At 33.9% G+C, this 140,406-nt stretch overlaps 18 protein-coding genes and 2 pseudogenes across 30 annotated transcripts; 9 read left to right on the top strand and 11 right to left on the bottom strand.

Annotated features, from left to right (window-relative positions):
• Positions 1–4,786: 4,786 nt before the first annotated feature.
• On the top strand, positions 4,787–6,704 carry LOC105158311 (putative WRKY transcription factor 40). The gene is given in 5 exon segments (XM_011075024.3): positions 4,787–5,074; positions 5,229–5,567; positions 5,697–5,813; positions 5,913–6,257; positions 6,259–6,704. Coding segments are annotated over 5 exon segments (978 nt in total). The 5' UTR covers positions 4,787–4,954; the 3' UTR covers positions 6,316–6,704.
• A 773-nt stretch (positions 6,705–7,477) lies between these two features.
• On the bottom strand, positions 7,478–11,310 carry LOC105158309 (uncharacterized). The gene is made up of 5 exons (XM_011075023.3): positions 10,628–11,310; positions 8,957–9,014; positions 8,776–8,859; positions 8,528–8,669; positions 7,478–7,971 (listed from the first exon to the last, which is right to left on the bottom strand). Exons 1-5 carry the CDS (start codon positions 11,166–11,168, stop codon positions 7,603–7,605), a joined length of 1,194 nt encoding a protein of 397 aa, XP_011073325.2. The 5' UTR covers positions 11,169–11,310; the 3' UTR covers positions 7,478–7,602.
• Positions 11,311–11,979: 669 nt separating this feature from the next.
• On the top strand, positions 11,980–15,449 carry PNSB1 (NDH-dependent cyclic electron flow 1). Its single transcript, XM_011075022.3, has 6 exons — positions 11,980–12,633; positions 13,670–13,860; positions 13,942–14,199; positions 14,444–14,549; positions 14,785–14,870; positions 15,069–15,449. The coding sequence occupies exons 1-6, from the start codon at positions 12,052–12,054 to the stop codon at positions 15,232–15,234; spliced, it is 1,389 nt and encodes a 462-aa protein (XP_011073324.1). The 5' UTR covers positions 11,980–12,051; the 3' UTR covers positions 15,235–15,449.
• An 8,818-nt stretch (positions 15,450–24,267) lies between these two features.
• Positions 24,268–26,939, top strand: LOC105158517 (putative N-acetyltransferase HLS1). Its single transcript, XM_011075300.3, has 3 exons — positions 24,268–24,563; positions 24,785–24,936; positions 25,938–26,939. The coding sequence occupies exons 1-3, from the start codon at positions 24,333–24,335 to the stop codon at positions 26,776–26,778; spliced, it is 1,224 nt and encodes a 407-aa protein (XP_011073602.2). The 5' UTR covers positions 24,268–24,332; the 3' UTR covers positions 26,779–26,939.
• A 4,610-nt stretch (positions 26,940–31,549) lies between these two features.
• Positions 31,550–36,742, bottom strand: LPA3 (Low PSII Accumulation 3). Its single transcript, XM_011075021.3, has 12 exons — positions 36,157–36,742; positions 35,480–35,510; positions 35,156–35,248; positions 34,987–35,049; positions 34,063–34,174; positions 33,380–33,465; positions 33,083–33,141; positions 32,902–33,004; positions 32,754–32,814; positions 32,365–32,447; positions 32,187–32,267; positions 31,550–32,045 (listed from the first exon to the last, which is right to left on the bottom strand). Exons 1-12 carry the CDS (start codon positions 36,492–36,494, stop codon positions 31,986–31,988), a joined length of 1,170 nt encoding a protein of 389 aa, XP_011073323.1. The 5' UTR covers positions 36,495–36,742; the 3' UTR covers positions 31,550–31,985.
• A 2,502-nt stretch (positions 36,743–39,244) lies between these two features.
• On the top strand, positions 39,245–56,860 carry ABCC13 (multidrug resistance-associated protein 11). 2 transcript variants are annotated; one of them, XM_088878537.1, is made up of 36 exons: positions 39,245–39,389; positions 39,910–39,951; positions 40,054–40,140; positions 40,576–40,731; positions 40,831–40,962; positions 41,496–41,596; positions 42,223–42,286; positions 42,474–42,725; positions 43,557–43,626; positions 44,310–44,370; positions 45,383–45,470; positions 45,773–45,891; positions 46,408–46,505; positions 48,037–48,103; positions 48,748–48,865; positions 48,972–49,088; positions 49,171–49,251; positions 49,328–49,564; positions 49,945–50,046; positions 50,120–50,187; positions 50,361–50,492; positions 50,569–50,716; positions 51,047–51,324; positions 51,414–51,570; positions 52,321–52,496; positions 52,568–52,679; positions 52,797–52,850; positions 53,197–53,319; positions 53,461–53,559; positions 54,008–54,100; positions 54,212–54,322; positions 54,406–54,567; positions 54,731–54,918; positions 55,024–55,213; positions 55,451–55,618; positions 56,224–56,860. In XM_088878537.1, exons 1-36 carry the CDS (start codon positions 39,351–39,353, stop codon positions 56,302–56,304), a joined length of 4,371 nt encoding a protein of 1,456 aa, XP_088734663.1. In that variant the 5' UTR covers positions 39,245–39,350; the 3' UTR covers positions 56,305–56,860. The 2 variants fall into 2 exon arrangements, with proteins under 2 accessions (XP_088734663.1, XP_088734664.1); XM_088878538.1 differs by lacking the exon at positions 39,245–39,389 and adding an exon at positions 39,434–39,807.
• A 514-nt stretch (positions 56,861–57,374) lies between these two features.
• Positions 57,375–61,295, bottom strand: LOC105158305 (Tetratricopeptide repeat (TPR)-like superfamily protein). Its single transcript, XM_011075019.3, has 2 exons — positions 60,578–61,295; positions 57,375–59,069 (listed from the first exon to the last, which is right to left on the bottom strand). The coding sequence occupies exons 1-2, from the start codon at positions 61,165–61,167 to the stop codon at positions 58,007–58,009; spliced, it is 1,653 nt and encodes a 550-aa protein (XP_011073321.1). The 5' UTR covers positions 61,168–61,295; the 3' UTR covers positions 57,375–58,006.
• Positions 61,296–61,692: 397 nt separating this feature from the next.
• Positions 61,693–64,059, top strand: LOC105158304 (GAG1At protein). The gene is made up of 2 exons (XM_011075018.3): positions 61,693–61,929; positions 63,700–64,059. The coding sequence occupies exons 1-2, from the start codon at positions 61,761–61,763 to the stop codon at positions 63,789–63,791; spliced, it is 261 nt and encodes an 86-aa protein (XP_011073320.1). The 5' UTR covers positions 61,693–61,760; the 3' UTR covers positions 63,792–64,059.
• Positions 64,060–64,753: 694 nt separating this feature from the next.
• Positions 64,754–68,783, bottom strand: LOC105158303 (magnesium transporter MRS2-1). The gene is made up of 6 exons (XM_011075017.3): positions 68,571–68,783; positions 67,076–67,685; positions 65,981–66,109; positions 65,550–65,885; positions 65,420–65,467; positions 64,754–65,146 (listed from the first exon to the last, which is right to left on the bottom strand). The coding sequence occupies exons 2-6, from the start codon at positions 67,664–67,666 to the stop codon at positions 64,916–64,918; spliced, it is 1,335 nt and encodes a 444-aa protein (XP_011073319.1). The 5' UTR covers positions 67,667–67,685; positions 68,571–68,783; the 3' UTR covers positions 64,754–64,915.
• A 1,551-nt stretch (positions 68,784–70,334) lies between these two features.
• LOC105158302 (chaperone protein dnaJ 8, chloroplastic) lies at positions 70,335–72,653 on the bottom strand. Of its 2 annotated transcripts, none has more exons than XM_011075014.3 (3): positions 72,068–72,642; positions 71,702–71,770; positions 70,335–70,780 (listed from the first exon to the last, which is right to left on the bottom strand). In XM_011075014.3, exons 1-3 carry the CDS (start codon positions 72,287–72,289, stop codon positions 70,592–70,594), a joined length of 480 nt encoding a protein of 159 aa, XP_011073316.2. In that variant the 5' UTR covers positions 72,290–72,642; the 3' UTR covers positions 70,335–70,591. The 2 variants fall into 2 exon arrangements, with proteins under 2 accessions (XP_011073316.2, XP_011073317.1); XM_011075015.3 differs by lacking the exon at positions 70,335–70,780 and adding an exon at positions 70,874–71,528 and having other exon boundaries at positions 72,068–72,653.
• Positions 72,654–80,076: 7,423 nt separating this feature from the next.
• Positions 80,077–87,097, bottom strand: LOC105158301 (putative protein phosphatase 2C 60). The gene is made up of 11 exons (XM_011075012.3): positions 86,934–87,097; positions 85,908–86,030; positions 84,844–84,907; positions 83,979–84,087; positions 83,440–83,584; positions 82,341–82,466; positions 81,952–82,075; positions 81,784–81,860; positions 81,471–81,523; positions 80,607–80,661; positions 80,077–80,526 (listed from the first exon to the last, which is right to left on the bottom strand). Exons 2-11 carry the CDS (start codon positions 86,022–86,024, stop codon positions 80,362–80,364), a joined length of 1,035 nt encoding a protein of 344 aa, XP_011073314.1. The 5' UTR covers positions 86,025–86,030; positions 86,934–87,097; the 3' UTR covers positions 80,077–80,361.
• Positions 87,098–88,674: 1,577 nt separating this feature from the next.
• On the top strand, positions 88,675–91,854 carry LOC105158300 (shikimate O-hydroxycinnamoyltransferase). Its single transcript, XM_011075009.3, has 2 exons — positions 88,675–89,150; positions 90,779–91,854. The coding sequence occupies exons 1-2, from the start codon at positions 88,743–88,745 to the stop codon at positions 91,670–91,672; spliced, it is 1,302 nt and encodes a 433-aa protein (XP_011073311.1). The 5' UTR covers positions 88,675–88,742; the 3' UTR covers positions 91,673–91,854.
• A 3,699-nt stretch (positions 91,855–95,553) lies between these two features.
• On the top strand, positions 95,554–98,461 carry LOC105158299 (shikimate O-hydroxycinnamoyltransferase-like). Its single transcript, XM_088879072.1, has 2 exons — positions 95,554–96,088; positions 97,461–98,461. Exons 1-2 carry the CDS (start codon positions 95,681–95,683, stop codon positions 98,352–98,354), a joined length of 1,302 nt encoding a protein of 433 aa, XP_088735198.1. The 5' UTR covers positions 95,554–95,680; the 3' UTR covers positions 98,355–98,461.
• Positions 98,462–99,529: 1,068 nt separating this feature from the next.
• On the bottom strand, positions 99,530–102,609 carry LOC105158298 (putative late blight resistance protein homolog R1A-3; annotated as a pseudogene).
• Positions 102,610–103,750: 1,141 nt separating this feature from the next.
• LOC105158297 (heat shock 70 kDa protein) lies at positions 103,751–106,095 on the bottom strand. Its single transcript, XM_011075005.3, has one exon. It carries the CDS (start codon positions 105,914–105,916, stop codon positions 103,949–103,951), a length of 1,968 nt encoding a protein of 655 aa, XP_011073307.1. The 5' UTR covers positions 105,917–106,095; the 3' UTR covers positions 103,751–103,948.
• Positions 106,096–108,637: 2,542 nt separating this feature from the next.
• Positions 108,638–109,718, top strand: LOC105158516 (mitogen-activated protein kinase kinase kinase 20-like). The gene has a single exon (XM_088879122.1). The coding sequence runs from the start codon at positions 108,669–108,671 to the stop codon at positions 109,566–109,568; it is 900 nt and encodes a 299-aa protein (XP_088735248.1). The 5' UTR covers positions 108,638–108,668; the 3' UTR covers positions 109,569–109,718.
• Positions 109,719–114,153: 4,435 nt separating this feature from the next.
• LOC105158295 (mitogen-activated protein kinase kinase kinase 20 pseudogene) lies at positions 114,154–115,995 on the bottom strand (annotated as a pseudogene).
• A 3,943-nt stretch (positions 115,996–119,938) lies between these two features.
• Positions 119,939–123,512, top strand: LOC105158294 (proteasome subunit beta type-4). The gene is made up of 7 exons (XM_011075003.3): positions 119,939–120,095; positions 120,206–120,270; positions 120,507–120,583; positions 121,321–121,450; positions 121,574–121,733; positions 121,832–122,017; positions 123,197–123,512. The coding sequence occupies exons 1-7, from the start codon at positions 120,090–120,092 to the stop codon at positions 123,308–123,310; spliced, it is 738 nt and encodes a 245-aa protein (XP_011073305.1). The 5' UTR covers positions 119,939–120,089; the 3' UTR covers positions 123,311–123,512.
• A 565-nt stretch (positions 123,513–124,077) lies between these two features.
• On the bottom strand, positions 124,078–131,274 carry LOC105158293 (uncharacterized). 4 transcript variants are annotated; one of them, XM_011075000.3, is made up of 9 exons: positions 131,104–131,273; positions 128,530–129,984; positions 128,104–128,184; positions 127,532–127,612; positions 126,326–126,463; positions 125,713–125,772; positions 125,553–125,618; positions 125,215–125,463; positions 124,078–124,667 (listed from the first exon to the last, which is right to left on the bottom strand). In XM_011075000.3, exons 2-9 carry the CDS (start codon positions 129,797–129,799, stop codon positions 124,447–124,449), a joined length of 2,166 nt encoding a protein of 721 aa, XP_011073302.1. In that variant the 5' UTR covers positions 129,800–129,984; positions 131,104–131,273; the 3' UTR covers positions 124,078–124,446. The 4 variants fall into 4 exon arrangements, with proteins under 4 accessions (XP_011073302.1, XP_011073303.1, XP_011073304.1 ...); XM_011075001.3 differs by having other exon boundaries at positions 126,326–126,457; XM_011075002.3 differs by lacking the exon at positions 125,713–125,772.
• Positions 131,275–133,652: 2,378 nt separating this feature from the next.
• Positions 133,653–140,027, bottom strand: LOC105158291 (phosphatidylinositol-glycan biosynthesis class F-like protein). Of its 8 annotated transcripts, none has more exons than XR_016064972.1 (11): positions 139,838–140,027; positions 138,863–139,059; positions 137,753–138,072; positions 137,608–137,673; positions 137,460–137,502; positions 136,491–136,545; positions 136,024–136,072; positions 135,837–135,904; positions 135,623–135,731; positions 134,500–134,743; positions 133,653–133,916 (listed from the first exon to the last, which is right to left on the bottom strand). XR_016064972.1 is itself a non-coding variant. In XM_020692206.1 (11 exons), exons 4-11 carry the CDS (start codon positions 138,023–138,025, stop codon positions 134,630–134,632), a joined length of 777 nt encoding a protein of 258 aa, XP_020547865.1. In that variant the 5' UTR covers positions 138,026–138,072; positions 138,561–138,754; positions 138,863–139,059; positions 139,838–140,027; the 3' UTR covers positions 134,362–134,629. The 8 variants fall into 8 exon arrangements, 7 of the variants coding, with proteins under 7 accessions (XP_020547865.1, XP_020547866.1, XP_020547867.1 ...); XM_020692206.1 differs by lacking the exon at positions 133,653–133,916 and adding an exon at positions 138,561–138,754 and having other exon boundaries at positions 134,362–134,743; XM_020692207.1 differs by lacking the exon at positions 133,653–133,916 and adding an exon at positions 138,593–138,754 and having other exon boundaries at positions 134,362–134,743.
• Positions 140,028–140,406: the final 379 nt, after the last annotated feature.

Genomic DNA, 140,406 nt, shown 5'->3' with positions numbered 1-140,406 from the left:
CCGATCCCAAAAATGAATTATGAGTTGAGGCCAATGATTGGACATAAGCTCGAACTGAGCTAATTGACACCAAGTTCATGAACGACCTTCACAAGTTCTGATCGGGCTCTTTTAATATCGAACTTCTATAGAAAGAAAATATATCAATATTGTTGGTAGTTGGGAGAAAAACCATGATTATCTTGTCTACATACTTTTAGTCTTTGTCTTAAAGTTCATCACATTGTCTTGATGGCTTAGAACTAATTTTGGGGCATACAAACTCATTGAAGACCCAAAAATTATTTAGACAAAATTAGGAAAAAAAAGATAATTAAAAAGCAGACTACCTTAAAGAAAAGAAGAAAGAGGTAGGGTTAGGACCAAAGGTGGAATTCATGTCAATGTTCAAAGTCAGACATCAATGCTTTTATGCTAAAATCTAAAATGTGGAGCCCATGTTGGCTGGTTTTAGGTTAATCTCAAACTTATTGAGTCAACCTAATGAAATTTCTTTATTTAATTAATTATTGTTATTGCTCATTAATATAAACTATTTTATCTCTCTTAAATCTTAATTTTCTAATTGATGAAAATGGAATTTTTCCTCATTAGTATTCTTTTTCTCTTGAAATAATATTGATAACATTATTTGGGGCTATTTTTAGAAACTAATTTGATGTGTATATTGTAAAAACTACTCTCTATTTTAGCTCTGTTTTTTTTTTAATAGAAACAGTTGTAACATATTACATCAACTTAATAAATTGAGAAATACGTTGAGTAGATCAATAAACTCATAGTACGATAAATTTATATTAGGTGAGACAAATTTTCATTACGATAAATTCAAACTAACATTTAATGGGATTCGAACTCATAACTTTCAATTTATTCAAAATTCTTGCTACCCATTTTCAAGAAAACAAAACTCCATTTTTGAAAATATTATCTATATAATTACCTCTAAAGATAATGATAATTATACTCAACTCTCTTGAGATTTTGCGTAATTATACGTGAACCTCTTGTGGTATGAAAAATTATATATAGTGTTTTTTAGGTTTGTTTTTATCTAATAAATAAGTCTTTTCATTAGTCAAACAACTAATCTGTCTATTTTGCAAATAAATACCAGTCTTATCTATCAATATGTATGATCTTGTATCCTCGATAATGATTTTTCTTCAGAATTCGGCTACTATTGGACACCCATTTCCGTACCAACTCAAAATATGCTTGTTGGACCCTATGTATTAACGTGCGGAATCTTCCTCCTTGCTGCAAGAATAGTTTTGCAAGTGAAAGAGTTGTAAATTCATCAAATTTATTGATATTAATAAAAAAATCGGATAAAAATTCATATTCACCTCAATTGACTTATTACTGGTTAAATAATTTTTTTTATCATATTATCCTTATATAGCCTCATAGGTCAATGCATGTGAGGAGGTATATCTTCATAGTTAAGAATAGTTTAGTCAGAAAAAATTTATTTGACATGCAATATGTTAGTAAAAAGTCAATGAGTATAAGAATTTTCATTCAACTATTTTTTGTTAATATCAATAAATTCGGTGAATTTTGACTAGTGGAGGGACTTATTTATCAGGCAGATGCAGACCTCAAGGTATCGAACTAATTAATTATGAATATTTTTGTTGGGTTTTTATTTTCTTTGTGTCCTAAATTAGTTATCTTTTTCATAACAATCAACAAATAATTGATATATAATTACAATATTAAATCTTAACATGTTACACAACTATAAGTGAAGTAAAATTTACAACTTTTAAAATTCAATTATATGATTATTAACTTTGGTAAAGAAGGATAATTTTGATGGAAAAATGGGATTAATGTTTATATTTTGACTTATATATATTATTTATTTTATCCTCATTTACTTAATTACTATCAAAACTAAATATTTAATTAGCTTAATTTTATTTTTTCTTCAACCCAACACACCAAAAAATGTGGTATACTGAGGATGGAGAAAAAATAAAATAAAATAAAATAAAGTATTATAGGATGAATATTTTCAACTCTTACAGTTAGTACATGAGCGTACGAAGATAATATTCAAACCAAAATATGATTCGATAGAAAAATATATTAAAATTGTAAAACTATTTCTTGAAAAAGAAAAAAAGTCAAATGTAGTATAATTCATATATATAGGATGCAGTGACTACTTGATTTTTCTTGCACTCTACGTGCTGGACCAGCCAACTTTGACACGTTTTCATAGTTCATTGCATTTTGATAACGACCATATAAAGATCTAATAATAATAATAATAACATATACATAAATCTAATGATAAATAAATAAATGTTCAGTAGTGTAGTGGTGTGAAATACGTAGAAAAAAACAAGCTGGTCATCATCTCATCTGGGTTTGGTAAGAAAAATAATTGGACTAGAAGCACGTGCCACAACAATTCTAGAAAAATATATATATTAATTTATTTTTCTAAGTGAAAGTTCAATTTCTTGGATGTTCATACATTTAATGCACCCCACTTGCAATTTTTTATTTGGACTTTTGAGATTATCAACTTTCTTGAATTCCTCTAAGTTAGCCCTTTCTATGGCTCTACAAAATTGAAATCAAAGACTAATACAGGAGTTTACCTAATTTAGATTCCAGACAAAAAAATCACATAGTAAATGAAGGTGAGAGATCGATCAATTTTTTCTAAGTTATACGTAAATCATACAATGGATTATTGCACTTGTCATATAATTGGTTCATATCCTATAAAAATCGATTTGGATTAGAAATTCCCCACAAACACCCCCTTTAAGAAAGCACATTTGTAATTTTATAAATGGCGTTGAGTATCTGTATAATTAGAGATAACTTCAGAAGGTGTCGATGTAATTTACCCTCTCCTCCTCGAGGACAAAAAAAAACTTACACAAACACCCCCACAAAAAGTATACTTATAATTTTACAAAGTGCATGAAGTATTTGTATAATTAGACGTAATTATAAGTAGTGTCAATGTAATTTACTCTTATTTTAATTTTCATAATTTGTGTGTTATTATCACCGAGTATTATAAGAATGGTAGTCAGAAACACCAATCGATTTGACTAGTAAAATCATAAAAAGACTTCCTGATTTTGATAAAAGAATAAATTCATGTTATTACTTCTTACGGTCGATACAACATTTTGGCCCCTCTAAAATGAAAATTTTGAAATTCAACATAGAAAATGATTAAGAATACATTAGTTTTAAATAAACTTAAATTAGTATATAAAATATTATTAGTATGGTATTATGCTAACAAAAAATCTAGGTTTATATTGGAAATAAAAGTAGAAGAATATTTCAAGATATGAAATTTTTAAATACATTAAAAACATTTGAAAAGAAAGAAATTGAATGGAAAAAAAAAGTCCTCGAACAATCAAAAACATCAATTTGACCCCAAACTTTTCCAAATGAAAAATTAATTAAATAATTATATAACAATAATTTATTTTACAAATTAGGTTTTTTTATACCAATTCTACAACATAAGAGTGCAAAATGAACTTAACCCTTATAAAATCTCGTCGTTCGAGATAAATTCAAATAAAATTACACATAAAATTTTTAATTTCATACGAGAAATAATAAATTTCATTAAAATTTCAAGAATCAACCATCGTCGAGATTTTGACATTTTCTAAAAACTTGTGTGTTAAACCAAGTAAAAAATAATTAAAATTATGGTCAAAAAATGGGAACAAATCAATAATGAAGTAGATGATATGGTCGTGCATTTATAAAATAATTCTAATAATTTAATGAAGCCTTCAACTCCTTCATCCGATTAAGATGGTAACGTGGAAAATGCGCGTAAACACAAAAAAAATAATACATAGTCGACTCCTATAACATAATTATATATACAATATTAATATTTAAATAAATGATATAGGTATTCATTTAAATAAATAAAGAAGATGTGGGGGAGAGAATGGTCAATATAGGAGTTCAACACCCTATAATTGTTGGTGTAGTACGTCGCGTTTCTTCCTTCCAAAGTTGGCGCGACTTTGACTATCTTTCAAACACTTTCTTTCCTTGTTTTTCTTTACTAATTTTGTTACACATGATCTTTCAAGCACATTTTTTTTTTTTTTTTGGGTATCGGGAATGATTTCTGTATATACATAAAGGATAGTAATGGTTTTTGTAAATAGATTGTTGATGGAGGAGTGCAAACGTAATGATTTCTTATTTTTTTAAGATAAAAAGGTTAATTACACTTAGACTCTGATAAGAATTTTAAAATTACACTTACACCCCCTCTAAAAGTTTACTGTTTACATCTGACTCCCTCGTTAGGATTTGGACGAAAAATGTTGAAATTAGCCAAAAATTACATAAATTTTCAAGTTTACCCCATATTTAACATTTTTATATAATAAATTTTTACTTATAATGAAAAATTGCAATGATGTTAATTATATTTATATATTATATTTATTATTTTAAAAGTACAAAAAAATTACATTGAACTCGGTAAAATGTGAACGAGAAAATTTGAAATTTTAGCCACGGCAATCAACATCTGTCTGATTTTAACTATTGGGTAGAAACAATGGATAATGGTCATGATGCAAAAAACAGTGGGTGCGATCACAAATAATTAATATTTATCATGATATTTTTAATTTTAACTATAGTAATTAATTAATGTTAATAAAAGTTATATTTCTTTCTGGTCTACCTGTCAATACCCACCATGCTCTTCCATATGTAGTTTAAATAAGTGTCTGGAATCAGACTCTTCCAATTTACAACTCTCCGAGGATTAAAGTTTGTCTTCTTTGCCCCATCTTCCTCCCCACCTTCCTACAACTTGCAAGTCTCTTACAGTAAGAACCTTATATAAACTCATCCCTTACAACATTTTCCCAAGGAAAATTGCTGAGATTATTTCCATTTAATCTACTTTGTAAGAGAAGTGATGGAATTTAGTGGTCTGCTGAATACTTCACTGGATCTTAATGCCAAACCTCTCAGGATTCTTGATGAAGCCCTTCTACCAAAACAGGAGTCTGAGAGAAAAGTAGCTGCGAAACAAGAGGTGAGCTAGCTATGATCATCAGCTCTTTCTGATACAGCAAGAAAAAACACACAGGACACACACTAGAGTTTCTTCAAGATCAAGAGTTGTTGTATATGAAAGGTTCAAAAGGGTTTTGTTGATAATGTTGTTCTCGATCTTGTGTTTGTCTCAGAGAGGAGCTTTAGTCGAGGAGATAAATAGGGTGAGTGCTGAAAACAAGAAGCTGAAAGAAATGTTGACTGTCATGTCTGAGAATTACACCCAGCTGAGAAACCAGCTGATGGAGCACACAGCCAAGAATCTTGGGGTGGATGATGAGAAGACAGCATCCAGGAAGAGGAAAGCTGAGTGCAGCAACGGTACTAATACCGACAGAACGAATAACATTAATGGCGGCCGTTCCGAGAGCAGCTCTAGTGATGAAGATTTATTCAAGAAACCTAAGGAAGAACAGATCAAGGCCAAGATTTCGCGGGTTCATGTCCGGACTGAAGCATCTGATAGAACCCTTGTAAGATTTGTTGACTTTTGATTGATTCATGAGTGGTTTGATAAGTGATCATGTATAAGTGACTGTGTTGTCTTATGAAGTAGTGTCCTTATTCAGACAAATTGATGTTTGTGCATGTCTGAATTGCAGATAGTGAAGGATGGATATCAATGGAGGAAATATGGGCAGAAGGTGACAAGGGACAACCCTTCTCCAAGAGCTTACTTCAAGTGTTCTTTTGCTCCAACTTGTCCGGTCAAAAAGAAGGTAAAATTATAGAGATGTACTATGTTCTTGCAAGTTAATTCATATTTTACTATGTTTAGATTTTTCAGACATTTCATTCTGGTCCTTGTCTTTAATTAGGTACAAAGAAGCATAGAAGATCAATCAATTGTAGTCGCAACCTATGAGGGGGAGCACAACCATCCTCACCCCTCAAAACTCGAGGCAAATTCCAGCTCGAACCGGAGATCACTGACACTTGGCAACATGCCATGCTCGACACCTGTCAGCTCATGCGGGCCGACAATCACTCTTGATCTCACTAAACGAAAGCCAAGTCCTGAAGGAATGAGATGTTCGAATGATAAAGTTGAGGCCTCACAACTGCAACAGTATCTTGTGGAACAGATGGCGTCTAACTTAACCAACGATCCCAGTTTCAAAGCAGCCTTGGCAGCTGCTGTTTCGGGGAAGTTTCTTCAGCAGAAATAATCAGACAGAGAGAGAGGTCAAATGGAGGCCGATGTACATTTGTGTTGCTTAGGGTGTGTTTGGAAGGTCGAAGTGAAGCAGTTGGTGCATGTTCAAGGTGGTCAAAAAGGGACAACAATGCAACAAGAATTTGAGATTTGTGGATTAGCAGGAAAGGAGCCACCAAACAGGAACAACTTTTGTCTGTTTGGCACAGGTTTAGGCCGATTCAGATGGGCTAAGGGGATGTACATATATGCAGACATTTTGTATGAGGTGGAATGGAAAATTCTTATTCAAATTAAATTCGGTCAAATCAAATTAATTGTAGAGTAAATGTAATATATTTTTTGTTTTTTGAACGCTACTTGTGTCTAGGTGATTGATCACTTTTTCTGAATTATGTATAATCACACAACGAAAATATTACACCTATTATATAATTGATTTAGATTCGAGCAAGCACGATCTAAGTTAGAATTTTCCATGGCATGTTGCATGAGCCCGTTATGAAATATTGATTGAGAACCAATCAAGTCAGTACAGAGGTGGGGATTGGAAAATTGCTTCAAAGAGTTTCATGTTTTGCTGGATTTGAACGAACTATTGTGGAGAGTTGATTGGAGATTCCTAAGGCTATGACTTCAAATGGGAAGTCTGGAATGCTATATTTTTTGTGTAAATTTGGAAAAATAAAAATAGAATATTATATATTCACTTCAAGATCGATAACTAAAAGCTTATTTGAATTTCTCTATATGAAGCTTGGCTCCATTGATACCGAAATGGCACATGTCAAAACAAAAAAATCAAACCTATTTAGTTTCAAATTGGACACGATTAAAATTCATTTTAAACTCAATTTGGTTAATAATTAAATCAAATTTAGATATAATATTTTAAATTTTTCAGAAATAACTCAAACCGCCTTGAAGAATAACAATAACAATATATTCAGCTCGCCTTTTCTCTATCTGTCTCAATATTTCACTGAAGCACGTAAATTGCTCATAGGCCGGCATCCGGCAATGTCTCTCAGTTGCATACATCACAACGAGGCACACACTATAGGCCGGCAGCCTGGCATTGTCTCTCTCATTCAGTTGCATAACAAAGAGGCAGACAGTGTGCAAGAGTTATGTGGCGCAGATTAAACGGAGAACAGAGAGTAATTAAGATTTGAGACCTTATGCACATCATTATTCTCTGAACTTCAATGCTACTATTACGTGATCTACAACAAAAGAACAAAATAATTTATAATGATTTGGATACAAACTTCAGTCGGCAATAAAGCCCATCACCTGTGGGAAACTAGACAATAGATTACAGCGCATCAATCTGAACACCCATAGAAGTACTAACTGGACAAACTCAAATCATCAATATCTCTAACTAATTCCAACTCCATTATATCTTCAGGCGGTTTACCTTCGTGCTTGGATGTTACGTCCTCATTCTTATCCCTTAAGTCACCTGCAATTACACAATCGTGATGTCTGAAACAACTGATGAGATGATCATTAGTAATTCCAGCCACTTGCATAAATGAGTAGACGACTGTAGGCCCTACTCCTCGAAATCCTCTTCTAACAAGGTCTTTGCTTATGGTGTCTGCTTTTGATGTCCTAATTGGAACTTGCCGAGGATAGCGGAAGTTACCAACAATAGGCTTGTAGTTCACAAAACCCCAAATGTATTTGTCAAAAGAGCCAAGCTCATTTATAATCTGCAGAAGTAAAGCACAAGAAAATCAGACTAATGGTTTACATGATCACATTCTCAGGTAAATAACTTGTCAATGGGTTCCAGGTACACTATATGCTTCCAGTTAGCAGTTGAATACAATCTATTATTATATTAGTTAATATATATGTTTCACCATTGCTTTTGTCCTGAGAATTATTAGAAATTTTTGCTTATTTTATTGTCTGATTGATATTCTTCACCAAACAGCAGACTTGTTTGCTGCCCTGTCCAAGTTGATGCGAACAATGAATTTGCTAGAGTTAAGCTATTGATCTTCTAGGGACCACATGCAACATTTCATTCACTTCCCCAGACAAAGCAATCACAAATTTATAAATTTAAACATAGGACTCGGTTATATATATTAACAAATGTCTGGACCATTTCCTTTCCAATTTTGACATCAAGTGGCAAGACAACCCTTTCCCAGAATAAGTGATAAAGGCATACTATAAGTTATGTGTTATATGAATGCAATTTGAATTCATTATCCTATGAGAACCAAAATGCAGTTAAACAAATTACTTTTTGCATACCTTACAAATTTGACGTGCATTTTCAACAATTGCTCGCAGCTTTAGTTCAGACAGAAGAGAGCAGGCAGGATTTCCTGGTGTTGCAATTTTCTTCTCATTTAATTTTGACACAGCAACTGGATCAAAGCCCAGGAAGACCTCTCTGCATTCCAATAAAACACAATGACTCAGCTTTAGCTAGTTGGACATAGCCTAACTGTAGTGACCATTCCATTTCTGTGATAACACCGGGATGCATGCCAATATACCTGAATATATGTCTTTTACTAAGAATGATGGGCCATGTTATTTCTGCCAATGCAGTGGAAAAGCTAAGCAGTTCAAACAGTTTCCTGCAATATCATCAGAAGCAGGCAAATGAAGCCATTAAATAGTAGCCCATAGCAAGCGAAGAAAGGACGATCCAATTTAGTCAGCACAACTACATACTTGTCATCATGAACAGGAACTCCCCATTCTTCATCATGGAAAGCAGCATATGATGGATCTATAAAGGAAAGAAAACTAATCAGAGAAGAAAGTACAGAAGCAGTTGAAGAGGTGTTTGGAGATGTTATTCGGGCAACTGCAAGTCTCCAAAACAAATTGATGGAAGATCTCCAGACTAGATGGAAAGAATAATGTGAAATCAAGAAAGTAACGGTTGTTTCATGCAAAATAACTCGCCATCTAATCTTCAACATCAGAGAAATACATGAAAAGTGGTGTGGTATCAAATAGCAGGGAAAGGTCGGAGGGGACCTAAGAAGAGTTATGCTACCTCTATGTGGAGGGACTCGCATATTCAAACACCAGTTGGTCCATTCAGAAAGAAACCTATCTTTATTACCTCATAAAAGACAATTCTGTGTTTTAACATGATTAGTGGCTTCATCGTGTCAAAGCAGGTTTAAACAGGGATAACTTTAATAAAGGATTTTGCTGTGGACAGGCAAAATAATTCATCCCTGATGGTTATCGATATGCATTTTCAGTCAATATGGACATTGCTAATGAATGATGCTCCTCGTCTGTCACCTTTCTTCTTGGTCTCCAGCACAGGAAAAACAATGAATTCAGTGAGCAAGAGTAGTTATTGGAGGATTGTAGATGACAAATCCAAATATTAAAGGCTGAACTTTACATAAGATCATTTCTTCATGGCACAGGAGGCGACATTCTTATTTTCCTTTTCACGATTTTCAGATAATTATCAATCATTTGTTTCTGCAACTAGTTCTGAAGGCTGGTCGCACCTGCCCACTTAGCCCACAAACCAAAAAAATATTTCACGTACAAATAATATGAACCAGAAAAGAAACATATTCCCACCCACCCACAAACCAACAAGAAACTTCATGCTCATGAAAAGCCTAGTGTGCTGCACCTCCAGAGAAACACCATCTACATACATTCCTATGGTTAAAATGCTGCGACATGCTGGCAGACACTCAAGATACCATATAAGGCTAAACTGCATAAGATGTTCAAGTGCTTGCAACCAAGTTCCCTACCTTCTCTCTCTCTCAATAATTAAATGTTGATAATTCCTTCAACAAGTAGTAGAAAATAAGAAAACTCTGGTAATTCCAGTCAGAAGAAGCTTCTTTAACAGTTTCAAATAAGTTCATTGCATGACGAATGATTATTCATCTTCACATCTTAGGCATGTTAACTACTGGCCAATTTAAGAAACAGAAAACAGCAAAGATAATGCTGGACTAAAGTTGCTTCTGTATTGTAACAGTGCAAACAAATCCATAATTTAAAGCAAATAATTATCATATAACGGATTCACTAATGCAGGTCCAATTCCTCTACCATTCAACTTGAAGCAACATCGAAGCAAGATCAGAAGTTAATAAATGCCATAACTTAAAATCTAAAATCATCCAATAGGCGATTGTGAATCCTCAGAACCCAAAACCCCACATTCAGATGCATCCATTTAGATCAATAATAGCATCAAGCCGTTTTATAACACTTATAGTGTGAACCAAATACTTTATGCATTTAGTAGCCGCTAATTACAAACTTTAACATCCAGAGGAAATAAATAAACTGAAAAGCAAATGAATAACGTAATTGTCTCCACCATCAGAAGCACGACGAAGAACGTACCAGTATTAGAAGTCACCCAAGCGCACCTTTTCTTAACAGCAGCACCATCAACCACCAAACTCTCACTCTCACCCCCAACATTTTTTCCATATCCCTCCTTATTCTCAATTTTCCCGCCTTTAGAGCTGCATTGCGGCTTCCTCTTTAAAGGAGGTGTTGGAGTCGCACTCCGCCGGCTAATCCTCCCAGTCGATGCCCGGCTTTGAGAAGAATCCGACGAAGCATCTGACGAACACGATGCATTCAGCGACAAATTCGGCTGCCGCTGCCTCAAAATCGAGGCGGCGCTGCTGCCACTTCTCCTAAAACCCACAGGAGATGGAATTTTCTCCGACGCCAATTCGGGCGACTCCAATGCCGCCGGGGACTTCTTCCCCTTACTCTCGTCGATGTCCGGGGGCCTCTGCGTCTTTTCACTCTTCGGCTTCAGAACAGGCTTCCGTAATTCAGCGGATCTGGATTTGTTCCCGGCCGGCCCAAGCACCGGTCTAGCCTCCGGTTCCGTGAAATTCATCGATTTCACCCTCGGCGGTCCAGACATTACCAATTACCAGAGTTAGGGATCGTGAAATTCAGCAGAAAGTCGAATTTCAGAAAAAAACATAGGGTTAGCAAATTTAGGGCTTTTCAAGTGAGGTTTTTGAAGTACATTGTTGTGTGGCAGTGATATAGTAGGCGACTAGAACCCTAGGGAGGGAAACGGCAATGCAATCTGAGAGGCAGTAACGTCTGCTGTCTGTAGGCGGAAGTATTCACCGAGCGGCGGAGGATGAAATATTGCGGTGGCTGATCAACGGCGGCTAATTGCGGATATTTCTAGAGAGAGAAACTAAATGAGAGAGAGAGTCAAGAGAGAGGAGTGTGTGGGTGCATTTGTGCGCACACAGAGCAAGTAAACGAGCCATTAGATGCTTGCCACCTCAGACAACATAACCTCTTTGCTCCTCTTCTTTAAGCTAAATTACTTTCACCCGTTCAAATATACAAATACTTTTTTATTTTTTTAAAAGAAAATTATCATACATCCTCTGTGTTTGTTAGTGTATTATTTTTTAAATAATATTTGTATAATTTTTTGTTCATGAATAAAATGTTTTTACAACTATCAAAAACTCAATTGATGTATTATTAATCAAAAATAATACAAACAATATTATATATTTATCGTGTGATTGATTATTTTTTTAAAAATTATATACTAAATATATAATTAATATATTATATTTATTATATAATTAATTTAATATTCGCCCAAATAATTGACATTGTTGAAAGTTATTTCTTCCCAAGAAAATGGAAAGAAAAAGCGTGCGGAGGGACCCTCTTATCCAACAATCTTCACACATTCAAATCCAACGTCCATTTTCCCACAACAATTTTCACAGGCTTATCTCCCTCTTACAATTCTTGCTCATCACACTATAATGGCTGCCACCACTCCTCTTCGTCCAAAACCAATCCCCCCATTCCTCACAATCCCCCCATCAACCCCTTCAACCAAATTCACCAATCTCTCTTTCTTCAGCAACCCATCAGATCCCACCCGGAAAACCGCCTCCACCCGCCCCAATGCCAAGAAGAAAAACCCATGGCTCGACCCGTTTGACCAGGGCGACGATCCGGAGATGGAGTACGGCGCACTGTTCTCCGACGGGAAGCAGGAGGAGGACCCTAGACCGCCAGATAACCCGGATAACCCGTATGGGTTTCTCAAGTTTCCGATGGGTTACGCCGTTGAGATCGCTTCGTTGGGGCTGAAGGTGAGAGGGGATGTGAGGAGGTGTTGCTGCGTGATTTCGGGTGGTGTTTATGAGAATCTGCTGTTTTTTCCGGCGATTCAGCTGATCAAAGATAGGTATCCGGGCGTGCAAATTGATGTTGTGACTTCAGCCAGAGGGAAACAGACGTATGAGATGAATAAGAATGTGAGGTGGGCTAATGAGTATGACGTTGACGATCATTTTCCTGATCCTGCGGAGTACACTGACATGATCGGAGTGCTCAAGGTTAGCCGGACAAAAACTCTTAAAATTAAATCAAATTTATATTTTTGGTCCGTTACCATATTTTATTATTAACTTATTCTATTTATATATTTAATTCTTTTTTTTTAAAGAATTTAATCATGAATATCTTATATTTAATCCTTTTTTTTTGGGCAAATTTAGTATAAGTTAATGATTTTAGTTCGCTTCAATGAGTGGATTTCATTTTTTGTTCTACGATTATTCGGATCAAAATTGTGAATACAGAATTAAATTTGCCAATAAAGAACCAAACGTGATATGTTTATGACTAAATTATATATATATATATGGAGTGAGGTTAATATTATTGAATTTTTCGCTCGTAACTACAAAATTATTAAATGGGATGTTAAATGAAGGGTAAAATTGAAAGTTTATGTCATTTTTTTCTACTAACGTAAATATTTTTCATCCAAACCCTAACGAGAGGGTTCAGGTGCAAACAATGAGTTTTCAAAGGGAGTGTACGTATAATTTTAAAAGTTTTCAAGAGAAAATATAATTTTTTATTTTTAGAAGAATTTAATTGTAATCAACCCTAAATATAATAGCAAAAAGAAGAAAAGTAAATAAATATGATAGAGGAAGGATATAAAAGTCTTAAATAAGGAAGAGGTGTGAGGAGAGGGAGCACTTATATAAGGTGGCAAAAGAGGAAGTAATACAAAAGGTTATCTTTTAAATGGATGTAATTTAATTATTTCATTTAAAAATCTATCACATATAGTTATCTAGACTGTTGATATTATCAAAGAGTATAGATAATTACGCTTTTATTATAATTATTAACTATGTTAATCCCAAAATATAAAAATTTACAAGGAGTTTTTTGTAATTTCTAAAGGGAACAAGCATAGTAATAGTTAGACTAAATTAACTATAAGAACTTCATGTTTAGTGTTGTTCTAACTCCCACAACTTGAAAGTTTCCCTCTCATTGTTATAAAAAATATCACTTGTTTATATATGATGATAGTGAAAAATAAATAATGTTCCGATTTTCGATTATTTGCAGAACAGATACTATGACATGATCTTATCAAGTAAGCTTGCAGGATTAGGCCATGCATCATTCTTGTTCATGTCTAGCGCCCGGGACAGGGTCAGCTACATTTACCCCAACGTAAACGCTGCCGGGGCAGGACTACTCTTATCGGAAACGTTTACACCAGACAGTATGAATCTCTCCGAGGGCGGATACAACATGTAAGCATGAGAACACTGTAAAGATATACTTCATTTAGTAATCTTGTATGTGAAGCTGTTCTGTGGGGTTGTATGATTTAGGTATCATCAGATGATTGATTGGTTGGGGAGGCCATTTCGAAACGTTCCCAGGCAGCCGGTGCCTCCTCTCAAAGTGTCCGTCTCAAGGAAGCTGAAGGAGGTGGTCGAGGCAAAGTATACAAGTGTCGGTGCAGTGAAGGGAAAATACATTGTTATTCATGGGATCAAGTCGGACTCTAAGGCTTCGATGCAGTCCAGGGGAGACACAGATAGCTTGCTACCGATTGAGATATGGGATGAGATAGCTAGTGTGATAAGGTACATGCATTCAGTGACGTTATCACAGATTTCTCAGGTTAAATGCAACAAGCTCTCCTATGAAAATACTAATAAGCAGAAAAGCCCCACTGAATAGCAATGCGACCCCTGAGCTTTTAAGAAAATGCCAATGTTTAGGGGTAAAATGCAATTAACTCTGTAAAATCTAAGCTGGTTATTGGATCCATGGTGAAATTTCAGCTACATTTGAAAGAATAAGTAACTCAGAGTTTTCTTGAATCAGTGGGCTCACACCAGTCTTTGTCATCCCACATGAGAAAGAAAGGGAAAACGTTGAAGATGTTGTTGGGGACGATGCTAGTATTGTGTTCATCACCACCCCTGGGCAGGTTTGCTCTCTTCAAATAAACCTTTGATAATTGGTTTCTAGATATCTTATGAACAATCTTGAAAAATCAAAAGGGCCGATCATGACAAGATAGGCGTAGATCATAGGGTGAAAATTGTGTTAAAGGGATGTTCTTAGAGTCCTATGGTGCGAAAGAATCTGCATTCATATGCTAAAAACTCAGATAGCTAATGTCAAAATGTGACACTTTCGCTCTATGGTGTGCTTTTTATTAGCTCGCAGCACTGATCAACGACTCTGCGGGCGTCATAGCTACCAATACAGCTGCCATACAGCTTGCACACGCACGTGAAAAACCAAGGTAAGTCCTTATGATCAAGAAGTTAGTATAACTGCTGACTACGTTCTTTTCCTTTCAAGAATTACAAAAACCTCCCCTTTAAGTTCCTAAAATTATCATCAGTTCAAACAGAATGGAGCTACGTTGGTTGTAAAACATTGTAAACTCAGATGTGTAGCATAACGGACCAAGTAGTTTCTGACCGTCTTGTTTCTGCAGTGTGGCGTTGTTCTGCTCCGATGATAAGGCGAAGGCGTTTGTCCCAAATCCAGAAGAGAAGAAATGTGCTATTATTTCATCCAAGACAGGAAAACTAATAGACATAGATGTTGAAGCTGTTAAGACCGCTGTCCAGATCTTCAGCATGCCTTTGGCTATTGCCTAGGGCAAGAAACTATGTCCTAGTATAAGGTTAACATTACTAGTACTGCATCTGTCAGGAGAACTTGTGTAGTAACTGTTCATTCTTGGTAGGGGAAGATATGCAAAGAGTATACAATAACTATTGTAATATCGATTACACACTACAAGAAACCATAAAAAGAATTTGTCAATTTTGAACATTATCAATCAAAATGAAATATATTTTCGTGCGAGCAATCTATCAATAATCATAAATATCAATGATGTTATTTCTTGGACGGTTTATTCTTATAAAAAGACATACACGAACGTGCAAAAATACACAAAAAAAAAAAAAAAGAAAATCTAATGAAATGGGCAAAACTAGATTTGTACTGATAAGTGTCCAAATTTAGTAAGTTGACAAAGGTTTAATCAAAATAAAAAAGATTCGATCAGTTGCTAATCTTGAAACATGACATGCAAAGTAAGAAATAGCAAGAACCATATTAAAAACACTTCAATTATAGTTCTTTGATCCTTAAGATTGAAAAATGTAGAGTGTGAATGTCATACAAATATAAGGTGTCAAAATTTAAACTTGGGATATGAAAGACTAATTTTTGTAAATATACTGACATGTGCTATTTCACCTGAACCATTAACTAAGAAATAATCGACTAATCATTATAAGTCTTTACACACTCAGGTTCAATTCAAGTTGGAACGGATTGAACCGTACTACCCAAATGTAAAAAGTATGGATCTCGGCCAATTTTTATTATTAATAGAAGAATTTGGGGCATTTGAATAAAATCCAAAAACTTTGAGACAGCCGTTATGTACATGACGAGGGAACTACAAGAACTCTGAACTAGGTTTATCCAGCGTATGTTGACCATTATCTAGCATAGCATTTTCCTCTATCAAATAAAAAATAATATTTACAGTTAACATATATAATTCTAAATTTAGTGATTAGTGTTTCGTGAATGCCAATTTATTGTAGCACCAACTTCCTTAATCTTTCGACACTTGGCACATGTCAGTCCCCCTACATGATCTTACGATTTTGTAGAGGCTTATGTTTTTGGTAAACAATCCCCGGAGCCTGGTCGCTACGATCCCCTTTGTGAGGAGGCTACTTCTGGGCTAGAAAGCTTGTGGGCTTTATGTTTAATGGTGAAGTTGGATCCAATTTAGTAGCTGAATATTGGCTTTACGTTTTCTTTTGGTTTACTGGATTTATTAAACCCATGAGTATTGGGCCCGGGATCTGATTAATTTGGACACTCTTGGGAGCAGCTCAGGATTACATTTTCCTAAGCTAAATTTTTACAAGGACTTGTGTCATAGAACATATATATATAAAATCACTATTGTATCATCTATTTTATTAAAAGAAAAAAAAAAAAAAAACGCACACACACGCGTAGACACACGGGTTATTCTTATTTTATTTCGTGTATTTTCAAAATCATCCAAATTTTTTAAAATTATTTTTCGACCAAAAATTGATTTTTATAAAAAAAAAAAATGCCCTTAAAATTGTACATACAGAGAGCACTGTACGGACAAATTTGACCCTTGATACTAATCAGATTCTATATACATCAACCACGAAGTAACATCAAAACATAATCTTGACGAATAAAAATTTCGCCAATGATCATAAAAAGTATTCAAGATAAAATAATACATGACGCACAATTTATTTATTTTAAAAAAATATGGTATGAGGGAATTCAAGAAAACCTATATTCTTGGATTGAAGTGGTCCAAAAATTCTATTCTATACAACTTTTGATAAATAGTGTGTGATTATGTCCATAATTTGGAGTTGCTTTTTTGGCCAAGAATATGCCATTTATCATAAGCCCTTTAACTTTGTTTTCATTCTTCTAGTCTTGTCTTGTCGTTTCATAACCTTTTGTTCTATGTATATTTTAAGCCCTCATATTCCCCTATAAATTATCATCATATTGCACTTTATATAAATTGAGAAATTAATACTATACTACAATCTTTCTTTTATATACTCTATAAGATAATTATGTGTATTTTTTTAAAATAATAATAGTAATAATAAAAACCCGACCCAAATGCAAAAAACGTACCACGAGTTCATTTAATGGGATTATTTGACATATGGAGTCGATTTAATTATTCTTTTTAGTAGTTTCATTAATTTACCTGATAAGAAGAAATTTAATATAAATTATGATTAATTGTCATGATTAAAAATAAATAGTCGTAGTAAATAGTCATTGACTACGGTCATGAAACGATTGTTAACCCTTGGCAAAAACATTCTCTATTGTACGTAACCATAGCAAAAATAGTTTCAATTGTGGATAATTTAAATTTTTGCATCTATTTTTGTTTAACTATATGTCATTGGCCAATAAAATTATAAACCATAGTAAATTCTGTTCTAGTGCCTTTAAGGAGTTTGAGAATTTATCCTACTTAGAAGGTATTGACTGAACTTATATAAAACCCCTTTATAAGTTGTTATATGAATATTTTAAAATTTATAAAATGTTAAATCTTATTTTGCAAATAGGCTTTTGAAGTATTTGAATAAAATAAATTATGAAATTTATAAGATGTTAGTAACTGACACGGCCAAAACCGAAAGAGTTTGTTAAAATTTTAAAATAAATTGGGAATTTTTTTACTTTTTCAAATGCACCTTACAAGTTCCTAACATGTTGTATCAAATTTTCACCAAATTTCTATTTCGGTTGTAGCCTAACACAAATGTGGTCTGTATTTGAATACAAATGATACTTTCAGCAACATCAGCATTGTGAAAAGCATTTCAGAACGACTCTATAACCGATTTGGCTAAAGATTCATGTCGACAGTATTCTTACAGTCATCAAGTCGAAAAAAGCCCACTATAAAATATTAAATAATCTTTCCACACTTATTCTTGATAACTAAATCATCAAGAATAATTTTTATTAAAAAAAAAAGATATAGAAAGTAAAAAAAATAGGGTCAACTGAAGTAGGTAGATTAATGAATAAAAGGGATGGAGGGGGAGAAATGGAAGTAGGAAATAGTGGAGAAAATGGTCAATAGATTCTGCAGCAGCAATGCCAATGCATCATCATAGATTTAGCTTAAAACTGAAAGATCTTGAATCTGATTCTCAGGAATTCATTTTCTTAATCCTTCTGCTGCAGTGTGTCTTTTTGTAATGATTCCTTGTCTTCTTGTCTTCTCCCTATCATTTTTGGAATGTCTATAAACCCCAATAATACACACACAACACACACTACCTCACTTCTATATATATATATAGACATGCATCATGCGTTTTTGTAATGTCTATAACTTGTAAATTTAGATTTTGATGACAAATGGGACGGGTTTGGATCTAAATTATTTGATTTTGAGTTTGGGGGTAGATTTGATTGGCAAAATTATATTTTTTAATTATGTAATTATAGGTTATTAGTATTTTTAATTTTATAATTTATTTTATTTATACATTTAGTCATTTTTTTTATAAATTTAGTCGTGAACACTTCATATTTGATCTCTTATTTTGGCAAATTTATTTGTGTTGACAATTTTTGTTCTCTTTACATTTCATTTTTGTGCCTGTAACTATAGGTCGTTGGTACACTAAAAAATTGCCAACAAATGACTAAATTTATCAAAATAGAACCAATTATAAGATGATCAAAACTAAATTCATTAGAAAAATAAGGTCAAATTGCATAAAATCCCCCTATATTTTGAAAACTCTGCAAAAAACCTCCTTATATTTTCTTAAATGTCGCTCAATCGCCCCTCTCCGTTAAATATGACTCACGATTTTAATTTTTTATAAAATGATTGGAATGCCCTTACATATTACATATTATTCTTTTTTTTAAAGATTGTTGGATCCTTATTGATTAGACCAGAACCGTCATATCTAACCAATTGATCTTAACCGTTGAATTTTAAATTTATAAAAAAAATCAAGAGTTTAGATTTATTAATTTTAAATATATTATTATAAAAAATAAAATTAACTCCCCCACCCCACTCTCCACAACCCCCCTCCCTTGCCATCCTCCCCACCCTCCATCTCCCTTCCAACGCTCTCCACCTCCACGAACCCCCCCCCCGCCCCCATAGAAGGGGCGACCGCAACGGCCGTGGTCGCCCTCAATTTGGCGACGATGGTAACAACTGTTGTTGGTTTTTTTTTCTTTTTAATTATTTTTTAATCTCTAAATTTTAAATTAAAAAAGTTTTGAAATAAAAAAAAATAATGTATAATTTTTATAATGTAATAAATTTAAATATAGTTTATTTAAATTTTCAATTATATAATATCTAAATTAGTTGAAAATGTATAATTTTTACAATTAATTAATATTCATATTTGTTAAGATATTTAAATTTTGTATTATGATTTTAATTTAATTTTTAATTTAAATTATTAAATATTAAAAAAATTTATCTTTTTCATATTTTTAAATAAATCTATTTAATTTTTTGTTGAGAAATAAAAATAAAAAAAATACTCAAAACAAGCTAAAAATAAGTCAAAAAAGCCAAAAAAAAAAAAACTATTATATAGTCATAAGGATATTTTAGTCATAAAGTCAACAAAAAATCATGCAAGGATGCTAAAATAGTTCCCAAACTACACCACTTGCACGTGCAGTGCAACCTTCGTCAATTGCTAACAGTAGAGAGTTCTTTTGTAGGGTTTAATAAAACACAAGGGAATTTTTGTGTATTTTCAAATCACAAGGGGTATTTTAGCTAATTTTGAAAAATATAGGGGATAAATAGGAGTTTAACAGAAAAATAACTAAATGTGTCAATAAAGTAAGTTACAAGACCAAAAACCTACCCATTAATAGTTACAGGACTAAAATTATAATTTTATAGACTCAGTTGGGTTTGGGGTGGCTTTGAATAGATTTAACTTATTTAAAATATTTAACTTATATTGTATACATATATTTATATAATAAATTATATTATTTCACATAATGAAAAACTTTTAGATAATCATAAATAATAATATTAATTTTTTTAAAACAAATAATTAACTTTTGCGAGTCAGACCTGTCGGATCCAGATTCAGGGTGAATCTTAGTCGTAACGATACAAGTTTTAGGATTCAGTTAGTTTTGAGACGGGCCGGGTTGGGGTCTAATAAAATTTAAGAGGATATGTATCAAGTCCTGTCAAATTCGCACTGTTGCCATTCCTAATTGAATTATTTTTTCCACTAGCTAGGGGCTTATGGAGTTTTTACCTTTTTCCTCTACGTACGTCTTTCGATGTATTCAAATTGAAAATAATTTAATTAAGGTATATAGTATATCGAGTTTAATCAATATTCTGCAATTAAAGCTCGATTGGGGGATTTCGGACGAAAAAATTGTGTGATATATATAGCTTGATGTTTAAGTTTAGCGGTTAAGGTTGATGTCTAGTTAGTAAGTTCAAAATTAAGAGTTTAAGTTCTACCAGATGTGTGGATATTTATCTTACTTTTATATAAATTATGATAATTTATTTAATTATTTACTCTAATATATAATTGAACCTAAAGCTTGTAATAATATATTGTTAATCTTTAATCTTAAAATTATTTAAAGCCCAACACTGCAGAAAGTTAGAAACTTTGTGTAAGAACTTTATGGAGTTGTGAAATAGTGGAATTAATTTTGATTGAGGTAGACAAAGTCGCACTTTCACGAAATCGTAGTGGAGAATTTAACACTTACAAGTAATTATTGCAAAATTGGCCTATACCATACCAAGTGGCCAACATTTTTATATGGGATTGTGGGGGTGGGGGTGGGGGTGGGGGTGCCTTTAATTTGTTTGTTTCCTACTCTTTTATTTTTAAAATTTCTAATTTAAACATTCTTTTTTTATTGCCATTATTTTATTTTATTTTTAAATTTTAAAAAAAAATTAATATATCAATCTCAAAATAATAATAATATATGTCAGTATTTTAATAAAAAAATATTACTTCATTCATTCAAATATTATTTTTATTAATAATAAGTTTATAACAAACACTATATTAAAAAAATAATAATAATAATTCGATCCTGTAGATAATTGGAAACCTCAACCACGTTTTAAACATGGTTAAACAGTGAATTGATATCTAAAACCACTAAAACAATAGGGATAATTGCATTCTCCCTCAGTATTTGTTGTAATTGTACATAAATTTTTATTAGTTTGAAAAATTATATTTAGTACCCACAAGGTTTGCTTTCATCTAACAAAAAGGTTATTTTGTTATAAAAAATCACCGAATATGTCGATACCAATAAAAGAAAACTGAATTAAAATCGATATTTACCTTCAAATTGACTTTTTACTGACTTACTGCAGACCAGATACTTTTGTAACTGAACTACCCTTATAAGGGTAAAGATATACCTTCTTAAATGCATTAATATATGAAGATGTATAAGTATAATCTCTCAAGTTATCAAGTAATAATTTTAAAGTTGTCATAAAAAAAATATATACTGAGTGACGATAACTTTAATCTTGTCTTATATAATTATTAATGACAAGAATTATGTATAAAGTTGTTACTAAAGATAATTACTGGCACATCTATAATGATTATTGACAAGGCAAATATAGTTACAATAAGTGATTATTATTACTAAATTGCCACTATACATATGTCACTAATTAATTTCAGTGATAAATTAGTGCAAAATATTTTATCATGAATTCTTGCTAATTATTACACTTCTTACAAAATAATTATCATTACTAAAACTTTGAGATTCATTATTGCAACAAAACAAAAATGATTAACACTAAATATATGTATATGTATAAATATAATTAATGATGATATTAAAATGATCACTAAATTCTTTTTGTTGCTAAATTTTTATTTTCTTGGAGTGAACTCACATTAAATTGTCTTGGGAAATTAATTTCCAAAATCAGACAACTTCATGCACGCGCACACAATTATTTTTGCTTGGTATAGTGATCCATCACTTTCTCCAAAATAAATAAATAAGCTATATATATATATATATATATACATTATTTTTTTTTGGGGGGGGTGGGGGGGTGGGGGGTGGGGCATTAAGTAAAAATGATTAAAAAGCTAAAATTTGTTATTAGTGACCCAACACCTGTCCCAAAAATAAGTGATTAATGAGAAAGGCAAATAATTAAAAGGGGTTTGAAGTTGAATATAAATAATTGAAGATCGTGTGATGATCACCATAAGACCAAAACCCCATCCACATGTTCGCCAATTGTCATGCATCATTCCCACCAACCCCACCTAATAATTCACATCTTCACCATTACTAATTTATTCATTTTTATCCTAATTATCTTTTTAATATGCAATTTGTGGAGCTAACCATCTCATCTTTCTTCCTTTTTATACATAATAGTAATAATAATAATGATACGAGACATTAATTAATTATTATAATTTTACCACATAATTTGCCGACTTAAGTGTATATAATTGTTCCTAATAACAAGCTTTACTTAATGTGGGCTAAGATCCCCGATCGAACGAATGTACCATATCTAAAAAGAAAAAAATATTCCCGATCGATGTACCTTCCTATCGAATTTCGGAATAAATCTACATATAATATAAACTTATATGTAAGAAATTTGATTTAAATATATATATATATAGATATAATGATGATGACCATCATCATCATCATCATCATCATATCTCATCATGAATAATATGCTCCTAATCTTACTTTATACATACATATAATTTGTAGATGAATAAAGAAATATTATATATATGAGTGATCACTTTCAGTTAAAAGAGCCAATTGCTCAGTTGTTTTTTGGGTGTGTTTGAAAAGGGAAATTGAGTGAAGTTAAACTAAAGAAAAGTTTGGATATTCGCCGCCACAGCCATAAACACACAAACTGACAATCTTTCAAATAATAATGGGATAAACAAACTTTGGCTTCTAAGGCAATTATTGGAACACTATTTGGTCAATATTCACTTATCAACTTTCTTTATATATATATACTAGTTGTCACGGTACATTATCTGTGTGTATATAATAAACAATTTTTTTGACTTTAAAATATATTATAAATAAAAATATAAACTAACAAATCACATTTAAAAAAAGAGAAAAAAAAATCAACTTAAGGTATTATCGTTATAACAAAAGAATTGGTGTAATGGTGTTAATTTTGATAGAGAAAAAAGTAATTACTATTAATTCAAAAAAATGTATCTAATTTGAGATACAATTGTAATATTTAAAAGTTGGTACTGTGGTTGTGTCACTAACCGTCATTGATAACTGTAGAGGTTTTTTTTCTTTAATTAGCGTAGATATACCAACAGTACATGGTACAATCGATGGTGTGTAAAAATATTTAAAATAAAATATGAAACTCCTTCTTTCGAAGTCTGATTTTGTCTGTATATCCAAAATTAGAAGGAAAAGTAAAAATATAAAGTTTAAAAAATAAAAAAAAATACTTATTTTATTTTTATTTACTCTATTACCTATATATATAATATTCCTCCAATTTTTTTCCTTCTCCCGCTCGACACATTTTTGTTCTTGTTCTTGTTTGATGCATATTTTTTATTAATTAGTAACTTAATATTATTGTAGTATAATATTAACTTGTTTATTTTATACTACAAGATGAAGATAAAGGATTAATCAGTAAAATTATAAAAAAAATAATCTTTTTTTTTTTAGTTTATTTTTTTCGTATCGAACAAAAAGAAGTATTTGAGATTTACAAGAAATAATGTCCAAAACAATATACAATTTATTAATGTGTAACTCCACTAAAATATATATATATTTCGTGACATATCATTACATGCATATTTAATTAAAATATATACACATATATGATTATAAAATAGTTGAGATACATCATATTGCCATGATCATGTGTGTGGAATATGAATAGTTATAGGCATGGACCATACACGTTTAGGCCCCATGACATGGTTTGGCAACAAAAGAGATGCCACGTCAGAAAATCCACTGGCTATATATAATGATTGTATGGATATGGAAAGTTTAAGAACATTAGAGATCACTAGCTAAAGAAAATTCCTCTAGCAGTTGAGAATCTTTCTCCACTCTTCCAAACATGTCCTTCAAGAAAATAGCCGCCGAGACTTACTTCCCCAATCCCCCGGCCGCGGAGGAGGAGAAGCCCCCGGTGGTGGTGCGTCAGTACGACGAAGCGAGCGACAAGGCGGCCGTGGAGGAGCTAGAGCGGCGGTGCGAGGTGGGGCAGCCTGGGAAGCCGTCCCTCGTCACCGACCTCATGGGAGACCCTATTGCCCGTGTTAGAAACTTCGTGTCACATATAATGCTGGTAATTATTAATTAAATTAAAAATTATATATACAGCGCAGCAATATTATGATCATGTGATGTTATAAAAGAGTCTATTCAGATGGTTTTCTTTTTACTATATTTTAGTGGGTAGGACATGAATGTTGTATATAAGTGTAAAACACGTGGCGTATATATGTTAAATACTTATGTCAGAATTCTAACATATGTATATAATGCAATGGTGTGTGTGATGAACAGGTTGCAGAGTACGGAGATGTAAGAGAAATCGTGGGAGTTATAAGGGGCTGCATAAAGACTGTGACAAGTGGAAAGAGAAGTTCGAGCACTCAGCTTCCGGTCTATGTGAAGTTTGCTTACATTCTTGGACTAAGGGTTTCATCCACACACAGGTCTGTCAACCTCTTCATTTCTTTCTTACCATGCTTTTTCTTTTTCTAATTTATGTATTATCTAAAATACCAACAACTAATTAAATTATAATAATTACCCTAATTATAATAAGGAAAAATTACAGTTCTAGCCCCCTAACTTAGGGAGGGATATTTTAATCATGCATGAATTGATTTTTGCAATTCGATCCAATCACATATATTTTTTCGATCAAATTAACCATAAAAGGACTAAAATTGCTAAAAATTTAAAATTATAGGACTAAATTGTGAAAAATCAATTCGTACAGAATCAAATACGCCATCGCTCTTAAGTTATACGATTAAAATTGCATTTCTCCATCATATCAAAGTAATAATGCCATGCATTGCATTGCATGCATGTATCCTTAATTATTCACATTTTATAAAGAAATAGCTATATATATATATTTGTGGGGGGGGGGGGGGGGAGTTGTGGGGTTGGGGTTTCTGGGGTGGGGGATGTGAGCTGAGAAAATATCCAAGTACTTTTCATTAACATATGCATTCACAAGACAGTGTACTTATAACATGATGCAACCTGTCCCCCAAGAATCAATGTACTCTTCTTTTGGTTATTTAGATATGTAGGTGAGAACAAATACATTAGTTAATAAAAATTAAGTAACATATTACTACAGAAAATTCTGTTTATCAGAACATATTCCGTACAGTATTTTAGATTAGCTGATGATATGATTAGCATATATACTTAATTCCCAACTAATAAAGTCTTATACTATTTTCTTTAAAATATTATGATCGACGATGGACCGCCCGAATATGGATTATCATATTATTACGATCTACTAATAAACTAGCATTATCCTCTAAATTTTATAAATAATTTTCTACACCTTGTAGTTCGCCTAAATCAACGATACATGTATTAAATAAATTAATTTCGTACCATCACTATCGCATAATTAATTAATAATTATTATTATTTATAATTAATTAATCTATATTTTTGCATGCAGGAGGCTTGGTATTGCTACCAAACTTGTTCGAGAATTAGAGGGTTGGTGCAAACAGAATGGTGCGGAGTACGCATACATGGCGACGGAATGCAGCAATAAACCGTCGCTAAATTTGTTCACACAGAAATGTCACTATGTGAAATTCCGAAATCCAACGGTCTTGGTGCAACCCGTTCATCTTCACTCTAAGCCGTTGGCGTCTGACATCATGATTGTTCAAGTTCCTCCCCAGCAAGTTGAATTAGTCTATAGACGTGTATTTTCTAGCTCAGAGTTCTTCCCTAAGGATATCGACCGTTTGCTAAGTAACAAGCTGAATTTGGGCACTTTCGTGGCGTTACCAAAGAAATCCGTCTCAAAATGGAACCCTAAAGCCGGAGAGTTTCCACCGTCTTTTGCCATACTAAGTATATGGGACACGAAGGAGGTTTTTAGGTTACAGGTGAAGGGAGTCTCTTCCCTAACCCATGCCGCCTGCCTAGGGACTAGGGTTCTCGATGCCATGGTGCCTTGGTTGAAAATCCCATCAATCCCTAATGTTTTCAAGAATTTTGGATTCTATTTCATGTATGGACTCTACATGGAAGGTAAAGATGGTCCTCGACTAATGAAAAATCTATGTAAATTCGTACATAACACGGCTAGAAACGACCCCGACTGCAGGGTCGTGGTGGCTGAAGTCGGGCAAACAGACCCCGTAAGAGAGGCGATTCCACATTGGAAGAAATTCTCATGGGATGAGGATATATGGTGCATAAAGAAACTTGGGCAAGTCAATCAAAATCACTATGACTGGCATAAATCTTCTCCGGTCATATTCGTCGATCCACGCGACTTGTGACATGACGTCCATAGAATTTCAAATTTTTGTTTTTTTCCCCTAAAGATTTATACTAGATCCCGTTGAATTAATATTGTAAAAATCTAAGGTAAGTCATTTCTAAATGTAGCCTCTTTGATATAATTAGTTATATATATATATATATATATATATCTTCATGATCATGGTTATTGACCTTACACTGGCTAGGATATTACATGGCAGCTCCAACAATTGCTAGCCAAGACAACATGGGAAACAAAAGTAACATTTTCTTGATAATCATACTTGTTTTTTTATTCCTTTTATCGTCTCAAACAATCGACCAACTAAATTAATTAGATGGATGGATAAGACGCACTATTTTTAAACGATTTCACAATCATATTAATCACAGACTAACAATTTCCATTAAAATTAAGAAAAAACAAACGAACGCCAAGGAGAACTCCCGTATCAATAATTCACACTATATATATAAATGATTGTAATTACCTAGGATCAAATGTTTTGAAACATCTTTCATAACGAATCTTGGAAAAAACATGATGTCTATGATATAATTCAATGGAATTATGACCCACAATGTGTGTGGTCCTACGAACCATATATATGATCAAGGACAATGTGTTTAATAGGGTGCATGATTTGAGTGGGAATTAATTAAGGAGTTGATTTCAGATGTAACATGTTGATGCAAAAAATATCCACTTGTATTATTCTTATCAACATATCCTTAAACTAGGATCTTGTCCCTCAATACGACAAGAATGATCGAATCCCACGTCGTCCTGTATTTATGATGATTTTTTCTTGAATAACAACTATCTATACCCCATCTCTTGTGGAGAGAATGGCATATGTCCTATCCTGTCCTGTGGCCTGTGCTTTTCACATATCATTATAATCTCTTAGATCGATCTCTCTTCGGAAATTCATCAGTCCCACCTTTCACGATTCGGACAAGCCCTTGTTTGAGGTATAAACATGATCACACACACACACACACACACACATATATATATATGGTTAAATGTATTTTTAGTTTCGTAATTAAGGTATTTGGTGTTTTTATTATTTAACTTTTTATAATAGTATTTTGGTCCTATGTTTTTCTAATTTTTGCGATGTGAGTCATTTTTTGGCTGGAGTTCATCTTCTCCGGCAAGGAGTGAATCCAAGCAAAAAAAGAATTGAAATCGCAAAAATAAAAAAGGTTCAAGATCAAAATGTTACCCTAAAAAGCCATTGGACAAAAATAATGGTAAAAAGAACTAATAGAAATAATAGCCCCAATTTTAAAAGGTCATGTGAAATGCATATACCTTTTTTCGGTGAGAATAGTGAACTACGACGAAAAAATAATTGAGTCATAAAAAATATGCAAGACTAAAATACTACTCCAGAAAGTTAAAGAATGAAATACTAAAAAACTTAAATTACGAGACATTTTATTTAAACCTATAGATGGATTCGTTGCAAAGATCATTGTAAAATATATAGATTATGGAGGATTGTGTGGGTTTGAAATTTGCTCGTTAGAGCTTGATCGTACACTGTTTTTATGATTAATGCAATTCAACGTTATCTAAAAAAGATTTAACTTAGCACATCAGGGTAAATATTACTTTTGCTCCCTCAACTATAGCATTATTCAAATTTGATTCCTCATGTTTCTTTTTCATCAAACCTAACCTCTCAATTATATAGATTATATGAATTTGGGTATCAAGTCTGATGACTTGAAAATCTGGAGTACTAAAACTGAAAAAGGGTATACTTTGAGTACGAGAAATGAAATTACCCCCATTTTGATTCTACATTTTTTAATTTTTGTGATGTGAGTCTTTTTTTCAGTTGGAGTTCATCTTATCCGGCAAGAAGGGTGAATTCGGCGGGAAAAAAAAAAAGAAAAGAAAAAAGAACTAAAATCGCAAAATCGAAGAAGGCGCATAACTAAAATGTTACCCTGAAAATTAAAGGACAAAAATATTGGCAAAAAAGAGCATGTAGAAAAAATAGCCCCAATTTTAAAAGGACAAGTGAGCTGGACATATATTTTTAGAGGCAAATGAGTGAACTCCGATGAAAAAAGAGTACTGTATAACAAGAGAAAGATAGGGTTGTAAATGATTTGAGTCAACCACATCATTGTTCACTACAAAAAAAATGAATTATTTCTTATGATAAATCATCATGGCTTAAAAATCATAGTAAATCAATACTATCCACCATGATTAGACAAAATTGGTGCGGAAATTTAAGTTTTGACCATGGACAATCAACATTTGTCATGGTTTTACCTGTGTCCAAATATGTTCTGCAATTTTTAGTTGTAGCAAATATTTTATCGCGCTTACAGAAACAATAGCTAACTAATAGTTATTAAGTAGCCGCGGTTAGTTAAGATTCGTCATAATATTTTAGATTTAACCATGGTACTTAATCCTAATGAAAAAAGAACATATTTCTTCTAGTGGTTCAAACTTGTTTAAATTAATACCGAGCATCAAAATTTGCGTTTGGATTTGATTTGATTATTGATCATCAGTTAAAACGAGCGTGAATTGGATTATCAAACATAAGTAGAGCTCGTGTAATTTGATATCTTTAAGTATATTTTATTATTTTTGCATTAATATATATGAAGCTCGAGAGAGCCCACCAAAATTTTTCTTCAAGTATAGTTTGTTAAATTTAACAAATTAAGTTGAAACGAACTTTTATAAATTAATTTCAATCGAGTATATATCGATTAGTTTGATTTATTTTTTTATTTATAGAGAAAAAGACTTAATTATATTTTATCTGAATCGAGTATAATTCAATCGATTCATGCATGCTTAAAATCCCCTTTTTATTCATCAGTCTACATAAATTTGCACCCGAACTATTTAAATATCAGAATTTTAATTGAAGACTGTCTAAACAAGTCTAAATTGTTTTATCCTAATCAGGTTGTTGTTGACCTTTCAAATCGAGGTGTACCTAATCCACCTACCTCTTAAAGATAATTCTAGGGCTTGTTTAACCAAATTCTAATTATTTATATATTCTTACATAGAGCAGCTGTCGTTGTCAATTGGACGGAAATTTTTCAATAGTCCTCAAATTGAAAAAAAAAAAAAAAAATATATATATATATATAGAACTCAATGTGCTAATTGACCTGATTGTGGGACCAAAATTAAAAATAGGTCAACTTATGGGACCAAAAATGTAATTTACCCGCATGAGTGATGTCTATGTGGAAAAAGTAAAATAATAATGATAATAACAACAACAACGATATATTATAATCATTTCTTATGAAATTTGGCATAATTATAAATATTTTTTTTATTATTTAAAAAATACAAATATCCCCTTTTTTAAAGTCCATCTAACAACGAGCCCATTTCATTAGCCTCAATTAGGTTTCCAATTCAATTTTTGCAATGAACTGATTAAAATATCTTTTTGAATTATAAATTATAGTTATATATATATTTTTTAGAATGTTTTTGAAAATATTTTTATAAATAGACTAATATTCTCTATGGATTATTTATTTCATCCATCCTCAGATATTCTTTTATTTTATAAAAGAATCCAGCCAGAGAAAAGTAATAATATCCACCTCACCGTATGGAGATTATATAATTACTTTTCATTCGAGGGTGTATTTATAATTTATCGAACAATAAAAAATATTTATAATTATATTAAATTTTATTTAAAAAAACAGCTGAAATTTACGATAATAATAATTGTGTATTTTGTTTCTTGCTTGGTTTGATACATTGCTCTACTTCTAGAAAATTTTCAATGGAAAAAAAAAAAAAAAAAACTATGAATACATGCATGATTCCCACCTCACCTAAAAAGAGTAAATATATACATACATAACACACACTCATCAATGCACGCAAACACACACACACAGATACACATACATATGTGTGTAGATATATTTTTATAATGAACGATTAAAGCGTGATTGCAAATGAAGATTTGGTCCCCTACTAAGCCATGACCATGAGAATGAACTTTGAGAAAGAAAAGCGTGTCTCCTTTCGGCCGGAGAACCCAACCCAACCACGCCTCTCCATAATTAACTCATATACTTTGTACTAATCAATATTTTAATTATAATTAATTAATTAAATGGTGATTAGCAAGAATCTGTGAACGTGTTAGCTTTGACCTTTAACACCTATAATCGCTCTTCCTAAGACATCGGGACCCCAAATTTCATTTTATCATCCATTTCATTTATTTTATTTTATTTTCATTAGCTACTTATAATAATAATGATGTTCATATTATTGTATGTATTGTGATGTTCAAATAATTGTGTTCGTCCACATGAATGATGATATATAATTACATGAGTATGGGTGAAATTGCAATGAATTTTTTTGAAATTTGGTATAATTACGAATGCCTCTTATTGTTTGAAAATTATCAATACTTTTAATATTTAATAAATTTATGTGATTTTTAAATGAAAGTATGAAATTATCTACTTTGTGCCTTTACTATATTTTTTTTTAAAAAAAAAATGTAAAAGAACTGGACCAAGGTGGATCAAAAAAATTGAAAGATTATAACAGATTGTCCACTTAGTTCAGAAAGAATTTTTTTTAAAAATAAGTAAAATAATAATTCATGATCCACAACACGAGTATATTTTGATCAGTTCACCATGAAAAATATATGCAAACATAATGGAGACTAACAAATTGGATTTATTTTGGGACGACAGTTAAAATCAGAAGAATATAGGTGAGGAAGTAAAATTCAAGAAAGCTCATTGTAATTTACCCTTCATATATATTGTATTTTAGGTGATTGGGCAATGCCAATGCGGATAGTTGAATGATTGATACATACCGTAAGAATAACAAGGTCGGAGAAATTTCCAAGAATACACCTTCAAGAAATTTTGGTAGGTACAATGAGTAGTAATCAGCAGTAAAACACTATACTTGAAACTCCAAGTCTTGCTCATTTCTCAAGTAGAAAAACTGCTGAATTGCAACTCTGAAACTAACACGAATATATATGAAGAAACAAAGGTTCAAAGGGATCCGGAAACATACATCTAGTAACAAATTCAATTTTGTTTTCCCCCTTTCTTGTTGATGGATCTTCTTGTAACTTTCCATGTGGAGTTCGACTTCGTTACTTTCTTCTGGTTTCTGCGTATTTCTGCATTTCTAATACCAAATTTGTAGCTCCGATGTTCAGCTACGCCATGCGGAAGATAGTTCTGTATCTACATCTTCTTCCCACCAAGTGGCGCTCTGCAGTATCAGGTTTACTAGTCAATATTCACATCCAACACGTGCATTTCAAACAAAAATTCGGAAGCAGTTCTACTATCCAATTTGTCTATACCAAAGAAAAACACACATCTATAATGAGAATACAGAGGCAGGATCAACCTTGTAGCCTCTTCGAAGGAACTCCAATGAGCTTCCTTCTTCCTCCTGCAGTCCTAAGACCCTCAGCAGTTCTTCCTTAGTCTAGCATATCAAAATGACCAAAGTTGGTAAGGTTTCTTCTGCACGCACATTACTCAGCAGAAAGTGTAACTGGTTGTGATGGCAGAAGTATATTTACTTCACCGAGAGTGAAACGAGTAGTGCTCTCTGCTACACAAGCATAAGAACCATCTGCTTGCTTGAACATCACCTGCCAAGGCCCTAAACACAGACAAATTGCCCAACTTACACTTGTTTATTGTTATGATCTGTTTATTTGATGGAATCTTGATGAAAAAAATGAAGCAAACACATAGATTTAAACTTGCTTATGACTACTGATTCCTTCTATTCTCAACATGAATGTTCCGAATTCAGATTCAGTATCAGTTGTGGGTAATATGCATTACTTTACTCCTCCACCACAATAAAACTGAGTAGCAGGTGATGATAAACTAAAACGAAAGGAGAAATAAGAAATAGAGAAACCCACACATGGCAATCAAACCGAGCAGATCCCTTGCTCACCTGGATATTGACGAAATAATGCTCCACTGTAGTTCACCACATAAGGTGCCACGGCAACTGTCTTTCACGGTTAAGAATACTAATCATTCCAGCTAAAATTCATAGCATTGCAACCAAAATTCAGAAGAACTATGAAAATCAGGGATACCTTTGAGTACTCTCTTATTCGAATGTAAAAAATGGGAATGAATTGGGCAAGGAAACGATAATGTAAATCTTTGCTTGGAAATCCTAAGAGACCCAGATCAGCACTGCATATACATTAACATTTGTCAGAAGAATGGAAAAGAATATAATGTTTCATCTGCTTCAAGGTAGCTTTCACATACCGTAATGTGTCAAGTTCCAAGTTAAAGAGAATAGTTGGGGTGGAAGAAGCAAATTTTTCCTGCATCATACAAAAAATAATCATCCCAAACAAAAAAAGGAAAAAATATGGAAGTTTTTCAAAGAAACAATCTGCTTCAAGAGCTGAAAACTTCTGAATACTTTTAAACTGACTCATGCATAAGTAAGGGACACAGCAAGAGTTAAGATCAACTTTATCAAAGACAACAATTGAATCTCACAAGTCATAACTGTGGTTTTGAAGGAAGAAAGTGAGAGAATAAAAGCAGACATCATACCACAAACTTCTCGATAATCGACAAATCGCGTGTGCTCGAATTGATGAAGATATAAAGTGATGGTGGCTGGTCGGATTTCCAACGACCTGCAGTAGGAGTATATATGCAAAATGGTCAAGCCCAATCATCTTAGCAATAACTCTGAGAAGAGAAACACATTAAAGCAATTAAACAGGAAAGGTTAGCATGTATGAAGTATGTATAATTCCATGTTAAAGGGATTTAATCTGTTATGAGAGATAAAAACACAACCTTCAGAACTGTAAACTCCATTACTCAGGTAAGGATTATAAATTTTTTAAAATCAGTCATATTTACATTATCAGATTCGATAAGCATTAAGGACTTGTGATCTGCAGATCATATCTACCTATGTAGAATCCAACCTCTTGCATACACAGATTCAAACTTATAATCTTCCTGGGACCAGGACTAGGAAACCAAAGAACAATAACCATCCACACTTAAAACTGAAAACAATCCTCCAGTCAAAATTTTGTCTGAAGAATGTGGTTCACATCACTTTTCAAATACAAAAAAAAGGATTTCTGTATGAATACTAGTTCCATCATAAAGGAATGTACTAACACATCATAGTAGTACAGCATCAGAACTTGAGAGTTTCTATGCCATAGTATAGTTGTTTTGTTGAGAGTTTTAGGGAGCACAATGGTGGAGCCAACCTTCATTTTCATCTTCAAAGTCAAAATCCAATGTGTCTCTTATGGATTTGAAGAATGTTGTGACTGCCCCACTAGGAACATCATCCAAGGATCCAACAGTTATACCATCAATCTGAAGAGCAGAGATATGAATTGATGAGAGGTGCTATCAAATGAAAAACCAGAAAGATCTTGACATATAAGCTTTTCCATTGTTTTTCCAGGAAAAGAACCGAATGAAGAGGATTTGTTCAACGTTTATCAGTTTGCCTATTGTGGAAAATGTCCAATAGAGAAATTACTGTAATGATCTCAGAGCTCTTTTCAGAATTCATACCTCAAAAGGTACAGTTCATGCATAATGTATGTAGAACGTGACTTCATGGATATTAAGACATGAGAAAGCCTATTTGAATCCAGCAGCATAAGCAAGCTGAAGCTATTGCTAGGATTTATGCAAAGACAAGAAACTAAATATACGGGACACTAAAAGTTCATTTAGCATCACCTACAAATTCGTTTCTACTTGTATTCACAGTTAATATCGACTAGAATCCAAGTTATTGGAAATACAAGCATAGTGATGTAACATCCATCTTGATATTTGTCCAGTATTCCGAATGAAAGAAAGAATAAGAAAATGCAAGCTATGGTACTTATACGCAGATGAACAGAACCTGAAATGAGTTGGTTAGGACGATAATTAGGATAATGGTTGTTTTCCAAATTATTACTCTTATAGTAGTTTACATTCTAACTGGAATTTCATGCAGTCATCAAATTCTGCATTTAATCAGCATCCTTCATCAACATCAATACATTCATCACATCAATGCCTTCTTGTAGCTAAACAAAGCAAGAGTATTATTTGATACTAATTGGGAACACAAACAGAAAACAGACCACTAAAAAGAGCAGGATTCCACAAAGAGTTAAACTAGTTACCGAGTCAAAAGCTGCTTTGAAAAGCTCTGATGCCCTACGCTTTTCTGGCTTATCAGGAAATACCTAAAAAGATAATTACATATCTCAGATTTTCTCCGCGAACCGGAAATCTGAATATCTTCACAACCAAGTAAAGGAAAAGGAAAGAAAACAAAGAAATATTTCTTACAATACATGCTCTTGTTTCTTGCTTCTCTTGTAGCTTCCTAACAAGAGCCAATGCAAGTTGGATGTTGGCATCACTGAACTCATCAGATGACCCCTTCACATTTTACGATTTTAAGAATATCATGTATATGACAATAAGTTCTATTGACAAACCAATAATGTAATAGCAAGGAGATCAAATCAAACTAGCCTTAGCAATGTTTTCTCTTCATATCCAGATACAAAAATCTAGCATCGCACAGTAAAAATTCCAATGTCCAGGAAAGGCAATATGTGGAAGTGCCATTATTTTGAGAGCAATAGTACTGGGGAGCTAAGAAGATACCTTATAAGAAGAAATGCTGCTGGGCAACGGACTGATAATGCACAAGGCAGAGCATCAATCCAAAAAGTATAGAAAAGTATCAGTACAGCACATTGGAACTCACTCAAGAAGACCCTACAAGAAACTTTAAAAGGAACATACGATACAAGACCCAATTTTGATGCCTTAGTACTAGTAAAACCTCAACAAATTCTTAAGGAGCGCAGGGACAAAAACTCAGAAGTTCCTAGGATATTGTATTGGACATCAGTGCTATCGACTTGTAGTTTTTCTCCACAATTTTGTAAGAAAAAAATTTAAGGAATACTCTAATCCAGCAACAATCATTATTCCGGTTTGAAAATTGAAGAAGTATAAACAACAACCTGATAGCTGACCTTCTATGCCCTAACCACAACGGAAAGTAGATTAGTATTAGATAAACAAAATGATACTCAGGATTAAGTTATTAAGTATAATCTCACAATCATAATTCAAAAGAATAACAAACATCCAAGAATGCCAAACCTCTCAAATATTAACATTGCACATTTCAAAACCTCTTAAACGTAATCTAACTCCCAAACCACTTCCCTTCAAGCCTACCTTAAGTTTCCATGTGAAAGACAAGATTACAACTTTAAGCACGCACTATACCAACTCCGGATAGAGAAAGACAGAGAGTTAGATATACGCACGGGAACTCGATTTCAAGCCGGGTTTTCCCATCTTGGAGAGCATAGAAAAGAGAAGTGGCAGCATCAGATATAAGAACTTCATATGATCTGGGCTTATACACAGCAACACCTTGCTTTGGGTTTACTCCCGACTCAGATTTAGTGGCTTTGGCACTAATAAACCTCTTCTTGTGACAATGAGCAGTTACTTTACTGAGCTTGACAAGATAAGGGGAAATGGAGGAAAGAGTAAGAAATGGACTCTGCTGATGAGAAATTTCAACAGAATACGAGGTAGTTGCAGATGGGATTTGTGCCACCGCAGATACTCCGGCCGCCGCATGCACGGCCATGGCCATGGTCGGATTATGTACTCTGTGACTGTGTGTGTGTGGGGGGGGGGGGGGGGGAGAGGAGGGAAAGATAACGGTTTCGGAAGATTTTGGGTGGTTAAGAAACGGAGACCGTGTCTGACTAGAAGCCGGAAATTATCCTGAATAGCGATTTTTTAAGGAAGAGTCCGAAGTGGGAGCAATCGGATGGAAAAGTACTGTAGAGGATGGATGGCTTCATTTGTGGTTTCCGATGCACCGCTTGCACAAAGCAAAAGCGTTTCTAGTTCCAGTGGCGTTCTTTAAAGCGTGTACCGAAACTATCAACTTAAAATCGTGAATATCTCTTCAATTCTCCTTAGTCCTTACCTAAAAGCGTCACTTAACTACTTGCACAATAAAAATTATTATATATAACAATAATTATGTCACATTTATGTAATTTTTTAAATTCTAAAAATACATTAATGTATATTTTTATTACATCATATTTACATAGTCGTGTCCGTATCAGTGCGCCATAATGAAGAGGAGAGGATAAGTTTGAAAAGAGTGTGTATGAAATGCATGATATGGAAAGATGAAGCTCAATTCCACCCTTTTTATGCCTCTTCTTTGCTTAAAGTAGTGATATTACACATACTACCACTTAAGTGCAATTAAAGTGGCCTCTCTTTATGTATGCATCATACACACTGCAGATTACATTTTTTATTCTAAATTTTATTTTAATTAATAAATACACATCACGTATATAAAATTTGTCTGAAATAAAATAAAATGATGCAATTTTTATTTATATGCGTAACATGTATTTATTGAATAGAATAGATAATGAAATAGTATTTAAAAGGAAAATTCAGTTCCTTAAGCGGAAAGTTCCAATAAATATATCAAGCACAAAAAACCACGAAAAGAAAAGATGGTCGAAGGTCGGATAAATGCTGTATAATTTAAAAAAAGTTAATATTTATACATTTAAAAAATTATATCTAGTACCCTTCTGATATTTGTTTTCATCTAGCAAATAAGTATTTTTGTTAGTCAAAATTCACTTAATTTATTGATATCAATAGAAAAAATTGGATAAAATTCATATTAATCCCCGATTGACTTATTACTGATTTATTGCAGGTTAAATAAGTCTTACTTATTTATTGCGCTTATGGACTATAAAATTATTTTACTTGTTTTTTGAAAATTTTTTATGGACTAGAAGGGTAAGAAGGAAATTGAAATTGTTATATTAACTCACACCAATAATTGGATCAGTCTATCACATCGCATGCTAAAAATTATAACTACTAGCAAAAATGCAATCCAATTTTTTATTAAAGTATAATAGTTCAGGCATCACATTTTAACTGGATTTAGTAAGAAAAAGAAAAATACTATCAAAGGGCACAAAGTTGCTTACCAATGTCGTTAGTTCTATGCTTAATTGCATTTTTAGTCCCATAATTATAGTCATTTGATACTTTAGTCCTATGTAACTTGTTAGGACTGTAAAATAATCACTTACTTTTCGGGTAATATTGAAAATTTTGGACAATTTTATCTTAAAATTACAAAATTTTAAAAGATGAATGATTATTTTACAATCATAACAAATTACATAGCTTACGTGTCAAATAATTATAATTAGGGTAAAATACACTTTATCCCCTGAACTATTAGTCATGTAACATTTATCTCCCTAAACTAACAAATGTAAACACTTACCCCATTGGTTGGACAAAAATGCGCTTCATGCCTTGAATAATTGCGTTATTTTCAATATATTTTAGTATTTTGCTCATTAAATCATCACCAAATTATATTTTAATAGGTGAATAATGTAAAAATTGGCGTATAGATTAATATATATATATATAGTAGATACAGAATAAATATAATATAGCTAACAACTCATATATATTTCTTAAATTAAATTGACAAATATATATATATATATGCTTAACCAAAAATTAAATAATTTTTAGAAAAAAAATAAAATATAGTTTATCATATTTTTTAAAAAAATATATTAAAAATTATTTATTTTTATCTAAAAGAATAAATAGTTAATAATTTAATTTTATCACCAAATTAATAAAAAAAATCATGATTTTTTTATGTATTTATTGTACTCATTTATTAGTTAACTTTAAGATTGTAAAAAAAATAAAATTTGAACTATTTAACTCACTAATTGTATTTTATTTTATTATAAATAAAAGATATCCTTTATTTAAATTTAAAATATAAAATTACTAAACAAAATTTTTTTTTAACTAAATATATATATGATATAAGGATAATATTGTTTAAAAATATAATTCTGAGGAATAAATGTTATATTTTATTAATTTAAAAAATAATTATTATAGACGAATAATTTAAGAGAACGAAATATATTTTATTCTTATAATTATGGAACTAAAAATATAATTAAATTTTAATTATAAAATGGTGGGAAGTCAGACAATGCGCAAAAAAAGTAAAAGCAAAAAAGCAAAGCATAAAGGAAAATGAAAAGAAAAAATATCAAAGTGGGACTGTAAAGCAAAAAATTGAAGCTCGAAGTCCAATCACCACACTTACGTGCCACGTGTAAGCATACACAGAGACAGGTGCAATATTCCCTGCCCCACTTGATCACAATGTGGGACCCACCGAGTATCTTTAATTTTGTGCCCATTCCCGATTCCCGCATGAACAAGTGAGCATGCCCCCCCCCCCTCACTCGGGGCAAAGCTAGAGTACTCCGGGTATAACAAGCACTACTTCATGTAGCGAATCGTGTCTCGCCACGCGTCCATTCGTTTCTCTAGCCACCATGACATAGTATAAAATTCATAGCCAGCCTTACTGTTTAATGCGCTCGGTGACTGCATTTCAATTATGGGTTTGATGAAGTTCATTTGCCCTGATTCTCCATACGTACGAAAACCTTTTCTTTTTTTTCTTTTTTTTTAAAAAAAATTCTTTGTTTTTCGGAACTCTTAATGCATGTGAAATTTTTTACCGTTGCGGTTCTGTATTTTGAATTAGCAGACGTTGGTTTACGTTGTGTTGTTTACTTGGGTTAGCATTTTCTTGAAAAGTTCTCAACGGATTTTCAAGAATCAGTTTCTTGTTCATTTTTCACTCTGTGCTCTCACTTGGGTTTAGCCCGTCATTTCTTGAGCCTTTGATTAGTTATGAGCCTTTTTTGCATGGTTCATATGAATTTTCTCAAAGAATTCAGAGGAAAAAGAGATGGGGTTTTCAAGAAATGTTGTCCCCCCCCCCCTCCCCAAGAAATGTTTAGCGATGAGAAAGAATTATTACATCGTTGCATGCTTTCTTCTGTATCTTGGTATGGTCGTAACCCTGACATTGGTCTACAGTTATGTGCTTTTTCTTTGTTCTTTTGTGGTGATTTTTAACAAGAGTTCTTGGTTCTTCTTGTTTCTTACAGGTGTGGGACCAGAATGGTGTCTCAGAGTGTTTTGACGATCTATATCCTTCAATTTTGTGCTTTGATGTTATTATCATCATTCAACAAATTATACTGTGAAAGGGAAAAAGAATCTTGATTTGTTTCTTCTTTAACAGTCTCACAGTGCTTGGTTTTGGAGTCAACATACTGACTCTGGTTATGGTTGTGGTGCTTGCGATTATTAATAGGCGCCAGAAACAATGGAAGAGGGTATGCCGATGGACTTGATCTTCTTTTTCTCTGTTTTCTTGGATGAATCGTAGACTTGCTTGTTTCTGGGAGTAAAATTGAATGCACAAGTTTAAATTTCGATGTTTAATTCTCTTTATTTCCATCTTCATTTTAATTTTGCAATGGAACTTCATATATGTATTATAACTGCAGAAATGGTTATGAAAAAGTGTACTGATATGAAAATATTACTCTAGCATTTAAATTGCAATGGAATTTCCTTCATGTATTACAACTCATAAAGAGGGGATTGTGTTCTAGAATCGCTTATTTGTGTTCCTCTCAACTTTGACTCTAAACATGAAACCTAGTCTGTCTGGTTAGCCTTTTTATACGTAACACTTCAAGCTTTAAGTGGCACATTCTCTTTGACGGGTTCTTGTTCCTTGCTCTAAATCCTCTGCAATCACACAGGTATATCTTTCAGCAAATATTTTTATCTCCATTCTTGCTGGTTTTGGAGCATGCATCGCATCCTTTGACATAATTATGCTTTTGAGGAGAAGACTACATGTGCAATCCATTCTATTTCATGAATGGCTGTATACATGCTCACAGTTCCCAGTCTGGGTAAGGCTAAACTTTGATATTGTTGTTCAGAATCCAGAAAGCGCAGCTTTCTTTTTGTGTTCTGAGAGTGATATTCTGAATTCTCAATTTGATATTCAGGTGGCTATTCTGATTGTTTCAAGGTGTGGAACTTGGTCGGATGTCTTGTGCAGTGGCTTCCTGTGTTTTTGGTGGACCATAAAATTTCTCCTCATGATACCTCGACTTGAAATAGTTTTTTCTTCGCCTCAGGTGATCTTTTCCAGAAAATGATTCTAGAGGTCTTCGCTTAAATAATGCCTTTTGAATTATGTTTCTTTATCTGCTGTATGGACATCACTTATTGCAAAGTAGAAATGAGGTGAAAGAGCCAGCATTGTGTTTAAGGATCTTAGTATCCACATAATAATCTATTATCAATTGAAATGTCTATAGGAATGAAAGCTTAGACTGAGAAATGAAAGAAGTTAACTTAGTTTTCCAAATAGTTGCCCTATATGAGAAATATTAATTCAAAGATTCGTAGAACGGTGTCTGTAGCTATGTGTAAAACCTCTAATAGTTAAAGCTAAGCAATTTAATCACTATGGAGTTGGTAAAGACGAAATAGCTGGCATTACCTTTGTTCCATAAGTTCTTCTTAGAAGCCCCCATTTTCTCCTCAGTTTCAAGAATGTGCCAGAGAGAAAAAGAAAAAAAAAAAGATGGTAATGATTGAATGCATGCCTCAAATCTTTTCTTGAAATCCCTCTTTTATTTGTCTTTCATCTCATCTTTTGTTACAGGTTGTAAGATGGATTAAGGAGATCTGTGGGACTATCACTGATATCATATTTGGAATATTAATAAACATAATCAGAATGAAGGTTGCATCTTACAGAAACAGGTATTACTAATTTCATGGAAGTCTTATGTTCCACTTGGAAAGCTTGGGAATCTTTCTTTTCTTCTTTTAATTCTTTTAAGGTGTGTCTCTTAGATAAATTATGATGGATGTTTTACAGTTTGGGTAATATAAGACCTATAGATCTTAACTGACATCTAGAATAGAATATTCAAGGCCACAAGCATTTGTCACTGGAATGGAGAAGGAAAGCAAATCGAGATAGCTACGTGTGTCTTGTTAGATGAGCCTGTCTTTTTACCATGCTTCTAATTCCTATTTGAGAAAAATTAAATAAATTATGCATGAGAAAGACATAAATATAATTTTAAATTCATTCTAAGCTCACATTCCAAGACATAGTCTCTAGTAAGTTCCTAAAATATTCATTGATTTTATATTTTTCTGGGAACATGTATTGTTGCACATCTTCCTTTTAGACATTTTCATGATACTTCATAAAGTTAGGTCAAAATAGTGTTGTTCATATACTTATATATGGCAGAAGTATATGTTGTATGTGACATTTTGGCATTAGGTGCTTGTGTTTATATGCAATGTGAAAGTTGGTTAGTCTTCTATTTTTATGATTCACTTAATCTACCTTGTTTGCATTGGGATATTGTTAGTTCAATGGTGGACTCACTTCTCCCCTACCAAAGGGATACTGAAGAACGTCAATTTAGGGATTCAGTAAGTACATTTACACATTCAAACTCATCCTAAGCACAACAATATCTTTAATAGTATAGTGCCCCTAAAACGAGATGCTTTGTTAAGCGTCGAAGTGATGGACCTTTGTCAGTTCTTGCAGTACACTGTTCCATCTTTTCTGGTTTATCATAGTACCTAAGTTCATACTTCTTTTCTACTGTTGAAGGAAATTGTATGTAGAATTTGGCGTGTGATGACATTCAAAACCATTGATCCTGTGATGCAACATGGCGTAAACAAGCAACTTGACTTTGAAGATTTACTTCAGCTACCTATTGACATGGATCCTTCATCTTGCCATGCTCTGCTATTGAGAATGTGGGATGCTCAAAAAGGAAATAATCTTAGTGGCCCTTCCTTATTCAAGACGATATGCTTAGCATATGGATGGCCATATTTCTGCATAGGTTTGTTCAAGGTAATTTATATTTTTGTGCCGATCTGCTAAAGGTTATGCCTTTCCTATCTTGTTAGCTCCCAACATTATTAAGAAAGAGAATTTTAACACAGGTGATATAAAAGGGGATTCTACAATTATTAATATTACATATGAGAAACCTAGTTTGTGTTTGTAGCCAGCATAAATTAATAGGAACCAACTTCACTGATTTCTCTTTCTTCTATGTTCTAAAACAATCCCACATTTTTTACTTGTGTAGTTTAGTGATGCAATTTTTAGCACCAAAAGTATTGATTCTTGCTACTATAACTAACTTGATAGAAATTATATAAAACATGATTTCTAGTGATACGCAGCAAGGTATGATGAATAATTAGTTGGATTGTTTCTTGGAATTGTCTTATGGTGACCTGAGGAAAAGTATGTTCAGTAATTTCTTGAAGTGTCCAGTCTTTTTGTAGTTTTATTTCTGAGTTTTTTCCTCATGCAAATTTAGAATTGCTAGAATTGCTAGCTCTTGATATGGTTATCATGGTTGCATGACATGTTTTATTATGACCTGCACATGCTGTATGATTATGTCAAGTAACATACTTTATCACCATGGAGGCAATTCTCATCTTATTCAACAGTTATATATAGTGAACTTACAACCGAAAGGTTAAATCCATTGCTTATATTTTCTGGTTTCTACTCAAAATGAGTCATCTGCTTTGTTTCTTGGAGCTGTTTAGGACTCTTTAGAGTTTCTGTAGGCTTGAACTTTCTGAATGGTAATCTCCAGGTCCTTTACAGACTGCAACATTGATAAGTAAATCCATACGAGCTTGATTGCTAGCTTCATTGCAGGTGCTTAACGACTGCCTAGGTTTTGCGGGACCTCTACTTCTCAATAAACTAATACGTTTTCTTCAGCAAGGTTTACTTTCCTTAATTACTTCACCTATATAGCTTCTTATGTTTCAGATATTTGAGAAACTAAGTGTAGCATCAAAACGGGTTCTGAAATTGCAATCACTTTTTATGAATTTAAGGTGACTTAGTTCTTAGGCAATGCAGTTCTCGCAATGGAGATGAAATGGTTATTCTGTTTGGTTAACCATAAATTGAGTTTGCATCTGAATGCTGAAATTATGTAATGTACTTTTACTTTGGTGATGGTTGCACAATTTTACCATTGATTACATTGTAATGTTATACCATTCAAACTATTTTCAGATATGCTGATACTATTAAAATGCGTCAATTGTAAACATCAGATTTCAAATCCTTAGGCCCCTTTTGGAACTAATGATTTCTGTATAAAGGTAATAGTTGGTCAGTGTGAATTAATGGACTGTTTATGAAGTTATATTTACCTTTAATATATTCCTAGTGGAGGTTAAAAGAATGGGCTTTCTTGTGTGTATTTGCTTTTAGATATATGAGGAATTAGTGTTTTTTGTATTTTATACAATGCAAATCATTCCGAAGACATACTTCAATTACTTACTTTATACTAATTCACATTTTCTTAAACTGCTGTATTTACTTTGCAATAAATTACTGCTGAAAAGCACGAGTTACTAGTGGAATGAAAGTGCATAAATATTCATTGAACAGGTTCCAGGAGCGTCGACGGTTATGTCCTTGCAATATCCTTGGGCTTGGTATCAGTTTTAAAGTAATTTTGCTACTTTACAAAATTTGTCCAATTTTTATACGCCTTACGACTTTAATTTATCATTCTTCTAGCATGAAGAAGGCTGTGCTGCATGCATAAAAAGTTAATCTTCTCCATTCTGTTGCACCAGCATTTCATTGACCTTGAAAACTCCAGTAGTTGAACCTTTTCTTGGGATTTGACAAAATGTTTTTCAACTTACACTTTAGCACTGTGGTAATTAACTCAAAAGTACTTGCATGTTCTGGAAGTTTTCTTGAAATACACCAAAGGACATTTTATCGCCATCTTGTCAATATGATTAGCTGTAGACTAAAAATTAGTGACAGACTTCTTTCTATGTAATCTCTACTTTATATTGTTCAATTGTAGGCCAACTTAAATATAAAGTTCATCTGCTTTGAGGTACATGAATTGAACGGAATCTGCCAATACAACTTTATTCCTTTTCTTGGAGAATAGTTTATTTATTTCTATAACATCTAATGTTACCTTCATAAACCGCAAGAATAAGAAAGCCTTTGGAAAACTAATATCCAGGGATGGGTGTTTATGACCTTCCTCCAGATTTGATGGCCTTTATTGATGTTCAAATTAATAAAAATTAACTTTAACCATAAAAAGAAAGGAAAAGGACAAAGAGGCATTTGGATCTTCTATTATGTGTAACAGTTGGAGGCTGGATAAACTTATTGTGAAGTGCATGGATTATTTTACATAAGTCAGTGGTAGACTAGCTGCGAAGTTATTAGGTAGAAACAGGAGTTCTTCTTCATGATGATCTTCTTGTTTCAATGTACTTACGAGAAAGTAGCATTCTAGGATGAATGTATTGGAATATAGCAAAATAAGCTGTTGTCCGGTCAGAACTTTTGTTCTTGATGGTTATTAGAACTACTAGTATTATCAATTCTTATTATAAACAGAGTTGCATTTGTGCATTGTTTTTAGTATAAGGTGATGCTTGGTTGTATGTGAAAGTGGCGTCTTAATTTACAATTTGATGGTGCAGATCCTTTCTTGATACACAATATTCATTTCGTCTTTCACAACTTAGGCTGAAGTTGAGATCGAGTATTATGACTATCATCTACCGAAAGGTAAATTTCGTCAACATGACGCAACAAAAGCAAACCGTGCATACATTGATAGATAAGTTCATGATATATTTATGCATGTGCGTGGCTCTCTACTGTGTGTTCCTATGTTCTGCATATTTGTTTATTAATCAATAATGTGGCATCATGAAATTTGATCTGATCTTTATTTTTGATTTTTTGTTCTTTTAAAGACTTTCTTCGCATAATGAGATAGTGTTGTCTCATCACCTTTTACATGTCTCTATCTTTCCATGTTTAAGAAATGATCCTATATTGCTTATGGCATGCATATCTTTTCTCAGTGTCTTTGTGTAAGCTTAGCAGAGAAATCAAAATTTTCCGAGGGAGAAATTCAAACATTCATGTCCGTGGATGCAGATCGAATTGTGAACCTATGCAACAGTGTTCATGATGTGTGGAGGTCGTATTTCTAAAAACATCATTACAGCATTCAAAATCAAGTATTTCTATTGTACTATGTCTTTACTAGATATCTTTAGATTCAAACACTGAGTTTGATTTCGCCCATTTTGTTTTAGTAGGATATGATATATGAGGTAAAGATAACATTTATCTGAAACAACTTTCAAACCATTTTAGTTGAATACAATATATATGATAAAGAGGACATTTCTTTGTAGTACTTTCAAACTTGTGGTTTGATGGCCTAAGTGAAATCACATCAACTCTAGGTATGACTTGTGGCATTAAGCAATACTCTTTGGACATGAGTATCAAGCATCAGTTTTGAAGTAGTTGTATGTGAGATTTACAAGTGGGTCGTGGGAGTTAGAAATTATAATTTACATAGCTATATTGGTGAATGGGTTAGTATGGTACCCAATGTTGAACTTTGCCATCATTTAATAGCATCAGCAATTTCACAGTTATAAAGTTAGACAATATCTTACTCTTTGTACTTGTGTAATTGCATCAGCTTACCCTTGCAAATAGGAGTTGCTCTATATTTACTATACAAACAAGTCAAGTTTGCTTTTGTCTCTGGAGTTGCTATAACTATTTTGCTAATACCAGGTATGTTAACAAAAATTGTTTGTTATGCACTTCTACATCTTTATTTAGGATTACTGTTTCATTCTTATGCAAACATTATTGAAAGGAAGCATATTATTTTGTTGGCGATGAATATAACCGTGAATGTGACAACTAAAACTGCAGAACTTTTTATATATGTTATTTAAACTGAACAAAGCCCTATTTATACATGTTTTTAGATGAGCTCCATACGTAAAGAGTTAATCAAAAGCCAATCAGATCCCCTAATCTAATCATATCCTACTTGTCATCTAGTCTCATCTAGAAATTCTTACTCAATTCTTGCCGGACAACTTATGAGCAAAGTTGAATCAACTCTATTCCCTGAGTCTTGATTATTGTGTGAGCTGGCCAAAGGACTTGGCAGAAGATTGGTCTGCAAGAAAGACCTACTTATTTATGGGTTCATTTGCTTAAGACAACTGTGCAGGGCATCAAGGATTGAGTTTTCTCCCCAATCAGTGAGGTTTCTCCCTGCTAGAATTTCAATTATGATAAAGGCGATCAGGTGGCCTAATGAATCTCTTTATTCTTGTGTGAATCTCTGAGATCGTCAATAGTTTGCTCAACAGTTAAGGAAACTAGAGATTCTTGAAAAAATTGTTCCCCGTAATAGGACCAAACTGATTGAACTAAACGAGTAGATCAAGTTTTCAGGTTGGTTCAATCAGAATTCAAGGTTGATTCGAGCACAAGGAACCTTGGTCCTTTGGAGATTGGGGGCGTAGGCATGACAATGTTTATGGTAGCTAGGAACAATTCTGGCAAAAATCACCCAGTATTCAAGTCAGTGAAAGAGCTTTGGCATAATAAAAATTGAAAGATAGAGAATTGTGGAAGATGTGGAATATCTTACTGGTAGCTAGAACAGTAATAGTATTTACAGTTGGCGCTACATGTGCAGCAGTTCATGTGGTAGAGGCATGTTCGTATAGCCAGGTGGCTGCGACCGATGGCATGCGGGTGTTGCTGGGATGGGTCTGTCGACCATGCAAGAAGCATGAGAACCCTAGAGTGTTTTGAGATTAAATTTTGTTAGTGGAGCAAATGTGTCATCTGATAGGGATGATATGGAGGCCCACATCTACACCAACATACAAACATGATTGTGTATATGTGTGTGTGATTATAATCTTTTCGATTCGGAGTAACATGTATGAAATGAAGTGAATTAAGTTATTGTGGTGAAATATATTTAAACTATGATTTTTTAAATGTTTATAACTCTTTGAATTTTTTTATTGCAATAATTCACAAATTTTCACTAATTTCCATAACTATATTAGATTTGTTTCCTAAATTCTTGGGATTCTTAAGTTTTCTGGTAATCGTAAGTGCTCAACAGACCTTAAGCCACATTTATCTTACGTTATTATCTTTTTTTTTCAATAAGCAAAAATGGTTATGCCCAAATATGATTTCAATTACCATTGGTTCAATTTGAGATGTTCTTTACTTACCAAATATTGACATTTTCTTGTTTGTTGGATATTTACGATCACATTTGCAGTTAACAAATGGATTGCAAATCTGATCGCAAGTGCCACCAAAAATATGATGGAGCAAAAGGATGAAAGGTATTATATACTTATTCTTCAGAACTCCATGATTAATTCCTAGAATGTTTTAGGATGAATTTGTTTTTTTTAAAACTGAGTTTTCTTAATATGTTTTTCTTGTGTTGAAATTTTTATCTAGGGCTGTTCACTTATAACACTAACAATGAGTAATGCAATTATATTTGACTGCTATTTTTGCAGCTTCAATGGTTGAAACCCCTAGACCATTGTGCGTGTCCTCATGGCATCATTTTTCATGTTCACAGATTTTCCATTGCATTAGTCCTTCTCATACATGTATGGTAGCAATTGGTTTTAAAGTCACAAGACAGAATCAAGAATCCTCATTTTTTAAGCTGTACAACAACAATCATTATCTTCAAAATCCCTCAGCTAACCTGCATACTACTCACATTTGGTCTATCTGAGACTACCAGATACTAAAAGAAAATACGAAGTGAAGATAATAAATACAAGGATTTGTGGGGTTCAGCTAAATAAACATATATCTAAGCAAAGAAAGTAGATAAACCAGAAACAGGAGATTATCCTGATTCCTACTAGGTAATACACAAGGGATTACCTGATCTATTTTGATTTGGAATTGCAGAATGCTTCTATTGTGTTAAATTCAGAATTATGATATATACGTCATTTTCCAGGATTAGAAAGACAGCAGAATTATTATCTTATATCCGTACTCTAAAGATGTATGGCTGGGAGCTTCTTTTTGCAAGCTGGTTGACAAAGACAAGGTCCTCTGAAGTCCAATATTTATCAGTAAGAAGGATTTAATTCAGTGTCATTCACGGTTGTACGTTAGTCTGTAGAATAGGAAGTGGCTCCATATCCTTGAACTTATATCGAGCTCCTCTCTTTTTATCAGACTAGGAAATATTTGGACGCGTGGTGTGTGTTCTTTTGGGCAACAACACCTACTCTCTTCTCTTTGTTCACATTTGGACTCTATTCTTTACTGGGCCACCAGCTTGATGCCGCAACGGTATTGTCAGCACTTCCATATTTGCTTGCTAAAGAACTAAGCTTACTTTGATGATTCTTAAATCACTTGAGTTGAGTTTCAGGTTTTCACTTGCCTAGCTTTGTTTAATAATTTGATCTCTCCTCTAAACTCATTCCCATGGGTCATCAATGGTTTGATAGATGTAAGTTTCGAGCTCTTGGTCTGAAATAATTTCCTTTGCATGTCAAGATATATGAATTGGATCATAATTTCTCCAGGCAGCTATATCTACTAGACGATTGAGCAAGTACCTCTCTTGTCATGAAAGTGAGTTTGGGCTTGAACATTCTTCTCCGATTTTCTATGATGAGAAGTTTGATTCCAAAGATACTGCTGTCTCCATCAATGATGCATCTTGTACATGGTCAAGCTATGATGAGAAGGGATTTGATCTGGTATTAGAACATGTAAATCTCGTTGTTCCAAAGGGTTTCATGGTTGCAATTATCGGAGAGGTGATATTCCTAAAATCATTATTCTAGCTTAGATGCTAAATCTATTACTGTGATATTGCAAAGAATTTAAGTCGTAAAATTTCTCATATTTTCCAATGTATGCAACTAGTTATTTTTGTCAAACTTAGTTATGTGAATAGCTTCTATAATTTCTTTTCCTATAGTGGTTGATTTTCCCATATTTCTGAAGCATACACTAAGGATGAGTTAAATATTGTCAAAATGAATCTGCTACACAATTTGGATTTTTCTACAATAAACATGAGAGTCAATTTTACACACAGGAACCGGCCAATGAGCTGCAGTTAAATACTTTTGTAACAAGATCCCCATTGACATAGTAAATTTAAGTAAGCTGGGAATATATACTTGTATTACAGGTTGGATCAGGTAAATCATCCCTATTAAACTTGGTCCTAGGCGAGACGAGACTGATGAATGGATCTGTATATCTAACTGGATCCAGAGCATATGTACCACAGGTTAATTTCTTTTCCTAATATCATCTTTGTGCTTTGTTTCAGAGCAAAATCTCATACTCCACGTATGCTTTAGGTCCCCTGGATATTGTCTGGAACTATCCGTGACAATATTTTACTCGGAAAGGACTATGACCAAAAAAGGTGATATTAAGTATCTATATGAATGGCAAATGTGTAGGTTATGATAGTTTTAATTCCAATAAGTATTCTAAATCTCGTTTATTGCTTATTAGTCTGCCCCCTTGAGATACATTTAAATTTTTTCCAATTTACATAATTTAAATGAATATCTCTTTGTCCTCTTACCGGAGCAGATACACAGAAATATTACAGGCATGTAGTCTGGATCTAGATATTTCACTGATGATGGGAGGTGACATGGCATGTATTGGTGAGAAAGGGTTTAATTTATCTGGCGGACAAAGAGCTCGTCTTGCCCTGGCCAGGTTAGTACTTGTTGGGAGAATATGATACATCATTTTATCTTCTCCCAAGTCTTTAATTTATTATCGGGATGGACAGGGCTCTTTATCATGGCTCCGACACATACCTCCTTGATGATGTTCTGAGTGCAGTTGATGCACATGTTGCTCGCTCAATTCTACAAAATGCCATTCTTGGCCCTTTTATGAACCAGAAAACATGCATTCTTTGTACACATAATATTCAGGTTTGACTATTTCTCTAATTCAGTTGCCTGGCCGTAGATACCTGCTAAGGAAGTTCAACTGTAGAATTTGAAGTGATAATTGCTGTAATTGATATAATTGCTGTTTGTAGCTAGATATTCCATGGATAATAAGGACAGACATGATTGACATTTTGAAAATTTGTGACCGTGATTCATATTTAAAATCTTCTCCAACTCTGATGTCACTTATTCAATAGCTAGCAGCCTTTAAGGTTTCCTTAAAAACAGCTGGAACCTTGTTAATTTCGTTATTAATGAGCTTCGGAGCTTATGCGCTAGTAATTTTGAGATGTTACCACCCCTTTGCAGGCAATATATGTAGCTGATATGGTGGTTGTGTTGGATAAAGGACATGTGAAATGGGTGGGAGGTCCAGCTGACTCATCAGTTACTTCCTACATATCGTTTTTGTCACCAAACGAGTTTAGCACATTGGCCGAAGGACAAAACAGTAAAAAGTTATTAAATATTTCTGGTGAATCAGACAAAGCCCAGGAAGTTGAGTGTATAAGCACTTCTACTGAAGGCCAAGACATTGTTGAGGTCGAGACCAGGAAAGAGGGAAGAGTGGAATCAACAGTATACAAGTGAGCTACTGCTTTCTCAAATCAAGGGATAAAGAGAACCTTGTAACCAAATTTTCACAATCCATTTTAACTGTTTGCACCTCTTCCAGAAACTATGCTGCATTTTGTGGTTGGTTCATAACAGTAGTGACGTGCCTCTCAGCAATCTTGATGCAAGCTTCTCGTAATGGGAATGATCTGTGGTTGTCGTTTTGGGTTGACACGACGGGAAGCAGCCTTAGCAAGTATTCGACCACCTTTTATCTGGTGAGCAGTTAGTTTTTTGGAAGTGCATGGATGTCTAATCAGAGTTCTTGAAACCAGAACTTTCTGACTACGTAGAAGTTGCACTTGGTAACATAATAAGCATGTTGATGCTCTTGTTTTGTACTTTAGGGTTACTTACATAGACATCCCTACAGTAAGTTCCTCTAAAAATTACACTAACAAACTCCCAACGGTCATGTCATCACAAATTTCCTAAGGGCTATCCGATCTTTAGGAAGGAAATTTGTTATGTAAACGTGAGTATCGGAAGTGTAATGTAATTTTTTTAACCAGATGAGCTTTTATTTGATATGCCCATACCTTTAGGGTGAGGAAATGTAGAGAAGTTCTTCTCGGGAAGAAACTTAAAGCAAGATTAATATTACGGTCCAGGAAGATGATATTCATGCATTTTTTGGCAATTCCCCTCCAACTCCTATTTCTACAAGGTTGAAAAAAGGGAAAACGATGGAAAGAAAGAGTGGAATAGGGTCGTCAAGGAGCTCTTTTGTGAAGGAAACACAAGTCTTCATATCAATTATCTGCTACTGGCATAAATTTGAACTGAGCTTGTGCTCAATAAAAGATAAAAAGCTCGATGTAGAAATCAGAACTAGCACATGTAAGAAGTTTTAGGAAGTGATTGTTACTGCCCCTGTGGGCCATATTTGACTGTACGTTCACAGGAAGACCAGGATTGAGTTGCAGGATGTATAGACTTGGTTGATGTTTTCTTATTTGATTTTGCAGGTCATACTCTGTATATTTTGTTTGGTGAACTCGTCCCTGACTTTGATGAGAGCATTTTTATTTGCATTTGGTGGTTTACGGGCTGCTATTAGAGTGCATGATCAGCTGCTGCATAACCTTATTGATGCACCTGTTAGTTTCTTTGATCAGACCCCAACTGGAAGAATATTAAACAGGTAGCATACAGTTCCGTTTTCAATAAATAGATCTGTCATTTTCTCTGTTCCACACTAACCGTTTTATATAGATTGTCGTCAGATCTGTATACCATTGATGATTCGCTTCCATTTATTCTCAACATTCTCCTCGCCAATTTTGTGGGTCTCTTAGGAATCACCGTAGTTTTGTCATTTGTACAGGTACATAGAGCCCCTTGTAGTTCAACTTGTGTGCTAGCTCTTAAAAATTGAAATTTATTATTCTCTAACTGTTATTTGAATGAATATTCATCACTGAAGGAGTTCTTGTATATGCAGGTCATGCTTTTGCTGCTTTTAGTACCCTTTTGGTTTATGTATAGCAAATTGCAGGTTTGTAGCATATCTTTATCTAGTTTTAAAAGTCCAATGGCATGAGGTAGAGCTCTTTAGAAAGTGCAAAATCTGGACAAGGAGAAAATAGGACAAGAAATATCTTTTAGTCATATAAAAGTTTTCGGATATGTGGTAATTAAACTAAAGACTGCTTCCTTAATTCTGGAAGCTGGATGTATCAAAACGAGCAGTAGACAGTTTTTCTTAGCATTATGTTTAAGCTGGCATTTATCTTTTGTATCTTTATTACATGCCATTGACCAATTGGCTGTAACAGGTTTAACAACTTAAAATAGGATACAAGAATTTAAGTGTAGGAGTTACTAAACATAAGAATTTTCAGGTATACTACAGATCAACATCGCGGGAATTGCGAAGACTGGACAGTGTTTCTCGTTCGCCTATTTATGCCTCATTTACAGAGACGTTAGATGGTTCCTCAACTATTAGAGCCTTTAATTCTGTGGTAAAGTGTAGTTGATTTACGTATGTCGATTATGCTTCCTGTTATTTGGAGTTTACTTCTCTTTACTTTGGTTTTTATATATTACTATTCTAAGCATGCTTGTCCTGTTTGGAGATGCCAATTGATTATTCTTTTGGACAGGATTTTTTCTTATTCAGATTCATGCAGCATGTGCAAACATATCAGCGGACCTCTTATACAGAAATTATTGCAAGTTTATGGCTCTCCCTTCGCCTTCAGGTATGCTCCATGGGCTTATTACATATAACTGCATCCTTTATATTCGATGCATATTGTGCAGAAACTATGAACTTTCACATTTTTTATTCTGTTTAAGCCCCTGATGTTCAAGTATCCAAAAACTTGAACTGGTGCTGATGGAGTTCAGAGCTTAATCCGATACTACACTTTAACATAATCTTTTCCTTTTTGGCATGCACTTCATTTCCATGTGCAAATAAGTAATTTCACAATATTTTAAGGTGTCCTAGTATATACAGTTTATTATAGTTCAACAAAATCCTATCCTAGTATGACAAACTTGAGTAAACTTGAGCGACCGTGATGTAGGAGCATTCCTCATATGACAAATTTGTCTGTTCTTCCATTTGATTTTGATTTTCCTTTCTTTTCTCCTCTCATGTTTTGCATTTTCCTAACAAGTGCTAAGAGATGAACTTTATTTTAGTTGTTAGCAGCATTTATTGTCTCCTTTGTCGCGGTGATGGCAATTGTTGGAATGCACGGACATCTCCCTGTCAGTCTAGGTACACCTGGGCTGGTAAGCATTATGCTACTGAAATCACGGCAACATGACAAAAAACAAATTTGAAATGCTCTGAAAGGATTGAACACACTTGTCCATTACTAACATTGAATCTTCTTTCCATAGGTTGGGCTGGCTCTATCTTATGCTTCCCCAATTGTATCATTGTTGGGAAGCTTCTTGACAAGCTTCACTGAAACAGAGAAGGAGATGGTTGCGGTCGAGAGGGTTCTTCAGGTGAGTTAGATGAAGATAAATCTTGATTTTTTCCGCTGTTTTAAGCATGCTAATGAAGCGCTGACGCTTTTCTCTTGCTCCAGTACATGGACATCCCTCAGGAGAAACTGACAGGACAAAGTCTCTCTGATCCAAACTGGCCATCTAAAGGAGAAATACAGCTTCAAAATGTGACCCTCCGATATAAACCATCCTTGCCCCCTGCATTATTTGATGTTTCTTTTCATATCCCTGGAGGAACTTGGGTTAGTCTCGATTCTCATGATAAATTTCTTGCTTGTGTGCATGTATTTTGGTAAAGGGAGTCGAATATTTACCAAGTGGATTCAAAATCTCTTATGTATAAATTATTTCTATGAAGAATCTACTTATAGTATGTCTGAAAGACCTTGCATGGGGTTGAATCAGGTTGGAATTGTTGGAAGAACGGGTGCTGGAAAATCAAGTATCTTGAATGTTTTATTTCGTCTCAACCCAATTTGTACTGGATGTGTTCTGCTGGATGGTTTGAACATCGCTGGAGTTCCCGTTAGAGATCTTCGGTCTAACATTGCAATAGTTCCTCAGACCCCGTTCTTGTTTGAAGGATCTTTAAGGTAGTCTGAGCATTCCCTAGTGAAGGAAATACATGATATATATTTTTTGCGTGCTAAAAAAAATGAGCATTTATAATGTGTTTTGGTTTCTGCATCGATTTTTAGGGCCAATTTAGATCCACTGGAGACGAGCAGTGATGAGAAGATTTGGAGCATTCTAGAAAAATGCTGTCTCAAGGAGGAAATAGAAGCAGCAGGTGGACTAGACAGCCATGTAAAAGAGTCTGGATCAACGTTTTCAGTCGGGCAACGACAACTTTTGTGCCTTGCACGTGCGCTGCTCAAGTCTTCTAAGGTACAAGAATAGATGATGGCAGATGAAATTAATGGGAATCATAAAGAGATTTATTTGACCTGCATAATAAGTTAATCGAGGGTTAATATGGATTCTTTTCCGACTTTTTTGTTAATATCAACAAATTCGTAAATTTTGACTCGCAAGGACTTTTGTTGGACGGAAGCAAATCTTAGAGGTGTTAGTTAATGGGTTTGGTAGATATCGCTGACAGAATCTACAACCATGGACATTCAGGTACTCTGCTTGGACGAGTGCACTGCAAATGTGGATACTCAAACAGCTTCCACACTGCAGAAAGCTATTTCAAGTGAATGTCGAGGCAGAACTATTATCACAATCGCCCATCGCATTTCCACCGTTTTAGTCATGGACAATATCTTCATTTTGGATCAGGGGATTCTGGTATGTTTCTACTATCACATACTTTATGCACTGATCTTTGTAAAATTCAGTTTACACCACCGAGAACGGCATGAAACAGTTTTTGGTTTGTCTTATCAACTGATTTTCGCGTGCTCTAAACAGAGGCCGTATCTAACAAAAAGTGGAAACTTGTTTGAAATGGTGATTGATTCATAGGTTAACCAGATTGTTGATAAGTTGTTTTCGCTTGAGGTAGAATACTGATACTCTTTTGATAGTGATGTGATGCCAATATCTAGACTCCTCGAAATGACTAAAACGTCTCCAAGACGTGATTGTGTAGTACCATAAAAGGCCTGGATCTGTACACTTTACGTCATTCCAACCCAAACCCTACTCGGTCCAAACCCAATACGAAAACATGGCACTTGATATTATTAGACCTATCGCAGCGAGAGCCTACCATTGTGCTCACTTGAATCGGTCCAAAAGTCTAATCTTAGGGCCAATGTGATGGGTGTTGGTCTGGTACACCTAAAGTAGTGTCCACTTTGAAATTTTAGTAATTTCGTGATTGGTTATAACTTTTAACACAACAAAATTTACTACCATGAGTAAATGTTTCGCGTTTCATTTCCTTGCAGGTCGAACAGGGAAACCCGCAGGTACTTTTGGGTGACGAGTCATCCAAATTCTCGAGTTTTGTTCAGGCATCGGCTATGTGATTTCCTAGAGAATTCTTGTGTCTGATAGACCGGGCTACCGACCTGAACTATGCAAGCTCCTGCCGACTGACAAAAACGGAACCGATATGCTGATAGAATATGACTGGGAACTACTGGTGGTTAGTGTTCATCCATGAATTTAGGAACTTTAACATTCTTAGGAGGCAGAGGAATGAGAATGAATAGGACCTTTTAGCTTACAAGTTGATCATGAAGATCCGGATGATTCCTAGTTTGCATGCATCTTATTAGTCATCATCGAGACACTGTTCTTCACTATGCGCATCTACGGTTTGATGATGTGAATGTAACATTAGCCGTAGTTAACTAGAATTGAAATGGCATGGAAGACGGAAATATATTGAGTTTTTTAGGTCAAATCCACATACGGTGCTTTGTGGATTGGGTGTTTGGATGACTGTCATATTTGAAAATTTTAATTCAAGTCGAGTTTGATTGAAGCTGAACCAATTATGTAATGAGTACAATACATTTGTCATGTGATTGGTGTACAATTTTGATAAACTAATCAATAACATGACAAGCATATCTATCACACTTGTTCTGTAATTTGTTTGGTTCGGACGAACTTTATTTGGATAAAAAAATTTCTTATCATATAACCCATATTTTAAAATGTGGGGGTATGAATCTTACTCTACTTGCTCTTATGCCCTTTGCAGCCTTTACTGTGTATTTATTTTAAAATTTTTAACAGGTAAAATACAGAAATGGGTATAGTTAATTATCTTTGTCAGGGCTACAAAACCGAACTGACTTTACTGTGTTTATTTAAGTTTTTCGCAATGAGAATTTTGGACAGAAAATACTGATTGCAGCAAAAAGATTTTGGGAATTTTCTAAAAAAAGAAAAAAGAAAAAAGGTACAGTACAGGAATTTTCGATATCTGTGGATGTAATGTAAGTTATGTAACCCTCCCCAATATATGGTAACAATTATTCTTGCATTGCGAAGAAAAATGGTTTATTTTAATTTCTCTGCTATAAGGTAATAAAAAACGCTGCACCTTGACATGGAAAGGACAAATTAAATTGAAAAACAAAGAAAATAAAGAACAAATGCTTTATTTAATAGCTATGAATTACTCCATGCTACTGTAGATCCCCAGACAACCTACCATTTGCTCCGGAACTTCTTACCAAAAGAGCAACTCTGTGTCAATGATTTTGTTGTCTATTATGCAGCATTTAAGCAGTTCAGTGGTATCAACAACAGTGCAACACCATAGGAAAGATGGGATATGATCTAAACTGCTCTTTCAGTCCATAATCCACCATATTACTTTGAAATGGACTTCAATCTCAAGATGATTAAGACACTTTGGGCTCTAAGTGCGGCTTTTAAAGTGTCTATGTTGTGCAGATCAAGGGAAATGATGTTTAGGTCGAAATGTTAAGTACCTCGTCCATCTCACGCATCCCAATGTAATCATCCATCTTTCAGCTCCTCGAGAGCACCCTGAACGTCACATACTTCGTTCATGGTCTGAAGATGGCTGAGGTGAGGGGCAGCATGGTTGCTTCCTCTGTTCAAAATGGGCAATTGGTCTCTGTTCTTACCGTGCTTGAGTGATCTGGATATTCTATTGGAATCAACATATCATAAGCTTGCCAAAGCTGATTGATTCTGGCTTCAAAGTTGAGGCCAAATATATGAAGTTCGGCTTTCTCTCTTCTTTTCTCATTGTTTATGATGTTTTCTAACTCGTACCACTCTACTTTTCCCATACCGTAACCCTTTACCTTTCTTTACGCGCCGCAAGATTGTCATCTGTCCTTTTCCTTTTCTTGGATGAAACCCCTGTTGATCAGGTTCTTCCAAGAGCTTCTTCAGCAACGGATCATCTACTAGTCCAGCAGATATCATCTCAGAGTAGAATTCTCTAGCTTTGGCAATCAACCCACATGTAGCCAATCCTTTCACCAAAATATTGTAATGCATATGATCTGGCTTTACCGCATAGTGATTCATCTCTGACCATATTTTTAATGCATTTTCAGGCTGACCCAATTTGAACAACTTCTCGAGAATAAGAAGAAAGGTATCCCTGTTTGGACCGAAACCAGCTTTTTCCATGTGATTGAGCAGTCCCAATGTTCCTTCTAAACTTTCACCCTTTACCAATGCATGATAGGTATCAATAGTTGGGTTAATGTCTTCGCCGATCATCCTGGCTAAAATAGTTCTTGCCTCTTCAAACTTTTCAGTCTCGCAAAGAGGACGTATAATAAGGTTATACGTGGTGGAGTTTGGTTTCGGACCTGTTTGCTTCATCCTATCTACAATTTTAAGAGCTTCATTCAGGCAACTTTCATGAGTTAGTATGTAAATCAATGAATGATACACCTCCACTCCTGGGACCCAACCCCTTTTCTTCATCTCATCATACAATCTCAGTGAATCAAATAGATTACCTACACTTGAATAGCAGGAAATCATGTGCGTATAGGATGTCTCATCTGGCTCAATGCAGCACTTGGACATTTCCCTCCAAACCCTCTTAGCTTCATATATGTCAATCTCTATGTTACACCAGCCATTTAGAATTATGTTAAAGCTCTCTGTTCCCAAAGGGAAGAACTTCTTATTTCGAAACATAAAATCTTCTGCTTCTTCTATGTTTCCATGTTTACAAAGAATATCCAAGAACATGAAGTATGTTTTTTGTTCAGGAGAGAATTTAAACTTCTGTATCAAGTTGAATGTTTCTATAGCCTTGTCTGTGTAATTTGCAGCGGCATACCTATCCAGTTGCAAAACAATACAATAAAAAACCAGAGAAAAATTATGGAAATATGAATCAAGATTTTGGATACTCATTTGTGGATGATACAATGCCAATGGCATCTGAATTCAGAAATTTCAATAAATGCAAAAAGTTAAAATTCAATCTGATATAGTACTTCAATGCAAACAAAATGTCAACTTCCCTTTAATGTACATATTTTTGCTTTCTGGAGAGTAGTATTACCAGTAGAGAATGTCGCAAGAGTAAAACAAGTAGAGTCGAGTTGTAACATTTTTAAGAATAGGGTGCAGATCGGAGGCCTGTATACAGGAAGATGTGAATAATTTCTTTGAGTTAATTTTCAATGCTCTTATTTTTTAACTCAAGGGACTTTCTCTATTAGCAACAGATAGCCAGGTACAATAAATAAATACCTTTGGATCTTACTTGGATTTGAGTTTATGAATTTTATTAGGAGTTCTATGTAGGTTGTAGGACTCAGTTTACAGAGTATATATTTTCGGTTTGGTAAACATTATATAATGTATCCTAAGGTTTGTCTGAAGCATCAAATGTGGACCATTGTTCTCCAACAAGATATGCACTGTTGATTCATGGACCTGTATATCAGAGTTCTGTCCCATAAAGGTGATTTTTGCACCTCTTCTAACAAGTAACCTAGGGTAAATTGAAATTAACCCCATAAGCAAACCTACAATCAGAATTATGAACTACCGAACATTAACGACATGGAAAGTACTTTCACAAACTGAGAAAATGCATACCTTTACCTTAAAGTCCTTTCTTTTTGCTGATTTTGGCTATGTCAAAGAATTAAAAGCTTGCCACCAATTAACTTAAATGAGGCAGCTTTTATCAGAATTTGTCCCGTCTATTCATAACCAAATTTATAACTGACTCTGCTTAACTTTACAAACCTATCAAAGTTCCTTCAGGTGTGACCTAATCTTTCAGCGCAGACTTCTCCATCATAAAGTTTATAGTATATTACTGACTTACCGTTCCCAACCAGAGGAATATGCCATCTAAGTCGAGTGCATGTTTATTTCTGGTAAATTTTTAAAAACAGAACATTCTGTGACAAAATGGCATAGAAGTTATTTTGTGGCATCTAATATGTCTAACTAGGTGGACAAACCTGAAGTTGATCCCTTTATTATTGACCATGAATAACTAAGGTCTGAAAACACAAAAATTCACATAATAAAAATCAAGAACACGCGAGGAAACCACATTTCAACTGCTGGACCTTCCAAGAGAATCAAAAAAATTATAACCTCAGTTCTGAAACCTTTCTTATCTGTTGTTATCTACTACACCTATAAGCATGAGACAAGCTAATGATATGAACCATCCTCTCTTATAAATAAGTTCAATTTGCACAGTGAACCTAATCAGTAAACGTTCCGTCTTTCGCTAATCCCAGCATTAGATTTTGCAGAAGCAGCATATAAACAAATAAGAGAACGCCGAAATGTCTCAAGCAGGGGTTCAATTTTCACCTGTCAATCATGATCAGCATTGCTCGTTGAGTGTCCTTTGAAGCATGATGAAGCTCATGAATGAGAGTCCAAGCAGTACTGAACTTCTTATGGTTACCCAACAACCATAACATCAAACACCAAGTCTTTTCAACAACACAATTCCATCTCTCACCCCATTTGAACACTAAAAATGCCAACTTCCACTCTTCCCTCAAAGCCCAAATAACCGAAAAGATAAAATCTTTATCGGGTTTGACACCAGAACTATCAAGAAAAGCTATAGCTTCATCACCAGAAGCAAAGTCCTTAGCCGTTTCAACTCTTTCAAGAATTTCACGCAGGCCCAATTGGATATCTCCATCAGAGTCGTCTACATATTCCGCAAAGTTGATCAAGTGGTAAAAGCTTTGGCCGCAAGCGCCGGGGAAACCGCCGAAATGAGGAGTATGTTTACACGGTCTGCGAGGTGTTTGATGAAATGCTCGAGGGAAAGAAAGTAGAGAAGGAATGACTTGGTGAGGGGGAGAAGGTGAAAACTGAGAGAAGCATTTCATCAGTGGACGCAATCTGTGGGATTGGAGTCTCCTGGCAGCAGCAAGCAACGCCATAAGATTGCTGAATCAATTTCATGCTTCCATATCATTTCTCCATTTTCTCTGAACTGCTAGCGGCTGCCCTGCTCAAACTTGGACTTATGTGGTACAAGTACTTATTTCTGTATGGCTAAATTATAAATCGCTACCCAAATTTATCATAATTATAATTTTTTTATTATTTAAAAAATTATAAATATATATTTAAAATTAATTATTATTTAATAAATATTTTCAAAGTAGTTTACTATAGAAATTATTTATTAAACGAACATTAATTCTGTAAGATATTTTATATGGTAAAGTACTTTTTTTATAAATTAGGAAATTATTATAATTATAAATACATTATTGTTAAATTAAAAATTATTATTAAATAAAAGGCATGGGGTGTAGGAGGAAGTATTAAACTAAATTAAGTTAAAAATCATGGGATTTAAGGTTGTAAATTTAAAGCTCCTTTGGTCCTAATAATAATACCAATATATATAATTGAAAAATAATATATTTAAAAGCCCTTTAAAAGGGGTTTAAGCTGAAAACAAGAAAACAGGTTTAAGTTTAACCACATTCGCAGCAGAAAAGAGCAAATTCGTTGAGAGAGAAAAATGAGCGGGGACACGAAGAAAGCCGGGAATGGATCGGGAGTAGCAGGCGGAGGAGGATTTCGAGCTACGTTGGAGCATTATTTGTATAGTGGTGAGAAAAAGCATGTCGCTGCAGGAATCGCCGTTATAGGAGTCCTCTTTGGTATTCCCTGGTACCTCATGAATCGGGGTGAGTTTTTCTTTTCCATTTTTTTTTGGATATTCTTTTATTCTGGCGTTTCATGTGGTTACTGGAAGTGGGATGATATTTTTTGGGTTACATGGATGTGATATTGAATAGATTTAGATTATGCACACACGCATACACGCAGATTGGTATTGTTTCTGTGATTTTTAGTCTTTTGATTGTACCCTTTGTTTGATTGTTGAAAATTTTATTGGGAATCCGAATGTTGGGTGTTCTTGAATTTGACTTTGGTAAATGGGATTCTGAAAATCTAAGCAAACATTTCTTTAGAAGGAATTTTTTCCCCCTTTATTACCCTGTTTGGTTTCTTTGGTGCATCTGCCATTTGTTTAGTTATTATGGGAGCTGTAGAGCTTGTTGGGAATGGTATTTAGTCTGTCAGATAAGAGAAGCTCCATGGAAGTAGGCTTCATGTATTTATTGACAGTCGGTGTCTATTTGGAGGTGTATGTTTTTAAATTGGGACATCTGTAGACTGCTAAAATTTTGATCAGAATGACTGTCGATTAAAAGGTTGTGCAAGTTTATCTGTCATTCAATTGAATGATTGTGAATAGTATGGTGCTGAAATAAGTTTATGGGAGGTGAAAAATTCTACATGACATCCTAGGTTGGGCAATTATGATGTTTGTTTTGTGGTGTTTGGTTATTCATTATGTAAACATGATCATGGAAAAATCTTCAAAGGTATATATTTATTTTATGAGTGGATCAAACACTTATTTCTGGGGTGTGATCGATGTAAGTTTGTGAATCTAGGTTATGATGCTTCAGTATTATGTGTCTATATTTGCACTTTCAAAGCAAGTGTTAAGCAAATGACGATCCTTTAACCAGTTAATTGAAAAATATTACCATGCTATTTAAGCAAAGTGCAAAATCATATGCTACTGAAATAGGAAATTTGCATTAAAATATAAATCGAAAGATTATTCATGCTTCTTGGTTTCCAAGTAGATGATAATGAACCCACTATAAAATTTGGCATTAGCTCTCAGGTTCTGCCATTTATGCAGCTGCTCTTATTTTCCTGTGGAAATATTCTATTTCTCCTGGAATAAGGGCAGCCTAATTCATGATCTGGACCACTAAAACTAGATTGATTGACATGGCACGACTAGATTGTAAATAAACATGCCTAATGATGCTTCATTATTGAAAGCTATCTAAGTACTTCCATAACTAATAGTCAGTCTGTTGATGGAGTTTGGTATTCTATTTCGATCCTTGACCTGTGTATATTTGTCGTTTGCTACTTACAAGGAGGCCATGTGATATGTTCTGATGATACATTTGCTAGGTTGCTTCAATTGATTGCAGAACATGATAAATAAACAAAATAAAGCTGAGAGGAAGTCCATAAACCCTGAACTTGAATGTTAGGATGCCTTCTTGCTATTTTTGTCGCCTACCTTACTCTGGGGAATTTTCCGTTTCTTTCATGAGTTCGCGTGTCTCACCTTTCTTTGTGCCAGAAGAGGGATGTAGGTTTTTTTTTTTTTTTCGATAAAGGTAAATTGCATTAAATGTAAAAATGTACAAGCTATACAATTATATGGCTGAGTATGTGTGGCCGAGGGATGTAGGTTTTCATTGATAAAGAAACAAATAAAAGACAGGGGAGTCGTTGCCGAGATGGCACATTTATACTGCTCTTGCTTCAACATCTTACTATATGTGCACTTAATTTTCTGAGTTTTAACTGTTACTTAAAAGGAGCAGATATATCTAAAACAACTTTGTTTCTTGAAGGTTCAAAGCATCAATCTCATCAAGATTACTTGGAAAGGGCTGACAAAGCTAGGAGTGAAAGACTTTCTGCTGGTTCATCCTTAACCAGATGAAGACAAGTGGAATCCTTCAACAAATTTCTCTATTGCTCTCTCTTTTGTATGACATTAACAGGTTATTAGGAGAGAAAATTCATGTATTCCTTGTTACCGGTGAGAGTGATAGTTTTGATGTTATTTGTACCACCAAACAAGTCAGCAAAGAAATAGGAGTTAATGGCAGGTTGTCAAATAATAACATTTCTCAATTCAGTGGGATATAATGAAACCCTATGCAAGGATCAGAGTCTACTTGCATGTTATCCTGGATCAGGTTTGCATATCAGATGATTCGGGATTGCTTGCCTTTCCTCACGCTTACTACTACAATTTCAAGAAAGGTAAATTAGGAGTTGTTTGGGATTTGGTATAATTATAAAATAACTCCTTGTTATTTGAAAATTTATTAATATTCCTAATTTTAATGGTCCTCTAACAACAACATGATCTATTATATTGATTAAGATGCTCTTATGAGTTATGAATTTTAAAATTTTCTAAATTTTTTTATGGAGTAAGTGAATTTTTTTTTCCCAATTCTCAAATTTTTCCATCAACATGTCTGATTGTTTTACAATTTTTATTTTTAAAAAAAAATACAATAAAAACAAAATTAATAATTTTAGATTTTCATTCAAAGATGATACATATTTCATCAAATATCAAAAAAATATTTGTAGTTTTTCAAATAATGAAGGGTATTTATAATTATGACAAACTTCAAGGTCCGTAAATATAATTTATCCTATCAAGAAAGAGCTACAGTGGAAGAGAGATTCTTGAATCAGCATCCACGAGTAGAAAGATATGCACAGCCAACCACATAGTTGAAAAATGAAAATAAACATTAAACTCTCTTCTGTAAACTAATTTATCAGAAGGCATATTCTGATCCATGCAGTGAAGCAGAGTTTGAAACAACAAAAGTATGTGGTCAAATCTGGCCACCGGTATTCAGTTGCAAATGGGGCAACTGGTACAGAAACTTCTATTATTATCTTTGAACAAGAAAACAAGAATAAAAGAGTTATAGTAGTTTAGTCTCCTATTCATCCTAACGAGGTTGACATTCAAAAAATTATATTGTAGCAACAATATCAAGACCTTTTTTGGCCTCAAAGCCTGCCAGTTTTATCCTTCTACAGCGGCATCAGTCTTCTATACTTAAAAAACCACAAAAATGAGCAAAATATGATGGCTCCACAAACTCCTGTGATTATCAGGACCCACTTGAATGCACCTGGGTCATCGAACATTGGTACTGCAAAATTCATGCCAAATATCCCTGCTACAACTCCAAATATGGCGACAACAAATGTTGCAGTGGTCAGCAGCAGCTCAAACTGTATAAGCTGGTTTCGGACGTTATCCTGCAAAATCATAAAGTTTGTTGTTGCTGAACATCTGTAAGTCCAATTCAAATTTGCTTTTCCTTGGTTCCGAGAACGGCAAATTGTGTCAATTTTTTATGGTTATAAACAGAAGATGTATGAAAAACTTATTACCATCACCCCATCATCGCTGCAGAGGTCGTTTCAGATAAAATACTGTATGCTAATTGAAACATATCTTCCGTGTTCACACTAAGATCACATTTATCCATCTCCAAGAAAAATGAAGAGAAGGAATGGAGAGACTCATACCAGCTGAATGTTGATGAAGTCTTCTGTATCATCAATATACTCCTTCAGCTGAAATCATACAAGAAACTCAGCTAATAAGTGGGAGGGGAATAGGTATATAGAAACTGAATATCGTGGTTACGGATGATACCGAAGTCAATTTGTTGAGGGTGCTATCAATGACAACAAAGTAGGCCTCCAGCAACATTTCTAGCTCTTCTATATTATTTGTGGCAGTCTCTGAGCTTCTCACACTCTCATGTCTGCTTCTTGCTATGCTCAGGCATTTCTCAAGCTTCCTGCAGTCAGGGGGTGAAGAAACAGGAGAAACAGGCGCTGAGACAGACCATGCACCATCATTTGACCGATATCCCATCAAAGATTGTTCACCATAAAACAATGATTCCATGCGTCTCTTCTTCTCAGTAAGATACATTTCAGCCATGTCTCCATCATCATCCATAAGCTGCTCTATCTCATCCCTGACCTAAATGATAACAATAAGACTTTATAAGAAGCAGAAATCAGAGAGCAAAAAAATGGGGCTACATAATATGTTGAGCCCATGTAACTAAGTTTTACCTTCTGGACTCTCCGAGTCAATGCGACAAGTCTGCTTTTTAATCTCCGAACTCGTTCCAAATTCAGTGTACTGATCTTTGAAGTAAGTTCATCCAACAGTGGATATGCTTCGATCTCTAATTCTGCTGCCTGTTCAATTCAAGATTCCGGAAACATACAAATCAAATTAGTTTGGTGTAATTTTTATACAAAATATTGAAAAAGGTACTTAAAGGAATGAATCTCTGGAGTCTTTAAACAGGAAATAGATGGTCCAAAGGTACTGTTCCTCAGTATATATTAGGATTCACTGAAAACCAAGTTCTTACTGGTTTCTTGTCTGTTTAATGTTGTTGTTTCTTACAGATTGAAGTGCATAAATCATCTCCCTTTTCTATCGCACTTCTTATACATCTGCAGTTCCATCCAGAAAAATAGAAGTCACAGTTGCTTTGCATGATCAATTCAACAATTCCATTAAAGGAAAAGAAGTACAACACAACCACCCGAAACTGTATCAATCAAGTAGGATTCACTTTCTCATGGTGCATATGTACAAGAGTTACCAGATCAGACTAGCTCTAGCAGACTGTCACATGGAACAAGCAGACTTATTAGAATGTTAATATAGATTTACTGGGAGAGTGGCCCAGAGAATATTGTCCTTAATTAGGTAAGATGATGCAATCTGTCAGCCGACTCCGACAAACTGATCTAAGCATTTAGGTCTAGCATTCACATGTTTCTGTCCGCTCAAAACAGAAATCTGCTAAGTTTCAATTCTCTTTTACACTTTGACAGCAAAGGATTTGCACATCTGATGTGAACCTCTACAAATCAAAGCTTGAACATGTTCACTTTGTAAGGTTTATCAAGTTGGAGATAAAATATGAGGTATGCATAGAAACTACTTTAATATGTTCTGCCTCACAATATCCGGAAACACCGATGTATATTTTGTTACAAGTACCAGTACGTTCACATGAGAAGAGATATCAAAAGTGAAAAGATGCTAAAAAGTATTCATCTACTCATGCTCATATTCACGATGTACTTCAGAACTTACAAGACTGGTAAGGCTGGGAAGCATGTAAGAGAAGCTTTTGTGGCATGTACCTGAGAATCCAGAAAGGTACAGGCAGCCTCCAAAGCAACTTCTAGTGCTCTGAACTCAAATGGCAAGTAATCAGGAGATGTGTTTCCGTACATATTGTCAAAATTTCTACTTCCTCTCCTTCTGTTTAGTTCTGGACCTTCAGACTGCCAAACTTCACCTACTCCAGGAGCTTGTAATCGCCTCTGCAGCTCCACTACGTACTGCAGTACATAGCTGTCAAGGGAGTTTAAGAGCAAAACCTCATCTGCAGTGATGATGCATCTGATTTGCTCAAGATTTACCACAATTGCCTTCTCTCTTCCAAGAATAGTCGAGGGGTAAACAAATAATGGGTCTAATAATCTTAGATCACGTGCAGGAAGATCACAACGACGCATCATTGTGAACTTGTCAACCTCAATCACTTGGGAATTCCCAGATACATCAACACGTATCCATGATCGAAGCCCTTGCCCACGCTTTTTCAGGCCTGAAACATCTACTCCCTGAAATGGGAGACGACCAGAGGCAGACGCCCTGTATGAAGAGTCTCTGAGATTTACAGCTGATGAAGGTTTTGGTGGGAGCAGACGCTCTTTGAGGTCTGCCATCACCAAAGAGATTCCACAACTGCAGAAGATAAGATGCAGTAAATGAAACATGTGTTCGAGCACAGATGAATATCAGAGCAATAGCGAAGGAGGCATTTTATCCAACTCTTGCAAAAATGAACTCTCACAGCACATTGTATGAAAAACTATCAGCGAGTTCATAGAGTTAGGTTAGTTGGTTTGTTGATACAGAAATATCCAAAATGCAAACTTGATTGCATGACTATACGGTGACCACATATTCAAGACAAATGTCAGGAAATGGTCTAATTCTTCGTAATTGCTCTGAGTACCTCGATTTCCATAAACCAAATAACCAAGCAGCACTCCTCAGCTTCTCTTTCTTATAATACCATTGAAGATATCTATAATCCAACAGCCTCAGTAAAACTCAAACAAATCTTAGCCTTTCAAAATCATCAACATTAAATGACCTCAAGCTAAAAAAGGCCAATCTAGGAGTCCACCAGAGTAGTGCAAGAAACAATCGATTGCAACAAGATGCAAAAGAATCATTAAAAATCACATATTCACCGAAGAAACTCATTTTCCCCTCCTTTTCATACTTTCTCCTCGAAATAATACCCAACAAGAAGAGCAAAGACGGAATGTTCAACGCAGTCCCAGCTTAATAAACCCGTAAATGATTAAATGATCCATAAAACTTAACCAAAATACACAGTAATAATTATTCCAAAATAAACCACCAGCAGAATATATCCAGCAATTACCTCTAGGAGAGAAGAAAACTAGGGTTTCTCCAGTTTAACACACGAATCAGCCTAGTAAACCAAGTCAAGCTTTGAGCAAAATTAAGACAAAACCCACAAACATACTCGTACCGATATCCCATATGTCCGTGGACTTGAGGTGAAAGATTCCAAAACCAAGATTGAGAGCATACCTGAAGCGCTGAAGCAAATCGCCGATTGACGATTGATGGAGGGAGGCGGCGGCCGCAACGCCGGCGAATAGTGAACAACAAGAAACCTCAAATGATTAGCTACTGATAACTAGGAAGTGGGAATCAGTAGTTGTAGAGTTGAGGTTTGATGTGTGTACTTTTGGTAATTGCTGGAACAAGCAAAACTAACAAATGGAGAAAGAGATGAGAATATTTTACTTCCTGATTTTGGGGCCCAAACTCTCATATCTATGTTTTATTTTATTTACAGATTAGTCCCTCATTTTTCCTTTATTTTTGTTTCAGTCCCTATAGTCCTCTCCTTACACTTTATCTAAACAAATTTCTTAAATTTTTAAGGGTCAATTTTCTCAATTTCTGAATGATTAGTTATAGAAGAAATAGTTTTAGTTTAACTAAATTTTATATTAATTATTTTCTAAAAATAAATGAATTTTATAGAATGACAAGCCTTCTTTTTGTGTTTTTATTTTTAGTAAAAAATATATGTTTTCAACTTTATAATTTTAATGTGAAATGTGATTGTGTTGTATATTGAACTGTAGTGTCAAATAAATATATTTTTAATAAAAATACGCTGCATTCTAACACTGAATACTAATTTCAATTCATCACTTAATTAGCAATTTTATCTTTATTGAATATTCCGTATAGTTTATTAATAAAAATACCCTTATAATATTTTTATACTTGGAGGGGATGAATATAATATTATTCTCAAATTATTGCCATTAGATAAGAGTAGTTGTTGACGAATAAAAAAATTACCCTTATTATCAATAATTCATACGGAAGGCTGAATTTGACGTAAAACTAAAAGGTTATAATATTTTTTTATTTAAAACCAATAATTTTTCTCAAACCCTGATGGAAGGAGTACAATTATAATAAAATATTAAGGTGGATACAAATATAATTTTAAAATCAAAATTTTATAATTATATTGGAGGTTATAAATTCGAATACCATCGAATATGTGTATTTGTCACCTAAAATAAAATTCTGCCGATGAAAGCTAGTTTTAATTAAGAAAAGTTGAGGTGTCTTTAACTCTAAGGTCATGAGTTTGAACCCCACCAAGATGTGGGATGTAAGTCTATTTTAATAATAGGTGTTTGATTAAATACATTTATATGGTATTGATGTTTAATATATATTTGACCTAGCTGTAGTGGTTAGATATTTAGTGCTAGTATTGTAATAAACTTGTTCAAAAAAGGATAATAGCTCATTGGCTCTACTTCAAAAAAATAAAATAAAATACAATTGTTAGATTAAATAATTTTAAATTCAAAAGGTTCCTCAAATAATTTTAAATTCAAAAGGTTCCTCCAATCTTAATACGTGTCTTTGATTAAACATTAATCAATTTAATAAATTAAATTCAAAAGATTCTTTGGATCCTAATTTTCCGTGTCATTTATTCAATATTAATAAATTTAATTTCAAAGGATTCCTTGGATCCTAATTTTACGCGTCTTTTATTAAATATAAATAAATTTTAAATTTCTTTTCTAAATCCGTTAAATCTGTATCTTTAATCCGATCTTAAATATGGAAACAAAATTTCCTGTACCAAATTTGATGATGTGAATTCCAAATATTGTAGCACTTGCATTGTTATCTGTAACATTCCCTATACTGTACATTTCTTACAAGATTTGATATGTGTAAGAATTTTCCTTTAAACATCAGACTATGAGATCTCATGATGCTCCAATTTCAGCTGCACTAACAACAATCTCAGGAAATCAGTACACTGGAAACTGATTATTTCATTTCATTTCAATAATAGTTACATACTACAATGGCTACCGATGATGTACGCCCGTATCATCATACCACGATATGTACAGGGAAGGAAAAAGAACGGTAGACGTAATTCTGTACAGACACAACCTCGACCATCCCGACAACTTATGAATGTCGAAGATGTGGGTTTTATGATCGAAACATCATATGAACAGTCGTCGATCGTTTGTATTCATTGTGCAGAAAGGTCAGATGTAAGGGTTGATGTGGGACGAGTAGTCGCGAATTCCAGCTCCTTCCCATCCCATCCATTCCTCCCACATGTCCCAGTCTTGATCGTGCATTCCTCTCATTGGTTCATCCGTTCCCACATCATAATGCTCGTACATCTCCATCTCCGGTGCGCTCTGTTCCCCTCTAAGGTTACTCATCACAAGCTGCACCATATACCACCACCAACATACATCAAATCAAACTGAAGGATCCAAACAAGAATCAAAATTCAACAACTCGGGACCAGTTTAACATAAAGAAACAAGAAGTCCCCTAATGCGTTTTTTGATATGCTTCCAACCATAGTAAATCGATAAAATCAGCCTTTTGGCCCAAAACACGTTGATTGCAAACAAAGAGCTTGCGTAACTCTTAAGCCTCACGGCCTCCTTCTCCATGAGGGTCTTTTTTCAAGAACAAAACCGACTCTAGCCAAATCTACTATTTTGATGTTAATAATCCCTGTTATGCTTTTGATTCTCGTTATCCTCACCAAAACCCCAGATCAAACAAAGCTAACAAAGAGGATGATCATCACCCTATCAACAAAGGTTGCTTGCTTTCATTTTATCTCATAAAACAAAAGCCTAAATCAGCATCATAATTGTGTTGTACTCTTCCTACTTTTTCAACTGATTTCAGGAAAAATTCCAATACAAACCAAATTCGGCAAATCCAAACCAATCACAAAGCAAGTTTATGATTAGTCGCTTTTCCTGTACATCAATCACAGGAGGTGTAGTGTATCACACCCCGTATAATTGATTTTATGTCTAGCCAAATCCGATTTGGAATTTCCACAGGTTTCAGTGAATTAGAATGACTAATCACCAACTTGGTCCCAACTTCAATCAGATGAGAACTAACAGAGCAGCTGGTACTACAAATAGTTCTCATTGCCCTTCTTTGCTTCTACAACATACATACACACATCACATCACTAAAAACTTCAAAAGTTTGCAAGATTATATACAAGAAATCCACCCAATCCAAGATGATAAAAAGGTTAGACATAATTAGCAACATGAAAACTGACTTAACCTAATAGAAAAGTTACAACAGAAGCTGATTATGAAGTTACTTACATCATATGCTTCATTAATTTGGTGAAACTGGACGCCACAATTGCTACCTCTGCAGACATCTGGATGATACTGCAAGAACAGAATTCAAAGCAACAGGTCAATTAACCAGATTTTCAGCTCATCGAGGGCAAATTATGTTTCAAGATTTAACATTTATCAGCACAATCTTTCCAGGAAAATCGAAAACTCAATTCAAAATCAACTCTTGAAGCACAATATGACTGACCATAAAACCATCCCAAAGACTGTACTTTTATACCCAAAAAATAAGGGAGGAAAAAAGACAAATTTTCCATGAGAATTCTTGAAAGAGCAAAATCTTTAGTCCAACAAAATTAGAAAAAACAAAGGATTAAAGAGATATACCTGAAGAGCAAGCTGCCTAAATGCCTTTTTAACCTCAGATTCAGAAGCACCACGCTGAATCCTGAGAGTCTTGTAGGGATCACTCACAGCAGCAGAAGAAACACAAGAAACCCTGAATCCCTTCTTATTATTACCACTACTCCTCACATTTCTTCTTGATGCAGAGTCCTTAAACTGAGTCCAAGAACCAGATGCAGAGCCACAACCCACAGCACAAGCCATTCTCTTACAACAACAGCAAAGCTAAAAATGCCCAAAAAACCTCAAGATTCCAAAATCCCACAATGCAATGAAACCACAGCTACCCCTCAACCGCTTTATATGGGTTTCAATCAACGCGAAAAATCACAGCAGTTCTCAACAGGGTCAACCCTGAAAAACCCTCTCCTTTCTTGAAAAATAACAAATGAAAGCGGACTTGATACGGCAAGAAAATGGTGATGGATGAATGACCTTTATAATAGTGTATGTATATGCCCTCTATAATTGAAACTTGGAATAAACAAATATTAAAGTCAATAGGATTTGTTATGAGGTGACACTTTTGAAAACGCAATAATGGAAAAGATGAAGAAATGTTCAATGAAGGAGTTCTCTCCATTCTTGCATAATATATACATACAAACACATGATGTATGTGATGTCAAGCTGATGTGTGTTAAAGGGTCCTTATCTAAAACACGGATGAAGGGAAGGGTTCGGGTGGGGGGTAGGGGCGGTGACGTGTCTGCTTTCTTTTTTAACGTATTTAGTGGTGTGGATAGGCAATGGGGTCTGAGTGGAGACAGTCTTATCCGTGTCTTGGCCTTTGGTTTTGGTCCGAGTCAGACTGAATAATATGATGAGAGTGTTTTTGATCTCTGTTTGGGGGAATCTATTTTGGGTTTTGGAGGGATATGCTTTATCTTTTCATAATTAGATTTTGGCCCCCAAATATTTATGGTTTTCTCAAATGCCACGTATTTGCAGAAACTAGTGCAGTTTGTAATTTTTTTATTTTGTAGGACTTGATTTTATATTTTTTATATCAACAGTTTTGCAATTCATTTCATCATTTAATATATTAAAATTTAATACACTAATAATTCAAATAAACAAAATATGTTCAGACGAAATGAAGCAACAATAAACTCCTATAAACGTGTGATTTGAACTCACAATATTTTGATTATGAGTCTTTAAATTTACTAATCGACCAATAGCTTATTGATATTTTAAAATAGTTGATTGGAATTGGAATATTTGTGTGAACTAATGCATGCACAATATTATTATATTTCATAACATTTCCTTAAAAAATAATAGTTAATTTTTATATACTTGAAAAGCATTCTTTCAGCGTTTTCAATTTTGTTGGTTTCACTTTTTAATTCTTAAATTATTTCATTTTTAATTTTATTTTTCTCTATCTTATAAACTTCATATCTCTTATTCTCCTCTTCCCCTTTTTCCAATAATTTCTCATAATCTTTTTAACTTTTGTAATAATTTTTATTTTATATAATAAGTATAATTTTTTTTAAAAAAATCAATTTTTAATTTTAAAATTAATTGTTCTTGCATATTTGACTGTGCAACATAAAGGTTGTTTGGCTAAAATTATAAAATTTTCAAAATATATTATAAAATTTTCAAAACTTTATAAGCTCAATAAAATTGTATAGAGTTTTTTTTTTTTTTTAAAATAAAACTCATAAATCTCAAAGTAAGATATTTGAAATCTCATGAATTTTTTTAGAAAAAAAGGTAGGCTCGACCCATATTTTTTCTATAAAATCTTTTAAACTCCATAATTTTAACATTCAATATGCAAAAGTAAGCTCGTAATTTTATTAGTATTTCATTTTTACCCTCATATACTAGCAGTAATATTCTGACACTGTCACTTCTAATTAAATATCCGTTTAAAGATTTTTTTTAATATGAATAATTTAATTTTTTTCCCTCCAAATTTTCCCTTTAAATTTAAATATATCAATCCAAATATAATCCAAAGCATTACATCAGACTATTTGGAATGAATTTGTGTATTTAAATTTAATTTAAAAATAGTAAATATTGTGGAGTACAATCAAAATATTTGCAATTTATCTAATTTAATTGTATAAATTAATATCTAAATATTTCTTTAATATAATTCAATAATTTTAAATTAATCGATATACCACTAAACAAAATTCAACATCATTTATATTTTAAATTAATTAATAAATAAAAGTAAATAAAAAGACGACATATTATTATAAAAAATAAATATAATATTTATATATAAAAAATTCAATAATTATGAGACTTCAATTTCACGGGGTGTTGGATAAGGAAAGTGCAGAGAGCCGCGGATTCCAACTATTGTCCTTGTGTGATCTAGTGGTTCAAGAAGTTTACACACCCTTACAACTGTGGATAAAATAGCTTTCTACCTGCGCCCAACACCTGTCATCCATGCACCCTTGATTTGCTCCTTCATCTAATGGCCCATATTCATTGGCCACAACTATAACATCACTTTTAAATATTATTTAATAAAAAAAATCACATTTAAATATTAATCATGAGATGGTGACTTCGAAACATAAACATATCAAAAGTAGAGAGGTGCAAGTTTGAAGGGTATTTGAGTAAATTCATTAAAAAATAATAAAATTATTATTACAATCAAAGTTTTTAAAAGAAGGAAACAAATTAAAGGGTAAATTTTGATCATAAAAAATTGGTATGATTTTAAAGTTTTCTTTTATTATCGTATAGATAAGTTGTAAAACTTGATGGTGAGAATCTTATAATTTTTATAAATTGATTAATTTAATCAGTTTTAAAAATATAAACTAAATTGAAATTACTAATTTAAATTGATTTTTTGAAAAAAAAGTTAGTAAATACTTAATTTTAATGCAAAACACCCCCCCTTAATTATAAAGGGTGAGAATTTGGAGTTTGGACGCATGCATGGAAGTCTCTTTCTTGGATATAAAGGCAAAGGTGATGGGACATGTCTACTCTACACAAATGTCTTAACAAAATTAAGTCTGGTCGAACTCAATCAATTCCGTCTTAACATTTAGGCTACTTAATTTGTTTAAGACAATAACATAACGCATTATGTCTTTGCTCCTACAAAAACTGCAGTGGAGCGTTAATTGCATTTATATTCTGCGATCTAAAGTTTATTTATGTAAATTGTTTCTATTTTTTATGTAATTATACTCATAACAGTAAAAGAATAAAGATAGTTTGTATAATGATGTTATTTTTTTGAGGTGTATTTGTAATTTTTTAAAAAATAAAAATAATTTGTACAAATAATATTAACGTTTTTAGTGAACGTATATCTAATTTATTAAAAGATATTAGTAATTTGTGTATAAAGATCATTTGATCAAAGAGTGTGGATGTAATTATCCCAACAATAAATGACCCTAACATCAATTGAAATGGCTTTTAGGATAATTCAAAAGTCAGCTATTCGCAGACGACATCTTGCTTAAGTGGGCTGTGGGTTCACAATTAAATAATCTTTTGTTTGAGTTTTATAAATTTAGGTAATTTTTTTTGCTTCTATGGTAATTTATTGTTTCTTTAATTTATTTAAATATAGTATGTAAGTGGGAATTATTGAATTGTTTAATCAAACTTGTTATATTTAAATGTACGGACCTATGATGTAACAAACCATATTTATTAATATAATTGCAGTCGTAATATATTTTTACGTGTATATAATAAAAAAATATTTCAGAATTTAAAATAATAAATGAAAATAAAGTATAGAAATCAAAATATGACTTTTAAAAAAAACAAGAAAGAAAGAAAAAAAAATCAACTTAAGGGCATTATTGACACAACAAAAAATATTGGTGTGCTGGTGTCATAATCGTCCTTTGTGCCAAAAAATGATGAATGACAAATTGGAGAATAAATTTAATTAATAAATTTATTCCGATCAGATTAAATCATATCAAGTGATTGGTCATGATGTACGATGCATACACATAGATGATGATTGATGTCGCTCAAACACATGATAAAGTTCGTAACACTGCACGTCTCTTATGACATTGGTGTCACCCGTAATCTCATTCTTGTTTCTTTTTTCTATTATTCTACTACTATCGCAACACATAATACTTGCGCGCATATGATCATATATATATATGAAAATTTTAAAAATAAAAATAATATATATAAATTAAATCAAAGCAAATGATTGAACATATATGAAAGTGTAAGCTAAATATGATAAATGTATTGGCGACTAAAAGATCCATGGGCTGGACTATTTGAAACAAATAAGTAACTATATTGTGAGAAATATTTAAGTGTGTTATTTGTTTAAAATTTGATGCTGTAGCGCCACATATCGTCAGTTATGTGTGAGATGTGACTTTTATTTTTAGGATTAATTACATTTAGACTCTCTCTAAAAATACGAAATTACCCTTTTTCTTAAATAAGTTTTGAAATTATACTTAAACCTTTTTCAAAAATTTTCATTTACACCTGACTCTCTTTCGTTATAATTTGGATAAAAATATAGTTAACGAAAAAATTATTTAAATTTTTAATTTTACCTTTCATTTAATATTTTTGTATTTATAAAGGGATAAAAGTAATATATATATATATATATATATGGAGTGATGTTAACATCATTACATTTTTTTTCCTTATTAAGTATAAAAATACTACATAAGGATAAGGATATTGAATGAGAGGTAAAGTTAAAAAATTATGAAACTTTTTTGCCAATGTTAGTATTTTTCGTTCAAACTCTAAAAAAATGGAGTAAGGTGTAAATTTTATTTTTATAGTAGCATAGATTTATTGGATTAAATGGAAAAGAAAAAGTTGCTATCACGAATAGACAATGTATTGATTTTCATGAAAGGATATATAATGTCTTTTTGCCCGGTGAGGAAAATAAATGAATCCTCGTGCATTAATTTTGATGAGCAAGAAGATAAGAATATCTTAATTTCTTATTTTATTTGGAAAATAATATTTATTATTTCCCATCCTAAATGCAAAAATAATTGTCGTTTTTCCTTACAAGCCTCCTGTCCTATGGAATTAAAAATATTTCTCAAGTATTTTATTATTTAAAAATGTGATTTAGTAGCACTGACCTTCAGTCTCCACTTTTGAGGGTAATAATGTTAAAAAAATTATATTTTTTATCCAATAGAACAGGAAGTATTGCATTTTTTAGCATATTACTATTTTTTATTGCCATAAGATAAAAAAAAAAAAAAAAAAAAAAACGTGCAAAATATGGTCTCAAAGTCTTAACAAATTTGGTCCCATAAAATTAGTGTATGGGACCACATCCACAATATTTTTTAATTATATGGGACCAAAAATCTTAATCTCATAAAAGTTGTGGGAGCAAAGGGCAATACCGTTGTTGGATAGGGATTAAAAGTTCAATTTTTTGTAATTTAAAGCTGAGATAAACTAGTACGGACGAAAAATAATGCATGCCATATGATTTAATACCTTCAATGAAGTTTTTGGATTCTTGTATAACTTGAATTACTATGAATTCATACGTAATTTTTTCAATTTATAAAATTTTACCAAAAATATGGATATTTACATAATTTTTTAATTTAAGAAGTATAAAAATATGAATATGAATTGTTGTAAATAATGTATGATAGAGATAGCCTGACATGAATATCCATTGAATTTATCTTCAAAATATCATAACTAAACGTTTTACCAAAAGGTACGTCTAAACTAAATTCTGTGCTTGAAATAAAGTGGTCAGTTTGGCCCAACATGAAATTTTGAGAAAATTACAATTTTGATCCCAAAATATAAAGTGTTTGAGATATTAGTCCCATATATTTGTAAATTAACCAACACGAAACCTTTACTTCGAGAAAACGTTGCAGAAATTAATTTCACACTTTAACAAAATGTTGCAAAGTTAGTTTCAAATGTTGCAAATCTTTGATGTGGGAATTAACTTTGGAACATTTTCTTAAAATATGGGACTAATATCGACTATTTTAAAACATATGTCATTAATATATGAAAGCACCCTATATTTTGGGACGAAAATTGTAATTTTCTCTAAAATTTTAAATGAAAATCGATGAATATAATGTTTTTGTGTGACTTTGTACTAACTAATAAAAGTAGTTGAAACTTGAAAGTGATGTCTAATTATTGCGTGAACATTAATGTATAGTAGATTAGCTTAACATTGTGCCAAATCCTAAGCTTGGAAATTTCCTTTGACTTGAAAAAGTAAGCTCTTTCAAACATAGAAATGTCATAAGACTTTTGAATTAGCATATTACAACTGCTTTACTAAATTTTGATATAATTACGAGTACTCTCTAGTTTCCTGCAAAATTATCAATACTCCTTTATTTTAACAGTTGTTTAACAATTAGTAGAATCCATTAATCCACATAAAATTTTCATTCATTTTTTATAAATTAACCAAAATACCCTTATAAACTATGAATTTATAATTTTAAATTATTTTTTAGAGACTAAGTGAATAATTAATTTTTTTCACAATTTTTAAATTTTTTCCTATCCACCTTGTCCGGTTTTCTTTTTTCTAAGAAAAAATACGACAAGAACAAAATTAACAATCTCATACCTCCATCAAATAATTACACAATTTCATCAAACATTACAAAAATATTTATAATTTTTCAAACAATAAGAGAAAATTCATAATTATATCAAATGTGAAGAGGAGTCGTTGCAATTTATCTTTTGAATTAAGAAATGTGCCATTCAAACTAATTCCTCCAACCACACATAAATGAACCTATAGACTCCTTAATTGATAATTAAGTCTTAATTGTGTTCAAACAGATAGGTCGAGAAAACTGAAAATATTCTAAGCCTTCCGTCCATCTTAAGATGATAACAGTACAGGATATGTGCAAAAGCCACAAGTCTTCCATTCATCTCATAAAATCTAGAAGCATGCAGTATCATTCCCTTTTAACCTGTTCAATTGTGCAGATATTTGGGACGTTTCTAATAACAAAAAAAAACAATAAATGTGGAGGGCGATATTTCAATTGAAGACTGAAAATGAAAGCAAAAGCGATGGGTGCAGAATGAGACAAACTGGGGTTAGATTCTGGAAACAAGGATATTTTCTTCTGAAAAACCTGCTTTCATAAATTATTATTTATATGGATTTATATAAAATAAGGAGGATGATAATAATCACAAAGGAAAGATAGGGAAACTGTGAAGTAGGAAGACAGAGCACTCATTTTCAGAGTAAAGTTAAATTAGAGCATAGAGCATACAAAGGAACAATTTCATTCATGATAAAGACTTAATCTATCCTTTCTATTATATATAAATATCTCAAATTTCACAAATAAATGCCTAAGTCATATAAATTCATATGCTCGTTTCTACTCATCATTTCACGTCTCAGGACATGTTTACTTACGGGTAGCTAATGCAATGAGAATTCCAGTAATTTGTCATCAGTAATGCACATTGAAAACTGTTTCAGCTATGAAAACGAACATTAATGTGCATCAAATCAACGGTAAAAGTAATAAGAAGTTAACCTCTCCAGAGGGAAATGAAATATCAAGGTGGAACACATGTATAATTCTCTACCGATGGAGGAGATAAATGCTCATTCAACAGTCAAAACATAAAAGTGAAAGGTTCCATATTAGACAAAGTCAGTCTTTCACATTGATATACTTTTTTTCTCAAAATTAGAAAAGTACACGCGAGGCAAATAAAACATCATTGGGGGCCACTTGGAATTCATGTCAGATTCACTGAACCTTTGCAACTAGCATAATTCAATTCATGATTTGTACATATCGAGCCAATTTCCGTAATGCAACAGTCAGAATTTCATAGCTCCGAACGCAATATATAAAATGCCACCATTAGCATATGGTAATATCTGCTGAAGAAATGAAGCAAGACCAGCCATTCCAAAAGATATCTGGATTTATGGAAATGATTTAAACATTGTCTATTAGAAGCTAAAATATCATCAGTTCCCACCAGGAAGCACAACTCATCTATTATTCTTCAACGTGGTAATGGAGTTCTTATTCCAGCATTACATGTCAAATTTCCTAGTGAAATTAACTCATCCAAAAAAATTAAAAAAGAAAAAAAACTCCTCTTTGGGGCTGAAGCTGCTCTTAGAGAGAACATATATTTACAAAAAGCTGTCACATTGAAAAATGTAACAAGGGCGACGACTAGTACCTGGAATCTGAAAATGTTCTACCGTAAAGTAAGATTGCAGGAGCTCTAGAATTTTGGTAAGATTTCCATTACTTTGCTGAGGGCCCAGGCTGCTGTTTGGAGGATGGTTTTTGGTCCATGGATTTCTTGAATTGCACCAAAATCATTGTCATGTTATCACAGCCCTCCTGCCCAGATGATGGTGCCAAACACCTATCAAGTACTCTTTCACACACTGCAGACAGCTTCTTTTCCTGCATAGTTTTGACAGTTCTTAGCTTTATTTTGATGAGAGATAGTCGAAACAGTCCAACGAGACATAGCAGAAACTTACAGTTTTTAACTGTTCCTTTACAAAGTCAACAGCTTGTTGACTTGACAGGCAATCCCTAGCAAAAGAAAACATAAAGAACAGGTATAATACCTTAAGGCAATAAGTATCTACTGTTGCAAAGAAGCAGAATTTTACAACAGTTAAGAACAGAAAAATGCTTGTAAGAATTAGTTGCTAAGAACAACATATATGTGTGACGCACAAAGCATTAATTTCTGCAGAGTGGATTAGATACGAATGAAAGATTTTGAAATCATATAAACCATGAAGTTTGCCATACTCCATTACCAAACACTTAGGACGGTAAGATTTTTCATCAACTTGTTCGCATGAAAAATTATATCCTATATCTAATGATAAGGAGATCCCTCTCATTGTAAATGTGATAATAAAAGAAAAGGAAAAGGTATGAGCAGTTTCTTTCTCAAAAATGTAAATTATGCTGACATGTTAGTTTTATCTGTAAATTCACAAGATCACCAGATAGAACTGATATAAAGAAGAGTGTAGTTCTCACTAGAAATCAGTATATCATCACACATAATGCGGCGTAAATTTAAGAGCATCCCTCCCTTCCTCAGGTCTGTATTTAGCAAGTACCAATAACATGTTAAGATGATTGCTGAAATCGAAAACGAGGCTCCAAAAGGTCCAACATACAAAACGTCAAATTAGCATCACCAGATGAAGCACTTGCCCACATGCCTTTGGTAAAATGCCATAATTTGGATACTTTTTTCTACTCGATTAGAAAACTCTACAACACAAACCCAAAAATTCTAGTGAAGAAAATCCTAAAATCGATCAGATATTTCTGTATCACAAAAAATACAATATAAAATATATTGGACTGCAAAAACTTACCATATCCCATCACAGGCTACTATAAGAAAATCATCATCTTCAGTAAGCTCAACCTAGTGAGGGAGAACCAACAAAGAGAAAATTTGTTATCCTGACTGAAATAAGTGCTCAGAAAAACCATGCAAGGGACATAAGTTATAACATGGCTTCTTCTCTGAGACTCTGACAGTTTCCAGCCAATCACATTGAGATCTTGTGGAACCAGTTTGTACAACAGCAAAGTATAGTACTAAAACTTGGAACTCAATTTGTTGCAACAAAAATTGAGAGGGACACAGTGAAATCTAAATTAAAAAGTAAAGCTTCCACATACAGTGACTATATCAGGGTTTGCTGTCACAATTTGCTTTTCAGCAGGCAACGATTTATTTTGCTTCATTTCCATATCACCTGAAAAGATTTGAAACAATCACTCCTGAACAAAATAATGCAGCAATCTGCCACACACATTGAAATGGATTAAACCTGGGTGAAGAAGTACCTATTGCCCTTGCCAAGTTCAGGCTCCCATTGACCCGTCCATATTGTATATATCCACCAGCTTCTAGTATCCTTTTTTTCTCAGCAGCAAGTTCAGGCTTGTGATCCTTGGACAAATCATGTGCCTGCATGAAAAGTATGGTCTTGAAAATTCTTGTGCACATTCTACAGAGACAGGATCCTACATATTATCTAAAAATTTCCAAATCCTTAACTGTCAGCTTCCTATGAACAAGAAAAATATCGAAAATGTTTTACATTAATTAATAAAAGTTCGACTAGTCACCCAAGTAGTTTCTGCTCTCAAATTAAATCCTACATGAGGGCTAACACATCCAGAATATCAAAAATTAAAATGACACTCCTTAGATAAGTTAAAAGGAAATTCACCTTTCCCTTCCGACATATTACACACCGAGAGTCACCAGCATTTGCAACAAGCAGTTGATTATTTCTGATAATTGCAACACAAGCAGTGGTTCCAGAACTGGGGCCCTTGTAACCAGAGTTAATTCCCTGCATTTTAGAAGATATGTGACAAACTTTGGATGCTATATACTCTTTAAAGAAAATCCCAAACATCTAACAGTCATGAATCCTATGGTTCATATGAGCGTAACATGCAGTCTAGTTGCTATAGAAAAGCATGGGTGTGCACACAAATTTGGGGCAATAAGGGAGAAAATGAGTGAAATAAGAAATCTTTGAAAATTGAAATCCACAATTATCCAATTTTGAACAAGCAAAAGCTGAACAAGCGTATCATCTAACCCACAACAGAACATAAACAAACTGACATATTATGAGTCATTACATCAAAACTTACAATAGCACAATTGGATCATTGAATTTGGCTACTCCCAAAAAGGATTGCAATATCATTTACTTAACTTTTGTAACTCCGTTGAATGCTTTTTAATAGCAAATAACCAGTGTTCATATTGGTAATCCTGCACTACAAAAAGATTAATTTCCTTGCAGGTTATTCATTTGTGAGAACATATCAAACCTAAAATCTTCTCTAGTTCTTAAGAAAATGGAAAACATCCGTATAGTATATATACATATATATCCCTATATATACACATATATCAGTATATATACTTACAACATCCATACTGCACTTTTCACCTGGAACAATTATTCCCAAATCTCACTCAAGAGTTGCTCTAGAAGTGGACATTTTCTCAACCTTTGACATAGCTTAAATGAGTTTAGATACCAAAATTGCTATTCTATGGGTTGTACTTCAAAGTGCACACATATTGTTAGTTCAATGCATTTCTGACAATTTTCGTTTTGTTTCTGCTTGATTTCATGTTCACTAAAATATTATTTGCAGGAATCAGAGATGTATTCTTATTCACAGTTCTGGGTAGACACAGGTCATGCGACTGAACATTTCCACACTGTACTGCTGTATCCAGTATAAATTTCTCATGTTAGTTGACGAATGCAAGTTGGGACAAATAAAGCAGAGAGCAAATACCTCCTCAGAAGGCCAGTGGTTTGTCTGGCCATTCTGGTCATCACTCTCAGGTAAGTTTTGCCCATTACTACTAGAATGGTCTGCTGCGGCCTTCAATAATGCTAACTCTTTTTGCCCAGTCTTTCCGCACATCATTTCATCCATTCTGCACCAGAAAAGAATATAACATTAGAAAGAATTTTAAGCGCACTCATTGAGATGCAAACTAGAAATTGACAAATTATTTTTAATCACCCCCCAGAAGACAATGCAGGCTGGACAGCTCTGCTTGATACAAAATAAAAGATTAGTTTCTTTCTGTACTTATAGATGACATATTGCACCATGTCTTGTCAATGTCACTGTTCTGTGCGAGATACAAAGCATTTAAAACATTGAAGAAAAATAGCTAGATTCTTGTTAAGAACTTACTTATATTCCAGTTACACTGGCCGATAACAAAGCCACAATCAGGCTAGAGGATCCCAGGCAGACAAGAAATATATTTGCAGGTAAACATCCTTAAGTATAAATCGCCAAATAAAAAGAACAAAAGTAACCTGAGAAAAGCCTTTCTAACAGAAGTTCCCAGATCGCCTGCTGCATAAGCTTCATGCTGCAGCACCTGATGATGGAGAAACTTGGCACAAAATCTGGAAACCTCTTTCCCTGCAAATTGGAACGACCATCAGGTTGTTGAATAATAAATGCAACAAAGCATGAAAAGAGCACCAAAAATCAAGAATCTCGAGTGACAAATAATTATTTCTTTTATTGACCTCATACTCCATATTATTTTCATAGCCAAGACAGAGAAAATAATATCTAAACATTTACTTCAGAAAAATTAAAACCCTACTTACTGCATACTCCAGATATCGTTTATAGCCAACATTATGGAAATAATATCTAAATGTTTACTTAAGAACAATCAAAACCCGAGTATTCTACAATACCAATAGCAGTAATTGTTGCAGTATCTGTTCCTCTTTTGATTGAAAAATAATGCAAGCCATCTCATATCCATCTTTGTTCCCTCAGGATCTCACATGCTCTTATCAGAAGAATAAGAAATTCTAAGAGAGTGCCCTTGCCGGTCCAACATCATATGCATAAAAACTTGAATTTTGTTAGTTTTCTCAATTCTTGTAGCAGGACACCTCCCTAATCAGTCGAAACTCATACGTGGAGGCAAATATTACACATCAACCTTGGGCCTCTTATTACATTTTTCTTTTATACATGAACTGATTACCAATCGTAGAGGTTAATTCAGAAGCCAATAGAAAAGCCAATCACCGAGGATACTCAGATGTAAATGTATGAGACTGATACTGTCAGAGAGAGATAGGGGGAGTGAGAGCAAGAGAGAGCAAGAGAACAAAAATCTCGTTGAGATTGGAAATTTATCAGATTCGTATTTACCCCCATGGCCATCATAAACTCCAAAGAAAGAGGTGAGACCATCCAAATTAGTGAAAGCAGCATGCTGTAGAATAACTCGAGTCACGATAGCAAAAAGTAAATAATATAGAATAAATTGAGATAAAAGTTTACAAAATAAAAATTGAATGAATCTACCTTCCTAATAACCAGAAACTATTCTGCCTTTCTCATGAATGATTAATATTGTGATAGAAGTGTTGGCAACTGATAGCGCCAATAGAGTAAGTTAATAGCAGATATATCCAATGTGCATCTTCTAAAATGATAAACAATCTGTGGTCACGTCTCCTTTCCTCTATGTTCAATATGGGGGATCCAGATACACTCGAAGATTCAATAGAACAACATGGAATAATATATCAATCACCAAAAGAGTAAACACAAAAGCCTATGATATTCTCATCTACATGGTCGGCATTAAATCACCATCTTATCCATTTATCTTAGACAATAACACTTCTTCAAATATTTGAATGTATGATAATGGAATTAAACAATTTCAGCACATCGGTCAACATCCATTTTTCGTCAGTTGTTGAACTTCAGTGCTTATCTTTAACTGTCCATTTCCACTTACAGTGGACCATCATGTCAAACTTTTTAATGGTCAAATTGGCATCTGACATTTTGTTGAATATCAAGTTGTTTCCATTTCAAGATGAAAGACAAAAAAGAAAACGAGAAGGATTGTTCCATGGTTCAGTACAACAAAACAGCATCTTGTCAAAATACATATAGAATATCTGGCCTGTGAATAAAAGATCAATCTTGTCATTGGTAAGTGTATCAGAATCTAACTAACATGTCATCGCCTCTATATGTTTAGGAAGATATATGAATGCTAGCCATAAGAAGATCCATACATACAAAGTACATAAATAAGTAGTTCCAGAATATGACTGAAACAGAAAAAATAACATAAAAGCAAATAAGGTACCTATGCTGGAAGTCCAACAAAGTACATCATTTCTGTGGGAGAAATTGTTAAGAGTGAAATAACAAAAGACATGGTTCCAAAATGCTTAAATATAAAAATCATTTACAGCATCTTCCATTGTTGCTCGCCACCCCTGCATGGATGACAAGCCATATCTGAGCCTGTCGTTCTCACCATCCTCTGAGGCCTTTTCAGTCTTGGGAGTGCTTAAGTATACCCCCATTTTAAGCTGCAAGAGAGTTGTCCATGTTCACATCATGAGCAAAACAAAGCAAAATAAGTATGTTCTCGTGCATATACAGACCCAGATATAACTGATTATCTCAGAGAAAATTGACAAGCGCTCGGGATATTATATGAAGAAATTGTATAAGTTTGAATTTCTTTTTCAAAGCCAAACCACAAAAATATAGTACGTGTCTCTCATTTATAAATTTCATAATTATTTCAGTAATTAAAAGCTATTGGAAGAACTTTTAATAACATTAGGGAATGTAATTCAGAACAAAGAGGTCAAAGAAAGAAATTGAATATTTTGCGTTCATATTATGAACCCACAACTGCACATAATATATAAATTCCCAAATACATACCATCATATAAGCATATACATAGGATAGGAGGACATAGATTTCTTAATTTTCCCATCAGATTATACATATATAAGATATAAATTCAATAATTCATGAAAAGTTGCCCAAAAACTTCATGAGAACAATACTGCAAGATTTTCTAGCATGATTTCACCTAATTCACATGCATATGCATATAAATATATACTGATATATATATAACGTAATACAGCATATTAGAACAAACAAATACATAGATAAACACAGAGGCACACCCACACAGACATATATGTGTACATGTATTGCGCTTCCACACCAGATAGAATTCCACTGTTCCATAAGAACTGAAATATTTGAGACAGGAAACTAAAATACAAAATGCGAAACAAATAAATCAAGAAAAATAGAAACTGATCGCCAACTTAAATCAGGAACGAACAAGGAACGATTAGTATTACAACAAAAAGAATTAAGAAAAGATTAGCAAATAATTGCAGGATTCAATTTTCCATTAATTCGGGATGCATTAGAAAGTGTTGCAGGGTTTTACATACACTCACCTCCGCGATAAAAAAATGAACACAGAGTAGAAATTTCTGCAATCAGTGCGAGTGATGATCGATGTCTGTGATTTTGCTGACAGCTGTATTGTGTATATGGTTTGTTGAAGCATGGAGTGCCAGATTGCTTGCGATCTATGCTTTAATGCGACTTAAGATGAAATTGGAGAAAACTGGACAGCACAGCTTCGGGGTTGAAATTATGGGTCACAAATTAAGCCCAACAAAACATGGGCCAATTGTTACACATTTGCGGAAAAATCGCATTTTATGTTTCATATGTTTATAAATTAATCGAATTTGTTATGATTTTTTTCACATTATATTTTATAAATTAATATTTTTTATTTTTAATTCCTACATAACTTTTTTATCTAATAATTAATAAAGAAATCACGATTAATGCGGACCCATCAACACTGGATTTCCATTCATAATCTGCCACATCTTCCCCAAAACTGAAAGCCCTAATATGAATCTCACCAAATCAAGCCTATTTGATGTGGAGTGGATGAAGAATGCCATTGATTTTGGGAAAAAAAATTATATTTATTTTTTATTGAATTATTGCTAATTTTGTTGCAGGTCAAATAAATATCTTTATAATTAAATTATTTTTATACGTCTATGAGTTAATACATGAGTGGGGTATATCTTCGTTGTTGTAAGAGTAGTTTAGTCGAAAAAAAATATTTAACCTTCAATAAGTTAATTATAAGTCAATTTAAAGTAAATATCAATTAACCTTACAATAATATGATAGTACTATGGACAGATACATCTACATCAAGTTATCAATATTATACTAAGGTATCATTTTTATTTACAGTTTTTATACGTTACATAATTCATTGGTTAGAAAATATTCTTATTATGTACTACACATGGTGGGAGTTGGAAGTCCACTAAGGGAAATTCGAGGGTAGTTTGATCCAAAGATTCTTGGGACTTGAGAAAAATTATATTTGATTTACCTTGTCTTAAAATAGTCGTGGGTATTTATAAAATTAAATGTCCATACTTATAAGAACTCACTGGGCAATTATCTCGAACTTTAAAAAAGAAGTTAATTTAGTCAGTACACATTGATATGTCAACATCATGTCTTGTACGAAATTGACATGAATTGTGGTGCACATTTTTCAAACCCACCACCTGCCCAGTACTGTTCCTTATTGTCAATGGCCTATCGCGCATTATTGAGTGTCTGTATTTATAATATATGGAGAAAGAGAAATCTTAGACGTTTCAAGTTTATTGAGCGAAACTCGAATATTGTAGCTAGTTTAATTGTGGAGGATGTTATACAGTGTATACTTAGCATTATCTTAACTAGCTCTGCTAGTACACATGCACTTTATATATTGTGGCGTATCACTTGACCTGTCGAGGGAAACAGTACCTGATTTATGATTGTTGTACTATATCTTTTCCTATTTATAAAAAATTACATTTACCAAAAAAAAAAATTTGTATTGAATTAACATTTTTTTCTTTTTTAGAAATTGAATTAAATATGTATTTTTTTATATTATTATTTTCAATTATAAAATAAATTAAAAATGAATCAAAGAATTTTTTTTGGTGTTGAATAAAATAACACCCAAATATGTTTTTATATAGATAAGCTCATGCTTAATTTTTTCTTTAAAATTGGATTCACCGATTATTTTGACAATCAACCTAACAAAAACAGCCAAACAAATGAAAATTAAAAATTTTGACAATCAATATAAAACGCCTCTTATCCGCTACTCTCCTCTACCGCTTGCTTCCCAATACATTTTGACGCTCCCGTCCAGCGGCTCCATGAAAATCTACGTGAAGGAGTCGGCGTTGGTGCTCCCCGCCGCGGTGACGCCGTGTGTCACCCTTTGGAACTCTAACGTCGACTTGGTGGTGTGCAACATCCACATCCCCACCGTGTACTTTTATGGCCCTACGGGGGCGGTCAACTTCTTCGATCCGGCGGTGCTCAAGGCAGCGCTCGGACGCGCACTGGTGCCGTTCTACCCCGTGGCGGGGAGGCTGAAGAGGGACAAAGATGGTCGCATCGAGATCGATTGCAATGCCGAGGGTGTGCTCTTTGTGGAGGCAGAGTCCGACGCCGTGGTCGATGATTTCGGTGACTTTGCTCCGACGTTGGAGCTACGCCGTCTCATTCCGCCGGTGGATTACAGCCAGGGAATCTCAACTTTCCCACTTGTGGTGTTACAGGTCCGTTCTTGTTGTGGAGTTTCTTCATGAGAGTTAATGGTTAATGAAATATGCCGCATGCTAACTTAATACCAGCAAAATTCTTATTATAATTGGAAAGTTCTAACTGACATCAATTTTGATTAAGTTTGATTGTTATATGATTAAGGAGAAGGGATGAATCACATAATAAGTAAATAACATTAGCTAATGTACGATAGGTTGCTTCGATCTCATTTGATTTGAATAAAAAATTTTATTTTTTTATTAAATTAAATCAATCACACAATAAGAGTTTAAATATATTTTTAGTTTCATAATTTTGAGAATTTGGTGTATCATTTATTTTTTTAGGATTAAAAAATAATTATGTAATTTTTTGACATTTTGCGATTTTGGTCCTTTCAACGGGTATTTTACAAAAGTCGGATAACATGGCACATAATTTATTTTAATAATTTTTGTAAAATTCGACAACAAAAAAATCAAAATTACGAAATGTTAAAAGGTTACATGACGTTTTTGCAACTCTTATAAAGATATGGGATAAAAATGCCAAAATTGAGAGGGACACATGATTTATCCCGAAAGTTTTTGTAAGATCGGGTAACCAAAGAATCAAAATTGCAATATATCAAAAAGTTATAGGACTATTTTTCAATCCTAATAAAAATAAAGAATAAAAATACCAAAGAGCCAGAATTATAGGACCAAAAATATTTAAGCGCAATAAGTATAGTATATTATGCTTGTATTGACAATTGTACAGTAATCACATGAAAAATATATTATACAATAAAGTAATTGATTCAAATTTGACAGCTTGGATTTGTCCGTTAATACTATACAATTTCTTATTTCTTTTTGGTTCATGTGTATGTGTCCCAATGAATTTTTTATGCCTATGTTCTTTTTATATTTAAGTCATTAGTATTACTCTTAAGGTGGAGTTTGGGTGAGTTTATAAGTCTTTTAAAATATTTTATTAAATGTCTTAAAACTTATAAGATTTTGAAAAATATTTGATAAAATTGATCGAAAATGAAAAAAGTAAATAAATTCCTAACATATTGACAAGTTGCTTAAATTTTGTTCCTATATATTAATCATAATAAAAACTTCATTTTTAACATCTTATGATGTCTATATATAAAGAGTATGTGTTTCTAATTATTATTTATTATTTTTTACAGATTTTTTTAGTATAAAGTCATTTTAAATTGTTGTTCTCAAATTATTCTCTTAAATTCAAATTCTTCGGTAATAACTGTCAAAAATAAAAAATAAAATAAAAATGAAAATAAAGAGGATTAAAGCTTCATCTGGAAAGGTTTAAGCTGATTGTCATTCGTTGTTGTAGCGCTTGCGATCTAAGCGTCAAAAGCAAAGAAATTTATCAAATTCAAGGCCAAGTGTCCCAATTGGAGGCGTTGGCAACAAAAATGCGTTGCTTTCATGATATGATTATGTATTTGTTAGGGACGATCAAGTGACTTAATGATAATATTTTATTTTCATCAACTTATAAAAGGTATATAGGTCATCGGCTCGAGTATTAAAAGGAAGATGATACGTATAAATGCTCAACAAGTCCTATTCCATTTAACCCATACAACCAAGATATATGGCTTTTTGTTGCTACTCTGCAGGTAACACGTTTTAAATGCGGCGGAGTTTCCTTAGGTGTCGGAATACATCACATAGTAGCAGATGGACTTTCCGCCCTCCACTTCATCAACACATGGTCGGACATGGCTCGTGGCCTCGACATCACTATACCTCCTTTCATCGATCGGACCCTGCTTCGTGCACGTGATCCACCGCAGCCCAAATTTGAGCACATTGAGTACCAGCCTCCTCCAACCATGGCAATACACGATTCTCAAAAAATCAATGCGGCTCCTCGAACAGTGGTTGCCATCTTAAAGCTAACTCGTGGTCAGCTTAATACCCTTAAGGCCAAGTCTAAGGAGGACGGTAACACAGTCACTTACAGCTCGTACGAGATACTGGCAGCGCACATTTGGGTATGCGCATGCAGAGCTCGTGGGCTAGTTGATGAACAGAAAACAAAGCTGTTTATTGCTACTAATGGGCGGTCCAGGCTCCGGCCCCCTCTCCCACCGGGCTACTTCGGCAACGTGATCTTCACGACTACACCTGTTGGCGTTTCTGGTGAGCTCCAATCGAAGCCCATTTCGTACACTGCTGGCAAGATTCACGATGTGCTGGTGCGGATGGACGACGAGTACTTGAGGTCGGCTCTTGATTACTTGGAGGTGCAGCCGGATCTTATGGCCCTTGTTCGTGGTGCGAACACGTTTAATTGCCCGAATCTTGCGATAACTAGTTGGGTTGGACTGCCTATCCATGATGCGGATTTTGGGTGGGGCAGGCCGGTGTTTATGGGGCCGGGGAGTATTCTGTATGAAGGTTTGTGTGTTGTGTTGCCTAGTCCGACTAACGATGGGAGCCTATCTGTTGCAGTCTCATTGCAAGAGGAACCTATGAAGGTTTTTGAGAAGCTGTTCTATGACATTTGAAGTGTGTTTATTTGCTGAAGTTCGGCGGTTAATAACTTGTTCAAAATATTTTATATTTATATAATATTTTGTTGGACAACTTCAGTTCTGGTCTGTCCCGGGTGCGACCTAACCCGAAAAAAAAAACTCAAACTCTTATCTTGTAAAAGGGTATTTTACATATGGAGAGGACATTGTGGTCATTTTCAGCATCTTTGCTAATATATCCCGATCAATATGAAACATAAATCATACTTAATATATAAAAAAAAAAAGCTTGTATTTCGAATTTTCATTGTGAATGCAATCATTTTCTTAAGAACAGACCAGGGGTAGGAAGGGGAACATGGCTTTTATCAATTAAAAAGGCAAAAGAAATAAATTGAGTTTAAGGATCAAAATTGATAACATTTAAAAATAGATTACAAAAATTACTATATTCAAAGTTAAAGGACTAAAATTACAAACTTTTTACATATGTAGGGCCAAAATTACAATTAGCCAGCCAAATATTATGAAAAAATAATAAAAATCAAATAAATATTAAATTGAAGTTTTTTTTTTGCCTATTTTCATTTTCGTTTTTGCTTACGTTTCTTTCCATTCAATGAGAAGAAAGAAGAAGTAAAAGGGAAAGAATGTTTGTTTTTTTTTATTTAACATATTAGGTATGTTAGATGAAAAGAAATTAAATTAAATTATAATAGAAAAATAAATTAAAAAGTAAAAATAATTTCTATAGTTTTACTAATAAAGCATTTCTCTTCCTTTTTGTACCAGAAAAGTAAATAATTTAAGTAAAACAACTTTATGTGAGTGTTTGTGAAAGCTTCTGCTTTTAGAAAAATATTAAATATGTGAAATCATATATTTTATTAATGTTAAATTATTCAAATTATTTGAAACTCTCATATTAATTTTAGCTGTGTAACTTTAAATTAATATTATTATAACGAGGGCAACCTAGTTTAAAAGAAGTTGAATTTATTTACGCCATGTTTGTTTTCATTTTCAAATTATTTTAAAAACGAGTCAAAACGTACCCAATGTCTGCCATAATTCAAATACACCTTATCTAAGTGTTTTTAACTGTTTTAGCATAAATACATATAAAAAAAATATGATTTGACAATAAATAGTAATTTTTATCTTCCAAAACTCAATATTAATTATACAATACTTATTTTAAAAAATTATCTCCAGAAATAAATTCAAACATACATATTATCTCTAACACACAATTATTTATTTTCGTTTTTCTCTATTTATCTCCACAAAACAAAACAAAACACACAAAAGACGAATCCAAACACTATGTTTTTTTTTTTTCTACTTAAAAGTACTTCTCTTATCAGTTTCAAAAATAAAAATTAACAACTCAAACACATTAACAGTATTTTTCTAAAATTAAAAATTGAAAAATACTTTTGAAAAACTATAGCAAACACTCTCTAAATTATGGAGAAAAATTTAAAAAAACAAAATTAGTTGTCATTTCCTTACAAAGTTAGTGCAGTGAGTACAGATTGATATGTCAACATCATGTTGTCAGAAAATAACTGTTTCAAATTGACTGACTGCAAGTGTGGTGGAGATCTTTCAAACCCCAACCAGCTGTCCAGTACTGTTTCATCAATCGTTATTGGAGTTATTATGTTGACCCAGTCGGTGAAGAAGGGATTGGCCCAACACCAAAATGTGGTGGAGATCTTTCAATCCAACCCCACTCTTCCATCAATCGTTATATGGAGTTATTATGTTGACCCAGTCCGTGAAGAAGGGATTGGCCCAACACCAAAATGCTTCGGGTTAATTATTTTTTTACTAATAATAAATAAATAAATTATATTAATATAATTTATTTTAATATATTATTATTAATATTACGACTCGAATAAAAAAATATTTTTTTTAAAAAAAGTTTAACCAAAGCGTGACTTGGTTGAATTGCAATTCAACATTTGTGAATTGGGCCAATTGGCCCAATTCACAAATTCTATTATTATTTTATATTTTTTTAAATATAATCTGTTTGGATTTGTGTTTTGAATGTTTTATTTTAGTATTTTAAAGTCAGAGAAAGAAAATAGAGATAAATAAGGGTGTGTTGTAAATGAATGGAATATTTGAGTTGTATTTTGTGGTAATTTAAAATATTTTAAAATAAATGTGTATGTTTGATGTTGGGAGTTGAAAGACAAAAATTACTATTCATTATTAAATCATATCTCATATATATATATATATATAGATTTTATATATGGACAAAATTCATAAAACCTCCCTGTATCTTAAAAAGTATGAAAAGAAAACCCACCTATTACAAAATATAGGGGGCTTTTAGCCTATTCTCATAACAGGAAGATTTTTTTGCATACTTTTTAAAATACAAGGAGTTTTATGCATTTTCTCCTTTATATATAAATATTATATGTTTAATATTGTATTTTTTAGAGACAAAAATTACTATTCATTGTCAAATCATTTTCTTTTATATTATGTATATAAGTGTATATATATATACATATTATATATAAAAATTTGAAAAACAAAAAAACTCACAGATAAGATATAAAAAAAACACAGAAATAAATATTGAGTATGTCAACACACTAGTTACGTATTGACAAGCGTCTTATATTAATTATTTATAAAAAAATTGAATGATTTATAAGTCCCAAAACCCCATTTGTTTAGTGAGGTGTTTAATCAGGAGAAAGAAAATTGTGAGAGTCCAAGTTTTAGTGATCAATACCTAACAAGTAATCTACTATTACAAGTCATAATTATTTGACAGTTTGTCTGCCCTCCAGCCCTTTGTGGGGACTTGTGATGTAGACATTTTCTTTTGTTTTTGGCACATTTATTAGGCACGGTTTTACGTATTTGTCTTGCGATAATTTTATTTTTCATACTTAAATTATACTTCTTTTTTTAGTTTTAGTATCTTACATTTCTAATTCATCAAATTTGGTACCCTCCATTAAATTATTTGTTAAAATAAACGGTCAACCCAATTTTGGAGATGAAATTAGACCAAAGCTTGTCTATCTTCCATTATATTCAACACATAACTTTTTTTTGCATGGCTACAAGGAGAATGTCCCCATACTCTATTTGTCGAGAATTTATGTTATTTTTCGTATTTTTTTCTTTTAATTATTTTTTATAAATGATTATTTTTGGCATTTTTTTGGTGACTGGTGAAATAGAAAATTTTAATAAATTTACAAACAAAATTCACTCGGCTAAAAATAATAATTGAAATGTATTTTTTATTTTGTGTACAAATAACGGTATAATATATCCAAGTGTGCATATGTAATTTTATTGGACTCATAACCAACAATATATAAAAGTACATTAACACATATTTCATTCAATTTTTTTCTGTTTATTTTTGCACGGACAATGCAAGTGGTGATTGGATATAAAACCATGGTAGTTTTCTTGAATTACTACCAGGTGATTATCTCTTCACTATTCCGCATTTAGCATGTATTTTATGATTTGAATTAGGAGGAAATGTTTGAATTGATATTTCTATAACGATATGAATTAGCATTTTTTTTTCTTTTTTAGAAATTGAGTTAAATATGTATTTTTTTATATTATTTTTTTTTCAATTATAAAATTGAAATAAAAATGAATTAAAATAGAACTTTTTTTGTGTTGAATAAATTGAAGCCAAATATGTCCTTATACAGATAAGCTAATGCCTCATTTTTCCTCTAAAATTGGGTTGACTGTTTGTTTTGACAATCAATTCAACAAAGGACACTTAAACAGATGAAAATTAAAAATTTTGAGTACCAAAATAGATAGCCGGAAAATTTAAAATACTAAAATTGAAAAGAAATGTACTTCGAGTACAAAAAGGGCAATTATTCCTGAAACGCCCGTCCGCCTCATAAAACGTTCAAAAAGTGCAATAAAATCTAAAACTTCCCTCATAAAACGCCTCTCATCCGCTACTCTCCTCCACCGCCTGCTTCCACATATATTTTGACGCCCCCGTCCAGCGGCTCCATGAAAATCTATGTGAAGGAGTCGGCGTTGGTGCGCCCCGCCGCGGTGACGCCGTGCGTCACCATTTGGAACTCTAACGTCGACTTGGTGGTGTCTGACATCCACACCCCCAGCGTGTACTTTTATGGCCCTACAGGGGCGGCCAACTTCTTCGATCCAGCGGTGCTCAAGGCAGCGCTCGGACGCGCACTGGTGCCGTTCTACCCAATGGCGGGGAGGCTGAAGAGGGACAAAGATGGTCGCGTCGAGATTGATTGCAATGCCGAGGGTGTGCTCTTTGTGGAGGCAGAGTCCGACGCCGTGGTCGATGATTTCGGTGACTTTGCTCCGACGTTGGAGCTACGCCGTCTCATTCCGCCGGTGGATTACAGCCAGGGAATCTCAACTTTCCCACTTGTGGTGTTACAGGTCCGTTCTTGTTGTGGAGTTTCTTCATGAGAGTTAATGGTTAATGAAATATGCCGCATGCTAACTTAATACCAGCAAAATTCTTATTATAATTGGAAAGTTCTAACCGAGATCAATTTTGATTAAGTTTGATTGCTATATGATTAAGGAGAAAGAGACGAATCATATAACACGTAGACGACATTTGCTTATTATAAGTTTGCTCAGATCTCATTTGATTTGGATAAAGTTTTTCCTTTTTTATTAAATTGAATCAATCACGCAGTAAATATGGCTTAAATATATTTTTAGTTTTGTAATTTTGAGAATTTGGTGTATCATTTATTTTTTTAGAATTAAAAAATAGTTATATAACTTTTTGACATTTTGCGATTTTGATCCTTTCGACGACGGATTTTGCAAAAGTCGCATAACGTGGCAGATAATTTATTCCAACAATTTTTATAAAATTTAGTACCGAAAGAATCAAAATTACGAAATTTTAAAAAGTTACATGACTCTTTTGCAACTCCTAATAAGATGAAGGATAAAAATGCCAAAATTGAGAGGGACACATGATTTATTCCGATAATTTTTGTAAAATTCGGTATCGAAAGGATCAAAATTGTGATATGTCAAAAAATTATAGGACTATACAATTTCTTATTTCTTTTTGGTTTATGTGTATGTGTCCCAATGAATTTTTTATGCCTATGTTCTTTTTATATTTAAGTTATTAGTATTACTATTAAGGTTGAGTTTGGGTGAGCTTATAAGTCTTTTAAAATATTTTATTAAATGTCTTAAAACTTATAAGGTTTTGAAAAATATTTGATAAAATTGATCGAAAATGAAAAAAGTAAATAAATTCCTAACATATTGACAAGTTCCTTCAATTTGTTCCTATATATTAATTATAATAGAATCTTCATTAAAACATCTTATGATGTCTATATATAAAGAGTTTGTGTTTCTAATTATTATTATTCTTTTTTACAGATTTCTCTAATATAAAGTCATTTTAAATTGTTCTCAAATTATTCTCTTAAATTCAAATTCTTCTGTTACTGTCAACAAAAAATAAAAAAAATACATAAAATAAAGAGGATTAAAGCTTCATCTGGAAAGGTTTAATTGAGCTGATTGTCAATCGTTGTTGTCGCGCTTGCTCTAAGCGTCAAAAGGCCAAGCTTCTTGGAGGCGTCAGCAACAAGAATGCTTATGTCATTTGTTAGGAACGATCAACTGTCTTAATGAGGATATCTTATTTTTATGAACTTATAAAAGTTATATAGCTCATCGACTCCAGTTTTAAAAGGAAGATGATCGTATGGATGCTCAGCAAGTCCTATTCCATTTAACTCATACATGGCTTATTGTTGCCACTCTGCAGGTAACACGTTTTAAATGTGGCGGAGTTTCCTTAGGTGTCGGAATGCAACACAGAGTAGCAGATGGATTTTCTGGCCTCCATTTCATCAACACATGGTCCGACATGGCTCGTGGCCTCGACATCACTATACCTCCTTTCATCGATCGGACCCTGCTTCGTGCACGTGATCCACCGCAGCCCAAATTTGAGCACATTGAGTACCAGCCTCCTCCAACCATGGCAATACACGATTCTCAAAAAATCAATGCGGCTCCTCGAACAGTAGTTGCCATCTTAAAGCTAACTCGTGATCAGCTTAATACCCTTAAGGCCAAGACTAAGGAGGACGGTAACACAGTCACTTACAGCTCGTACGAGATACTGGCAGCGCACATTTGGGTATGCGCATGCAGAGCTCGTGGGCTAGTTGATGAACAGAAAACAAAGCTGTTTATTGCTACTAATGGGCGGTCCAGGCTCCGGCCCCCTCTCCCACCGGGCTACTTAGGCAACGTGATCTTCCCGATCACACCTGTTGCCGTTTCTGGTGAGCTCCAATCGAAGCCCATTTCGTACACTGCTGGCATGATTCACGATGTGTTGGTGCGGATGGACGACGAGTACTTGAGGTCGGCTCTTGATTACTTGGAGGTGCAGCCGGATCTTATGGCCCTTGTTCGTGGTGCGAACACATTTAATTGCCCGAATCTTGCGATAACTAGTTGGGTTGGACTGCCTATCCATGATGCGGATTTTGGGTGGGGCAGGCCGGTGTTTATGGGGCCGGGGGGTATTGTGTATGAAGGTTTGTGTTATTTGTTGCCTAGTCCGACGAACGATGGGAGCCTATCTGTTCCAATATCATTGCAAGAGGAACATATGAAGGTTTTCGAGAAGCTGTTCTATGACATTTGAAGTGTGTTTATTTGCTGAAGTTTGGCAGTTAATAAATTGTTCAAAATATTTTATATTTATATAATATTTTGTTGGAGATCGCAAATCCAACAAGATGTATTTGTGCATAGGAGAAGATCAGACATATTTTGTTATATTTCCCTGAATTTGCATATGAGGAATCAAATTGCAACTGAAAATAAAAAATGAGAGATTGAAACGATTTCTTGTTAAAAAAGTAAATTTTTATAAGGACAATACAGAAAAATCACATTTTTTTTGACAAAAAAGTATGTTGATATTTTCAGAAGGATGAAAAAATTAAAATAAATAAAAAAGATACAAACTATTTTGAAGTAGATCCAAACAGGGGACTGAATTGAATTTTACTTCCCAAATGATAAAGCAATATATGAATGTAGAAAAAATGAACAAAATATATCAATTGATACCATAATTTTTATTTTTTATTTTTTAATTGAAATATTACGATTGTGTTCTTGTACCCATATTAAACTCAATTCATTTTGAATCGATCCATTGAAGTGATCCGAACTTGATCCAACCAGGCCCTATGATCAGAACAGCTTTAGAAAACTTATTCAAGAACTTTTGAGTAGCCGAACTATAATGCATGTTTTACCTACTAAAAATAAAAATTTTATTGTACATAAAAAATTCTTTTATAACATATTATATTATAAAAGAATTATAAAAGATATTTTTTAATTTTAAAATATATATATATATATAATCATGCATAACATGAGCTCTACACTAATTCATACATATGCATAGTACAATAACCAAGGTAAATAAGTAAAATACCACTTATGACACACTTTATGAAATGAAGTAAACATGGAAATGGGTTTAACCAACCTACACAATAATAATAAAAAAAAAAAGTAACATCCCTATTTTTAATTCCATTTTTTTTTATCATCATTTATTAGCAATTTATCATATCACCTAGATAACTAACATCACAAGGTAAACGCCACTTTACTGAATTAATTATAAGATTTCAATACATTTTTGGTTCCATAACTTAGGTCATTTGGCATATGTCGTCCTTTAACTTTATAGAGGCTTATTTTAATTTTCACGATTTCAATCATTTTTTCATTGGGATACACCCTTCTCGCTGACTCCAACAAAAAAATAATTAAAATTATAAAACCTTAAAAAAGATGTAAAGCTAAAATAATCTAAAAATACATTGAATCCTAATAATAAATTAATCTTCACTTCAAACAAGTGATGCGAAAGTGAGTACAATATTGTTTCAAGATCCAAAAAATGTTTACATTGAGTTGGACATGTTGTCTAATTGAAACAAGTAATGCAAACTGTTGGATATTGGAAGCCTTCCAATAGTGAAATTGAAAAGAAAAGACAGCATTTGAGGCAGTAACATTCCTAGAACTCGTCCCGCAACCGATTCCTGGAAACTTGAATTTGAAGATCTTCATATCCCAGGCTCTCACGCTCTTCTCTTAATGGCTTGATGGAATCTACAGCAGATTGCTTACAATGGTCCAATTCAATTGATCGAAGCGTATGAATTTCTGCAAGGGCCAAAGGAAGTTCATGCAGGTATACGAAACTGAGATCCAAGTGCTCAAGGCTAGGGAAGTGAGTGTTTTCTGCTCCCCAGTACATCAAATCAGTCAAATGAATCTGCAAGAATTTCAGTCGAGCAAATTCCCCTTCGCTTGGATTCCACACGTTTCCTACGAATGCACGATCATAAAGTCTAAGTATTTCAAGATTCGGCAATGAACCCACAATTCTCACGTCTTCCCAAGGTAGAAGACATCCCCTAAAAGTTAACTTTTTGAGTGAATGCGGGAAACCAAATTCTGCAGCAGAATTTCTTTCACGCAACCCCATCATGTTCAAAGTCAGGGATTCGAGTTTGCTCAGGCCGGAAATATTTTTTAGACAGTAGTAGGATGATAATTTCAAGCCTCTAAGGTCATTCCTATAAGCAATTTTCAGTTTCTTGATATTTGGAATTCTTTTGAGTACCTCTGCTGTAAACCTAAAATTTTCTACAGTGGAGAGTGTCTGCAGATTTTCCAAAATATAAGAATCTTGTGAACCAGCATGTTGAGATTGCGGAGGGGGCTCAGGCAACACAAGTGTTTCGAATTTTAGATGTCTAAGTTGTGTCATCTCCCAAATCTCAGAAAGCAGAATGGTCCCAAAATAGCCACCAAAAATTAAAGTCTGTAGATTCCAAAATCGGGATACTGAAGAAGTAAGTCTTCTGTTCATACCGCAAGATTCCCCCACGAAATCAAGGTACGTAGGTTGACTAGTTGTATAATATCTTCAGGAGAATAAATGTCGTGCACATTCAACACCCTTAACAACTTCAAGCACGGCACAAGCCATGGTGAAATCCATTCGGACTCGCACACTAAAGAACGAGTAGATGATGCAGATCTCAAGGTATTAAGGACTTGAGGATTATATCTATATTGCTTAGTGCTCCGATGAATACCAAGACGACGAGTGTTTTCTATGTTAGGTGGAATGTCATCATCATATACCTTCGTTACACAAAGAAAATTCTCTTTATGAGCTTCTCTTAAGCATAGGTCCCTCAAAAGGTCATGGATAATGCAACTTTTCATTTTTCCAAGAGTCCCTTGCCGATGCAATATAAGGAGGTTTCTATCAATAAGTTCCTTTAAGTACCCCATTGCAGTGTCTTCTAAGCTTCTAGGTACTATTGGATTAATAAATCCTTCAGCAATCCATAACCTGATGAGCCTAGATATACGGATCTCACAATCTTCGGGGAAAATTGCCATGTAGAGAAAGCATGGTTTCAAATGAATAGGCAAATGGCTATAACTCAAAGATAATATCTTGAAGCACTGCTCATGGTTTCCTAAATTAATAACAGAGACCAAGTTCCCAGCAACATACTTCCACTGCACTATTGTCCTTTCAGACTTTGCTAGGAGACCACCAATTACTACGAGTGCAAGGGGTAATCCTTTACAACTTTTAGCAATTTGCTTCCCTATCTCCTCCAATTCAGGAGGGCAAGGTTCTCTAGAAATACCTTCTCACAAAATAAATTCCAACTTTTATCTTCATCAAGAAAGTCCATTTCATGAGGGGCTTCTGAGTCAAAATTAACAGCAACATTTGCTAGCCTTGTTGTTATCACGATTCGACTTTGATTCCAAGTATCTGGAAAATACTTCCTCAACTCATCCCAAACTTGGGTACTCCACGTATCATCCATTACAATCAAGTACCTCCTTCCGTACAATTTTTTGCGCAATTGTTCTCCTAATTGTTCATCACTATGTTTACTCATTACCTCTACAAACTTAACAAAGTTAGTAACACTATCTTCTTGCTTTCTCTTACCAAAAACAATTTCAGTGACATGCAGAAGGGCTAAAAGAATTTCCCTCGTGTCATATTCTTGAGATATTGTAACCCAAGCCCGAATTTCAAAATTTTCCACAATCAATGGATCATTATAAACAGTTCTTGCGAGAGTAGTCTTACCAATACCGCCCATGCCAACAATCGAGACCAACTGAAGTTTGGGTTCATCTCCGACGAGTCTCTCTTTCAATCGAAACAAGTGAGAGTCAAGTCCCGTTGTAGTATCATTGGCGGTAGGAGCTAGCCCTCCTGACAAACCATCAGCAGGCAAAGAATTCACGGATTGCTGATCTTTCATGACTCCCATCTTCCCTTTAATTTCCATCACCTTCTTCTCGACAGAACCCACATCTTGCATCACTTTGGGAAAATCTTGAGCGAAGCAGGTAAGAATCCTCTCCACTTGAACTTTGGATGGGGCAAGAATTTGATCCAAAACAAAGGACTCGATGATATCCTCCGCTGCATAACAAGCCTTCGCCAGTTGACCCTCCAGTCCATCTTCTGCTTCTGGATCGCTGGTAATCGGGAGGGCATGGTAATCTTCAAGAAAGTGTTGAAAAGAAGTAATCTTTTCAAGGAGGGATTGGAAGTGCTGTGTGTCGAGAAGGATTGCTTGCGGAGGGTGATGGAGGATGTCTTCAAGCACACGCCTCAGAGAAACTACAGCTGCATATGCAGTGGCGCCCATTACTGCTTTTTTATGAGGATACAACAAAGCCAAGATATATGAAAAAACATCAACTCAACAAATTTTATCATATATACACATGCTTCGCTGGTTGATTATTTGCAAGTAAGTGGGATTTCGATATTCTTGAATTGATTTTGCACCCTTTATTTTCTATATTAATAATTAAATTATTATCAAACAAAAAATGCAATTTTAGTTCGAGTAATATTTTTTGTTCTATATGAATTCATTTTGTAATTTAAATGATTTTTTTTTTCAGATTTTCTCTTTTACATTGACCCAAAAATAACCATAAATTCTAAAATTTTCAAACTATATTGCAAAAAATAAATCGTTATGGACAAAAATACAAAGTTAACGTCGTTAAATTGGACTTACAACAGATCTGATCTGATTTCTTGGTAATTTAATAAAGAGTAATGTCTATTAGAAAATTCTAACAAGCAATTGCGTGACAGCTATTTGATTGATTTAATTAAAGGCTTCTTACTTAAAACTCCAATCACACTCTTTTTTCAATGAATCAATGACAAATACACCATAAATTTTAATCACTCATGATTAATATAATCAATATTAAATATGTATAATTAAATAATAAATAGTTAGTCTAAAACAATAATTAATAGCTAATATTACACTTGACTAACTATTATTAGAGTTTGTTTGGTTTGTGTAATAGAATTAAGCCTCATAGGATTAGGTGGAATGAAAAATTGAATGGTAAGTATATTATATGTTGGATATTTCATGTGATAATATAATATGGTATTTGATTGAAAAAATTATAAAGCATGACTAAATGGAAAAAAAAGAAGAACTATTAAGGATATTCGTATTTAATTTATTTATGGTTTGATACTGTAGCTTTTGAATGAAAATAAATAAAAAATAAAAAATCTCTAAATTATTTATTAAAATAAAATTAACCCAAGCACAAATAGGATGCTTTCACAAGTTGCTTATTAATAGTATGGTTTGTGTTTACCGCTACACTATGTTTTGGACAGTTTCTTGTACGACTTTTGATTTGATTATTTTGCAAGTTTCAGGGCTGTCCCTTATTATTCTACACCCTTTGCTATATGTTACTTTATAATTCAAGAATATTTAGTCCCGCATAAAAGTGATGTACAGTTAAACATTGCAATCGGGACAACGTAGTACGAGGTGATGTCTACTGCTCTCTTCTTGAAAGTAAGATTCAGAGAATTTATGTTCCTAACTTGTCCAATTTTTGAACATTTCTAGATTCCTCCCTGGACCGAACCCAAATTCATAAAGAGAAAAAAGGAACTAATAGTTTCACAAATAGAAAAAAAATTATTCACTTCTCACAAGTTATTCAACACCGACTACGTTCATACATCTTTCGTTTATCACATTGTTCTGAATATCTAATTTGCAACTTCTACACGTTATACACTCAATGCGGAAACAAGGCTTGAAACAGAGCAAACGGCAGAACATCTTTCTCTTGAACCACCATCTCTCACCAAGTTCAATCAACTTCTTCAATCTTAGGACCAGCACCAGTGTTCCCAGAGCTAGCCTTGCCGTAACCACCAGCTCCGGCAGTGTCAGCGCCACCACCCATCGGCACGTCTCCACCGGCGCCCTGGTACATCTTGGCAATGATGGGATTACATAAATTCTCCAACTCCTTCAACTTGTCCTCGAGTTCATCCACTTCAGCCAATTGATTTTTGTCCAACCATTCAATAGCCTCATCGATCGCCTTCTCGATCTTCTGCTTCTCAGAAGGATCCAATTTTGAGGCAATCTTCTCGTCCTTCACTGTATTTCTCATGTTGTACGCATAGTTCTCCAGTTCATTCTTTGCGTCCACCTTTTTCTTCACGGCCTCGTCCTCAGCCTTGTACTTCTCAGCCTCCTGGACCATCCTCTCGATCTCGTCCTTGCTCAATCTACCCTTGTCATTTGTGATTGTGATCTTGTTCTTAACACCTGCCGTCTTGTCCTCAGCTGACACGTTTAGTATACCATTGGCGTCAATGTCAAAACAGACGTTGATTTGTGGCACACCTCTTGGTGCCGGTGGGATGCCCTTGAGCTCAAATTTGCCGAGGAGATTGTTATCCTTAGTCAAAGGCCTCTCTCCTTCGTAGACTTGGATCAGGACACCGGGCTGATTATCGGCGTAAGTTGAGAAAATCTGCTCTTTCTTGGTCGGAATAGTGGTGTTTCTTGGAATCAAAACTGTCATAACTCCACCAGCGGTCTCAATGCCAAGGCTGAGAGGGGTGACATCGAGCAGCAGCAAATCTTGAACTTTTTCGTTACCTTCTCCGCTAAGAATCGCAGCCTGAACGGCTGCTCCATAGGCCACAGCCTCGTCCGGATTGATACTCTTGCAAAGCTCCTTCCCATTGAAGAAATCTTGTAACATTTGCTGAACTTTGGGAATTCTAGTTGATCCTCCGACAAGAACCACATCATGGACACTGCTCTTGTCAATCTTGGCATCCCTCAAACACTTCTCCACTGGCTCCATACATTTCCTGAACAAATCCATGTTCAGCTCCTCGAACCGAGCCCTCGTGATGGTGGCGTAGAAATCAATACCCTCGTATAAAGAATCGATCTCAATCGTCGTCTGAGTGGTCGAAGACAGAGTCCTCTTCGCCCTCTCGCAGGCAGTTCTCAGTCGCCTCAGAGCTCTGGCGTTGCCGCTGATATCCTTCTTGTGCTTCCTCTTGAACTCCGCCGCAAAATGATTCACCAGCCGGTTGTCGAAATCTTCGCCGCCCAAATGGGTGTCTCCGGCGGTGGCTTTCACCTCAAAAATCCCTTCCTCTATAGTCAGCAATGAGACATCGAAAGTCCCGCCACCCAGATCGAAAATCAACACATTTTTCTCTCCACTCCTCGAGGCCTTCTTGTCCAAACCGTAAGCAATAGCAGCAGCAGTGGGCTCATTGATGATCCTCATAACGTTCAGCCCAGCAATCGCACCGGCATCCTTCGTCGCCTGCCGCTGCGAATCATTGAAATAAGCAGGAACCGTAACCACAGCATTCTTCACAGTTTGCCCAAGAAAAGCCTCCGAAATTTCCTTCATTTTCGTCAAAACCATGGACGAAATCTCTTCGGGTGCAAACAGCTTCTGCTCCCCCTTAAACTGAACCTGAATCATGGGCTTGTCACCAGGGCCAGGAACAACCTTAAATGGCCAGAGCTTCATGTCACTCTGAACAGTAGGGTCGGAGAATCGGCGGCCAATTAGACGCTTAGCGTCAAAAACGGTGTTTTGCGGGTTCATGGCCACCTGATTCTTGGCTGCATCACCGATGAGTCGCTCAGTGTCGGTGAAGGCGACATAGGACGGGGTGGTCCTGTTGCCCTGGTCATTGGGTATGATTTCCACGCGGTCGTTCTGCCACACGCCGACGCAGCTGTAAGTCGTACCGAGATCAATGCCAATAGCCTTGCCTTCAGCTTTCGCCATAGTCGGAATACTATCAAGAATGACTGCTAGTTTCTTGAACTATATGAATAAAGATCAATGCTGGTTAGCTCTTGAATTCGCGAGAGTTTTAGTAGGTGTTCTGTGTGCGAGTTTTCTGAGTGTGCGGTGAAGAATACAGGCAACTTATGTATATATATGTTGTGGTGTGTTGGGGGGGGGGGGGTTCGAGGGGATTCGGGAAAGAACGTCGGGAAGAAACCAGGGAGGACTAGATATTTCTGTTACTTCATGAAATACTATTTGGTAGGAGGAGACGAGAGGGTTCTGGAGGGCGCGGGAAACGGGTAACGTGGTGGGTCTTCTGTCCGTTATTTGGATCCGGGTTCTGTTATAATGAATCGGGTTATATATTGGGTACTTGGGCCAATTATACATTGCCACTTCCACACTTGTTGGATCGGACTGTAATTTGAGTTTGGGCGGTTTAAGTTCCAGTTTGTAGTGCATGTTCGGATATAAATTAGACTTCCAATTGGTGTCTTGGTAGATTTACACTTAATGGATCCGGGTAAGTATTTTGGATCTTGGTTGAAATAATTAATATTGGATAATTGCAAATTAAGTGGTTTTAAAATAAAGCAATTTTAAACACAGTAACTTCATAATAAAGAATGAAAAGATAAACTTTAGAGAGTGCTAGATATAATTTATAATACAATCTTTTTTTTGAAAGTACAAAGATCAATTATCACATTGTCACTACAAAAATTTGAATTATTTCATATATTATAAATTATTACGAATTTAAAATTATAGCGAGTAATACTATTTACATGATCAAAATAGATCGATGCAAAAATTTAAATTTTGACCACGATTAATCAATACTCGTTATTATTTTAATACGATCAATTAAACATTTACCATAATCATTAGTTGTAGTTAATATTTTATTCTTATATATAGAAACAACGACTAGTAATTGTTGTGCAGTTATTATTAATTAGTATTCGTCGTAATTTTTACTTTAACAATAATGATTAATTATAAGGACAAGTTATATTACTTGTATGGTGAAATTACATTATCTTAATAAATGACTCTAATCTCCACCCCAGTTTCGGTTTATGGTTTTTGATATTTAACTGGCAAATTGATGACAATATAGCAGATTTGGAGCGAGTTTGCTCCAACTTTTAGACCCGCCCCGCTTCCTGATGCCCCACCCAGGCGGCCAGGCCCCTTGAGAACTTGCTCCCGTTCCGCTCCAAATTGCCCCACCAAACTTGCTGCGCCCCGCCCCATTAATATAAATAATACATTAATTTATTTTTTAATTTTTAATAAATAATATCAATCTAAATTTATATAATTTTTTTATTTAAAGTGAATTATATAATATAAACAATACAGTCAACTAATGATTTATTTTTTCAAAGTAATATCATATTAACTTTAGTAATTTAACATAGATTTTGATCTAAAAGGAATTATATAATATAAATAATACATTCAAGAAATTTTATATTACTTCAATAAATAATATCATTTTAGATTTAGTTACTTTAAGTTTAACGTAATTTTTTAACACAATAAATTATATAATATAAACAATATTGTCAATAAATTAATCTATTTTTTAGTTTCTCAATAAGTAAATCAATTTAAATTAGTATAATTATTTTTGTTTGAAATAAATTATATTATAAAAATAATACATTCAATTAATCTTTTTTATAAGTAATACTAAGTATCATTATAATTTTGGATAATTTAACATAATTTTTTTATATATAATATAAATAATGCATTCAACTAATTTTTCATTTTTTATATTTCTTATATAGAGTTGAATATATGTAAAATTATTTAATACATATAATATCATAATTTTTATTAATAATATATTATATATAAATAAATAAATAATAAAAATATTTAAAAAATAAATTGGGATAGGTCAATACAAAACCCGTCCCAAACTCGACAGGGTCCAAAAAAATTAGGATCCAAATCCACAATATTGCATCCATATGTACTCCAAAAAATATGCAAGTTTAGACCCAAACTTTAATGCCGTTAAATTTCTACTAGAAACATGTGCACAGTACGAGCTTCGTGAAATCATGAGGGGCGTTGCTCATGTTTCTGTAAAAAAAATTAATGAAATTAAAACCTCTAAGTAAAATTGCAAAAAGAAAAAAAGGTTATGAAATACAATGTGATGATGAAAACAATAGAACCAAAAACACAAAAAGTCTAACTTGTGCTATAATAAAATGAAATTTTGTCACAAGAGTTAATCATATGAGATAGGTTAGCTAAATTTTGGACATGAATATTTAACTTGTGCTAATTAATAGTAAATACCTATGAGATTGAAAATTGACACACTTCAAATTTTACATACTTTTTCAGGGTTTATTTATATGTTGTTGTATTTGAAAAATATACATATACTTGGATTAATTCCAAATAAAAAATACATATATACTTGGATTAATTCTTCAAGATTATTTTAAAAAAAATATATAATTCCTTTGTTTTTTTTTTGGGTTGAACACCTAATAATCTAAATTCTTGTAGAAGTAGAATTTCTTTGGTGGATAAACTCTATACATATATATATATACACGTAGTATACTCGTATTGCTATACCGTAAGTTCAGATAATACACGCAGAAACACATGGTTTGAGAGAAGGAAGAATATATTAGCACACAGTTAAGTCACGATTTGGGAGAAATTCCAAGAATTCAATCAAGAAACTGTGAATATATCCAAGTGATCAATGCACCTCGACGAACTTGAGGAGGGAGCCCTCTACGGTGACGGCAATCAATGGAGTCGCGGGCCGGTGATCGGAAAAAGCGGTTATGCGGTGGTTTTCGTGGCCACTTTGAACAAGTACAAGCGCCGCCGTACCATCGCGAATCGCCTGAGGCCAGTCATGGCGGTGAAGTCCTCCGGGGTTTCCACTTCTTTGCCCCTGCTGAACGAGAGAATGGTTCTTGATGAGCTACAAGATTGTCGATACATTCGCCGGATTTTCGGTGCGGAGACTACATCGGGTGACGGCGGAGAGCCGGCCTATAATCTGTTACTAGAGTACCCGTCCGGCGGAACCCTGGAGGATTTGATTGCGAGAAGCGGCGGCATTGGGCTGCCGGAAAACGACGTTTGGCGATATACTAAATCTTTGCTTCTAGGGCTTGTTCATCTGCATGATCATGGCTACGTCCACCGGAACTTGAAGCCCAATAACGTCGTACTCCTCCGCTATAGTTCAACTGAATTCATCGCTAAAATCGGAAACTACGAGTCTGTTGTTAAGATTGAGAAGCTGAAGAAGACACTTTGGAGGCCGTATTCAAGAACGGGTGTTGATTACTTGTCGCCCGAAGCATTCTCCGGCGGGAACCAGGGGCACGCCGCCGATGTTTGGGCTGTTGGCTGCATAGTTTACGAGATGCTGACTGGGAAATCTGTGTGGGAGGGGAGAGAGGAGGTGGAAATAAGGGCTGAGCTCCGGAATATGAAAAAAGGGCGTGGAAGAATTAATTTTAATCCAAATGGGGTATCGGAGAATGGGAAGGAATTCTTGAAGGGGTGTTTCGAAACAGAAGCTAAGAGCAGATGGACTGCTGAGAGGTTACTGCGTCTGCCATTCTTGGCAAGTACGAGCTCGTGAAGGAGGATTGAGGGTTTAGACAAGGAGTTATGGATCGAAGCAACTCGTGAGTTTGAGCCCCAACGAATGTAAATATATATTTTTATAATAGTTTGTTGTTTTTTTATTAGTTTGAATGTATTTGTTGATTTGATTTTATAAATGTGTTACTTGATCGTTGAATTTTAATGATGTTAATAAATTGCATAATATCAAAAAAGAAAAAAAAAAAAAGATGAGGAACGAGAATTATATGTAGGGTATATTATAATGAACTCTCGTAAGATTTAACATATTATTGAAAAAACAACAAATTCCCTTTGATGTTGCTAGGACGAAATTTTTCCTCTGTTTTTTTCAACATCTAAAAATACTTCTGGTTGTCACTCGAACTCTCATTTGGTGTTTGGAGATAATCTTCTCCCTTTTCTCGAATTTCCATAAGAAAATTTCATTTTTGATCTTTCAGAGTTTGAAAATATTTCTTATTGTAACTCGAACTTTCGTTCGGTTTTATTCTCTTAAAAATTCTCCGTTAGTTGATAAAATATCTAAATATAATAATAATATATATATCTTTTTAATAAACCTAGGCTCTGATGTAATTTTCAAGTGATGGGAGATCTGTGAAAAATCAATCTTTTTTGGGGCTGAAATGATATTTTTAAAAGATAAGGCCTGGTATAAAAAATGTCAAAACAGAAACCAAGGCACTATAATTGGAACTTTCCTAAACTCTAGTATAAGTCTTGCAAAATCTTCAAGAGTGTGGTACTGAATCTGGATATTTTAGAAACTATGGTACCTGAATCGCAAAGTGGCCTATACTACGGTACTATTTTTGCATTTGACCCGAGATAAATATATTTAATTAACACCTACTAATAAAACTAACTATAAAATCATATATTAATCATCAATATGAGATAACTATATTTAATCATCACATACTAATAATATAGAACAACATCTATTAGTAAGAAAGAGTAATCTCATATATTGGTGGAATTTAATTCTATAATTTTATAATCATAAAATCTCAATTTCACCAATTAAGTTAGACTTCGTCCGCATTACAGAACGAATAGTTACTAACTCATTTTCAGATCAATAATGACAAGAAAATCCTTATCAACTAATTAAATCATCGTGATTTAAAATGTTTTCTTCTCCCTTTCTCCAATCGATTTGAAATCATTAAATTGATATTTGACCAGATGTATTTTATGGATGGAGTAGATATATTCCTAAATTTATTAAAATATTAATATAATATTATAATTATAAAAAAGAGGGGTATTTGCAACCTATTTATTGACTTGGAAAATTTATCACGTACTACAAAAAACAATATAATATTTAATCATGATCAATTATCATCATTAAAAGTAAATAATCGTAATAAATAATCATTGATTAAGTTCATAGAGTGTTGTTGCCGTACTTTGTCCAAAGATTTAGTCATGGCAAACTTAATTGTCATAAATAATATTTTTATGGTGGAAAAATAATTTTTTACATTGATCTGATTTAATCATAATTAATAATAATTATTTATTATAATTTTGAACTATAATCGTTAATATTGTAATCAATTAATAATAAAATAATATAATATATATTAATATGACATCACTAATTAATTATTAAATATGTAATAGAAGATATAATTATCAATTTCATTCAAAAAACAAAAAAAATGATATAATTAAAAACTACAATTTCATAAACTAGTCTACATTCATTTCCATTTTCACAAAAAAGTCCATACAGTCAAACAAATTTAATAATTGAAAAATAAAAATTGGGTCAAATCTTTTTATTAGTCCATCATCTCTATTTTTCATCCCACTTTAGTCCTCCATCATTTTTCAAATTCATCATATATAATAGTTCACCATCTCCTAAATATAATTAAAGCTTAATGGATGAAATATTCCATCCAAAAGGAGTAAAGTTAAAAAAAATATCAAATTTATATATGTTAATTTTTTTTATGAAATGTCATTACATCATGTATCACAATCCTATTTGTATGGTAAAATACAGACACACAAAACCATGTATGAAAAATTGTTATTTAAATTCTCCACAAAGTGAAATATAGAACTAAATGCCAAAAAAGAAAAAAAATTCATTGTAATGAAATTACACCATGCACTACAATCTATTTTGCATAAAAATAAATAAAAAATTAATATTTTACTAATGCCGACATAAATCTTTACATTATTTAACATCACGTACTCTTCATAACTTTTATAATTTCTCTCTTTTCTTCATAACTTCTATAATGAAATCACATTTTTCTATTTTTTCGGTAGCATTAAACATGATATTTGAAGTCAAAACCAGTCAAAGTTACTTGAGTCAATAGGAGTTAACGACCGTTACCAGCCACGTGCCAGGCACATGACCTCTGCTGTTAACTTGGGATCAAAAAGACAATTTTTATATTTTATAGTACTAAAAGCGACACTCGTCATAATTGTGGTACTAAAAATGAACTAACCTTTTTAATGGGACAAAAAAAAAAAAAAATTGCCCTTTAAAATATGATATAGTAAAGGGAAAACAAATATAGGCTACGGACTAATAAGAATATTTGGCCTAAAAACAAAAAGGAAATCACACACAGCCTCAGCTGCCCAAATTGGAATTCAGTATATGTATGGTCAACACCTTTCCAACTTGTCTGAATTCAGTGAATGTAGCCTCTAAATACAGCTCTTGATAGATGGTTCAGTTGCCGACATATTGCACATTATTAATTCTCCAACTACCGAGTTTTGTCAAAAGTTCTTGACCATGACCTAATGAAAGCACTAATCTCACTAGTTAAACTCCAAACTTACTATATGCATCAAACCTAAATTCTTACACTGCTGATGTGTAAATATTTTTTGAGTAAATTAATAAAATTTTAATTAATGTCTAAAGTCATTTTCTTTATATATAAATATTTAGTTTTTGGTTAAATTTCTTTGATTACATATTAAACTTTTTACTATCAATTAGATTTGGCCGAACTAAACTCGGTGTAAATAGTTTGCATTGTATGTGAATATTCTGGTCGAGTTGTAAATGAAGGGCCGACCCAAATCTACTTGGCCTTGTCACTTGGTAGATTCAGATCAAGATTTGAGATTATGGATTATTCATATGTCCCAAGTTTTAGGAACATATATAACATAAACTTATTACCTCTTTGTGCACATTCATACAAATCAATGTTTGGTCATGTGCCACCTTGTGCTACTGCAAGTTCCTTCAGGTTTAAGTACTAAAACTATGTTTTCACCTGATTGTAAGATTTTCTGAAGATTATGTCCTGATCTTTATAAAAGTAATTGCTATGTAGTTCAAATTCTTGGATGGAAAGGATAATCAACTGTCTGAAAGTTAGTGTGATGAACTTACAGCTGTGTGTAAAACTGCGCAGTAGCATCTGAACTTGTGCTGCCGGAGAAGCTGATGGTGGATGCTTATGGGATGAGGGTGGTAGATTAGTACGCGACTGGGTCGATGAAGAGTAACAGAAGATTATAGCGAAAATAAACATATGAAAGAACATCTTCTTTCTTTAGAACATACCTTGTGGAACTTGTGGTGTAATGGTTGTGTTGCTCCGTCATCAGTTGTTGTCAACTCAGACAAAATGGCTTTTCTTGTACTCGGTGTATTTCAAGTACTAAAACATGACATTAGTTTCAGCAACCTGTCGATGTTATTTAACAGAGATGAAGGTCTACTCATTAAGGCATCATTAACTGTATGTCAGAACCATACTAGACTAGCATTTTCTCACATTTGAATCTCAGAAATCCTTATTCTGCTAAAGGCCTTGCATATGTTGATGGAATAAAAATTGTCGCGGAAACTCATGCATCATCGTCGATATGATTATAGTCTCTGATACAGAATCATGACAGTGACCAGTAAGTTAAACTTACCATTTACATCGAACTTTTTGATGCATCAAAAACAGATCATTCTTGTCAGCTCAGAAAGAGGTTGTCTTCACATGAAGTAAGGTATATATTACAATATGACTTGCTGCTGTCCATGTTCAAGCAACAGAAAATCCTTGAAGTAATCTGGACGCTGAGGTGATAACAGGGAATAAGAAAAGCATCAGATCGATGAAAACAGATATAGTAAGAATCAGTGAGACAGAATTTTATTCCATGATTGATCGTGCAAAATTAATGTTTTACCTGTTTTTTTCTGATAAGCATTAGTGTATTTTGACATTATTAACTCCTTGAATTAGTTCTTTCCTGATTTTGAGGTAGTACAAACAAGATATCGCAAATATAGTTGTAGCTGGCAGACGTCAAAGACGTAGAGGAGATGGTCCGTTGAGCTGAACATGAAGAACGGAATCGTTAATGCACGACTGCTTCCGTCTTAATAAGATTGCACAGGTTTCTTGACAACATAATGCCAGAGTTAAAAGCAGTAGGATTAACGACGTCGAGCACAGAGGTATAATATACCAGCTCAAGCAACACATCAGAACAAGAAACGGTAGAGCAGAATAAAGAGTTAAAGCGTCAGACTAATGGAAATGAATCTGGCAAATGATGCTTAAGCGTAGCGCGGATGTATGATCACATAAGAACATTTTCATGAACTTTAGAATCCTTCAATAGCAGGAAAATCTACAGCAATTTACAGAAAAAGAATCAATCTATTATCAAAATTTTTGGTCGGTTTCTTGCCCGTAAATAATCTACTGAACTACCTACAGGTAAGGAGAATCAACTCTATTTCTCACTACCCAAATTGACTCCATAACCTAGAACCAATTCCTAGATTCCTGCAGGAATGGTTAAACTAAAAGGATAATGTTGTTGTCTTTTTGGCAAGCTCTGTGAAGAAATCTGTTTTGACATCTCATTTGACTGATCGAGACCGGCATCAGCACTGCTTGAGCCCATGACATCTTTAATTTCGTCACCTTCAGACTCTTCTTCTCCTTCAGCTGAAATGGATACAATTTCATCTTCCTCGTCATCCACATCCTCATCAGACCAGTAATAAAATGAATCATCCTCAGACGCATCGCCCCACTCGCCCGGAAGCAAGCCACAACTTAACTCGTCATCACTGTCAGATACCGACGCGATGGATTCTATCTTGTTCAAGTCTTCAACATCCTCCATTTCAGCAACTGCATCATCGTCATCCAAGCCTTCAACGAACGGATGATTCAGCAGCATTTCAGAAGTCAATCTATACATGGACTTCCTCACGAAACAACCCTTCAAGAAATCCCTTGCCTCCTTTGATATCCCATTTGGGATTTTCGGCAACTCATGCCCTGCTCCAATCTTGCTCAGAACCTCCTCAGCTTTCAGCTCTTTGTTCCCATCCCATGGAGGCTTCCCCGTTAACATCTCAAGCACGATACACCCGAGCGCCCAAACATCACACGGTGCGTCCTGCACATTATCAATCACAGCCTCGGGTGACAAGTACATCGGAGTACCCCTCCAATAGGCCTCCAATTTCCTCTTCTTGGACTGTTTAGCCCTCTTCGCCAATCCAAAATCGCCAATTTTCGCCCTGAACTCACCACTGCCCTCTCTTGCAGCATTCCGAACGAGCAAAATATTGTCAGGCTTCAGATCACAATGAACATAACCATTGCCATGAATATAATTCAAACCTCGAAGAATAGACTTAGCATACACCCTAACCTCAAATTCCGGCAAGCCGTCGCCCCCCGATTTCTTGATCCTATCCGCCAAAGTCCCGCCAGAACCATATTCCAACAACAAATTATACACCATCACACCATTGTCACCCACAGTTGTCTCCTCACCAAAACACCTAATTATATTACAACACCCTTTCAAATTGCTCAAAACCTCCCTCTCCTTCTGAATTGAACCCGACACAGAAACCTCCGCTGATTTCACAGCCATCACAGGCGGCAAGCAGCTGTATTTTGATCTGGGATTCCTCAGAGTTGCAAGATAAACACACCCAAAACCCCCTTTCCCTATCATTGAACCCCTAATCCATGCAACCCCATCTCCATATTCATTCATATCCTTTTCTTGAACCACGCTTCTTCCCTTCCCCGCCATCTCCTCCCCACCAACAATGCGCGACTATTTAACTATATATATATATATGTATATACACCCTCAATTTTCTTGAAATTCTGGGACAAGAATACAGGACTGGAGAGGAATATGCAAAACTTGAACGAGTCTGGGATTCAAGGCAAATGGGCAAGAAAAGGGAATACCCGTTTCAGTTTATCGAGTATATTTCGACTTCAAGAAGAGTTTTAGGCAAATTCTACTTAGGGTTTACACAAAACAATTAGAAAACAAGTGGTGATGAGGGCGTTCTTATATGGGTTTGAGTATAGAATAAAACAGCCGCGTTTTCTTGAAGGAATTACAATCCGCAAATACGAAAGCAGTAAAGGGCAAAAAGAAAAAAAAAGTACCAAATATATTATAACAAGAATAACTGTCATGTGTCCTATTAACGTAAGGCCGATGTCTTCCGGTGTTCGACAAGTTGGTCTTAGTCAGACTCGCAAACTCACCCATAATCGCTGTTGCCCGAACGCCAACTTCAACCCCACTCTCCCTAACCTCGCGACTTTCTTTTAAGTTGTAGATGTGTTTCAGTCACGCATATAATTATTAATTGATTCGTATACGAAAAATTTATTTTTATGATGATTTTAAGAATTAAGAATGGTTGATTGCGACTTAATTACAGTTGGATCGTTATAACAAATGAATATTGTGCATTTATATACAAAAAGTTTGTTTTTATAATGATTTCAAGAATAAAAAATAGTTGATTGCGATTTAATTACAGGAGGGTCAATATAACAGATGAGTATTTGTTGATTCGTATACAAAAAATTTTATTTTTGTAATGATTTCAAGAATGGAGAATAGTTTGTTGCAATTTAATTACAGTGAGATCGTTATATTACGTGTCCAACAATTAAAAATGAGAGAAATTATTGTGATTAACAACATAAAGATTTGTATACGTATCGATGGTTGTGTTGCAATTTAGAAATAGTTGAATGTAAAACATAATTTCAAGAATCCTTAATTAAGATTTTCTTGTTTACTATAGAGGTCAAATGGTGTAATAATTTAGTTTTCAAGGTTTAATTGTGCTTTTCTGAATTTAAATGTAAGGTTGAAAACCATGTTCTTAATCCGAATTCCATTTATGTACAAATGTTGTCTATTTAAATTACATACTTTTAAAAAAATATATTGATTTAACTTAGAATTTGTCTAATTAATTCTGTATATATAATCGATCTGTATATTGATGTATATTTAATATTTTGTTATTTTGTGTTCATTCATCGTTTATACATAAATTTTATTTTCAAACTTATTTCTCATAAGTTTGAAAATTATTAAGAATGCGATTTATTTATACGTAAATACTAGCTAAGTGCACTCCATATATTCATATGGTGAATGCATCATGATTTTATGATTCCAAATCTTATTAATCGTATTTAAATATACTTACAATAAATTATATCATGAAATAAAATACTCTAAGAATACGATAAATAACTGTATTTATTTCAAAATATAATAATTAAACAGATATAAAGCGGAGATTAAGCGAAAATCATGTGCAGTTGGCCTTATTACAAACATGAAGATGATCTAAAACTACACAGGGTTTGCCTCTTTCTCAAGTCTTTCCTTTCTTTGTTTTTGTTTGTGGATCCTACAAAGAATAACTTCAATAGGGAGATTAGTGTGATAAAGTGATGATTGATTGTCAGCTTTTAGGGCAAATTACGGCCAAACTCTTTCACATTAAGTTCAAATACATAAATAGTTTTTATTTTCAGTAATATTATAAATATATTATTTGATATGTAGTTATAATTACAATTATGCCCTTTATTTTAGGACAAAAGCTTACACAAACATCTCGAAACATCATTATCCAAAAACGCCCCTTGTGGGTGTACCTGTAATTTTGCATGAGGTAAGAGATATTTGTGTCTTCAGTTTTTATTGTTATTTAATATTATCTATACCTCTATATAATTAGTGAGCATCATTTTGTTGTTCAAATTTTATGATCTGACGTTCTTATTTATTCAGAATTATTTTTCTCTCTCTTCAACTTCTCGTTTTTATTTCTTTTCAACTTTCTATTTCTCTCTCTCTCTCCAACTCCCACAACTCTTGGCTGGGTGGGTAAAAATAAATAATTCGCATAAAATATTAAGTAGTCCATAAAAATATTTTTAAAATTTTAAAAATATATATATAATTATAATTCATAATTCAAAATGTCATTCTGGTCAATTCACCACCAAAATTGAATAAAAACCTGATGAGGACTAATGAAATGAACCCGTTATTAAAATTAATGAGTTATTTGTAATTTCTTCAAACCTACAAAGATAGAAAACTACAAAAAGATGTTACTTTCTCGACCTCCAACCACTATAATTCTGAAGTAATATTTTATTGCATTTATTTACGTACCATTAGTTATATAAGTTTTAAAATATTCCTGAAGGTATTTTAGAGTATAACGACCTTTGGAAGGGGAACAAAATTGAAAGTTCACATAAGTTTTGCTGATATCGATCTTTTTGTACCAAAATCGTGAGGGTAGGGTGCGATTATAATCAAAGTATTTTATAAGTGGATTTAAGTTTAATTTCCAAATTTAGATGGAATAAAGTGTGATTATACTATTTCAAATGGAGTTAAGATGTAATTAATGCAAAAATCAGTTCAATTATTCGATATTAGGATTAATTAAGTATGCAATAAATAAATGTACAAAAATGCACTTATTCTTGTCTCCTTAAATATATCCCTTAGGCTTATGAGTTAATGCAATTTCACTCATAAGATAATGACTAGTAGCACCTATCTTCTATTGATTTTTATTATTTTTAAATATTTGTATATGATTTTATTTATTGATTCTATTATAAAAATATATATACTTCAATTTGTTAGTCACAAACATATTACTATAATTCCATGCATAAATACTGTGTTGTTTTCACATTATGCACATGTGTCGAGTGTGCTCGACTGCTAGTTGTATAGAAAAAGTTGGATAGCATATTAATAAAAATTATTTGACTAGCGTAATGGTCTATTTATTAAACAGAAACAAACGTTAGAGGTACTATATGTAATTGTCAAACTACAGAAGATTTACGTATGATTACACCAAGTATCGGAGGATGGCAGTGTAATTATTTCTTAAAATAAATATTTAATAATACATTGTTGAAAATAAAATAAAAAATATTTTTCTTTAAACTTTTATTTTTCAACCGGTTAAATAAATAGGGTGTTCGGTTAAACTTATGTGGAACTCTTATAAGTTCCTACGTCTTGTAAAATATTTTAAAACCTTAAACATAAAATTTTAAAGTGTTTGAATAAGTAAGATGCTAGAGCTTATATGGTAAACTCTTTATATTGTAATAAAAAATAAAAAAAAACATCAAATTATTACAATTTATAATCATACAAATCGATATTTTTGCTTTGATGCGGGAGGAGAAAATACATCAATTTATATGAAGGATAAAAATAAAATACTACTGAAATTGTGAAAATATTGCTGTCTTGTATTGTATTTTAAAATTAAAAAACATAAAAGATTTTACAATAAATGATGGGCGGAGCTTACCTTTTTTTTTTTTGCGAAAAAAAAAGAGTTTATAAAATCCTAAACATCTTATTTTAAAATTCTATAAAATTTATAAATTGTCAAACATCTTATAAGATATTTTGAAGAGCTTAATATGCTCAACCAAACATCCTCACAATTGATTTAAATCAAAAGCATATGCAGTTCCTCATCAATTTATGGCTTCTGCAACTTATTGATAAAATTATAATATTGAGTCGTTTCACAAAATATTTCGTCTTTTTTTTTTTAATTTTTATTTTTGTATCAAAACACTCTCAATTTTCACAACTGCTTAATTTATAATTTTCTTTTACAATTTATTATCATGAAAAAAATATACTTTTAGTACTATAGAACATAATTTGATTTGTACTTTTGATCCCATATTTTACTGAATTAACATTTTTATCTCATAAAATTAAAAAAAATTGCACACATGGTCTCATCTACTGATCAAGTGGGACCAAATTTGTTAAATTTTGAGACTATATTTGTAATATTTAATAATTCTGTGGGAATAAAAATATTAATCAGTAAAGTGAGGACCAAAGATGCAATAGCTCATATTTTATGGGACAAAAAGTGTAATTTTTTCTTTCTCACCTTAAAAAACAGACGACGTTGCAAACATCCCATCTTCTTAACTGCTTTCATGGGCCGAGTTTAGAGCCCAATTTGTTCAACCGGTGGCCCAGGCCCAGTGGTTTCTTGAGAGAAGGGAAAGCTTTGTTCATACAGTAGCATACGGAGTAGAGAGCACTTTGTAGGAAGATCAAAATTGCTCAAATTCAGGAAGAAAGAATTTAGTTAAATCTCTTCAGTTCGTCAAATCCTGGTACTACGAAGATGAATGTGAGTGTCGTCTGATTTATTTTTGTTGTTTAAAGTGTTAATAGATGGCCGTCTATTTTTATTTTTCTTGTTTTTTGTTTGATTAACTTTGGGAATTTAAATGGTTGCAGGTGGCCGATTCAGCTCCAGCTATGAACAATTTGCTCGCCTCCAATGCGGATTCTCAGAGAACTCTGTATGTTTTCTCTCTCTCTGATCGGACACAGTCTTCTTGTGAAGATCTGATTGTTTAATTTGATTAGAGTGCTAGCAAACTAGGGTTTTAACTATCCCCTTTTTGAAGGTTTATACTTTCTATATCTATGAGGTAATGTGAGCAGCTGCTTTTGTTCCTGGCTGCCCTCGGCTTTCCTGGGGTTTGGGTGGGTGGATTTTATGGAGTTTGTGATGAAGCTGAGTTTTATGGCATAGGTATCCGTACGTGACTGGGACCTCAGTTGTTGGCATAAAGTACAAAGATGGCATTCTCTTGGCTGCTGATATGGGAGGTTGAATACTCTTTCATCTTGTTTTGATTTTTAAGATAATCTACATGTTGTGGAGGAGACTGTTTTGGCAGTATCAGAAATTCTAATTAAATTTTAGGGAATTATTTGAATTATGAGAAATTGAAATGATTAGCTCCAGACAAGAAAGAGAATATTTCACTGAAGAAAAGCCCATGCATGTTGGATATGGGTCTCTCAGTAAATGATTGGCTTAGCATTTGTATTGGATTTTGGATGCATCCGCCGGTAAAGGTATATAATGGTAATCTGATCATTGAACTTGACATGTTTCTGTTAATGTGCTAAGATAAACCTCATTTAATTATCTTTTGCAAAAGATCAGAGAAAAAGGAAACATTTTCTGACCCAATATGAATTTTTGCAAGTCATGCTGAAATATGCACTTAATCAACCGGAAGTTTCTAGCTAACCACCGACTTCCCTATGGAATTGTAATGATAAAAGTTTGATATATTGAATATGGGCCGATAGGTGACACCTTTATTTCTTGGAACTGGTGACAATGTCGTTAATTGAGCTGTGATAAAAAGGTTGGTTGGTACAATACGCCCCCCAATATCAATATGTATTGTTTGCAGGAAGATATTCACCTCTTGTCCTTGAAAAGTTAGCTTGCAACACTCTTCTCATTGTTGATTACTTCACTTACCGATACTCATTTACCTTCACTAAATCCGTAGTCGTGTGAGTGTTTTTCTAATGATTTCGTTTAACAGGTTCTTATGGGTCCACTCTTCGCTATAAAACTGTTGAGCGACTAAAGTCAGTGGGAAAACATTCTATAATTGGTGCTAGTGGTGAGATCAGTGATTTTCAGGAGATAATGCGATATCTTGATGAGCTAATGTATGTATTGGAAAAATTTTAAAGGATATTTCATGTCTTTCTCATTAATGCTTTAAGTTGGGTTGGTTGATGATGATGCTTGTATGCGTTATGGGAAATTCTAACTCTGTTTTGTGAATGTAGCTTGTATGATAATATGTGGGATGATGGGAACTCCTTGGGTCCTAAAGAGGTCCATAACTATTTAACCCGGGTTATGTATAATCGTCGTAATAAGTTCAACCCATTGTGGAACTCACTTGTACTTGGTGGAGTTAAAAATGGACAGAAGCATCTTGGAACGGTACGTCAAATTGTTATATGCTAATCTTTTTTGAGGTGCAGCTGAGAGGTGGTCTGGTTTCCTTGTGCTCTTATTTGCTTTATGTGGTATAATTTTAGGTTAACATGATTGGTGTACATTATGAGGACAACCATGTTGCAACTGGATTTGGAAATCACCTAGCACGTCCTATTCTACGTGATGAATGGCATGAGAACTTGACATTTGAAGAAGGTGTAAAACTACTGGAGAAATGCATGCGTGTACTTCTGTATCGGGATAGATCAGCTGTCAACAAGCTTCAGGTTTGATTCATCCTCAAAGTGAAATGTTTGAAAGTAGCTCCTTAAACATATGGTACTCATTTTTAGGTCATATTGCTAATAATGGTTTTCAAACACCTTAAGGTTGTCATTTTGTCCATTGTTTTCACTTTAAGAGATCTGAGAGGTACTCTGGGAAATAGAAATCTTTCCAAAAATTATTTGGTTAATTGTGATATTTTGTTTTCGTTCATCTTCGTGATAGTCACCATTATTTTTCTGTTACTTTAGCTGAGATAGTTGCTATAGCCTATAAGTCGCATCTGGAGGGTTCCAGGGAGTTGTTCATTGTCGTAAAGTGATCTTTGTCTATGTACTTTTCAGTCATGGTTGTAACAACAGTGGGTGATTCTTGTTGTCTGGTCGTTTCAACTAGATTATGTTCCCTGAAATGAATGTAGGTGCAAAAATTAGTATGAAGGTAAGAATATTCGAACAAGAATGACCCAGAACATAGAAAAAGAAATCCAACTAGAAAAGTTCTAGCTTTGGCTCTTTATTTCCAGAAGGCTTGAAATAGAAAAGAAATCCAACTGGAGAAGCTGTAGCTTTGTTCCTCACAAACTGACCAGATTTCTTTCATGAAAAATTAATGGTGTGATTTTGTGGATATGCCTGAATTAGAGGGGAAATATAACTGCATAGAGTATGTTGAGAATTTCAAGGCCATGCCACTTCTCTAGATTCATTTGGGGTGCATGCATGATAGAGGGTGGGTGATGAACGAACCCATGCCAATGCTTTCCAATTGAACGGATTCTAGAAGTTGACTGCTAGATATGCAGAATGAATCTAGATTCAAATGTGTGAATTCACGGAGTGTATTTTAAAATAAATATTGACAGAACTTTAGATGTTATTGGTTTATAGGATCAATCTACTTCTAATAAAAGGTCAAACTTGTGACCTACTATGGAGAATAATTGACTTAAAGGTACAATTACAGGTAGAATGGGAGTTTAATGGTGAATAATAGGGTAGAGGGAACATACACAAGATTTGAAGTTAAATGGCAGATCTGAAACATGTTTCTTGTAATATTACCTATATTTGTATTTCTTATGGGGCTGCACTTCATCTAGGATACTTATTGTTGAACTTTCTTTTTATTGATATATTACTCCTTTTAGTGTGCCCCTTACGGTTGGTTATAAATCACAGATTGCAAGAATCACAGAGGACGGTGTCGCAGTTTTTCCGCCATACTCATTGAAGACATTTTGGAATTTCAATGCTTTTCAGAATCCTACTGTGGGTGCTGAAGGCTCGTGGTAGTTAAATGAGTCCCAAGATACATTATGCACTCACCAAGTTTGCAGCAGGTTCATCCTGTTTGACCTTGTACTGAGTACAGGCTAGATCTGTGTAATCTATTCTAAGTTTGCACTTCTTGTGTTTGTCTAAGAAACCTTTCTTAGACTTCTTGCTATATGTTTGGACAAAATCCATTAAATGAAGTTTTTTCCCCCCTTGCAAATTTGATGTTGTGGTTCTCATGGTTCATACAGCTATTTGCATGGCCTTTCACTTTGAACCCCATCAATCTAGACGTGATATTCTCTTGTGGCCTAGCAAATCTTAAATTGTTAGTATGTTATATGAAATACGGTCTTGTTTTTAGGACCTGCAGAATCGCAAGTACTGTATTATACTTTAGGAAAACAGCTTGTAGAATTCAATTATTTAATCTCCAAATAAACTCAGACAATTGTATGTTGGCATGTCAGATATTTATGCAATAGTCTATACAAATTTTCTTTCAGGGCACTATGTGTAATAGTCTATAACAACTTCTCATATCAGCAGAAGCCGGACAGCTCTGGTTTCATGGACGTCCTGCTCGCCCAACCTGGAGACGGTACCACATACGGTAGTGGGCTCTTGAGAACATGAATTATTGTTATTGCAATTCAATTATGGTATAGGGAATGTCGAAAATGAGATAATGTCTTGATACCGTCAATTGTTATCATGCTACAATAATGAATGACAAGGCATGCTGTGCAAATAACTATTGCTGGTTGAACCGTTGAGACTTCCCATTTGAACCCTATTAATTTTAATAACGAAGGAAAAACTTTGCAGTTTTAGGATGATAACACAAGTTTTTGCACAGAACACAAAAAAAATTGCTGCCTTGCAAGAAGATAGAAGAGTTTGGGCAAAACCTAAAGGATTGTCTTTAAGCTAATAAGAGTAGGATCTCTTGTACTGACAGCAAGGCAGTACGCACATTACACTTACACTTTCACAATATAGGTATACTAACCACCAATATGGGACTAAGGGGCATATCTATGTACAGTTCCATGAACTATACCTAGCTCCAGCAGCAACAAAAGAATTCCAATTTTTACCTTTGTCAACTCCCCAGCAGCAAAATTTGAGATATAATCATGCGCAACAAGAAACTATGTTTCACCAATGGCACAAGGTATGCAAGGAGGACTTTTTGCTTGGTTTTCCGGAGTGATCACTTGCAAGCACTGATCATGAAATGTATGGCCACAAGGTAGAACAGCAACAGCTGGTGGAATAGCAGGCTGATACACTGGCCCTTCTGCTGTAAATGAGAGATCCCTCTTGCACAAGAGACACTTGTGCCCAGTTGGTTCAAGGGGTGCATCAAAACCTGCAAACATGTGTAATTGCCATGTTAGTTGTTTGTGCCGATCATTGCATTAAGATCAAAGAACATATAGGAGTTGCATCATAAAAACTTGCATGACTTAGTTTTACCCTGGATGCAGAAAATATCACTAAGGAAATGATATGCAAATAGCGATCAAATTTTAAAGACAATTAAATTTCTGTAAAGAATCATTTAAAAGTGTCCACTCTCCACGCCTCTATCCACTATCTGATAAATGTGGTCAGAGGAGGGGGATAAGAAAACAAAAAATTCAAGGCCAAACATTTGCACCATCCATATACAAGAGGTGAAACATTAAAAGAAAAACAAGGACTTGAATGCAATCCAACCCCCAAGAGCGGTAAGTCAAGATCAATGCACTTCTCAAGAAAAATAATACTGGCAGACATATGACCATGATGTAATGTTAAACTTGTTAATTAGAGAAAGACGAACTTCAAAACTACCCAAAAACTCATAAATATTTTACTTCTGTTGTTTTGATAAAATATTAATGGCATAAGAAAGAGCGAATAGCTACTCCTACCTTGCCATTTTACGTGAAGAGGGGCAGGTGGAATATGAACTGTTGCTGGAATAGAGACCGGAATAGCTGGAATGATCTGCCTTTGGTGGGCTACTGAATGATGTATGATAGGTCGAGGAAAGAATTTCCTATGTTGACCCAGGCATGCATCTGGAGAATTTTCAGTTGCTTGCCTTTTCAAAGATGGATGAGAAACAAAAGGAGTAACCTGAGGCCTTACATCAAGTTTTGCAACAGGAATAACCTCACCTGTAAGGTGGAAGAAAATTTACAACCATTACCACAAGAATTTTCTCCTGTAATTATAACGTACATTGGAAGTGGATGACAATAGATACCATTAGAACAATCAACTCTAGGGAAATCCTTCGACAATTGAGCCGGGACGCCATGCTGATGTTGACCTATATTGATCAATGGCATATTACATCAAAAGATCTACTTAAGAGCAACAGCCTAACAGAAGGCCCATCGTGGACTACAGTTTCACAGTATTACCCGAGGGTAAAGCGGGCCTACAGGGATTAACCTGAGCAGCCAAATTGACTGGAGAAAGCCCTGGTAGAAATAGAAGTATGGAAACCATGCAAAAATCAGACATTGCCACGACTACTGAAGCAAGACAACCACAAGAAACAAAGTTGACAAGCAAATACCAATGTTAAAAGGAAGTTCGAACACGGTTTTGAAAATAATAATGAATCCATAATTTTGAGTTTCTCCAGTTCCTTTTGTCAAGGCTGACAGACCCAGGACCTTCCTTGGCTTTGCTTTGGTAGTATTTATTTATTTTTAACCAGCATGCATAACTTTTGACATATGTTCAACATTATTGTACCACATCTACAATCAGATGAATGGATGAACTAATGCGTGTTTCTAGTAGCAGCAATAGCCTGTTGCTTTAGACAAAGAAACATTTCATTCTAAGCAAAGTTCTCTAGTACTTTCTCTTGCCATTCAGTGGAAATTCCATTTGGGTAAAACTTGGAGAACATAATTCAAATTCAGAACCCAGAAGTTTAACAAAGAGAAATAGATTCTAAATATGAGACTAAAAATGATGTCAAACTACTTACATAACATGTCTGATTGATGGGTAAAAACACACCTTTGCCTGTTCGAGCTGTAGCAAAATCATTAAGTTGAACTCCTAGCCTCTTAGGAAATGGTCCAGCAGCAGACTCAAAAGTGCTACCTTTTGAGACCTGGAACCCAATTCTCTTAGGAAATAAACTATTCCCTGGGGCTTGAACAGAACCAACACTGTGAGAAGTATGCAAATGCCCCCAATAAAAGAGAAACTCATGAAAAGCCTAACAGTAACCACAGATTTACATTTCCAAAGCAGTAAATAAAGCCATACCATTTTAAATACTAATACGCTACATGCTTTTTTGTTTTTTTGGTACTAATATGCTACATGCTAAACTTAGATAATTACTTATAAAAGAAGCTTACACGTTAATGCTAGAAAGCGTCGACAAAATGCTGGACAACCACTGCTAAAAGAAACTTGACTGTACATTAGGCTATAGTTGAATAACTTATTACGTAGAACTTTATCAGACAGACTGAGAAAGAAGAATTTAATATTGTTTTCTGATACTCATCCTACATTCTAAACCTTGTTCTTTCCCCAGGAAAATAATTCCCACCAGAAGGAAAAAAATTTTAAACTGGCACCAACCAGGTATTTGTTTATATTATACTCTATAAAAGCATAAATATGGTACTATACATCCATTTTTGCTCTCTTCACTACTAAGGGCTCTTCTCAATCCTCCTTAGAGAAGAAGTTTCAGATGACTCAGGTACCATAATCCATGATATCATCTCATTGATAATCATATCAACTCCTCCAAGATACAATGGATATTGTCTTCAATTTTAATCTAAGAAAAGGACATTGTATGCAGCTTAAATTTAGAAAAACAAAAACTGTAAACTGGAAGTACCAGGTATTTATTTATATTATGCAACAATGTAAATATATCCATTTTGGTTCCTAATCAATAATGGCTCTTCTCAGACTCTTCTATGCATAAAAAGTTCCAGACGAAGTACCACGGACAAATCAGCCTACTCTAATCAAATCCAGTCCTTCAAATATACACTTTATTATATTGTATTCAACTTAATTTATTAAATTCTGAAACTCCATCAGCACCTTAGTTCTAGATGGCATGTCAAACAAAATGCCACTTCTGTGTTCTCAAGGTGAATGTGAGCATTTTTAGTAAAATTGATAGAGAATAAAACTTCTCGTGCTGATATTACTGATTCAAACATAATTGGAACTGCTAAATGTGCTTACCAACTACTTGAACACTTGGTGGGGAAGAACCAATTACAGGAACTTCTACTCTGGTACCTTCTGCTAGTGAAATCACACGTCCTGTGTATTAAGGGCACAATAAAACATTTTAGAAAAGAAACCAATATATATAGAGAGTAAAAGAGTTTTTCAATGAGCTAACCATATATTAATAGTTGATATTAGTGAACACATCACATAAATATTCTATCCCATTCCCTATGTCCCACTGATTAACCAAAAACTTGGAAGTAAAGGTTATAATCAGCATAAGTGCTGACAAAAATGAAACAGATCAATACCAACTAGTTGAGCACTCAGTGAAAAACAAACATCAGTTCTATTTTGAGTTCTTCCACCTTTGGCCATTGCAACTAGTTTTTCTAGAAGAAAAGTCCAAAATATAACTGTTCAGGAAAGTACATCCGATTTGTAGAAATCTATAATGGTTGATATTAGTCGGTACATCAAATAAATTTTCTACCCATTCCTTCTCCCGCTTTTCGACCAGAAACTTAGAGATGATGGTCTTCATGAGTGCAAGTGCTGATAAAAATGAGATACACTCTTACCAACTGGCTGAATACTTCCTGGCAAACAAATACCAGCACCACTTTCAGTTCCTCCACCTTCGGTCAGTGGAATAAGTTCTCCTGTAAGAAAAAGTTCAAAACAGAACTATTTAGAAAAGCACAACTCATTTGTAGGAGTCGGCCACAATTCCATGGTTGATGATTGAACATATTCTGATAAGAAAAATGTTCACCATCTCACTCCTAGAAAAAGATAAGGCGATACATTTGGTGTCAAAAAGTTTTCATAGGATGACTTGCTTTAATTGGTTTTGATTGGTCATTTTCTGAACTCTAATTTTAGTTTACACTGGTTTAGGAAATGACAGGAAAGATGAGCACATGGCTGAAACTGAATGTTAAGTGTTCACAGATCAATGTCATACTCAGATATTGTCAGAAAAAGAAATGATAAATATGAGTCACCTAATTGTGCATGGCTAATGGAGCTTCCTCTATGCCTGTCCCGAAGGTAATTTCTTGAAGATTTGCATGAGATATTAATGGAACTTCTTCCACAGTCCTGCTGTCGGGATACAGATTGGCTTGCAAAATTTGTGGAGTTAGTTATTTCTGGTTGCCGGGTAACACATTCAGGTTGAGAGATTAATGTGCTTCTGAAAGGCAATGAAGATGCAGTCGAGTCAAATACAGAAGTATCATGTTTTGCTGAAAAATTCAACTGCGGAGCAGCTTGTGGTGTTTGCAAGCTAGGAAACGGCATTGGATTTCTGGTACTGGTATCTCCGATAAGTCCACCTCCATAAGAAGTGGATATCCTGCCAGCCAAATTAGATGCTGAACTTGATAATCGACCAGCATTAGTTTGTATCCTTGCAGCTCTACCCGTTAAGTGAGCAAGACTGAAGGGGTTCATCGGACTTTGTCCAACAAGAGCACTCTTAGATTGGGAAGAAACAGCATCCTCCAATTTACTGGCAATTTCTCGAGAGCTGAAAATAGTATTGGATCCAATTTCTGTACCACCTCCAATTCCAAGAGTAAGAAACTTCCAATCGACATTTTGTGGAGAACTAAATGGAAGAGGAACAATGTTGAGATCATTTTTATTTCCTGTAACAGGAAAATTATCCACAAGCGGCAACACCGATGAGCTACATTCTGAAGAAGAATATTTTCCCCTCATCTGTGATCCGCTAATTTTGACCTTCTTTGCTTCTGTTCCATGGGCCTTTATAGGATAACCTGTGGTAGCCTCACACCTCTGCGGAATGAAGTTCATCTGAACGGCTGTTTTGTGAGAATCCATAGAAGAGAAAGCTGTGTTCATCAAAGAATCTGACTTGATAGCATTATTTCTATCAGTTGCATGACAAAGTTCATTAATGCTCGAGTCAGGATACGAGATTGCAGATTCTCTGTGGAAATCGGACATGTCACTTCTGACACTCATCAAATTTGTATCAGTCTTGTAATTTAAGCAATTGAGATTCCTATAACCACCCAACCGATTATTCCCATTCTTGCACTCTGGGTACGACAGACAATCTCCTTCATGCTGAGCAAAATGAGTATAACCAAGTGAAATAAATGGGAAATTCATAATATCAGCTCCAAAGCTATTAGCACCATGAGTCTGACCACCACGATCAGCTCCAATGGGTTTAGTAGTGAGAGAAAATTTGTCCTGCTCTTCCTTCGGAGCAGTCGCAGAAGGTGGATTTCCACATCCCATTTGTTTGTTCTAATCAAAATGTTGGGTAGTCTAATGCATAAGGCAAAGCAGATGCACAGATGATCAAAGCAACAATTTAAACTCTTCTGGCATGATGCAGGAACACTGCATTTCTCATGCTTCTTTCAAAAAAATTTAAGCAACTTTGCACTGACATTGATGCAGAGGATGAAGAGATGGGGAACCTGTGCCATATGACAAAAAGGGGCATGAGCTGTATAGTTACAAAGATATGGGTCAACAATCTTTTCTTCCACACTGATGAACTTTGACAAACAATTTTAACAAATCAAAACATAACTTCAAATACTCCTGGTGCTCGAAAATATTCTATGCAGCTGTACAACTCTGAAAATATGGTTGATGGATACAACCCAAAAAAAAATCAATAAAATACCAAAAAAATGGGATTAAAAAGCAAAATGCATGGTTTGAATTATCTGGCATAAAACCGAGACGCATCATTTAACAAATGTACACACTTTCAGAAATATCTCTATGTGTGTGAGTGTTTTCTCTTCTCCTAATTAAGGAGCACTTTCCATAGGCCCAGAAAACTTAATTTGAGCTTTGAAATCAAGAATAAGAATCAACAGGATTTGTTAAAAAAACAGCCATACACTTTCATTGACAGAAATAGCTATACAAAAAGGAGAAAGAGCAGAAGTCATTGCAATAAAAGGAACAATAATAATGAAAGGACAAGTTACAAGTCTCTCAAATAAACACCACATAAAAACTAACCTTCTCCCTCACAAAAAGTAGAAGTTGCCAAAAGGAGGAGGAGGAGAAGAAGAAGACACAATTAGCAAGACACTTGTACATGTAAACATGTATACACACATTCCATTATAAAACATATACTCGAGACCGAGTGTCTCAGAATATATAAGCAGTTCAGAAAGTATCACACTTTCAAAAGAACAAAACATCAAAATTCCAAATTTCCCTTAAATCTCATATGAGAAGAAAAAAGGCAAACAAAATCAAAGCAGGACTTTTAGCTTATAGATATGCAGACAGCATATACACACTCGTGGAAACCACAATTTTCTTTTTCAATCAAGCGCAACTCTAAACACCCCATGATTTCATACATCAACACCAACTAACACCAAAAATCCAAATCCAAAAAAAGGGTCCTGACCACACACAACCTCAGTTACCAAGAAATAGCTCAACACAACATCATCAATCAACGCAATCAGTACATGAATCCACAACTCATACACACACATCAGCATAGAAAAGTTTCAACAAGGCCGTGTTCGGGAAGGATTAAGGGGGTTTTCACAATTTCATACCAGCGACGAACTGGTGGGATGGCGTCGATTGAATTTTTGTTCGGTGATGAAAGAAAGACTTCTAAGTGATGACCGATGAGAGTGACGAGTGAGTGAGTGTTTAGAGAGAGAGTTTTCGAGAGAGAAAGTGTAGTAGAATGAGACAGAGGTGTCTTTTGGCGCTTAGGGCAGTGAAGAGAGAGAGATTTAAAGGGTTCGGTCTGTGGGCCCACTCTTGGCTTTTGCTGGGCGACACACGTGTCAGAATAAGAGACCCTTCGGCGCTTCAGCTATTTGCTGACGTGTTCTTGTGCTAATACGATCGATGGTGACTTCTCACTCTGTCACAGTCCAATACCAATGGAGCAGTCTGAGCATTTTTAGACACGTCGATGGCGTGATATTAACGCGGAAATTCGTAGTCCCGTCTTTTCCCGCGTTCTAAACAGCATATTATGGGGGTGAAATCGCAATTATTTGGAAAATTGAGTACTGAATTGACATTACGTAAACTTACATACTTTATTTTTATTATTTGTTTAAATAATAGTTTTATGGTATTAAGCAATTGATGAACAATATGTCATTGATGGTGACTTACTTCTACTACTGCAAAGTTGTCGAGGATTTGTATTCGTTGCAATTAAACTCAAACCCTCATAGTTGTTAGAATATGTCCTTTTTTATAATATGGTATGAATATCATCTTAGCTGTAATAGGTGTGGAGTCGGATCGAGCTGTCGTATCGTATGTGTAATTATTTAAAAATTGATTGAATAAATATGTAATATTATTTTTTTATTTTATTTTTAATAATAATTTTTATCTTTTTTCCATAGTTGATAAATAATTCGTCATTGACGGTGACCTAGGACGACCAATGTCTTTTACATTTCAATTGGTGGAAGCCCTGAGGGGTGGGGTGTAAGAGTTTCTATAATGCTATGGAATGTCTGAGATCAAGTACTAAATCAATATTACACATTTCAAAAAATTTAATAATAAATTTTGTCGTACTTGACATTAATGAACGTTGTGTGCATTAACTTTCACCAGCTCTACCAACGCAAAGTTGTAGCAATATCGTGTATCAGCCTCTATAAAATCATGAGCTTGTAGTTGGTATGAGCAAATTTGTATGCACATGATTTAAAATGTACTAATGGAGTAAGATTGTATGGATCTTTGTTTTTATGTGTTTGTTGCATCTATTACATAGTCATGTTCTTGTTTTTACGATGTAATTAATGTTGTTGTATTTAGGGAGCAATTAAGTATTACTATTACTCGTCACCCACTTTTAATAAGATAGAGTTGTAGAAAAATGTCGTTTACTTATTTTGAAAATGATTCATATTTAATAAGGTAGAGCTATAGAAAACTGTATTTAAATATGTATTAAGTTTATGGATTTATGTTGTGGAAATGCCTGAAGTTGGTTTACTATTTATCTAATCCCCAAACAAAGTAAGAAGCAAATACCAAAAAGGCTACACATTTCACAAGTGTAGCAATGTAGTATATTTACTTTTGCTAGTGAAATTTCTTCTAATCCTTATGTCCAAGCTTATGGGCATACCTTGCTATTTTGTTGTTGAAAGCAAACTCTAGAATGTTGGTGCTTGTCACATAAACTAAGTACAAACGTAGACGATAAGGCATTTTAAAATATCAGTAAGACGATTTTTTGTTGACTAAGTTTATAGAGTTTTAAGAAAATCTTACTGAATACTCTATATGAAGATTGTATAAATCTTCTTCTATTCAATAATATAAATTGATGGAACAATATTCAGTTTGATCTTATCCATCCTGGCTTAACATTTAAATTTGGACATTCCAAGTGAGAGCTCCAATCATTCGTTTATGCAAGATCTCATCACAATGTTTTATTTTTATTTGCTTATTTATCATATATATATCTCAAAATAAGCATAAAACATCCAAGGCAAACAATAACCAATGCGCGGGGATTCGAAGATAAAAATTTAAAAATTATTTTATTCTATTCTCCAAAAAAGAACGACAGTCACACAAGTAGCGCACTGAGTGGTAGTCGAAAATTACAAACTTTTATTACTAACATCTCATGAAATTACAGTATTTATTTCATCTAAGCATTCAAAAACTTATCTTGAAAACAAAACACCTTCTAAGATATTTAAAATAAATACGATGTTCGCCATTATTTTATCAAAATTGTTTTGACTCATCCTTTGTATTTTGCAAAGCATATTTAAATCGCTTCAAGATAAATTTACTTGTTTTCCAAATATTCTTTTTTTATTGTCCAAAACCAAACAAAATCACATAAGCAAACAAGAGAGGAGTATCAAAATATTAGAGGGTTAGATATTAGTTCACCACCCACTTGAAGAAAAGTTAACCAATAATAAGTGATGAGCTAAAAGATGAGATGGATACCACCAACAAGAGGAAAAGGCTAATGACCTACTTACTTTCCAATGCAACTATTGAACCTTTGGTTGTGATGGGAATTGGATATTGGAGTCCAAACTGTGAGAGAGTTGAAATTCAGTAATAAAAACAAAAAGTACAAGGACTAGGATTAAGTAAGAATATCTGCTAATGCTTCTCCACTAAGAAAATAACCATATAAATTCAATGCAAACATCCCTCAAAAAGCATAAGCCAGAAAACCAGAAAGTGTGCATCTGTAAAAAGCAAAGATCCTCAAAAGGCAAAAGCAAGAAAACTCAAAAGTGTTCACCTTGTGAAGAACCCTTTTCCACAACCAACACTGCATAAATTACTCATGGTAATTGGAATTATGAATGTGGAATTCCAGTGGGATAGAACTCAGGAACATCACCTGAGAAAGTTGAAAGCATTTCCTGATTTCAGAGAAGTTTCAGGGAACAAATAATAAGTAATTGACAGAAGCAAAACATTTTAAAGGTAGAAGAAGCATTTTGCGAAAATTTACCACAACTTACTTCATGAAACATGTTCATAGACATAGTTTGTTTATGAAACTTTTATTAAGAATTATCTCAAGAGACTTCTTACTATCTTTAAAAGAGACGTATTATATAAACTGAATCATTATATTTTATCTGTGTTTAATACATTTTACCAATCATATTACTATTATTATTACCATTTTATCTCATATTCAATCACGTATTGAAAATCATCTATGTTTTTCGAAGATCAGTTTTATTATTCTTTTCTTATTGAAATGAGACATCGAACAATCACAACCATGATATTAACATTCTACTGGGAAATAATAAGAAAAGCTTCCACCCATCACCTCAAAGAAACGAAGCAAATATAGAAGATTAGTTTGCAAAGATAGTCAACAACAGTCAAATCTCTTAATTGGTTCCTTAACATAATCCAAGAATAATGTAGGAGGAGCTTATGAAAAAAAAGCATTCTTCCTGAAGTACCCAAAACATTTGCAAAAGCAACTGAGATATGTCAGCAATACAGCCTTAACTATGGGACAAACTTCATCCGAGCATTGTGAATCAGTGCTACTTTGAACCATAAAATTATGCTATGAGATTTCTTTCCATATTATTCTCCCTTTGCATGTTTTCTTTGGTTATTGTAGACCACAAATCCAAATGATACTACCAATCCAAGCAAGTAGCCGAAAATAGCTCCATATGTCACACAAATCGGCCACTCCTGCATAAAATACACATATTCCACACATGAGAGAAATAAAAGACTTCGAGTGCATAACGTTAAAACCAAGAATAGTAGACTGCAGTATTAAACTTTTGAATTGTTTAAGCAGTAGTTGAAAAGTTAGATGAATTCTTGAATAACCTCAATGGCCATCTTAACAAACAACATCACTAAAACAGCCAACTAGAAACTACTGAAAATGTTTTTGGTCATCTTCGCAATATCTTTGCTGCTCTAAACGAGTTTGAAACATTAGAATATTTTTAGAGAAAATGATAACAAATCTAATGCAGTTGATGCTCACTGATATATAGTAACGATGATAAGTTGACGGGTTTGTGTAAATTGGTTTTGTATAATCATAATAAAGCTGGTGTATAAGATAAGGTAAAGCCTAATTGCCATATCCAGCTAACAAGTTGAAGAGCCGAGCAACATTTCAGCAGTCCCAATTGAAATACCTCAAGTAACAATGGAGCTTGAACTATTTAGTCGCAGGAGAAATGGAGAAGACAGATTCCTCTATCCCTCTCTAATTACTTTCATTTGTTAAAAGAATATGAACATTTTAAAGTGCTCAAACTACATCTATGAGCAATATTTCTGCTCCCAGATGACGTAAGATTCTATAATCTGGGTAGCTGAAGGACTTCAATTATTTGAATTCACAAACAAAGATTTAAAGGTAAAGAACCAATGTGCCCAGTGTAACTTTAGCTATAAACGTTCAATAGTAATCGACATGCATTCTTAACAAAGAATGAAGCAAGAAGAGCTGAAGCAGTTTTCTAGAGTAGATTGGGTCCTAATGGGGGGACCCTGAAATATCATTTCAGGTTGGAAACAAATATATGCATAGATGCCAAGGTCCCACACCTGCCAGGGTCTCTCCCAGTCAAGAGGCATAGGCCACGCACCAAACCAAGCCCCAATAACAGCACCATGTGCAGGGAAACAGATCATAAAATCTGTAGATCCAATTGGCCTGCAAGTGGGAATTGTGAACCACTAAAACCAATAGAAAATACTCCATGGATAACAGATAGCACTTGCTAGGAGAAAAGATCTCTAACGACATTAATAACTTTACTTTGTCTGAGCAAATATTCGATGCCAATCAGTCCAAGATGAACCAAAAACAGAAGCTGCAGGGACAAACTGCAAAAATCGCGATAAAAATTTGACACTCAAAAAAGGTAAGAAATTGTTGAGATCTGACACTGTAAAATGATCTGTGGAATAGAACTGGAGGAAGATAGATGTAAAAGGATATATACCGTGAAGACTGACATGAGAAGAGACCAGTGAATTGTCTTTGTAAAGTGCCTGTATTCAGTGAAAAAGGTAGAGTTCAGCAACTATTATTCATCATGTGTAAGATGATACAAACTTGTTTTAATTCTACAGTTGCCCTGATCTTATCGCTGTTAAATTTGGACTATTTGATACTGCGACGCCCCAGCAGCAGTATCCTAAACAGACATAACATACACCACCCCAGGAACTCTATCATCTCCCTCCAGATGATAAGGATGTTTCTCACATTTTGGAAAATTTTAACTAGAGTGACAGTCCGAAACCAGAGACTGGAGACTTGAAGGTACTTGCTGATCTATGGGAAGACTTGCTGATATTCTAGAATACGACAGATTGGAGCCACTTCGTCCAACAACAACATGAGTTCAATTTTTAAACTTCTGATGAGAGAATGGATAAACATTTATTGTAAATCGCCATCACATACTGAATTCCAACAGGTGCACCTAATACAATTGCTCCAAGTGCATTCACTAAAGCACCTGAAAATACAAACATAAGACATATCTTAGGATCCATCTTAGTTGGGAGCAATAATGCATTAAATTGGCAGAAACGGGAAATGAGTTTATAAGTTATTTTTCTGCTCATTAATCCTAAGTTATAAACTTCCTAAACATAGTAACCCTTAAGAGATAATGCTCATATCATAGATCTATACACACATAAACAACACATGAAGCAACAGGGTCTTTTCTAGCTTCCGAACCAGACAAGCATTCTAACAATCCAAGCTCAAGGCACCAGTATACATGACTGCATATTGGCAGAAGCTACAGAGCATCAATTAGAACCAGCCACGCCATGCTTAAACACCATTTAAGGATAAAAAATTCTGGAGTTAAGCTGGATCACTGATTATAAGCTAACTAGAATCTAAGAAATAAATCAAGCAACAACTTCAGAGCTCTTCTGTTATTCCTAACAGAGAGACAGAATAAAGCTTGATTCAGAGGGGGGCCAAACACACTAGAAAGGACCCAATTCAAGTAACAAAACAAAAACAAACTATAATAATTTGGCATCACGTACATAGACCATCTTCTTTCATTCAGTCCTTTTGAAGTGCCTTACATGTTTATACATAACCACATTCTCAAACAAAGTCGTACTAATATAGAAGATTATGCCAATTCAAATGGTTCAACATTCATTCCTATTAAAAGTGATGCCTCCAAATTCACTTGAATAATTACTAAGCCACAATCATATTATATCCTTTTTCAGCCTCTGATTGTCCCTTAAAGAAAACTATTTGCCCATCAACCCTGTTTAACAAAACGCTTCTCGGGGACACAGCATTTATTTACATAAATAATGTAGATTATCTACTTATCCTAAAGTAGACAGAGGAAAAGATAAAAAGGAACATCTAAGTTGATACTAAAATGCTAACCGGCAAGCAGACCCAGCAGTCCTCTCACTATGGCTTTGACATTCTGAAAGAACAGACAGAAAAAGAAAACAAAGAGACAATTATCACACGGAAACTTAAAAATAACACAATACAATAAACGCTGCCAATGACAAAATACTGGAATTACAGAGCATTGATCTGGATTTCGCCTCAACAGACTGTAGACTAGGATCACCACTGAAGCCTCAATAGCCTGAAAAGCAATGGGAAAGCATCTATTACTACATAAGATCAGAAGACTTGGCATATGAAATCTCTGGAGGCTTACATACCCACACTACAAGGAGGGTTTGGGCTGAATTTTGGATGAGAGAAAGGGAATAAGAATTGAATGCCACCCAGAAAGCTGATGGTAAGCCTAGAGCACAAATGAGATGCAATAGCAGCAACTTCAGTGAAGATGCAAAAGGAACAGCTGCATCTGTACTTTCAGGAGCTTTTTTTCTTGGGTGGTTCATCGGCTGAAGGAGGATGGAAGATGAAGGCGACGATGAGGACCCGAATTCTAAACGAGATGTTTCTGTTTGTCCACCAACTTGGCTCATCGTGGCCTATCCATCTGTCACTCTGTTTGAAGGTAGACCTCTTTGGGCTGATAAGAAAAAGAACACTTCCTTTAGCCTTTTCAGTTTTAATTTTATACTCCTAAACAAAAAACAATAATGGGTAGGATTCATTGGCTTGGAATCCTAAAACAATAATATCTGTGAGCAAACATGAGAACATGAAAGTTTTTAACTATGGCCTCTTTATTATGTAAATTTTATTAAATCTGGTCCATTCATCCAGACTGATTTATGAACATTACAAAGTATAAGAAATTGTTTCTTTAAAATATACATTTCATTGAATAGAGAGCAATCATATTACAAACATACCTAAACAGTCTAATTTAACTATCATGGTAATAGGTAAAGCAATATTAGCTCTTGCTCGTATTGTAATTTTATTCTCTTTGTAATATTTGGAGGTAAGGTTTGATAATGTGCTCTTCAATGTAGCATTGTGTGTAAACGTCGACCACCTAATTGTTATAGCATTTGATTATCATAAAAATTAAATCAAACTATGGAATCCTACATTAGAAACATCTTTCTCTCTTGTATCCTTGCCTATCAGTGCCATGTATAACGTAATCAAGAGGTAGAAATGCAAGTATTTTCACAGGAGAAAGACATTGTTTCATGCCCTTCTTTTTCCTGCTCTAGGTATTGAGGCCAACTCTTCTGTTCCATACTTCTTCATTTGCTCTGCTATATCCAAAACACTGACACCTACGAATCCAAAACAGTGAAAAGAGAGGTTTTCCTTCTCATTTGTTTTGAGACTGTTTAAAATGACAAAAGTTGATACTGGTGTGAAGAAGAAAGCTGAGATTTTACTGGTAATACTTGAGAAGAAAGCGAATGTGGGTTCTCCGCTGATGTTGAAGCCTTGAACAAGAGCTTTGAGCAAATGAAAGGTGAGAAGGCTGCAGTAGCTACATGCAAGTCAATTCTTCAAGCCTTCAATCCTCATATCCTTCAGTTAAGAGGCTATAGCCACCACTCAGGGTGAGAAGTGGATCCTTGACTGATGCCTTAGAAATAAAACAATAAATTTATACAATTCTTTATCATGAGGCTAAGCTCATAAGACTTAATGCATTTCAAATATTTCTGCACTACATGCTAGTTCATTTTAGTATTCATGTTCCTTTCAACTTATGTTTTAGGTGTAGCATCAAGATCACAGGCTCAGCATGAAAATCTTAAGAAAAAGTCCAAAAGTTGCCAGTGCTTTTATATAATAAGAAAGACAAACAGAAAATCTAAGGTGATCATTATATGAAGAACAGAAACCAGCAATGCATAATTAAACTTAATAACTAGATTGGTCATACAAACTATGAAGAATGGAAAACCAACAACGGGAATATGATATGGGATAAAGCTTTCAACTAATTCAACTATTTACCACACTAAATGCAAACTGCCAATCACACTGATCTACTGAATTTGAATCAGAAGCCCTAAATTGGCATTCCCAAGATGTGAAGTTAAAACCTTAGATAAACAATACCGCATTTCCAAGGATCGATATACTTTGTTTTGCCTTTATTCATTGCTAACAAATATCCACTGAAAACATTTTCTCACATATATGCATTCGCCAAGTGGAACAATGACTTCTGAAAACTAATACCCGAATTTTCGAAAGAAAGGAAATATATATTAATCAGCGAGTTACTCTAAATTTTCAAGAAAGCAGCAGTAGTAGCAAGCATAAAAGAAACTATCATTCAGATGAAACAAAAAGGAAATCAGAAAAGCCAGCAGGGAAAAGAAACTGAGAACCGGACAGAACTAGATGCATACCTTGCTGTTAGATCTTATTGTTGGATTGCCGACGCTGTGGTGCTTGCAGGCAATAGCAGAGCGGCGACCGAAAATGGTCAGAAGGTAGAAAGAGAAGGCGGTCGACGGCGGGTGGTCAGAAAAGGATGAAAGAAAACGGTTTTGTCATTTGAATTTCTTAACTTATGCCGTGTTTGAAAGGGTGGAATATCTGTATGTAATTTTGGTCTTTTTTATTTTTCATCAAAGTTAAAAATGTAATGAAATTTTAAATCGTCAAAAATAAAATAATTTGGTATTAAACAAAAGTAGACAAGAAAAGAGTGATAAAGTAGAAATGGCAACAAATTGGGGTACAATGTTTGAGTTCAAGATTTTTTAATAAAAGTTCTCTGTTTGAAGTTTATGTATATATGAGTTGGATGTGTACCTCAAAAAACAAATGGATAATTACATTCTCCTTCGGTGAAATTTGGTATAATTATAAGTCGATTTTATGTAGTTTGATTCAAAAATTTATATTTGATACTTCTAAAGTTTGCTCCTGTCTAACAAATAAGTCATTTTGTTAATTAAAATTTATCGAATTT

Source organism: Sesamum indicum, linkage group LG3 (assembly GCF_026168435.1).
Source record: "Sesamum indicum cultivar Baizhima isolate 11 linkage group LG3, ASM2616843v1, whole genome shotgun sequence".
NCBI lineage: Eukaryota > Viridiplantae > Streptophyta > Magnoliopsida > Lamiales > Pedaliaceae > Sesamum > Sesamum indicum.
This window is presented reverse-complemented; position numbering and strand designations above follow the sequence as displayed.

What these genes read in the sequence shown, in the direction of transcription:
- ABCC13 (XM_088878537.1), top strand. Translation starts at nt 39,351, where the DNA reads ATGGGTTTGATGAAGTTCATTTGCCCTGATTCTCCATAC. An exon ending in GTTGCATCTTACAGAAACAG is followed by an intron (nt 41,597 to 42,222) that starts GTATTACTAATT and finishes GGATATTGTTAG; the next exon opens with TTCAATGGTGGACTCACTTC. An exon ending in AACGTCAATTTAGGGATTCA is followed by an intron (nt 42,287 to 42,473) that starts GTAAGTACATTT and finishes CTACTGTTGAAG; the next exon opens with GAAATTGTATGTAGAATTTG.
- LOC105158517 (XM_011075300.3), top strand. Translation starts at nt 24,333, where the DNA reads ATGTCCTTCAAGAAAATAGCCGCCGAGACTTACTTCCCCAATCCCCCG. An exon ending in TCGTGTCACATATAATGCTG is followed by an intron (nt 24,564 to 24,784) that starts GTAATTATTAAT and finishes TGTGATGAACAG; the next exon opens with GTTGCAGAGTACGGAGATGT. An exon ending in AGGGTTTCATCCACACACAG is followed by an intron (nt 24,937 to 25,937) that starts GTCTGTCAACCT and finishes TTTTGCATGCAG; the next exon opens with GAGGCTTGGTATTGCTACCA.
- PNSB1 (XM_011075022.3), top strand. Translation starts at nt 12,052, where the DNA reads ATGGCTGCCACCACTCCTCTTCGTCCAAAACCAATCCCCCCATTCCTC. An exon ending in ACATGATCGGAGTGCTCAAG is followed by an intron (nt 12,634 to 13,669) that starts GTTAGCCGGACA and finishes GATTATTTGCAG; the next exon opens with AACAGATACTATGACATGAT. An exon ending in TCATCACCACCCCTGGGCAG is followed by an intron (nt 14,550 to 14,784) that starts GTTTGCTCTCTT and finishes GCTTTTTATTAG; the next exon opens with CTCGCAGCACTGATCAACGA.
- LOC105158291 (XM_020692206.1), bottom strand. Translation starts at nt 138,025, where the DNA reads ATGAGCCAAGTTGGTGGACAAACAGAAACATCTCGTTTAGAATTCGGG. An exon ending in GGTGCACCTGTTGGAATTCA is followed by an intron (nt 136,073 to 136,490) that starts GTATGTGATGGC and finishes CACTGAATACAG; the next exon opens with GCACTTTACAAAGACAATTC. An exon ending in CGAATATTTGCTCAGACAAA is followed by an intron (nt 135,732 to 135,836) that starts GTAAAGTTATTA and finishes TCCCACTTGCAG; the next exon opens with GCCAATTGGATCTACAGATT.
- LOC105158304 (XM_011075018.3), top strand. Translation starts at nt 61,761, where the DNA reads ATGAGCGGGGACACGAAGAAAGCCGGGAATGGATCGGGAGTAGCAGGC. An exon ending in CTGGTACCTCATGAATCGGG is followed by an intron (nt 61,930 to 63,699) that starts GTGAGTTTTTCT and finishes TGTTTCTTGAAG; the next exon opens with GTTCAAAGCATCAATCTCAT.
- LOC105158302 (XM_011075015.3), bottom strand. Translation starts at nt 72,289, where the DNA reads ATGGCTTGTGCTGTGGGTTGTGGCTCTGCATCTGGTTCTTGGACTCAG. An exon ending in TTAGGCAGCTTGCTCTTCAG is followed by an intron (nt 71,771 to 72,067) that starts GTATATCTCTTT and finishes CTGTTCTTGCAG; the next exon opens with TATCATCCAGATGTCTGCAG. An exon ending in AAATTAATGAAGCATATGAT is followed by an intron (nt 71,529 to 71,701) that starts GTAAGTAACTTC and finishes TGTATGTTGTAG; the next exon opens with AAGCAAAGAAGGGCAATGAG.
- LOC105158299 (XM_088879072.1), top strand. Translation starts at nt 95,681, where the DNA reads ATGAAAATCTATGTGAAGGAGTCGGCGTTGGTGCGCCCCGCCGCGGTG. An exon ending in TCCCACTTGTGGTGTTACAG is followed by an intron (nt 96,089 to 97,460) that starts GTCCGTTCTTGT and finishes GCCACTCTGCAG; the next exon opens with GTAACACGTTTTAAATGTGG.
- LOC105158297 (XM_011075005.3), bottom strand. Translation starts at nt 105,916, where the DNA reads ATGGCGAAAGCTGAAGGCAAGGCTATTGGCATTGATCTCGGTACGACT.
- LOC105158301 (XM_011075012.3), bottom strand. Translation starts at nt 86,024, where the DNA reads ATGGGGGTATACTTAAGCACTCCCAAGACTGAAAAGGCCTCAGAGGAT. An exon ending in CAAACCCTGATATAGTCACT is followed by an intron (nt 81,524 to 81,783) that starts GTATGTGGAAGC and finishes CTCCCTCACTAG; the next exon opens with GTTGAGCTTACTGAAGATGA. An exon ending in TAAAGGAACAGTTAAAAACT is followed by an intron (nt 80,527 to 80,606) that starts GTAAGTTTCTGC and finishes AAAACTATGCAG; the next exon opens with GAAAAGAAGCTGTCTGCAGT.
- LOC105158516 (XM_088879122.1), top strand. Translation starts at nt 108,669, where the DNA reads ATGCACCTCGACGAACTTGAGGAGGGAGCCCTCTACGGTGACGGCAAT.
- LOC105158303 (XM_011075017.3), bottom strand. Translation starts at nt 67,666, where the DNA reads ATGGCAGACCTCAAAGAGCGTCTGCTCCCACCAAAACCTTCATCAGCT. An exon ending in CCCTCAACAAATTGACTTCG is followed by an intron (nt 65,468 to 65,549) that starts GTATCATCCGTA and finishes GTATGATTTCAG; the next exon opens with CTGAAGGAGTATATTGATGA. An exon ending in ACTTCATCAACATTCAGCTG is followed by an intron (nt 65,147 to 65,419) that starts GTATGAGTCTCT and finishes ATGATTTTGCAG; the next exon opens with GATAACGTCCGAAACCAGCT.
- LOC105158294 (XM_011075003.3), top strand. An exon ending in CGATATCTTGATGAGCTAAT is followed by an intron (nt 121,451 to 121,573) that starts GTATGTATTGGA and finishes TTGTGAATGTAG; the next exon opens with CTTGTATGATAATATGTGGG. An exon ending in CAGCTGTCAACAAGCTTCAG is followed by an intron (nt 122,018 to 123,196) that starts GTTTGATTCATC and finishes TATAAATCACAG; the next exon opens with ATTGCAAGAATCACAGAGGA.
- LOC105158293 (XM_011075000.3), bottom strand. Translation starts at nt 129,799, where the DNA reads ATGGGATGTGGAAATCCACCTTCTGCGACTGCTCCGAAGGAAGAGCAG. An exon ending in TACAGCTCGAACAGGCAAAG is followed by an intron (nt 125,773 to 126,325) that starts GTGTGTTTTTAC and finishes TATTTCTACCAG; the next exon opens with GGCTTTCTCCAGTCAATTTG. An exon ending in TCTTCACGTAAAATGGCAAG is followed by an intron (nt 124,668 to 125,214) that starts GTAGGAGTAGCT and finishes ACATGTTTGCAG; the next exon opens with GTTTTGATGCACCCCTTGAA.
- LOC105158309 (XM_011075023.3), bottom strand. Translation starts at nt 11,168, where the DNA reads ATGTCTGGACCGCCGAGGGTGAAATCGATGAATTTCACGGAACCGGAG. An exon ending in TTGGGTGACTTCTAATACTG is followed by an intron (nt 9,015 to 10,627) that starts GTACGTTCTTCG and finishes TTTCCTTTATAG; the next exon opens with ATCCATCATATGCTGCTTTC. An exon ending in ATGCACGTCAAATTTGTAAG is followed by an intron (nt 7,972 to 8,527) that starts GTATGCAAAAAG and finishes TTACTTCTGCAG; the next exon opens with ATTATAAATGAGCTTGGCTC.
- LPA3 (XM_011075021.3), bottom strand. Translation starts at nt 36,494, where the DNA reads ATGGCCATGGCCGTGCATGCGGCGGCCGGAGTATCTGCGGTGGCACAA. An exon ending in CGGCTTGAAATCGAGTTCCC is followed by an intron (nt 35,511 to 36,156) that starts GTGCGTATATCT and finishes GTGCATTATCAG; the next exon opens with TCCGTTGCCCAGCAGCATTT. An exon ending in TCAAAGCAGCTTTTGACTCG is followed by an intron (nt 34,175 to 34,986) that starts GTAACTAGTTTA and finishes TCTGCTCTTCAG; the next exon opens with ATTGATGGTATAACTGTTGG.
- LOC105158305 (XM_011075019.3), bottom strand. Translation starts at nt 61,167, where the DNA reads ATGGCGTTGCTTGCTGCTGCCAGGAGACTCCAATCCCACAGATTGCGT. An exon ending in ATGCTGATCATGATTGACAG is followed by an intron (nt 59,070 to 60,577) that starts GTGAAAATTGAA and finishes GCAACTGGATAG; the next exon opens with GTATGCCGCTGCAAATTACA.
- LOC105158300 (XM_011075009.3), top strand. Translation starts at nt 88,743, where the DNA reads ATGAAAATCTACGTGAAGGAGTCGGCGTTGGTGCTCCCCGCCGCGGTG. An exon ending in TCCCACTTGTGGTGTTACAG is followed by an intron (nt 89,151 to 90,778) that starts GTCCGTTCTTGT and finishes GCTACTCTGCAG; the next exon opens with GTAACACGTTTTAAATGCGG.